The following is a 144,179-nucleotide window of genomic DNA, read 5'->3' as shown; positions in this document are numbered from 1 at the left end:
CCTCCTCGTTGTTTGCACTCGCTGTCTGCTCTCTGTGTTCATTCACTATGTGCTCTCTGTGTCTGATTGTCTTCTCTTTAGAAGGCACCAGGAAACAAACTTGGGACCTCCCATGTGGGAGAGAGGTGCTCAGTCACTTGAGCCACCACTATTCCCTGCTTTGTTGTCTTTCTCATTGTGTTTCCTCCTTGTTGCATCATTTTGTTGCATCAGCTTACTGTGCCGGACCGTCACGCCAGCTCACTGTCTTGCTTGTCTTCTCCAGGAGGCACTAGGAACCAAACCCAGGACCTCCTATGTGGTAGGTGGGAACTCAATCACTTGAGCCACATCCACTTCCCTGGCTGTATCTTTAACATCCATATTTCCACCAACAATCCCGTTCAAGGCAATTTAGGATTTTTCCATCATTCTCCTCAAAAGTCTTCCTGCCTTCTTCCTATTATCCAAACCCAAATCACTTTTGCATATTAGATATATGTTACAGCAGCATCCTACTCCTGGTACCAAAATTTGTAGTCAGTGTTCCACCAGTGAAACAATCACTAGGAGATGCACAAGAGATTTATTGCAAGGAATTGGTTTAAGTGATTGTGGGGCCAGCTAGATGAGTCCAAAATCTGTAAAGCAGGCCATCAGGAAGGGCAGGCTGGAACTCTTGGGCATGAGCTGAAACTGCTTTTCACAGATGGAAATTTTCTTCTTCAGGGAAGCCTCAGTTCTGCTTTTAAGGCTTTCAACTCATTGAATTAGGCCCTCCAAGATTATTTAGCATAATCTCCCTTATTTAAAGTTAACTGATTTTGGATTTCAAGGTATGCAAATACCCTCACAGCAACACCTAGATTAGTGTTTGATTGAATAATTGGGGACTGTGGCCTAGATAAGTAGATACATAAAACTGACCATCACAGAATGTAAAATGCACGATCACTGTTTAAAACTGTTTGGCAGTATATATTGAAGCTAAACATACTGTATGACCCAGCAGGGGTCCTTCCAGGTGTATAACCAATGTAAGTGCACATATCCATAAAAAGACACTTATAAGAGTGTTCATAACAGAATTATTTGCATTACCCTGAAATTGGAAACAACCCAAATAGCCATCAATAGGAAGATGGATCAATAAATTGTGGTACTAATTTGATAGATGTTATGTTAATCTTATTCATTTGTTGCATTTAATTTTAGTATTTGCTTATTATCTGTAACAGTTTGATATTATTGATGAATTCCAAAAAGAAATATTGGATTATATTTGTAAACTGGTCTTTTCCTCTGTGTGTCTTAGAGTGTATTGGATTCAGAGTTTTTACTTTACTTGATTAAATAATGATTAAGGCTTTGATAGGGCCACTTCAGTAGGATGTTGCATCTCCACCCCCTTGGTGGGCGAGGAGTCACAGAAATTGAACTGCAGAGTTTTGATGATGGAGTCTTGAGCTGGAGCCCTGGGAAGTAAGCACACAGAGAAGCTTGGTTGTGAGGAAAGAGAGAAGGCCCTGGGAAGAGAAACAAGCTATTTGCCTACTAGTCTACAGCTGGCCTTGTGGAGAGAGGCAAAGCCTAGAGAGCTTCATAGTCTATAGTTGACCTTGTGGAGAAAACAGAGGAGCTGAACCCAGAGAGAAATGAACCCCAAGAAGAGAGGAACCCAGGAAGACTGAACCCTAGCAGATATCAGCAGCCATTTCGCTCCAGTACATGGCAAAATACTTTGATGAGGGAAGTAATTTATGCTTTATGGCCTGGTAATTACAAGCTTCTACCCCAAATAAATACCCTTTATAAAAACCAAAAAAAAAAAAATTGTGGTACTTCCGTTCAGTGGAATACTGCAAAGCAATGAAAAGGAACCAACCACTGCTAAATGCAACAGTAAGGATGAATCCCACAGACATACTGATGAGCAAAAAAGCCAGTCATGAACGAGTACATCCTATGTGATTCCACTTATATGAAGTTCAAAAATAAGCAATACTAATCTGCAGTGTTAGAAATAAGGATAACGGTTACCTTGGAGTTATTGACTGGAAATGGGTACGAGGGAGTCTTCAAAGGTGCTGATATTATTCTGTTTCTTGATTTGGATGGTGGTTACAGAGGTATACATATACACCACACACACACACACATCTAGTTGTACATTTAAGACCTGTGATTTTATGTGTTATATCTTAATTTTTAAAAATTTAAATATAATGAAAAGATCCAGAACAAGTCTGGAAGGATGAATTGAAGCCAACAAAATGATCTTTAATGCCTAACCATTTTAAAGTAGAGCATAAGGAAAACCTGATTTGACAGCATGGAGAAAGACTTGGGGTCTTTAGTTGACTACAAGCTCTGTATGAATCAGCCATGTGACATGGCAATTTTAACAGTACATGTAATTTAAGCTGCTTTAGCAGATGCAAGTTCTGTTATGCTTCACCTTGATGTTTCCAGCCCATCATTTTCAAATCTCTTTGAATCTTAATTCTGTCATGTAGGACAGAATGGGGTTGAAGAAAGCACTGAAATAGGAAAAGAAGATAAAGCCTTGGAAATACCTTTCTAACTAAGAAAAAAATAATTAATGTTGAGAAAAAAATCCAATGGTCTTGTTTTCTTTTTTACTGGGCTTAGGTTTAAATTTCAGGTGCAACATTCTTCAAAAGTTGTTGACAAATTTATGAGCATCCACAGGCTGAGGGATAGAATGATAAAGAGAAAAGTAACCTTGCCACACATGCAGGAGCTTGAGAGAAAAAAAAACGAAGGAAGGCCGTGGAAGTTGTTTTTAATTTTTTACTATTGGAAGGGCCAGCAAATGGAAGAGGAAGCAAAGTTACCTGTTCACTCCAGGGGGCAGAGCTAACACCTACAGTAGATGTGATGGTAAAGCAGATTTGGATTCCATATTAAGAAGGAACCTTCTAATGACCCAGACCGTGCAAAAGGAAGAGAGCTGGCCCTTGTGGCAAGAGTTTAAGCAGTTGCTGAATGACCATAGGCTAGATAGTGCTAAAAGGCCTCATACTGGATTCTGTTCCAGATGTGAAGAAACAAAGAATGGCGCCAAGGAGAGAAGGTGGAATCTTAAAGGTAATGAGAAAGGAAACATGCTAATACCTATGTTTAATCATTATTATCCATTTGCAATCTGTTAAAAGTAGTCATAGTCTGATGATGTTATCTCGTAATCTGTAACAAATGTTCCGCAACAATGTAAGGTGTCCGTGGAGGGGCAACATATAGGAATTCTGCACATTATGCATGATTGTTTTTTTTTTGTTTTTTGTTTTTGTTTTTTTTTATTTTATTGACTTTGTAATAATATTACATTAAAAATATATGTATATGAGGGCCCGTTGAACCCTACCTCCCCCACCCCACCTCTCCCCCCCTCAGCAACACTCCCTCCCATCATCATGACACAGCCATTGCATTTGGCAAGTACATCTTTGGGCACCCCCGCACCCCATGGTCAACGGTTCACACCATGGCCCACACTCTCCCCCATTCCATCCAGTGGGCCCTGTGAGGATTTACAATGTCCGGTGATTGCCCCTGAAGCACCATCCAGGGCAGCTCCATGTCCCAAAGATGCCTCCACCTCTCATCTCTTCCTGCCTTTCCCCATACCCATCAGCCATGCATGATTGTTTTGTAAGTTCACAACTTCTCTAATAAAAACTATACACACACACACATATATATATATGTAGTCAGTGGGGATGCCTATAAAGGTAAAGCATCAAGTGTTTTAAACTAGAAATGGACCAAAAATAGAAGATAAAGTTTTCGCAGCTTCCCTGTAGGGACTTTGTAAAATTCAGAATTCCATTGGTTATGTTTCCAAGAGAGACTTCCCAGTCTATTTGTTGTGTCATCCATTTCAAAATCCTTCCTCTGTCAAGCACCGTAAAAAACACCTTCTGGCCCATTTTAAAACATCCTCCTCAGCCACACAACCTCTGCCCCGACAAAACCAAAGCCCATCAGATGTTTATGCTTCCAATAAAAGTGCTTTGTATTTTTTTTTTGCTCATTGTCTGTTTTTGTTTTTTTCTTCAGGAGACACTGGGAAATGAACCTGGGACCTCCCATGTGGGAGCGGGCCTCTTAACAGCTCGAGTCACATCCGCTTGCCCAATAAAATTGTTTTTGCTTTAACTGTATTTAATTTTGTAGAGCTGACATAAAATATTAGTGATTATGTCATCACATACTGGTCAATCTGACCCTGCCCAGAATGCAACGCTTACCTTATTATATGGCTGCAAAAATACTGTCACAAACATCTATGACTATCTATAAAATACATCAAGTTATTAAAACACATTGTCTTACTAAAGTGGCACCAAAGATTACATAAACAAAGCTAAAAGCAAGCATATTTCATTTGCTTAAATAACACTAAGGAAGCCACTGAAGCACAGATTTGATGGGTGGGCAGACAACAGGGAGATAATTTCAGTCATTATATGACATGATAAATTGCTTCTGCTTTGCACAGTTTTCACTCCAGAAAAGAATTCATCTCCTACTCACATCACATCACATTGTTCTTTCTCACTGAGGCATATGTCAGTTCCATTATTGCTGGAGCTTGAGCAAGACCAAATTTGTCCTTTGTGGCTGTTATTCCAAAGATGCAAAAACACCGAAGAAAAATAACCCCACGAAGCACAGCCTACTTTTGGATAACTTTTAAAATACAAATGTCATTGTTTCAGTCCCATTTACCTTTTTGCATTGAGAGTCTGGACATACACATAAAATAAAACTCTTTTGAGCCGAAGAACCTTGAGGCAAGGCAGCAGAGCAGAACTGTGACCTTATGGAAGCCTGATTTGGAGTTCTAGCATTTACGAGCTATGTGAGCTTGGGAAATTCACTTAATTCTTCAGGTTCCTCATCTGGAAAATAGGAATAATAATAAGACTTCCTAAGATTGCTATGAAAGCTAATACCATCAACGCTAAGTGTCTAGCCACAGAGTTTGCATCTGTTAATTGGTACCTGGTAATATTATTCAGTCATTTAACAAATATTTATTGAATACCTATTTGCAAAGCACTGTTCTAGGTGCTGGGATAAAGCAATGAATAAAGTAAATGCCTTCACTAATCTTATATTCTACGGAGTGGAAACAAACAATAAACAAAATAAAGGAAGAACACACAACAGTGGGGGGCAGGGGGGGAAGAAGAGAGAAATAAATAAAATAAAAAAAGAAAAACAAAATAAAGAAGTGTTAATAAAATATGTAGTTTGTTAGAAGGTAACAATTGCTATGGAGAAGAATAAATCAGGGGAAAAGAATTTTTTTTAAGATTTATTTTTTATTTATTTCTCTTCCCTTCCCCACCCATTGTCTGCTCTCTGTGTCCATTTATGGTGTGTTTTTCTGTGTCTGCTTGCATTATTAGGCAGCACCGGGAAACTGCATCTCTTTTTGTTGCGTCATCTTGCTGCGTCAGCTCTCTGTGTGTGTGACGCCTCTCTTAGGCAGGCTGGGCTCTTCTCACGTGGGGCAGCTCTCCTTGTGGGGCACACTCCTTGTACATGGTGCACTCGTACATGGGGGTGCCCCTGCGTGGCACAGCACTCCTTTTGTGCGGTAGCACTGCACGTGGGCCAGCTTACCAAATGGATTAGGAAGTCCTGGGGATTGGACCCTGGCCCCTCCATATGGTAGGTGGATATTCCATCAGTTGAGCCACATTCACTAGAGAAAAAGAATTGGGAGTTCTGGGATTGAGGGTGGGGTTGCAATTTTAGATGGGATGGTCACCTGAGATGGTGACATGTGTGCAAAGACCTGAAAGAAGTGAATGAGTGAGACATGAGCCAGGAGGCTATCTGGGAAGAGTGTTTCAAGCAAAGGAAATAGCAATTCAAAAGCCTTGAAGGTATGCTTAAGGTTCCAGAAACAGAAGGGAGACCAGTGTAGAGTGGTAACAGAGAAGTAATGGGGGCCAGATCACATAAGCCTTGTAGTGCCTGGAATTTAGCAAGTGCTATGTATATAATAGCGATTTCAACTAGCATCACTATTCCCTGACTTACCTTTAAAAAAATCACTGTCTTCTAGGTTGAAAATAATCTAAAGAAGGAACAAGGGTGATAGCAGGGAGATTGTAGATCATTGAAATAACCAGATGAGATGACAGTGGGTTGGACAAGTGTAGTGGGAAACAGATGTGGCTCAAGCAATTGAATGCCTTCCTCCCACATGGGAGGTTCCAGGTTTAGTTCCCAGTTCCTCTTAAAGAAGACAAACAATGAGCAGACATCAAGCAAAAACAACAATCAGACAACGAGCAGACAACAAGCAAAAACAACGAGCAGACAGCATGCCAAAAAAAAAACCCCAAACAAGCAGGGACCAGATGTGGCTCAAACAGTTGAGTGTCCACCTCTCACATGGGAGGTCCTGGGTTCCGTTTCAGTGTCTCCTAAAGAAAAAACAACAGACAATGAGCAAAGAATGAGCAGACAACAAGCAAACAGATGGGGGAGCCATCTCAGGTAGGAGAAAAAAAGAATAGTGGCAGCGGAGGTTGTGTGGGAGACAGAGAGACTATAAGGTTTGGTGTTAGAGCAACTGGAGGGATGGGGTTGTCATCAACTGAGATGAAGGCTATAAAGGTGAAGCAGGTTTTAAGAGATCAGCAGCTCAGTTTTGAACACACTAATTTTGAGATGTCTTTTAGACACTCACATGGACAGATTGAGTAGGCAGGTGGATATCCAAGTCTAGAGTTCAGGGCAGAGGTTCAGGCTGGTGTTGTCAGGATATGGATTGTGTATAAAGCTGCAGAACTGAATGAGATCACCACGGAGTGAGTGTAGACAAAGAGGAAAAGGAACTGAGACCTGGAGCACTCCAATGTTAAGAAGTCAGGGCAGGGAGAGGATGTAGCTCCAGTGGCTGAGCACCTGTTTCCCATGTACGAGGTCCTGCGTTCAATCCCTGATACCTCCCAAAAATTAACAAACGAAAAGACCAACTCTCATTGGGGAGCAGATATAGCTCTGTGGCTGAATGCCTGCTTCCCATGTACGAGGTCCTGGGTCCATTCCCCAGTACCTCCTGAAGAAGAAGAAGGAGAAGAAGGAGAAGAAGAAGGAGAAGAAGGGAAAGGGGAAGGGGAAGAGGGGGAGGGGGTCGGGGAGGGGAAGGGGACGTCAGGGAGAAGAACAGGTAAGTTCATAGAGACAGAAAATGGATTTGTGGTTTCCAGGGTTGGGGGAAGGGGTTGGTGGGGAGCAACTGCTAATAGTTATGGGGTTACTTTGGGGAGGTGGTGATGAAGATATTCTGAAATTAGATTCTGGTGATGGTTGTGCAACTCCGTGAATATACTAAACTTCCCTGAAGTTTATAATTTAAATCTTATAGTACACGAATTATATGTATTAAAAAACACCATGGAAAAGAGGAGAAATCAACAAAGGAACTTGGGAAAGAGTAGTCAATGAGGGGAGAAGACTACTAAGAGAGTGGATTGCTCTGGAAGGAAAGTTAAAAAAATGTTTCAAAAGGAAGGGGTGATCAACTGTGTAAAGTGCTGCAGAGACTTCAAGTAAGCTGAGGATGGAGGATATATCACTGTTTTTAGCATCACGAAGATCATTGATGACCTTAATAAAGGTCATTTAGGTGGAATGGTGTGGGTGAAAGCCTGGTTTGAGTGAAAATAGGAAATAACTTATTGGTCATTGTTGGAGGATGCTAGGGTACCAACTCATTTTAAAAATTGGTAAATAAAGGGAAAGAATCAAGCCTCTCTCCTGCCTTTCTATGGGAACTGTACAACTAGAAAACCATATAGCAGATGAGGGGATGTATAGTAGGTTGAATTATGTACCTCAGAAAATAACATGTACTTAATCTTAATCCATTCCTGTATTTGTGAACCCATTGTAAATAGGGCCATTTGAAGCTGTTCTTTTAAGTTAAGGTATGGCCCAACTGAATGAGGTAAACCTTCATACTATTCCTGGGGCTTTATGTAGAGAAAGCCATGTGAAAAAGCAGTAGCTGGAAGTCAGAAGAACCTGGAAGACGAAGAAGATACTGCTATGTGTATTGCCATGTGACAGAAAAGCCAAGGACCCAAGAATCATAGCCAGCCAGCCCCAGATGCCACTCTTTGGGGAGAAAGCATTGTCTTACTGATGCCTCATTTTTGGACTTCTGCTAGCCTCAAAACCATGAGCCCATAATTTCCCATTGTTTAAGCCAACCCATTATATGGTATTAGTTTTAGCAGCTGGGAAACTAAGTGATGCCTTTTTCTTTTTATAGAAACATTTGAGCTAATGAAGATGGAACAATAGAATTCTAATATCACCACTTTGCAACCCGTAATAGAGCTATGCATTGAGCATCAACAATTGCTATCATCACACAAAGAAACAAAATCACAATTATGTGCCAGCTAATGGAAGTACACAACACTCTATGAAGTGGTCTTGCCAAAAAAAAAAAAAAAAACAGACCAAAATCTGAATCAAGTGTTTAGAGCCAACTACCAATTCAAGGAACAGGTAATACAACTGCCAATTCCCGGGGCACAAAGGAACATGTTAGATAATACTATAGGGATGCACTCAACAAACTCCAGGTGATGAAGAAAATTCTATAGGACAAACAACCTGGTTTTTTCCAACAAATATATTTTAGGGGGAAAAAGATAAGGAAGGAGAACCTATAGATTAAGAAAGACATATCAATTACTATGTGTGGACCTCGTTTGGATCTTTTTGTGTGTGTGTGTGTGTGATTTGTTTTATTTTATGTTACTAAATCCACAAAGACATTTCTACAACCAAAATAGTAACCTTACCAAACATCCCCCGGTTTTTCCTTCAGACCCTTTTTTTAAAAAAATTTTTTATTCATTTAAAAAAAAATATTACATTAAAAAAATATGAAGTCCCGTTCAACCCCACCGCCCCCACCCCCCACTCCCCGCACAGCAACAGTCTTTCCCATCATCATGACACATCCATTGCACCTGGTAAGTACATCTCTGGGCATCGCTGCACCCCATAGTCAATGGTCCACATCACAGCCCACACTCTCCCACGTTCCATCCAGTGGGCCCTGGGGGGATCTACAATGTCCCGTAGTTGTCCGTGAAGCCCCACCCAGGACAACTCCAAGTCCCGAAAACGCCTCCCCATCTCATCTCTTCCTCCCATTCCCCGCACCCAGCAGCCACCATGGCCACCCTTCCCACACCAATGCCACATTTTCTCTGTGGACATTGGATTGGTTGTGTCCATTGCACATCTATGTCAAGTGGGGGCTTAGATTCCACATGGATATTGGATGCAATCCTCCTGCTTTCAGTTGTAGGCACTCTAGGCTCCATGGTGTGGTGGTTGACCTTCTTCAACTCCATGTTAGCTGAGTGGGGTAAGTCCAATAAATCAGAGTGTAGGAGCTGAAGTCTATTGAGGCTCAAGGCCTGGCTATCATATTGTCAGTCCAGAGATTCAAATCCCCTAAATATATCTTAAACCCCAACACCAACTACAATTCCAGTAAAGTAGCATGAAAGTCTTGTGAAAAGAGATCCCATCTGAGTCCAGTTCCATCACGCAGAAACACCAGCTCCAAAGAAGGGCCAACTGACATGGCAGTGAACCCCATCTTAATGCAGTCAAATATTGAAGAGTTATGACATTATGAGACAGTTGGGAATTTGAACACTAACTGGACATTAAGGACTTATTAATTTTTAGGTGTGATAATGGAATTATGACTATGCTTTTTAAAATGAGTCATTATATTTTAGAGATAATGAATCATGGTATGATTAAAATTATATGATTGTGGGATTTCCTTCAAAATAATTTGGGAGAGGAATAGGTGAGGGTACAGATTAAAAAATCATTGGTCATGATTTGATAATTGTTGAGGTTGGCTGGTAGGTACATGGGAGTCGATTACACTGTTATTTCTACTTTTATATATATGTTTGAAATTCTCCATAATAAAAATAAATTTTAAAGTATGTGATGCAAGTATGCCAAAATGTCAACATTTGTTAAGTCTGAATAATGGGAACTTTGGTGTTTGTGATATTCTCTGTAGTTTTCTATATTTTAAAAACTTCTTACTAAACCCCAAGAAGCGTAAACAAAAAAATGTAATGGTAGAATGTTTTTTAACATTTTTAATTTTGAAATAATTTCAAATTTATAGGACGGTTGCAAAAATAAGACAAAGCCATATGGAGAACTCCACCCAGAACACCCCACCCAGACACCCAGATCCACCAATTTTTAACATTTTGCCACATTTCCTGTATCATTTTATCAATCTCTCAATTTTTCTATCATCTATCCATCTATTTATCTATCTATCTATCTATCTATATTTATCCATTTAATAGAAGGATCTTAATGTATTACCTTATACTTTTCTGTATCTATAGTGTCTAAAAAATTTTTCTGGTACAGCTACAATTCTTATTATACATCTTAGGAAGGCTTATATAGATTTTGTGGAATTGTATTTCTAAGGACTTCTCAAGATAAAATTTTTATTCTGCTATTTTTCTACTCCTCTTGGACACTGGAACTGATTCACTGTTCAAGGGAGCATTCTTGGTCTTAACTTCACAAAGTTTCCATTTCCACTGCCCTCCAGAACTCTGTGCTTTTCTTGCTGACAATTTTTCTGCATCTTTCTCATATATGATACATTAATATGAGAGAGAGGGAGGCAATGAGTATAAACAACTATTTTAAGGAGTTTTACCATAAAAGGAAAGAGCAAATTAGAGCAGTGTATTAGTCAGCCAAAGGGGTGCTGATGCAATGTACCAGAAATCTGCTGGCTTTTATAAAGGGTATGTATTTGGGGTAAAATCTTACAGTTACAAGGCCTTAAAGAGTTCAAATCAAGGTACCATAAGGGGTACTTCCTGTGAGGGTTCAGTCTTCCTCTTCCCTCTTAAGTCTCCGTGGGTCCAGCTTCTTCTGATCTCAGCTGTAGGCTGGCCTAGGGCTCATCTCTCTTCCCAGGGCTCATTTCTTTCTGGGCTCAGCTGCTCTGGTCTCTTCACAAAGTCAGCTGTAAACTATCAGAAGAATGGCTCCTCTCTCTTCCTAGGGTTTCTGCCGTGTCTACGGAGCTGTCTCTCTTCCTCTGTGTATCTTCTCTGTGTATCTACTACTGTGTTCTTGATTAAGCATCTGTTTATATAGCCCACCAAGGGGACAAGGACTCAATCCTGCATGTCTAATGATATGGTTGAATCAAAGCCCTAATCTTGATTTAATAAAGTAAAAGTGAAACTTCTTAATTTAATACAATCAAAGGGGTATATGCCCAGAGGAACAGACCAGTTTACAAATATAATCAATATCTCTTTTTTTGGAATTCATAAATAATATCAAACTGCCACAAGCAGTTTTTGGCAGGGAAGTGTGGTCAAGAAACATGTTTGTTCACTGATTGGAGTGATTTAGTAGGGCAGGAAAAATGAATGATTCAGAAGGGGAGGGATTGTTATAGCCACGTCCTTGAGTAAGTAAGAGGGGGTGGGAATCTAGTGAACAAGTGGAAGAGTTTCCCTTAGATAGGAGCCAGATGCTTCTTCCATTGTAATAGATTTGGTTGTGGAAGCTTTGGGACGTTCTCTTTAACTTCTGATTGCTTTAATTTTCTCAAGGAAATAGGAAAAAAGATCCCCTGCTCGGAAGGAAGATGGGGGAGAAGGCGTTGGAAGTTTGAGGGAGAGAAGATGTGACATAGTCTTTAAGGACAGCCGCACAGTGAAAGCCTAAGGAAATAGTTTGATTGCCAGGCAACTCTAAGGAGCCACTTGTGGTTAGTGGTCATGAATTTAAAGTACAAAGAGTCATCATGGTTTTCTTCCAGCCACAGTTTAGCTGCAGGTGCAGAACCAAGAGAGTTGAACTAACTAGGTTTGGGGTTTTGTCAAGGGAGTGTGAAGATGTGAGAAGGGCAAGGAGGTGGAGGGTATACAAGGTAATCATAAGACTTGAACATTGAATGAGGGGAGAGAGGACATCAAAGGGGTAGGGGACAGTAAAAAAGTAGTAGAATCAATGGATTCCAAGTCTCATAGAGTCAAAAGATAGTTCGAGCCACTAGTGGGTGTGAGGTGAATAGATGGGAGGTGCTAGTCAAGGATTAGAATGCTTAAAACCAAGATTAATGAACGATGGAAATTTTGGGTAGAAATATGGATCATAGCCAGGTGTAGGGTATGATCATGGAAGTGAATGCCTGAGGTGAGGGAGGACAAGATCACTGAAGGGAAGGTCAAAGAACCGAGAAGCCAGGGTGGAAGGATCTTGAGCATTTATAGTGAAGTGAGGTGTCAGCAGTAGCAGAAGAGGTTGTGGTCGTGATGGCAGCAGAATCAGGTGTCATTGCTAGTTTTGCTATTGGGAGAGATAACTGCTGCTCTGTAGAAAGTCCAAATGTCTCCCCTTCAAAGAGGTCTTCTCTGACAATCCCGGTTAAAGAAGCCTTGCCCCTTCCCTTGTCATTCATCCTATTGCCCTATTTTATTTTCTGTAATGCACTCATCACTATCTGAAGACATCAGGCTTGTTTTCTTCCTTTCAGGTGTTTTCTTCCTTATTGCCCACCTCTTCCGCTAGAACTAGAATGTGAAGTCCATGGGTTTGTCTTCTTCAATACTCCATTTTTGGGCCCATAAAAGTGCACGTAATAATGGACAGTGAAAAAAAGATGAAAAAAGAATGAATGAGCTTTATCACGTGTGTGCTGTGTCCTTAGCCTACAGGAGGACCCTTTTTGAGAGCTTTGAAAAGTCGGTTGAATGAAATGCACTCAGGAAAGGGTGGCCTGTGGATGAGAGGCTCTGTGAGAGTGTGACCCAGTTCCGTTCCTGTAAAGTGTTGCCATTTTTTTTTCTTTCAGGAAACTGTTAGGGGTTGCATGTTGAATGAAGAGAGACCTCACCTGTGGTAGACTGAATTACGTACCCCCACCAAAACATGTTCTTAATCTTAATCCACATTCCTGTGGGTGCGAACTCATTTGTATATAGGCCCCTTTGAAGATGTATTATCTGTTAAAGTGTGGACTCGTTTGTGAATAGCGTCTTCTAAGATCCTATTTAGGTATAGCCCACCTGAAGCAGGGTGGGCCTTTGTCAGTATTACTGGCTTGGGGGCCTTATAGAAAGAGAGCCCCAGGGAGAGGTGCCGGAAGCTGGAAGTTAGCAGAAACTGGAAGAGAAGACATACGGAGAAGATTGCCCTGTGACAGGAGGCCACCATGCAAGTCAAGGAGCCCTAAGGAGTGCAGCAAGCCAGCCCCAGAATTCTGCAGACTTCAGAGAGAAAAACATCATCTTGCCAATGCCTGATTTGGACATCCAGCCTCTCCAAAACGTTCAGACAATAAATTCCTATTGCTAAGCCAACCAGTGTGTAGTATTTGTCATAGCAACCAGGCAAACTAAGGCAACCCCTGAGTGGCTTCCCCTGCACAGCCCACTGAGGATTTATTTCATCTCAGTTCCCAGCAAAAAAAAAAAAAAAAAAGAGAGAGTGAGAAACAAACTGTAGCAATGGAAGAATGGTGCAATCTTGGGCTGCAAAATGTTGGAGTTCCTTAGGGCTCTATCTTCATTTTGTCACTCCCGTTCTGTACTCCTCTGGCTCTAGTGAGTCTTCCATGCCACCTTGGCTGTATCAGCTCTTGTGATACAGAGGTGACAGAGGTGATCTCTCCGAGGCACATTCAACAGTCATTCCACTATCTCTGCCACAGTGCTCAGCAGCAGCATTAGACACACCAGCCTCTCCCACCGCCCTGAAATACTTTCTTCTCTAGGCTGCTGCCAAGATACACCCTTGGGTTTTCTTCTATCTCCTACTCTTCCTGTGCTCAAACTCTAACTGTGTTGATAAGGGGCTCAGGCCTCAGTCCTTGGTCCTCTCCTTTTCTCCCCTTGACTCTGTTTCTGCCTGTTTCCCTGGGTGTTACCTCTCCATTCCCATGGCCTCACCTCTCACAACTCCTACCTAGCTACTGACAGCTCCCTTGAGGCCAGAACTCTCTCCAGGCCTCCGACATCCATATTTCCACCTGCCTGCTGGACGTCTCCTCAGACTCAAAATATCCAGGATGGAGCTCTTCATCTTGCCTCTCCTCCCTCACCAAAGCTCTTGCCCCTTGAGATTGCACCAATGTATATCCAGTTGCTCAGGTCACAAACCTAGAATGCACTGTTGGCTCCTGCCTCTCTTTCACTCACTCCCATATACCACTCCCTCACCAAGTCCTGTCAGTTTTACCTTCTAAATAGCTCATGAGTCTATCTACTTACCTTCATGTCCACTACCGTGGTCCAAGCCAACACCATCTCTCACCCAGTTGAATGTTCTCATCTCCTAACTGATCTTCCTGGCTTCCCTCTTGCACCCCTACAATTCACTCTCCCCATAGCAGCCAGAATAATGATCTTTTCAAAACATAAATCGGATTATATCTCTCCCCTGCTCACCACTGTCTAATAAGTCCTCCATTGCTGTCCAAATCAGAATCTCCAACCCATAACATGCCTGGGTCTTGCCTGTCCCTCCAAGTCTGTGAACTTTTCTTTGGTCCTTCTGATATGTTCATGCACTGGCCCTTCATAGAGGTTGTCCTCTCTGCTTGGAAGGGAGCACTCTTCTCCCCACTTCACCCTCACCTTGTTGACCTGGATAACTTCTACCCATCCTTCATGCCTCAGCTTAAGTGCTACCTCATCCAGGAAGCCTTCTCTGACCCTCACATTCAACCTCCGAGGACCTGGCTCAATGTTTCCAGAACTCTCCATATAGTCCTCCAGTCATGGGGTATATCTCATTGTACTGCAACTGCCTATCTGTTTGTCTGTCTCCCTATGTAGATGACAACCTCTGTAGGCGAGGCACCTCTTCTCTTTTGTTCCTTTCTCTAACTCAAGTGTCTAGCTCATCGCAGGCCCTTTGTCCCTGCCTTCCATCACAACCCTTCCTCTAGCTGCCTTCCTTCTCCCCTGATTCCCCAAACCCCCACCCACCCCACACCCCCACCAGCAAGAACAGAGATCATCAGTCCACCTCCAGAAGCTCTGCCCACTGGAACGTGTCCAACCTACTAAATAGAGCTCTTTGCTCCTGTGAATACTAAGAAGAGAACCTAAATGCCACCCTTGCCAACACACCTCCTCCCTTGCGCGGCATCAAAGTTGAGGTTCTGAGCTTTCAAACATACACTTCGGAAGCCATCCCCTCTCTTTTTTAAAAAAACTGCACACTAAAGAGCTCTCTAGCGAGAAGCCCCTCCCCCATCCTTCCCTTTGGTGGAGAGCCGTGCCAGTTTGGACATCTCCCAAGGACCAGTGATGCCAGACTTTTTATGAACAAAGCACAAGTCCCTTCAAATGCCGCCTGACTGATGGAGGTCCTGTGGGACTCGCCCCTTGGAGGAGTCACACCACTTGGTTATTCAGTAGTAACAGAAGAGACACTAAGCTCAAAATATAAAATCAAATACCCCAAGTCCTACTTGCTTTCTACTTCACCTATTGTCAGAGATGATTAAACGTGTTACGGGGCGCCGATGTGGCTCAGTGGTTGAGCGTCGGCTCCCCACTTTGAGGTCCCAGCTTCAATCCCCAGTCCTGGTACCTCAAAAAAAACCAAAAACCAAACCAAATAAACATGTTACGTGTCTTCTGGTCAAAGAGACTAGTTACTGTGTATTGCTGCACATACAATGGAAGGCCTAATTCCTACCCTTGGAAGGGTCCAGTGGAACCAGATCATGGTATGAACAAAAGACATCCGTGGTAATGAAGAATCTTTTAGTAAAGACAAATATGGTGTGAGCAGCAGTCTTCCTCTGCAGCACTTCTGGTGCTTTCCTTTGGGTACTGTTTTAGAATCCCAGCTGCTAAAACAAATGTCACACAATGGGCTGGCTTAACAACAAGAATTTATTGACTCATGGTTTCAGAGGCTAGAAGGCTTACTTCCTATTGGGGCCAGTACCTTCTGACTGTCCAGAAATCTTTGGGGTTCCTTGACTTTGCCATCACAGGCCAAATGCACATGGCAGCGCCTTCTCCTTGCTCTTTTGGGTTCCGTTGACTTCCAGCTTTTATCTGCTTCCTGTGGCTTTCTCTCTGTGGCCTTCTCTATAATGCTATCAGTAATAAGATTACAACCCATTCTAATTCAGACCCACACCTTAACTGAAGTAACTCATCATAAGGTCCCATTTACAGTAGGTTCACAGGCATGAGGATGGATTGAGGACAAATGAGTTTATATAGCTATGAGTCTCCAAAAAGAGCCAGGAGGTTATCAGAGGGGTCGCCCTTATGCACAACTCAGCAGAGTCCCAGAGACAGATAAAGTAGATACAACCCCGGGTATTGGTTCTTCTGAGGGCTACAGAGACCCACAGGTTCTATGGCCATGGCAGATGGAGTTCAGTGCCATGTCAGTTGGCCCTACTTTGGAGTTTGTGTTTCTGTGTGATGGAGCTGGATTCAGATGTGATCTTTGTTCACAAGTCTCTCCTGTTACTTTTACCCGAACTGTAGTTGGTACTGGGGTTTAATATATACCCAGGGGACCTGAATCTCTGGAATGACCATGTGATAGCCAGTCCCTGAGCCTCAACAGACTTCAGCTCCTACATTCTGGTTTATTGGACTTACCCCACTCAGCTAACATGGAGATGAAGAAGGTCAACCACCACACCAGGGAGCCAAGAGCGCCTACAACTGAAAGCAGGAGGATTGTATCCAGCATCCATGTGGAATCTAAGCCCCCTCTTGATATAGATGTGGAGTGGACACAAACATTCCAGGGTCCACAGGATGGAAGAATAGAGTATGGATTAGAGTGGACTTACTGATATTCTATTCATGAACTATTGTGGTTAGTAATCGAAGAAAATGTGGCATTGGTGTGGAGAAAGTAGCCATGGTGGCTGCTGGGGGTAGGAAATGGGAGGAAGAGATGAGATGTGGAGGCATTTTCGGGACTTGGAGTTGTCCTGGGTGGGGCTTCGCGGACAACTACGGGACATTGTAGATCCCCCCAGGGCCCACTGGATGGAACGTGGGAGAGTGTGGGCTATGATGTGGACCATTGACCATGAGGTACAGCGGTGCTCAGAGACGTATTCACCAAATGCAATGAATGTCTCATGATGATGGAGGAGATTGTTGTTATGGGGGGAGGAGTGGGGTGAGGGGGGTGGGGGGTATATGGGGACCTCATATTTTTTTAATGTAATATTAAAAAAATAAATAAAGACAAAAAATTTTTTTAAAAAGCACATGTTTCTTTGGGTACACAGCTCTAAGCCACCACCGGCACCAAGACACAAAGCCCTGGCTCCCTAACACAGGACCAGGGCCTGCTCCCCCTTACCCAGGGCTGTAGATAGCAGGTCAAAGTTTTCATTCTGCTCCCTGGAGCAAGAAAATCTCAGAGGATACCCCCCCAAAAAAAAAAACAAATGACCCCTGATCAATTCTTTGTTAATAATGTAACCTGTAAATCAGCAAACCCATCAGAGTTGTGGACTGGGATGCAAATCCAAGAGTCCTGGGGAGGCATTTACACTTGTGGCCCCGGTCCCTAATCCTCCTTGCTTCTTAGTAATCCACATACTCATACTCAATCACGCAAGCCCATTTAGTTTTGTGGGAAGTATAAATACAAACGTGGATTCGAGCAACAAGCTCTGAGACCCTGGCAGAGCAGAATCAGCGAGGCAACTGTGAGCCCATGAAGTTTAGACATTTTGCATGGGAGGCAGAGGCCACTGGGGGGAAAAATAAAAGAAAGACAAAGGGAAAAAAAACCAACTTCCTAAACTGGTTATCCTTTTGCTTCAGGGCTGGCCACACAACACCCTCTTGGCGGAATGAGTTGAAGGGAAATGAGAAAGCAGAAATGTGGAGCAATAACTGGGCATTTCATGGTTTGCGGGAACCACCAAACCCATGCCCCTTCCACCACAGCAGTCCAGAGCACACGGTGGGCTGGGAGACGAGATGGACCACCACATGGCGACATGCCCACTGGCTCCCCTCTCTCCTAGCAATCCCAGGCTCAACCACGGAATACCAGATTCCAGCTCCTAGGGGACACTTACCCATCTGGGACTTGGCTGTGAGGAATGCAACTACGGAGCAAAGGGTTCTCTCCTCCCTTAACCCATACTGTTTTTTAGCCAAATGGGTACAGTGCACCAAGCCACAGCAAAATCCACTGCTAGCAGCTATCAAGAGATGGGGAAAACAGGGCAGATGGTGAAGTTATTTGAAGTCTGGAAGCAGACCTAAATAGGGAGGGGAAAGTCATGCACTGAGCATTTCATTTTGTGAGACACAAAGTGGCCTAAATGCTGAAAACATGTACTGACACCCAAAAAGGTGTTTCCAAAGTAGCACCTTAACTCCCAATTCCTTGGGTGAGGCCACCTTGCCTTTGGAGGAATCCTGCGCTGCACGCCTTTTTGGCAACTGCCTTCAAAACCTGCAGCCAATTCCTTGGAATGTCCTTAGGTCTAGACTGTATTTTTTTTAATGGCCCACCTGGATCCATAGCAAGTCTGCAGATGTCCTGACACGGCTACACTGCTTTGGGTCCAAAAAGAAGGTAAAGTGGAAAGTTCTGATGTCATTTAATAAATTTGAAAGTTCAGATATGCTTGTTTAAAATCAGTGTGTACTTTTTCATTGTGTTTGGGAAGGAAGGGAAGGGAAGAATGGGTGGTAGTACTCAGTAAAGGGATGCCACTAAATTCACATGGCCTCTTCAGTGGGGCTGGGGTTGTGCAGAACAAAGTAGTGCCAGGACCTGTTAAAGGGCTAGTCAATGTTTTCATCTTTGCAGGCTCTCTGGTTTCTGTCACACTGACTCAACTCTGCAGCTATCGTAGAAGAGCAGCCATTGACAATATGCAAATGACTGAGCATGACCATGGTCCAATAAAACTTTATTTGCAAAAACAGCCGGGGACTGGATTTGGCCCACAGGCTGTAGTTTGCTGATCATTGCTGTAGTGCCAAGTGATCGCTCCTTTGCAGATTTGTTATAGTCCACCCTCTCCCACCAACTTGCTGAAAGGTAATGGGACAAGCAGAGGTCCCTGATCTCCTGTAATCACTTCTCTTGCCTCTCTTAAACTGTTCTCAGTTTAATCCCATGATGTCATTCTGAAATGCAGCGGGTCATTTGCAGGGTCACATTACTCAGAGAAAAACAGGATGTTTGACACCTAAAATATTCAGCACAAGAGCAGAGCTCATCTCTGCAAAAATGTTCTTATATAATGGGAAGTAAGGGAAAAGGGAAGGCAGCAATGGGTGGTGGCCGTGTGGAGTCAAGCCCTCCTGGAGAAGACGCAGTGGGCTGGGATCAGATGGCAGCCCGATGCCCGGAGAGCACATCCGGGCTTGCAGCTGTCACTCCAGTGGACAGATAACTTCATTCCAGCTGCACCCCCTCCAAATAAAGGGACAGTCATCTTTCACTTGGGATAAATCCCATATGGTAGATGCTTTGAAAAGTTGTAAGAAAAGTATAAAGTACTTAGGGGAAAAAAAGCCACTTCCCAAAGCATGAAATTCGTCTAGAAAAGGATCAGGCAGTTTCTTTGAAATACCATAGCTTCCTAGAAGACTGAGTCTAAACCAGTGGGATTAGGTAACAAGAGGGGCATTATCAAGGCAAATTAACAGAGGGATCTCCTTTCTCGTGTTTACATACTGTTAGGGCAGCTCAAAGCCAGAGTACTTATTTGCAAAGCCCTCCAGTGGCCTGCCCCTGCTGACATCTCAAACCTCAGTGCCGACCGCTCTCTACCTTGTATCCTGGGTTCAAAAATACACACCGACATCTTTTCTTTTTTTCTTTTTTTTTTTTTGAGGTTTCAAGGCCAGAGATTGAACCCAGGCCCTCATATGCGGGAGGCCTGAGCTACATTGACTCCCCTGACTTGGTTTTTGTCATGTGTGTGCTTGTTATTTGTTTTTTTGTTTTATTTTTAAGAGGCGCTGGGGACTGAACCCAGGACCTCCAGTGTGGGAAGCAGGCGCTCAACCGCCGGAGCCACATCCGCTCCCCCACACTGACTTCTAATTCCCCAAACATCCCACGTGGCTTCAGACCTCTGGGCCTTTGCTCATGCTGTTTCCTTGTTCTGGAAGGCCCTTCTAGAGCTTCAAAATTGAGCCCAGATGGCGCCTACCTTCACCGTTCCCTGACCAATCCAGACGGGCTCACCAACCTCTCTTCTGCGCTCCCTTGTGATCTTGTACATATTTCTTCTGTGGACCTACCACCTGGTCAAGTCATTTACTTGGTTTTATGACTTATTTCCTCCAGGAGACCAGGAGCGTCTTGCTGTCTGGTTCATCTCCGGAGCCCCAGAGCCTAGACTGCTGGGTACATGAGAAGAGCGCCATCCACATTTGCGGAACTGGATGTTCAATAGCAGTGGCACCTCGCTCGTCCAGCTGTTCTCCTTTGGACCAGAGCTATTTTTTTTGTCAGGGTTAGTCCAGGTTAGGGGCTCCAGTTTGAGGTCTCCAGAGCAAAACCATCTGTAGGCTTGGATTCCGCAGTGCGATTCTGTGGATTCTGCATTGGTGAATTGTCGGGGCATCTCTTTCAGAGACTTTCTTAATTCTTATACACCAAGATATCCAGTCTGATTACTGAGTCTCTCAGCCAGCTAGTTCCTTCTTAGTTCCATCTTAAATGTCCTCTCCTCTGAAAGACCTTCCCTGGCTCCCCACTCTCGAGTTGGTCTTGCCATTACTCTGTCTTTGAACACTGTTCTTTTGTTCTAAAGCACTTACCAGAACTGGTAATGATGTACTTGTATTTCTATACATGTTTTTTGTCTGCCTTTCCCACTAGGAGGACAGGTCCATGAGGTCAGGGACCACATTTGGCTCATTCACTGTTGTAGCCCTGGCCTAGTGCAGGACTTGACATTTAGGAGGCATTTAATAGATATCTGTTGAACGAATGAATGAATGCTGTGAGGTCTGAGTAATGTAACACCTGTGGAATGCCTCTCACAACGCCCACTGCCTATAGGCAAACAGTTAATATTTCCTTTATCAACATCCCTTCACACACACTAATTCCAGCAAGCAACTAGGAGTGTGAATCCACATCTCCCTCCCACCCCAGTGCCTGCAAAAATGCTTTTTCCACCTACAGGATAATGTAAAGGGAGCTGGAATGCAAACGCAAGGCAATTGTCATCCTTCATGTACAAATAAGATATGTGTACAAGTTGACAGCCTTCATGTCTCCTAGGCGGAGCAGAAGCTAAATTCCCCACAGCTTGAGCAAACAGGAAGACAAGAAACGTTCGCACATACCCTTAAAAGTGGATCTGACCATACTGCAGAGCAAGACAAGCCCGGGTTAGGAGATTATGCCCATATAAGGCCCCACAGGCAGCTCCCAGTGGAGCCTGAGATAATTTGGCACCTTTCAGCAAAGACCAACAGGATTGCTTTCAGGACTTTGTTCACAAATAACCCCAGATCTGCTGTCTACGTTTTCATCTAAACATCTGATGAAATACCACCCTAAACATCTCAGGCCTCAAAGGCTCCAGGGTTCAAAAGAAGTGCTGAAAACAACTTGAAGGCAGCCATCATGCAAAATGCTCCCTTGGGGCTCCTTGGAGATCTCCCTGAGTTGCTGCGGAAGCTCTGAGATCTGAGGACAGGACTCTGGAAGCCACCTGAAAGCGGAGCTGGGCTGAGACCAGCTTCTTTCTCTGCCACTGACCTTCTAGGCCAGTGAGATTCCAAGAGATTGGAAAATTCTTGCTGTAAAGGGCTAGGTAGTAAGTAGTTTAGGCTTTGCTCTGTTGCAACTATGCAACTCTGCCACTGTAGTGGAAAGGCAGCCATAGGTGATATGTAAATGAATGGGCGTGGCCGTGTGCTGATAAACCTTTACGGATGGACACTGAAATTTGAATTGCAAATAATTTCCACAGGTCATGAAATAGTCTGCTTCGTTGGATCTTTTTTTCCAGCCATTTAAAATTGTAAAGCCCATTCTTAGGTCTTGGGCTGTATAAAAATTGGTGACTTGCGGGAATTTGGCCTGCGAGCCATAGTTTGCTATGCATAATCATATGCAAAGAACACGGCCTCTGGCATCTGTACTCACTTGGATTCCAAGCCTGCTTCTGCCATGTTCAGGCTTCCGGCCTATGTGACCTTAAACAAGGCAGGAAGCTCTCTGAGTCTCAGTTTCCCTGTCTGTGTGGACCTCCCTGCCAGCACTGGAATGAGAATTCAAAGAAAAAAGGAATGGAAAGCATTCAGCTCAGTGCCTGGCACACACAGGGAAGCGCTCAGTCAACGGTAGCTGCTGCTACCTGAAATCCCCTTTGATTAAAGCAGGGACTCTGCCTTCTGATAGTCCAGCGCCTAGGGCCATGTCTGGCACACACAACTCGTATATCGTTCGCTGAATGGATGAAACCTCATTCAAACGTAGCAACTGACAACTTGTACTCACTAGCTGCCCCGGCTGTGGAGTTTCAGCCTGTTCCACATCCAAACTTGTAGTTCCAGCCCAGTGTCCTGGTTGGGTCATCACTGGGGATACGTGGTAGGTAGCGGCTGGACTTAGTGCGGTTTCAGACGTGCATGGAGTAGGTGCTCGATAATTGCTCAATGAACCAATGAATGAATGGCTCTTGCCCAAGCCAAACTGCACAGCGTTCGAAGTCCAAGAAGAGAGCTGCCTCCGCTGGGGCTCATGACCTTGGGAAGGGTCGGGAGGATAAGGGCGTGCCTCTCTGCAAGTCCTTGGGGAGGCAGAATGTAATCCTACACCGCTACCTGTCTGTCTTCTCCTGAGCCTTGCTCAGCGGGTCCCCCAGGGGAAGGCGGGCCTGCCCACCACCTGCAGGCCTAGGAGACAGCAGTTCTCACACAAACAAACAGTTTGGGGCTTTTCAGAGCCAAATGGCGATCTGCATACGCATCCTCATCCAGAGGGCCGTTGCTCCAGCTGCTAAGGTAAAAGAGGGGTGAGCCAGTGATTCCGGGCCCTGTGCTTCACGGGGGCAAGCCTTTTCTTGGGATATAAACAGCATATGGTGCTCATCTACCCCTCACGGGGAGGCTGCAGGGATTCCTGGCATGTGGGCGATTTTAAGTTTCAAAGTTTTTCCAGGGTCCTGGCAAAAAGAAATAACTGCAGAAAACACAGGAAGGGAAATGATCTTGAGCAGCGCGCCGCGGTGCCTAAACCAGGAACAGCGTCACGGGAGATGGGTAGCTCTGGCAAAGCCCTCCCTGGAGAAAGGAAGGCCCTGGCAAGCCCAAGCCTGGCTGATACAGCCTTGGTTTCCCCACCCAAAGAAACAGCGCAGGCATCAGTGAGGGCACTGTGCTCAGCAGCTGATGGCCAGGAGAGCTCGGCCTTGCGCTGCACGGAGGAGGCGGCTGTGGGCCACGTGAGCACTGACAAGACCCTTGAAGGCTTCCAACTTCCCTTCAGAGGAAGGCTTGACTTGGCTCCGACTACAAACACTGTCAACCACATCATAGCTCTTTCACAAAAGCGCTCAGAAAATGGAAAATGTTAAGGACATTTGCGGGAACCGAGAAGGAGCCCAAAACAAGCACGACATCATTTTCCCCACCACCCAAGGAGCCACCTTTCCAAGTCTTCAAGAAGCAGGCGGGGAAATCATCACTGGTTGAGCAGGCCTTGGTAAGCTCCAGAAGGAGCTGCATCTCAGACCCCGCTTGGGCCTTTGGGCTTGGCTGCTCAGACCATGGCATCAGCCATTTCTTATGATTAATAGTGGTGGTAATAATCAAAACACCTGCCATTGATAGAGTGTTCACTGTAGGCCAGGCACTGGCCTAAGGAGCTGTGTGACCTTTGACATTCACTGAACCTCTCTGAGCCTCAGTTTCTTCCTGATCTGTAAAATAGGGATACTAATCGTGCTTACCACAGAGGGCTGTGAGGATTCAAGGAGGCAAAGCCTATGAAAGGCTTAGGCCTGGGCCTGGCCCAGAGTAGGTGCTCAGTAAGTGGAAACTTCTACAACTGTTAATAGTACTACAGGTGAGAAATAGCCAGTGATTTGGATCAAAGAGGAAGATGAGGAGAGCTCTTAAGGACACTGTTCAATTTTTAAAAATTTGTATTGTGGTAACATATATATAACACACAATTTCCCTTCTTAACCGCTTTCATGTGCACAATTCAGTAATGTTACATTCATGATATCAGGCTACCCTCACCACTGTCCATCACCAAAAATTTTCCTTACCAAAAACAAAAACCCTGCACCCATGAAGCAATAACTCCTCCACCTAGTTCCTGGCAACCTGTAGTCTCCTCTATCTCTACGAATTTGCTTATTCTGGATATTTCATATAAGTGGCATCATACAATATCTGTCCTTTTGTGCCTGGCTTATTTCATTCACCCAATGTCCTCCAGGTTCATCCGTGTTTTCACATTCATCAGAACTTCATTCCTTTTCACGGCTGAGTAATAGTCACTCGTATGTATAGACTGCCTTTCCTTTATCCATTCATCTGTTGATTTTGTTTCCACCTTCTGGCAATTGTGATTAATGCTTCTATGGACAGACAAGGATCTGTTTCAGTCTGTTTTCTCTTCTTATCCCCACACTGCTGGGCTTTTCATTCCCCCACTTTCTCACCTTACCCTGGTTCTTCAACTCAGGCCCTTTTGGTTCTCTCCAAACTAATCACCCACTGGTCTGTGTGCCCATCAACAGCAACTCTGAGCTGTCTTGCTCTTCCTCCCTGCCAGGTCCATTTTTTTCCTGCATTTCACATCTCCCTGACAATACAACTTTGGCCAGACTCCACAGGGCTATGCATGAGGCATGCCATAGCAATGTGAAAAGCAGTGAAGGTGTGAGTCAGAAATGGCAAGGCTTTTAAAAGCAAACTCACCCCTTCTGTGATAATCACCAAAAACAATGTCCAAAAAGGTATTTTTCTTCTCCTTCTGAGGGTAAAGCAGAAGAGAACAAAATAGGGCACCAACCAGTCCAATGAAGGAAATGTTTGGTGTGGTGGTGTGAAACTATGTACCCCAGAAAATTATTTTCTTAACGTTAATCCATTCCTGTGGGTGTGGATCCATTACAAGTAGGATCTTTTGGTTGGTAGAATCTTCAGTTAGGATGTGACACACCTCATTCAGGGTGGGTCTTATTCCTCTTAGTGAAGATCTTTATAAGAGAATCAAATTCAGACAAAGAGAGAGAAAGCCATGGAAGCAAGAAACTAAAAGCAACGAAACCCAGAAGAGAAGGGAGAGACAAGCAGACGCTGCCACGTGCCCTGCCATGTGACAGAGGAGTCCAGGATCACTGGCAGCTGGTCTTTGGGGAGAAAACATCGCCTTGTGATGCCTCGATTTAGACATTTTCCTCAGACTTGAAACCGTAAGCTTGTAAGCTAATAAATTCCCACCGTTAAAAGTCAACCCATTTTATGGTATCTGCATGTCGGCAGCCTAGCAAACTAGAACAGCTGGTTCGTTGGTTTGTTCATTCATTCATTACATTTTCACTATCACTCTTTGCCGGGTAATACTTGAGGCAGTGGATTTTTGTCACGGCATTGGGAAAAAGAGGTGAATAAGACAGGGTGCCTGTGCCCGAGGGGCTCATCATCTGTCAATTAGGGGAGGTGAACAAAATAAATGAACCTTTCTAATGTGGTGTGAAAAGTTCTCTGCTAGAGAGGCACACAGGGTGCTACAGGGTCCCACAGGAACGGGCACCGAAGTCAACCTGAGAGCAAGTGTTTGTTTTAGTCTGAGAAAATGCCAGTAACAAAAAGGAAGTAAAAATAGCCTTTGATTGAAACAAGTGGACTCAGCAGCCCAGGAAACCAAATGCAGAGGGCACAGAGCCGCCAAAGGCTGCCTAAGAGGTTTTCTCTGTGGGTCTCTGAGGTTCTGTTCCTGTTTCTTGCTCATCCCTGGGCCTGCTGACGAGGTTCTTGCCTCCAACCCTCAAGGAAGAGTTAATCCATAAGAAAATGGTCACTCTATTAAGTTACAAAAGACAAAATTCTGCATATAGCATTCTTTCGATTTTATACCTTTTTTTTTCTGTGTGCGTGCATGCGCATGCCCATCTAGTAAAAAGCCTGAAAGGAAACACCCCAAAACGTGAACCATAGTTGTCTTTGGAAAACATTTGCTATCTTCTTTGTTTCCTAAGTTAAATATTTTAAGTTTTCCACAATGAACATGTATTCTCTTCACAACGTGAAGAGTAATGCGATTAATTTCAAAAGCTAAAGAGTCTGCAAAAGGCTACATGCTGTATGAGCCCGTTTATGACATTCTGGAACAGGCAAAACTATCCGGCCAGAAAACAGGTCAGTGGTTGCCAGGAGCTGGAGGCGGGGGGAGGGGTTAACTACAAAATGGTCCGTAAGGGATTTGGGGAGTGATGGAGATGATCCATAGCTTGTGATGATGGTTACACGACTATATGTGTTTGTCAAAACTCACAGAACTGTACGCTATGAAGGGAAAGTTTTACTCCATGTCAATCGTCCCTCAGTAAACCTGACTTTAAAAAAGTTAAGAGTCCAGATCATTTCTTCAGTTCTATTACTTCTGAAGAATTTGAGGGACCTAGGGAGATGAGGAAACATTTGAAGTCTCTGCTCTAGAAATTGGAGGTTATAGACACAGATAGGGGAAATTTTCATATTCCTACCAGTCTCTCAAAATTCAGCGTCAGGTGCCTGGGGCTTGAGTTTTGTTTCTTGTTCTTTGCTCCTTTTTTAAAGAAGTCACTCGAGACTGAGATTTATGTGAAAGAAATTGCGTTTCTTGGTATTTAATGAGGTGACTTCAATATTAATTCAAATGTATGATTTACAACCTGACTGATATCTTTATGAAACATTTACATCTGTGACAAGGCCTAATAAAAAGTTTTTATTGGAAACATTGCTTGCATGGTTAGAACAGACTCTCAAAACCATCCCCCTTGGACCCGACACATTACACATTGATCATTTACCCTGCTGCTCTTGCCACTATCATATCCTAAAGTCAATCTGATGGGGAATAGGGAAAAGGGCAAGCCAATGGTGTCATTTTCTTTAGGAAGATTGGGGTTTTCATTTACTGGAAGAGACACAGTGTAAAAACTATCTTCAAGTAAAATGAACAGAAGCTGGCAAGAAATGAAGATTATCAGCTAAAGAAAGAGATGTCTAGACATAGATCTTCCTTCCTATATTTGAAGACTTGAGGCTCTACCTTGTTTGTGGCATAGGGACAGGTGCTACAATTCCCACCCTGAACGACCAGAGTGGACATTGTATTTCAAATTCAGCCATATCATTGAACTATTTGAGCTCTGTTTTGTGATATATTTAAAATAGAAGTGGATCACCATCCACAAGTACTGACCTTAGATGTATAATTGAACCAGAATCCGAAACAAACCTTTTCCTTTCTTCCTTAGGTTAACAACAACAGAAAGTTCTCTAATACAACAGCTGCCTTATGGACAGGAGGTGGGCAAATGGCTCGATACAGAGAGAAGAGCTCTTCCAGGTACTTTCATAGACTTCTGTTTCTCTTTAGAAGTGTCTCCAAATGTGCACTACAGAAACTGCCGGCATGGAGGCTCCTGGTTCAAATAAAATCCATTGAGAAATCGCAAAGAAATACCACAAACTAGAAAATACCTAAGCAACTGATCCGAGTAAAAGGCATAATGAAAAGATGGCATGGAGGTCTCTACAGAAAAAAGAAAATAAACCATTTTGCTCTACTATATTTGAAAACAAGGAATTTTGAGTTCGAGATTCACATATCCAGTGGCCTACTGGATATCTCCACTTGGCTATCCCACAAGCACCTCATGCTCAATGTGGCCAAAACTGAACTCATTCCCTTACCCTTTCCTTTGCCCTCTGATCTGCTCTTCCTCTTGAGTTCTACATCTAAGCGCATGGAACCACAACTCAGTTAGTCCATCTAAGAACCTGGTAGTAATCCTAACATCTCTTTCTCCCTCACCTCCCATATGCAAGCAGTCAATAGGTCTCCCCAAAACCTGATCTTGCCATCCCCTTACTGATGATCAGTGATTTCTCCATATTTCTGGATCCAACAGATGCTCTTCTGTCTTCATATTACTTGATCTCTTCACTAATATTTATGTTATTGACTATTCCATCCTTATGGAAATGTTTTCTCCTTTGATATCTGTAACAGTACTCCTCATTTTCCACCAACGTTTTGAGTTATTCCTCCTCAATCTCTTCTTATTCTATTTTCCCTTTAAATGTCACTGGTTTTGTTTGTTTTTGTATTTTTTCCTAGGGTTCTTTCTATGATATGCTTTCTCCTGGTGGTCTCATTCACTCCTACAGCCCAGATCTTTCTCCAGTGTTTCAGACTTATATATCTAACTTATCTTTCAAGGCTCAGTTGAACACTACCTTCTTCAGGAATCATAGTCATATTTCATCTAATTACAAGTCTGTCTTCACTGCTGTACTGTGAGATCCTCGAGGACAAGGAGCCATTTCTTTTCTACCTCTGAATTCCCAGTACCTAGGGTGGTTGGCATCCAGACGAAGTTTGTTTAATGAATGAATGAATGGATGGATGGATGGATGAGTGAGCGAATGGTGAGTAGAATCAAGTAATTGGTCTCCTGTGAAAAGTAGATGTTTGAGCCCCACTACTGGCATCCTTAACTGTGGGTCAGAAAGAGTAGAGATCGGGTGGATAAGGACCGTGTAATGAATATAATGCTGGCTATATAATTATACAGTCCAGTCAGCTTTGCCCTGAGCTGTAACCATAGGCCAGCTGAGAACCCTAACTAACCATCTTGAAAATGATGACTTGGTGAGAACACAGAATCATTAACCCAAATGGTGGTAGGGTCTAGTCCCAGGAAAGAATCTTTCTTTTCTTTCTAATGCCCCACCTGAGTTCCCGTGCTAGGGATTGGTGTTGGTTAAACAGAACCTTGCAAAGAGTGGGGAGGGGAGACTTTTATCCTTCTTTAGTGTTCCTAGGGACTACTCCTCTAACCTCACCATGACCAAGACGAACCGGTAAAGTTCTCTTTATGGGTGAGGGGTATGCTTTGTGAGATTCTCTGTTTAATATACATTTTTAGGTCAGCACAGCAGTCTTAAAATTTCTGGGTGGAGAAATGAAATCCCGCCAAGGAAAGTATGTAACTGTGGGCTAACATAGAAGCAGTTTTAGAAACTACCTATCAGGACCAATATTGCCTTTTTAAAAACACAGCACTTCTCTGGGGAACATCAGCCTCTCTCAAGGTACTACTGAAGTGATTTTTCCCAACTACTCGGGAGGCCATGAAGACTTGATTTTGGAAACATTGGCTAGCTGGGCTGGTGACTCACACCTCAGATGAATTAATAAAAGTTGAGAAAACAAAAACCAGATGTTTCCTTCATATTAATATAGGCCTCAATGCTTTCTTTTCTCAGTTGGACTGTCAGTGGCTGATTCCCTTCCACTGAGGTGAAAATCCATTTTTTAAAAAAGTTTGTATCCCTGCGTTTTGATGACTTCTGTCCCAAAAGTCACTCTTTGGTTCAAACTGACTGTTTCAGAAGGCGAAATGGCACACAGCGTTTGGGAACAGCATACCAGAAGGCTTTGGACGCTAGGGTGGATTTTCTAGAGAACTCTCGCAGCAGCCTTTAGGGAAAAGCACAAAGTGAAACTGCCTCCTTGCTTGCATGTAAACCTCCAAGCTCCAGAAAGGGTCTGCCAGCGAGCCGTGGCTTCCTTTCCATATCCTGTATTCATTCCTTGGCCCCTGACCTCCTGGAAAATGCTACGAGATGTACTTTAGAGCCCACAACATATATTTTCATTCTTCCAGCCAGACAAGTGGTGGGATACACTGAAATCCAGAGCGACGCCCTTTTAAAGCTTTCCTAATAACACCACCCATCATTCCCTGAGAACTTCTGGAACCTTCTGCTTTCTCTAAGGAGGGAAAATAGTTTCTTTTTTCCCTCCATCTATTGTACTCTGCTTAAAGCAATTATTTTCCCCCAGACACCACCCAAAGCAGATGTTCTTAGGTTATGATAGGAAAATGAATTGCAAGTCCTTGTGTTTTTCAAGCTTGTATCCCTTTCCCAACTTTCTCATTTAGGGCCCTTAGTCCCCTTCTCCCAGACTTTTTTCCCACATTGGGTTCCATCCTCCCTTACATAAGTTATCCAAAGACAAGTTTAGATTTCTACTTTTACTGCTTCTCTCCATCTCCACTGGCATCTCTCGAGACCAGGCCGCCACTTTCTCTCACCTGGACAAGTCTTATAGCCTTCATCCCGGTGCCCCTTCTTGCTCCTAGCCATTCCATCCTTCCCACTGCATCCACAATGAGAGTGATCTTTCTAAAACCCAGCATGACCACATCTCCTGTACACTGCCACTCCCTGGAAATACAGTGAGTATGGCGGCCTGGGAAAAATCTCTCACACCAGTGAGGAATGTGGAAATGTTAGTGAAAGTCAGGGAAGTGGCAGGGCCTTCTCCAGCCTCCTGATCCTTCTCCAGGCTGTGCATTGATCACCTGAGCTTTTCTTCACCATGGCGCCTATTGTTCTGTATCACCGTTGTCTGTATACTTGCTGATCTCCCCTGCTAGACTGTAAACTCTGGGTTTTGGTTCATTTCTGTATCCACAGCAGCATGCACAGCGCCTGGCACAAAGCAGACATTCAGAACTAAATAGTAACAGAGACAATACCCTCTCCCTCAACGGTATATGTATTTGCTTTCTATTGCTGCCATAAGAAACTACCACAAACATGGTGGCTGGAAACAACCCCCATTTGTTATCTCACAGTTCTTTAGGTCCGAAGTCTTCACTGAGCTAAAATCAAAGTGTCAGCAAGGCTGCGTTGTGTTCCATCTGGAGGCTCTAGGCAAGAATCAGTTTCCTTGCCTTGTCCAGCTTCTTGAGGCCCCGCTTCCACCAAATTTCAAAGTCAGCACCATAGCACCCCTCTGATCCTACTTCCGCTGTCACACTCTCTCTCCAAAAACAGCCAGGAAAAGTGCCAACTTTAAGGGCCCGTGTGGTTAGTTGGGCCCACCTGCATAATCCACCCTACTCTCCCCATCTCAAGGGCCTTAACCCTACTTACATCTGCAAAGTACTTTTTTTTTTTTTTTTTTGCCATGGAATCTAACATACTTGCGGGTTCTGAGATTTAGGGAGTGGGCTTCTTTGGGGGTCCGTAGTCTATCCACCATAGTCAGGAATAAGTGAGGGACCTGAATTCCACACAGCAGTCCATTGCGATGCTTTCCACTCAGTTACCACGCTCTTACCTAGTTGTGGCAGACTCCTTTAAATTGAAACCGTGACTTAGCCACCTCCGGGTCCCTAGTGCCTGACCAGGGCTCAGCCCATGTGAGGTGCTGTCTGTTGACTTAAACGTTAGTAAGTGAAATGTTGTTTGGCTGGAATGTTTAAATATCAGCCTCTTGGTTGCCCTTATAAGACAGAGCTTTGATTGTTGATGTTTCAAGAAAGTGTTAAAAAAAAACCCATAATTTTGTAGCATAATCACGGGGTCCAATTGCCATTACCTTGCTTTCTTACTTTAAACCAGCTCTAAGACTAAACACACACACATACCAGAAAAAACAAGCAACTTCTATTATCTGACAGAAGCCTTCCAGATTTTGCAGATGAAAAAAACAGCTCACATGCTTTTCGCCGAGTCCACATGGGAACACAGCTGTATAGGAAATTCAAATGAAGACAAAAATTCATGCAATAAAGCCTCGTGACTCCCAAGGCAACTAAGAACTGAATGCTTCTCAAGAAATTTTTGTAGGATTAGTATTTAAACACACAGCGAACCACTTCAGTTCCAACAAATCTGGGGAAATTAAACCTTGCTTCCAAGAAGCACTCACAGAGCTTTCAATACATTTTTCCATCTCTGCAAAAGAAATAACTTGCACAAGTAAGCTGCATCTCTTTAGTGAGACCCAGCGCCCACCAGGCAGCAACACCAAGTGGAAAACAAGCAGACCTGGTGTCCAACTGGGATACCAAGGGCAGGACTCCCCACGCTGCAACTGCAAATAAGGGTAAAAAGGAGAGGGGTTCTTTTACTAGGCAGAATTGGCCAGAAAAAGCAGGTCTCATGGAGTTCAGGCTCCAGACATGACAGGCCCAGCTAAGCCAGTTCTCAAAGTTCAGTCTTCACTGTGGCAACTCCTTGGGACACCTCCAACTTACTAAACTGGAGATTTCGAAGGAAAGCCGCCCATGGTCTGTTAAGAGTTTTCCAAATTTTGTTCGTACGGTAACACGTCAGCCAAACCTTACATAATACTCAACCTCAGCTTCAAGAACCTTCCGAATCCCTGTCAGAATGTCTCATTGTACATCACTTCATCTGATCCCCCTAACAGGGCTGGGAGCTAGCTGGGGCTCAAATCATCATCCAGTACCTACCCCAGTGCCTGGCACATGGCGGTTCAATAAATGTTTACTGAATCAGTGAACTGTTGTCATTTCATAAAGGAAGAAACAGGCTCACTTAAAGGGTACCAATAGCAGGTAGAGCAAAGACTCTGGCCTCCTACCTATTAGCCAATTGCTTCTCCCATTCTACCATGCTGGTGTTTGGTAATTGAACTAAAGGTCAAGAGTACATTTTGCTCCTTTTCAACAAACATTTGTTGACCGTCTATTCTAAACCAGACCTTTTCACCATTCTTCCTGGCTTATGTCTGACTGGCTCCTTCAAGTCATGGTTTCAAGCTTACCTCCTCGGTAAGGCCTTCCAACTACCCTATCTAAATTAGTCCCCATCCCACTCTTACCTTGGTCTTCCTACTTCTTATTACACTTACCACAATCTTTGATTATTTTATATTTGTATGTATGTATGCATATACTTATTCCCCAACTAGAATGTAAGCGCCACAAGGGCAGGGTACTCACTGGCCCAGACATTCTGTTGCAATGCAAGATGAGGGTATAATGCGACCACTGAAACAAAGAGCCAATGTGGTCTCAGGTGTGTGCATAGAAGCATCTAGAACAAGGGACTTCTGGTGGATGTCCAGAAGAGAGAAAGTGAACGGGATTGTTCAGCCTCGGGGAAACCAAACTAGCACTGCATTTCAAATGTCTGGAGGCTGTAACAGAAGAGGGGAGTGGATTTGCTCTAAGAGGTCCAGTGGAAGGGGGGTGGAGAAAAGTTGCAGGGGGCAGATTTTGGTTCAAGGTACTCCTCGTTATGCTTGTACTTATATAATTATTGGATACATATTGTCTTCCCCACTAACATGTAAGTGCCATGAGAGCAACCACACATCTATTTACTTCAGCACTAAATATAGGACAGTAGGTGGTATGGTTGCCCCACAATAAATATCAGATTAAATGAATGCTGTGTGGAATATCAATTATAGAGCTGCTACTCTTCACTCTGCCAAGAATGCTCCTCCCCTCCACTCCCTTTACTTATCCTTGAGGTTCAAGCTTAAATATCACTTCTTCAGGAACATCTTTCCTACATCTCCCACCACCAGATTACAGTATCCTCATAGCTTCTGGTACCTTTCTGCCATAGTGGAAATAATAATAGTAATTATGATTATTATATTCGATGTTGTTATTTGTGAGGTATATTCTCCTACTAGAAGGCAATCAGTATGTCTTTCATGAATGATACCCAACAACCCCATGAGAGAGCTGCATCTACTGTACACTACAGTCCACGAGACCAGGCACTGCTGTCTGTGGCACTTGAATATTTGCTGAATGAATTAATTTTACAGCTAAGAAAATGGCTCAGTGAAGTCAAGAAACTGGCCAACACTACACAATAAGCAAGAAGCAGAGGCTGGATTTGGACCCTGGTCTGAGTAACTCCAAAGCCTGGTTTTTTTCTACTACACAAAACTATACGGACACAGCGCGTTGTTCAGGACCACGCCCTATGCCGTGAAAAGGCCCCTGTGTTGAAAATGCTGGAATGCAGAGTGTGAAGGAATGCTTCTAGCCAGACTGCTTTGCCCAAGTGCTGGAGGAGACCCAGGAGGGCACTTTCCTAAGAGTGGGAGAACCCTCCCAGCCAGGGGAACTCATATCCAGCAGCCAGCAGGGCAATTGAATGGAGGCACAGAGCTGAGACTTCACGGCCGACACTGGCCTGATGACAAGCAGTGGTGGGCAGCGAGAAACCTGCAACTCCTTTAATCATCCTTCTAGTTATAGCCAAGATGAATGAGCATATCACCTGCCTTTGGAACCAGTAGTGTTTAGGAATCTGGACTTTGGAAGTCAGGCTGGATTTGAGTCCTGGCTGTCACTTATTAGCAGTGTGACACCTTCTCTGTACCTGTTTACCTATCTGTGAAGTGAAAATACAAGAATGTATCTCCAGAGCATTAAGATGGATTTTTTAAAAAAGATGGAATTAAAATGTAGATGAAAAATACCTAGTATACACATTGCCTGTACCAAATTGGGACTCAAAAAATGTAACCACTATTGTTACCCTTTCCAATCCTTAAGCCTCACACTGCATCGTCTGTGTGGTGTACTTCCTTCCAAGGACTTTCTGGTTAAGTCAAAACATCTATACTTCCATCTCCTTACGCTCATGCCCAGAGTCAGGTTCATGACTGTCCTTGCTCAAACCTAATGTAGATTTATGGTGAACTAGAAAACATGGGTTCGTTCAAGGAAACGGCCTGTCGTCCATAGACCTATACTGTATGTGTCCCTCAGCAGGCCATGAAAAAGGAAGCTGGAGTGGATGGAAACAAAGCTGGTACTGCCCTCCACTGCACAGCGTGGTTGGTGCCGTTACTAGAGGACGTGAAGTTGCCATCAGAGAACTCTAACCTACAAAACTTCACACATACAAAAAGAGGGGCACAACTTTAACTTGGAGGAAAGAATATTTGTGTGATTGTGCCTGCAACCAAATTTGGAACTGTGTCTCTACCTACTGGAGTTTAGAGTTTACTGTTTCTGTGGTGGAAGATGGAATGTGGTTAACAGAATATGAGAACGTTCTCTTGTGAACTCTAACAAATTTATAATACTAATACAGGGTGTTAATAATTGGGTGGGTTGGGGGGGAAAACACCAAATATAAGATATGGGCTATATTAATGATGCTCTTTCATAACTTGTTACAAAGTTCCACAACAATGCAAGGTGTTGGTGGACGGTTGATGTATGGGACCCCTGTATTTTATGCATGTTTGCTTTGTAAGTTCACAACTTTTACTATACATTTATTGTTTATGTATGTTCATGTATGAATACTTCAATAAATTTTTAAAGTGAAAAAATAATATGGGCTATAGTTAGTAGTAATATGTTGACCATGCTCTTTCATAGTTTGTAACAAATGTTCCCCACCAATGCAAGGTTTTGGTGTTGGGGTGATGGATGGAGCCCTGTATGATGATGCGTGTTTGTTTTGTAAGTCCACTCTTACTATACAATTAGTGTTTATGTATGTTCATGTACAAATGATATACTTCAATAAATTTTTTAAATGAAAAAAAAAATAACTTACTGTCCCTGAATAACAGAAATAAAATTTTCATGACATTGTCCATTACTGAGCTAACAGGCTACAAATTAATGTAACAGATTTTGACAGCACTGAGTTGTCTTTCTTAAATGGCCCAATTGTGACCATAAACAAATATACCCACTCTTACACATAAGCACTCAAAATGTGCCACCCCATAAGTTACTTTCTGTTAGGTTTCTGTCAGTTTCTTTTTTAAACATGTCTTTCCCCTTTTCCCGTCAGTATAGGTAGAAAAATAAATGAAGTCAGTAGTCTTTACTTCTCACTAGAATAAACTGTGACTCAAATATGGAGAGCAGTTATTTGCAAGGCTATAATTCTTTTAATGACATATTTTCCCAAAAGAAACCACTATAACATCTGTCCAAGTACTCCAAGGAAAAACAAACAAAAAAAATACATAAAGATTAAAAGTCTATCACTTTAACAACACATTGCCAAACACAGACAACTAGGATATAATGCCAAGGAACCTTAAAAAGTAATTTTAAAAGATGCCACGTTCAAGTCATTCAAACATGTAGGTTCCACAAACAACAGAAAAACAAGTTCGAGAACAGAACTACTTGTGCACAATGGTAACAGACAGCACTTCATCAAATTCATTCAGGTGTCTAAAGCCAGTAGGTATATGAGTAGAGTTTGGTTTTTCTTCCTTGTTTGCAGATGTGTACACAGATTAGAGGAGAGGAAAATCTTCCAGATGCTGATGCAAACACAGCAGGCTTGGTTCCCCTTTGATAAAGTATGAAGGCAGATTTAGTTGACTCAAGCTTTATCAGTTTCCCTAATAAAAAGTCTTATGCATGCTGAAACAGACAAGTTACTGAATTTGTCATGCTACATATTTACAGCAAATCTCATAAAGTGAGCTCAGTAACCTGACAGAATAAAAAAGGTAGTTGTTAATTTATTGTATAACCTTTTACACCTTGAATAACTCTGTGGGTAAATGACGCTGAAGTTCAAAGCCCCTCAAAGGTACATTAACAAGAAACTATTTACTGCATGAAGAGGCACACATCATATAAAATGCACACTTCACGGGATTCCTGCATAGCAGGAAAGTCACTATCACTAACTACATAACAAATGGCTATGCCAACAGTTAAAGCTGCCACCAAAGGGGTCAACATTTGCATTCCCTTAAAATCTCAAGGAGTGTTTTCACTAGCACAGATAACTTTTGAAGAATAAGTCCCCATTTTGTTTGGAAAGATAGTTTTCATTGGAAAATGTGAACCTCATTTGAATCAGCTGGGTAAAATTTAAGGCACTGGAGGGGCAGGAACACAAAAGTTTCTATTTTTCTTCAGAAACATTAACAGATTGAAATGTATATCAAAAAGCTTTCCCCTTCCAAGTGTTCAGTGCGCCTTTAGGAGTATTTTCATTGTCACAAAACAAAATCCACTTTCATGCTCCGAATATGAAATGGGGGATTGCTCTGTGCTCTTCCTTGAAAAAGGTAAAAACCGACCTGGCAGCTTAGACATTCATTACTAAAAAGTTAACACAAAAGAGCCACTGCTCTTCCCGTAAACACCGAGGGGAAGGTGCCCCCAGAGCATTTATATTTCTTGTACAACTGACTTTGGGGTAGTGTGGAACTATCATGGATTCATAAATTAACTCTTAATATTAACTACAGACTAACAAACGACAATTAGACACAGTAAGTTCAAAAAATTTTACATTTTGCTCCTGTTCGGCTGCTAAAGAGCAGTGATTTAAATTGATATAAAAACTTCTGACCACAAAGCTTGCTATACAGATTAAGTACATAATCAAAACTTAAGCAGCAATTAAATTTCTTATTTAAACTTATCTGGCATAGAATATTTACATATTTGGGAAGAGAGAGCTCCCAAACCACCCTTCTCTTTATTCCCCCTCCTGCCCTCTGCCCCTCTCCGCCCCAGTCCCTCCAAATCGACATCACATGCTCTGGACTATATACAACTGTACTTTGGCTAAGCAGGCTGGATGCAACTCTTTTGATGGTCCTGGTCTGGGAAAAAAAAAGAAATAAAGTCTTGGAAGTCATTTGCAGCCTTCTTTTCTGAACAGCAGTGTACTGTAGTCAAAGAATCTGTTCTTTCACAACAAGGGAGAAAACGGGCCCCCACACTTCGCTCCCCAACCTGAATAGGGCAAGAGCAGAACGCCATCAGCACTGGACTTCAACAGCTCCTTGCACCACAATAGGCCATCAGAGATAAAGGAAAGAAAAAGGTCAGAACCAAGGCAGCAGCAATCAACTAAAAAGTTCCCCAACAAAGGAGCCTCTCCTCCCATAGCTCCCTAGGAAATAACACTCCCCCCCCTTAAAAAAATTAGTTCACATCACAAGAACTTGGTACTCTGGTTAAGTGTCAGGTAAATATAAGAAAGAGTAAATCCGTCACGTTTTAAACGTAACTGAGACGCAAAGCTTGTAGAACACACAACATCACTGTGAAAATAACTTTCTAAAACAGATCCATTCTACATAGTGCAGCCAGTAAATCTTGAAAAAAGGGAATAGTTTGTTCACAATCTGCCTTGTACAGGATATTTATATTCTTTGTACGCCATATAAATAGTATTTATATAGCTTAAACATTCAGAGACATGCACTGGGACTTTTTAGGTAGTACAAATTTCTTCACGATCACATGTGCAAATTTTACAGATCACTAAGTGAGCATCAGTAAGCTTAGGCTGGACCGTGTCTCGTATTATCTAAGAGATTTAAGGGGGGCTCAGAATCATCCATAGGAAGAACCAGGCGTGTTCCCCGAATGACCAGTTCATGGTCTCCAAATGCAAGCTCCCGATCCAAGGCATCTTCAGAACTGTTTCCCACAAATCGCCTGGGAGCACTGGATGTTGCTGATTCAGTGTTCACGGTAGAATCCCCATACGTCAAACTAATATCGCCATCATTGAGAATAAGATCTGAGTCATCATCTTTCAACTGTTCCTGGTTCTAAATGCAAATAAAATAAGTTTTAAGAATTGTTAAGAGAGTCAAGAAACATTTCAAATGGGAGAACTTGAAAGGATTCCCTATGTAAAACCCTTAGGTGGTACCCCACTGCTCTCAGGATTGAGTCTAAAACCCTTACCTTAGTGTAAAAGATACTGTGCAGGGGAGTGGACTTGGCCCAGTGGTTAGGGCATCCGTCTACCCCATGGGAGGTCCATGGTTCAAACCCCGGGCCTCCTTGACCCGTGTGGAGCTGGCCCACGTGCAGTGCAGATGCGCGCAAGGAGTGCTGTGCCACGCAGGGGTGTCCCCGCTAGGGGAGCCCCACGCGCAAGGAGAGCCGCCCAGTGCGGAAGAAAGTGCAGACTGCCCAGGAATGGCAACGCACACACGGAGAGCTGACACACAAGATGACGCAACAAAAAAAGAAACACAGATTCCCATGTCACTGACAACAACAGAAGCAGACAAAGAAGAGCAAGCAGCAAATGGACACAGAGAACAGACAACGGGGAAGGGAGGGGTTGGGGGGGGAGGGGAGAGAAGTAAATCTAAAAAAATAAAAAAACAAAAATTTAAAAATTTAAAAAAGCTACCCTGCAGTGACTTAGGCCCTTCAGCCTCAGGGTCTGCCACAATCTGCCTCCCCCACCTACGCATCCCCAGTGCGTGCCAGCCAGACTGAACTACTGGCAGTTGCCCAAATCACTCATGGTCTCTCTCGCCTCTAGGCCATTCTACAGGCTGTCCCTCCCTGCCCTTTCTTTTTTTTTTCCATTTTTTTGTCTTTATTTATTTTTTCAATATTACATTGAAAAAATACGAGGTCTCCATATACCCCCACGCCCTCACCCCCCCTCCCCCCATAACAACAATCTCCTCCATCATCATGAGACATTCATTGCATTTGGTGAATACATCTCTGAGCACCGCTGCACCTCATGGTCAATGGCCCACATCATAGCCCACACTCTCCCACAGTCCACCCAGTGGGCCACGGGAGGACATACAATGTCTGGTAACTGTCCCTGCAGCATCACCGCCCACTTTCATCTGACTGATGCCTACATATCACTGAGGCCTCGACCTGAAACCCACTCTCTCAGTTGTTTTCCTTGATCTTCTAAGACTAGATTAGGGGCATACCACTCTGTGCCTAGTCTATCTCTGTAGTAGCACTTACCCCTGTATTCCAACTGCATGTGCACTGTTCAGCTCCCTCTTCCCCCCACTAGACTCTAAGACCTTTGAGGGCAGGGGCTGAGTTGTCTTCTGTGCTGTATGTAATCCAACCACCAAACAGTTTGTGGTACACAGAAAGTACTCACTCAATGCAAGTGGAAATGATTATTTAAGGGCTTTAAATAAAGCTTTTACTTTTGTTTTAACAATGTCCGGAAAGATAACATCCCCTAAATATACTAAACCCTCACTGAATACTTGTCTCCCAGATCAATATATTTTGGTTCTAATAGAAACGTAGTGGCCAAAAGAGTATAATTAAAGAAAGCCAACAAAAGGGGAAAAAAGGTCAAGGATATATAGCCCCGGTGGAAGCGGATATGGCTCAAGCGATTGAGCTCTTGCCTACCACACTGGAGCTCCCGGGTTTGGTTCCCAGTGCCCCCTGAGGAGGATGAGCAGGACAGCAAGCTGGTACAACGGGCAGGCACTGAGAGCTGACGTAACAAGATGACACAACAAGAGACACAAAGAAAGCATAATGAGAGACCCAACAAAGCAGGGAGTGAAGGTAGCTCAAGCAACTGGATGCCTCCCTCCCATATTGGAGGTCCCGGGTTCAGTTCCCAGTGCCTCCTAAAAAGACCAGCACACAACAAACAGACACAGCAAACGCAAACAACAAGGGGAAGGAAATAAATTAATTAATTAAATGGGTTTTAAAAAATCATAAAAAAAGAATATATAGCTCCATTTTGGTAAATGAAAAAAATCTATGTATGCATAGAAAAGTCTGGGGGGTTATTCAACAAAGTGATGGATGACAGCACTGCACGATAGGATTGCCAATGGTATTTATTTTCTTCTTTATATGTTTCTGTACTATTCGAATTTTTATTATAATGAGTACATATTACTTTTAAAAATCAGAAAAAGGTCATTTCTTTTTCTAATGTAAAGAGTATCATTCTAATACTCATATCTGCCTAGCAAGAAAAAAAGTGCAATTAATATTCCTTGAGGGAAACAGCTCATAAAGACATCATACAAGCTGATGAATTTAAAATATCCAGGTCTTCCAATCTTGTGTGTGTTGGAAAATGTTTAATTTGTCTAAGAGAATAAATTAGAATGAGAAGACTGTTGGGTAAAATCTTTTAAAGAAATTAATAGAAATTTGCCTGGATACTCAAAACCAAAGAAATTTGAATTGAAAAACAAACTGGGAAGCAGGTGGAGCTCAGGGGTTGAGCACCTGCTTTGCATGTACGAGGTCCCGGGTTAAATCCCTAGTATGAAAGGAAAAGGAAAAGGGCAAAAGCAAAACAAAAACAAACTAAGCGGGAAGTGGATGAGGCACATAACCGATTGGGTTCCCATCTACCATATGGAAGGCCCTGGGTTCACATTCCAGGACCTCCTTGAGAAGGTAGGCTGACCCACACCCACGCAGAGCTGGCATGGCAAGATGATGCAACAAAGGGAAACAACAGATGCAGAAGAATGCACAGTGAATAGACACAGAGAGCAGAGAGCAAGCAAGCGGCAAGGGGGGGGCGGTAAATAAATAAATCTTAAAAAAAACGCACACAACAACAGAGCCATAACCAGCAACCAACCAAAATCCCTTCATGTATGTCCAATATAATTACAATGAAAAGTCTAGTCTCTATCACTTAAGTCAGCAATACTCACAACAGAGCTCTGTAGCTCCTTCACGGTTCAGCAGGGGCTCTTAAGCACCTCCTCATTTTTTTTTATTAAGTTTGAAGTTTGGGGTAATATGTATCAAATTTTAAAATGCATATGCCTTTTAAAAAAAAAAGATTTATTTATTTATTTATTTCTCTCCCCTTCCCCCCACCCCACCCCGGTGGTCTGTTCTCTGTGTCTATTTGCTGCGTGTTCTTCTTTGTCCACTTCTGTTGTTGTCAGCAGCACGGGAATCCGTGTTTCTTTTTGTTGCGACATCTTGTTGTATCAGCTCTCCATGTGTAGGGCACCATTCTTGGGCAGGCTGCACTTTCTTTCGCGCTGGGTGGCTCTCCTTACAGGGCGCACTCCTTGCGTGCATCAGCACTGCACATGGGCCAGCTCCACATGGGTCAAGGAGGCCCGGGGTTTGAACTGCGGACCTCCCATGTGGTAGACGGACGCCCTAACCACTGGGCCAAGTCCACCGCCTGCATATGCCTTTTGACCCAGCAATTTTACTTCTACAAATCTATTCTATCTTCCTTCATATACTTGGGTAAATTTATATGCACAAGGATATTCACTGTAAGTATTATCTGCAATAGCGAAAGAAAAAAAAAGGAAACAGGTGAAATGTCTATCTAGAGAAGACTGATTAAATATATTTTGGCATAGCTGCACAATGGAATACTATATGGCCATGAAAAAAAGGAACAGGTCTAATGTATTCACATGGAAGTGTATTCATGATGTATCATTAAGTGAAAAAAGCAAGTAGCAGGACAATACACTTATTCTGATCCCATTTGTGTAAAACAATGCCAAAGTTAGATACACATGTGTGTTTGTATAGATAAAACATATCAGTAAGTATATATAATAAACCTTTAATATAGACTGCCTCTGGAGAATGCAGGCAGGAGAAAGAGGACTTTTATTTGCCACTTTGTATATTACATACTGTTTGAATATTTGGCCATAAGCATGTTTGTTTGAGAACTAATAAGTATAGTAGTGGACCAAAAAAAACCATAATATCAAAAACTAAGTTTCGCAGTGTGTTGTATTTTATTATATGCCACAGGACACACAGTCATTGTGGAACTCTTTTGGCTTTCGGAGATGGTGAATGGGTCTCTAGAATTCAAGAGCCAAGCCTTACTGACTTAACCAAAGATGCTGGCTGAGCCCTCCACACAGGGTCACACAGGCTGACAGCGCCCAGATGAAATAGAAAGTACGCTTGAGAGAGGAGCCTGGACAATGTAGGAGGGAGAGACGAGGCAACATGGGGTGTTCTCCCACCCCAATAGCAAACTGTCAGACTCAACGTAACAGGTACTGCTCCCTGACCTGGGGTGCCACCCTCACCAGGCCCCCTCTTCCCCATCCACACCCTGTGGGATTTGACTCCTATAACTTGCCAAATCTTGCTCTAACATATCATAAAAGTGCTTGGAAGGAACTGGGGAGGTGTATGTCTACACTGCTTCCCTACAACTTCTCTTCTCTACTCAAGATTCTGAGTGTTACATCAGGGGAGTCAAAATCTGTGGGTTTTGTTAACATGGGTACCTATTTGCTGCCGTGGGTTATTTTTGAAGGGTTGTTTTAATTACAAAGCTAGCTTTCAAGGGTTTACAAAAAAAAAAAAAAGAACTTGAAAGATAAAAAATGTTCATATTTAAAAACAAAGGCTAGTTAGCATATCTGTCATTTCTTCCTTAGTAGCAATACTTACCAAGCCACCAATTGTATGCTGGGAGTTAAGGAAAAACTATGGAATCTAGTTCATATCTAGATGGGCTCGGGTCTCCCAGCATGTGGAACAGAGGTAGATAAAACTGTCCTTAAGATCCAAAAGTTGGCAGTTGTGCAGTAATAGACCATCTGTTCCACTCTTAGGTGTGTCAGTTTTTTTTATTAATCCTCTCAACGTAAATGCGACAACCCTAGTTTATACATTTAGTACTAAGCTCAGGCCATACACTGCAACTAAAACCAAGTCAGCATGGAAATAGAATTTACAGCTAAAATCACTTATAGTAAGATGAGGTATTATTCTATAGCTGTTTTCAAAACATGTTTCAAAGGCTGTAAATTATACTTATAGATTGCTGTGGCTTTTCCAGGTGTTAATCTACTGAGTAAAATATGCTTATATTCTCCCTCATGGCTTTTCTACCTCAAAGCAAAAACAAAACAAAGAAAAGACAACCAGCAACCTAGCCAGAGAACAGATAAATTTACTTAACGAACAACTTAGTTTTTAAATAAAATCAACTTACTTCATAGGCTTGAGGGCTGGTTAGGCATCTCGCAATGGGTCCACAGCAGGCAGGAAGTGTTGTGGTGAGGGGAGGCCCACTGTGTGTCAGCAGAGGCTTCAGATAGCTGTGCTTGCTAAGGAAGATCTTCCTTTCTTCACAAATTTAAAAGAACAACGCATTTAATAATATCACTATCACAGTGTACCTACCACTTCAGAGGAAGGTAAAGGGCTACATAATCTCATTTCATCTTCAAATTGTGTTAGTAAATAAGCAAAGAGAAAATTTATTATTATCTCTATTTCACAAAGAAACCAAGGCTCAGAGAGGTCTATGGTCTGCCTAATGTCACACAATTATGTAACTATGGAAATGATACTCTAACCTAGATCAGTCTGATTCCAAATGCTGTATCCTTTTCCCTACATCCATATTGCCTTTTTAATTTTACTACAACCAAAAGACAAAATCACTTTACATTTAGCATTGAAGGAGATAATGGAAAAAGTAAACAATGATAACAGAGAGGAGATGAAATATTCCAGTAGAAGCATATGGTAATTAAAAATGGGATTAATCATTTATTGATGATTAAGCTGGCCTCTTAAAGGCTGTTAGTTGAAACTTCAGTATCAGGTTAATTCTTTTCCTATAAACCTATATAAGTAGGAAAGTAAAGTAAATACTAGAGACATTTAAAAAGATTATGTATCATGAACTCCTTATCATGGGGGTTCATTTCAATATTCATTTGATCTGCTCAAAACAATATAAAAATAGTTGTGATAGCATATGACAGAAAGAAAGAAAGAAACACAAGGAAAAACAGGAAGACAAACACATATACCATACTCTCCACTTTTCTAAAATTAGAACCTAAGGTTGTTCTCAATTAAAAATGAGAACATTAGAGAAAATTTCATGAATTCCTATATTTATACATTCTAAGGCTAAAACACTATATAAACATACTTATGTACTTTATGAAACATCTGACCAAACAAAGTAATTAAAACACTGGTGGAAGAAATGTGGCTTAGTGGTTGAGCATCTGCTTTGCATGTACAAAGGCCCAGGTTCAATCCCCAGTAACTCCTAAAAAGAAATAAAGAAAAACTGGAATAATGAATTCTACTAATGTATTGAGTTCAGAAACTACCAGGTCTTAGTAGAACAGTACTTAATAGTGTAATATTGAGGCTAATAAGACTTGATGTCTAACTCTACCAAAAAAAAAATCATTAAAAACCAAAACTTACCAAAAAATTGACAAAAGGTAACAAAAACCTGAATATTCGTATGTCTAACAGAGAAATTTAAAATCTTCCTGTATGAGAGCTCCAGGCCCAGATGGTTTTATTGGAAAACTCTTCCCAGCACTTATGGAAGAAACAACACCAATCTTATACAAACACCTCTAGAGAAAAGAGAAGAAAGGGAATATTTGCCAACTCATTTTATCAGGCCAATATAATCTGGTTTTAGAAATCTGACAAGAAAAATTTCACAAACTAATCTCTCTCATGAAAATAGTCAACAAAAATCAGACACCAAGCCCCAGCAAATTATACAAATTATATCCTTTCGATATATACAAAGGATAACATCGTAACCAACTGGGATTTGTTCCAGGAAAGCAATATTGACTTAACATTCAATCAATCAGTGAAAATCAGCACACTAACAGATTAAAGGAGAAAAAAGTACATACATGATCATCTTAATGCAGGAAAAGCATCTGATAATATGCAATACCTGTTCAGGATAAAAAGTCTCATCAGAATAGAAGGGAATATCCTTAATGTGATAAAGGACATGTCCAAAAACATTATACTTAATGGTGAAATAATGACCGATTTCCCCCTGGGGTTAGGAGTAATTTAAGAATGTCTACTATTATCACTTATATTCAACACTGCATTGGAGGGGACTTCTGGGAAGATGGCAGAGTACAAAGACATGGAAATCTCTCCTAGAAAAATAGCTAGAGGACAGGCAGAAATACCCTGGAAAAAAAATCTTCTAGGGTATAGGATATCAGGGAAAGGCTAGACACTGCCCAGAAGAGAGAGGGAAAAGGAAAAGATCATGACCGCAAAACTGAGTTAAAAGCTGCAGCGGCTACTGCTGGGACCCTGCCCCACAATAAAGGCACTTTAGAATTCTCAGGCCTGGTGGCCAGCAGTTACAGACAAAGGAGGTCACAGAGATCCACCTTCCCAGAATAGGGTAGAGAGAAGGACACAGCCTAAGTCTGACTCAGCTTTTGACCCACAAATTTGGTCTGCTGTCTCCCACGAGCCCTTCGAGGCCAGATGGGGTCAGGCCATTGTTTACCTTTGGAGCTAGCTAAAGAGATCGGGACTAAAGACATCCGAGGTTCTCAATCTCCCTTTCTACTGAACAGGACGGGTTATTGAGGACATATAGGGGAGTGGAATTATTTCCTCCCTGGGAAAATGAAGGGGTCTGCCAGCAAAGGTTGGAGAAGTGCCTCTGACAAAGTTTGAAATACAAGGCTTTTGGGCTGCAGGCAGGAACCTCTAACCCTGTGTTGCAGCAAACACAGTCTGACCAGGCTTTGAACTGAAAGGCCTGTTCAAGACTGCCATCTGATGGCCAAAAAAGGAAATGCATGTGAGGGAATTAAAAGTAAGAAAGACAACCAGCAAGATGGTGGCAGAGTAAGGAGCTCCTAGAGTAAGCCCATGCTACAGGGCAGTTAGTAAACACCCAGAGCTATCTAAAGCACCTATTTGGGGGATCCAGGAGACCAGAAGAGCATCCTGCAACATAACGGAAAGAACAGAAGGAGGAGACTGCTGGTCTGCAGAGAAAATTCATAAGTAGAGCACTCTACATCGCAGAGGCTGGTGCCCATACTCATTGGTGGCACAAGCTGCCTTGGGAGTTATTTCGTGGCTGGAACTGGAAGTTCTACTTCCCAAAAATGGGGATGGAGAAGACAGTTGGGCACCAACTTTGCCTACTGATTCGTAAATTTGATAGGCTAAAGTATAATCCTAAGAAGAGCTAAAGTTTGAATGGAGGAAGCGGACTTGGCCCAACAGATAGGGCGTTGGGAGGTCCGCGGTTCAAACCCTGGGCCTCCTTGACCCGTGTGGAGCTGGCCCATGCGCAGTGTTGATACGTGCAAGGAGTGCCGTGCTACGCAGGGGTGTCCCCCGCGTAGGGGAGCCCCACGCGCAAGGAGTGCGCCCTGTAAGGAGAGCCGCCCAGTGCAAAAGAAAGTGCAGCCTGCCTAAGAATGGCGCCACCCACACAGAGAGCTGACACAACAAGATGACGCAACAAAAAGAAACACAGATTCCCATGCCGCTAAGAACAACAGAAGCTGTAAAAGAAGATGGTGCAGCAAATAGACACAGAGAACAGACAACAGGGGTGGGGGGGGAATAAATAAATAAATCTTAAAAAAAAAAAGAAACACAGATTCCTGGTGCCGCTGATAAGGATAGAAGTGGTCACAGAAGAACACATAGCGAATGGACACAGAGAGCAGACAACGGGGGAGGGGGGGGGCGGAGAGAAATAAATTTTTTTTAAAAGTTTGAATGGGTCCAAGTCAGAAAGAGGCCATAAGCCACAATTTTAACTCTGCCCCTGGCATGAGGGGAAGCTGGGCTGAAGGTAGAGACTGGCTTCTTTCCATCCAGATCAGACTGTGGCTCTAGCATAAGCTCCAGTACCACCTCTGGCAGGAAGGAAGCTGGGGAGACCTGTGCCGGCCTCTCTGGGAAAATACAGGCTACACCGAAGAGGCTGGTGACCATCCTACTCTGGCAGTGCAAGCTGGCTCAGGAGCTATTCTGCGGCTGGATTTCCCAAAACTCATTTCCGAAAAACAAGGGAGGAAGAGATTGTTGGCCACCAACTTGAGCTACTGATTAGTAAATTTGGCTGGCTAAAGTATAAGCCTAAGAACAGCTAAAGTTTGAATGTGTCCAAGTTGGAAAGAGGCTGGTAGCCACCATTTTGACTGCCTCTGGCATGAGGGGAAGCCGGGCTGACTGAAAACCACAGTGATAGTAGGGGCAGGATTCTTTCCAGCCAGACTGAACTGCAACGCTAGTCTAGGCTTCAGGCCGATGTCTGGCTGGGAGGAAGCTGGTGGGCCCTGCACCACTCCTCTGGGAAACTGTAGGTACATTTGACTGGCACAGACTGACTAGTCTGAAGTCTACCAGGGCAACTGTGGGCATTTTGGACCCGCACTGCATAGACTACTGCCCACATTTGCAGCTCCATCTCCACCCCAGGAAAGGGAGAAATGGGCGTGAAACTTCATCAGTCTCTCTGGGCAACTACAGTCTAGGCCATCTCAACTTGAATTATTACACATAGCTGTGGCTCCGTCTCCATCCCTGGCAAGGGAGATAGTTGGGAGAAGCTTCATCAGTCCCTGGGGCAATGTGGGCAGCTTGAGCCTCCATAGCTTTTAGCACCAACTACATCCTTGGCTCCTACTGCACAACCGGCAAGGAAGAAAGGGCAAGAAAACCCTAAACTAAAGAGAGAAACTGCACCCAGAATAAATACATCTAGCAAGCCAGATGTCAAGACACCAACAAAAAATTATAATCCACACCAAGAAACAGGAAGATATGGCCCAGTTAAAGGAACAAGATAAGCCTCCAGATGACATAAAGGAGTTGAAACACCTAATCATAGATATTCAAACAAATCTCCTTATAAATTCAATGAGAAGGCTACAGAGATTAAAGATATTAAGAAGGGAAGTGGACGTGGCTCAAGTGATAGAGTGTCAGCCTACCATATGGAGGGTCCAGGGTTCAAACCCAGGACCTCCTGATCCATGTGGTGAGCTGGCCCATGTGCAGTGCCGCTGCATGCAAGGGGTGCCATGCCCCGTAGGGGTGCACCCACATAGGGGAGCCCAACACACAAGGAGTGCGCCCCGCAAGGAGAGCCGCCTCATGTGAAAAGAGTGCAGCCTGCCCAGGAATGGCGCTGCATACACAGAGAGCTGACACAGAAAGATGACGCTGTCTGATAATACAAGTGGATGCAGAAGAACACACAGGGAAGGACACGGACAGCAGACAACAGGGTGGGGGGAATGGGAGAGAAATAAATAAAATAAATCTTAAAAAAAATATTAAGACACTGGATGAGCACAAAGAATTTGAAAGCATACATAGGAAAATAGCGCACCCTACAGGAATGAAAGGCACAATAAATGAAGTTAAAAATACACTGGAGTGAGAGTGGGGGTGGACCCACATCCTGGGGAGGACTAATGCCATCAAATAGAGGGAACTGTATCTCTCTGGAGAAAGGGTGGCTCCCAGGGCATTGGGGCAGCTGAGCAATTTAGGACCTGAACACTGTTGCAAGTATCTCTGGACGTGGCACCTCGGGAAACGGAGGTTGGCTGTCACTGTGGGCACCAAGGAGATGGGAAAATGTATGTTAAATGTGTGAAACCAACGTAAATGAGGGGTAAGAGAGGAGTTTCGTGAGAATACACAAGGAAGGATATAAAATATGTAATATTACATCATAAACATATAGGGGACGACAGAATGACAATGTAAACCATAATGTAAAACATAGGATAACTAAAAATGTTAGAAAACTGCGTGTCCTAAAGTATGCACCACAATGTAAGCACAGATGTCACCTGGTTTGAAAGCTATTGTCTCAGACTATATACATCACTTTAAGTAAATATGTTGTGAATAGGTTGTAAGAGTATCACTGTGGAAGGGAAAGGGTTTTGTAATGGATGTGTGGGAGTGCTGTATATTGCATACATGAATTGCTGTCGTCTAGGGCTCTTGTGAAGAGAAGGTCAATAATTAGGGGAAAAAAAAAGGAAAAGAAAAAGATAGGATGTAGAATTTTTCCAAGTCAACACGTATTCTATATCTAACCTTTAAATCCATCGCTATATTCCATTTTGCTAGTAAGAGATCCTGACATGATATTGGGGCTTCAATATTCAGGAAGTTCTGGATCCCAGAGTGGTCCAACAATGGCAGCGGAGAAATACTGGTATGGGATACTATTGACAGGGGATAAATGGCTGACAGGGAGCTATACAGGGCATATGTCCAGGGTGCATGGTAATGTTTGGATATACTCATAGTGGCAACAATTAAAAACTAAAGCTGGGGGGGTACTGGGTCCCTGGCCGGGGGTGCTGTGCCATGGTCCCTAGGGGAGCAGCGGCAGCCCCCCAAGTGCAGCGGCAAGGACCGAGAAGGAATGAAGGTCCAACAGTAAGCCCCTGATACTAATGACTATGCTTGTGAGCCTATAGGCCTGAAATAAGAACAAGGCCTAGAGCAGCACTGTGCCTGGGAATTTCCTCCTGACAGCCTTCATGTTACTCAAATGTGGCCAGTCTCGAAGCCTAACTCAGCATCTAAATGCAATGCCTTCCCCCCAGCGTGGGACATGACACCCAGGGATGAGCCTCCCTGGCACCGAGGGATCACTATCAACTAACAACTGATAATGCAACTGGAAAATGACCTTGAATTGAAGGTTCGATGCGGATCAGTAGAATATCCCTGTCTACATAGAATAATATGACTTTAAAATGCTGTTTGACCTAATGTAAGGGGGAAATAGAAAGGAGAAATGAGTTTATATGGCTATGAGTCTCTAAAAAAAAAAAAGAGTCTGGAGGCTGTCAGAAGGATTTCCCTTATGCACAACTGAGCAGAGTCTAAGAGACAGATAAAGTAGATACAATCCCCAGGTATTGGTTCCTTTGAGGGCTAAAGGGACCCACGGGTTCTACGGTCATGGCAGATAGGGTTCACTGCCATGTCAGATGGCCCTTCTATGGAGCTGGTGTTTCTGAGTGATGAAACTGGACCCAGAGGGGATCTCTTTTCATAAGACTATCATGCTACTTTACTGGAATTGTAGTTGGTATTGGGGTTTAAGATATATTTAGGGGATTGAATCTTTTTACTGACAATATGATAGCCAGGCCCTGAGCCTCAACAGACTCCAGCTCCTACAATCTGAATTATTGGACTCCCCTCACTCAGCTAAGATGGAGTTGAAGAAGGGCAACCACCACACCATGGAGCCTAGAGGGCCTACAACTGAAAGCAGGAGGATTGCGTCCAGTAACCATGTGGAATCTGAGCCTCCTCTTGACATAGAGGTGCAACGGACACAACCAATCCAAGGACCTCAGAGAAAAGGTGGCAATGGAGTGGGAAAAGTGGACATGGTGGCTGTTGGGTATGGGGAATGGCAGGAAGAGATGAGATGTGGAGGCGCCTTTGGGACTTGGAGTTGCCCTGGATGGTGCTTCAGGGGCAATCACCGGACATTGTAAATCCTCCCAGGGCTCACTGGATGGAATGGGGGAGAGTGTGGGCCATGATGTGGACCAATGACCATGAGGTGCAGAGATACCCAGAGATGTACTTACCAAATGCAATGGATGTGTCATGATGATGGGAGTGAGTGTTGCTGGGGGGGGGAGGGGTGCGGTGGGGGTGGTGGGGTCGAATGGGACCTCATATTTTTTTAATGTAATATTTTTACAAAATCAATCAAAAAAATTAAAAAAAAATACACTGGAATCCTATAATAGCAGATTTGAAGAGGCAGAAGAAAGGATTGGTGAGCTTGAAGAAATGGCCTCTGAAAGCAACATATAAAAGAAGAGATGAAGAAAAGAATGGAAAAAATTGAGCAAGGTTTCAGGCAAATGAATAACAGCAAGAGACGTGCAAATATAAGTGTTGTGGATGTCCCAGAAGGAGAAAAGAAGGGAAAAGAGGCAGAAGGAATATCTGAAAAAAATAATGGTAGAAAATTTTCCAACCCTATTGAAGGACATACATATCTGTGTCCAAGAAGCACAGTGTACTCCTATCCAAATAAATCTGAATAGACCAACTCTGAGACACACACTAATCAGAATGTTAAATGCCAAAGACAAAGAGAATTCTGAGAGCAGCAAGAGAAAAGCAATGCATAACATATAAGGGAATACCCAAAAGATTAAGTGCTAATTTCTCATCAGAAACCATGGAGGCAAAATATATTTAAGATCCTGTAAGAGATAAACTTCTAGGCAAGAATCTTTTATCTGGCAAGATTGTCTTTCAAAAATGAGGGCAAGTTTAGAATATTCACAGATCAACAGAAACTGAGAGAGTTTGTAACCAAGAGACCAGCTTCCCAGGAAATACTAAAGGGTGTGTTAGAGTCTGAAAAGAAAAGACAGATGAGAGAGGCTTGGAAGAGGATTTAGAAATTAAGGTTACTTCAGTAAAAGAAAAAACTGGTGAAAAGAAAATATTTACAGATAAAACCCAAAGGTCAAAATGGGTGAAATAAGAACTGCCTTTACAGTAATGACACTGAATGTTTGTGGATTAAACTCCCCAATCAAAAGACACAGACTGGAGGAATGGATAAGATAATATGAGCCATCTATATGCTGTCTGTAAGAGACTCACCTTAGACCCAAGGATACCAATAGATTGAAAGTGAAAGGCTGGAAAAAGATATTCATGCATGTAGTAACAAAAAAAGAAAAAAAACAAAAAATGAAACGAAACAAAAACCCACAAAAAAACCAATGCCAGTCTTATATCAGTTGAAATAGACTGTAAAAGACACCAGCAATGCGCAATATGAGAAGGAAGTCAGGAAAAAAAAATTCCATTTACAATAGCAACTAAATGAATCAAATATTTAGGAATGAACATAACAAAGGATGTAAAGCACTTGTTTTCAGAAAACTACAATGCATTGTTAAAAGAAATTTTAAAAGACCTAAATAATTGGAAGAACATCCCATGCTACTTATTCAAAGACTAAGTATCATGAAGATGTCAATTCTACTCAAATTGATATTCAGATTCAAGGCAATCCCAATAAAAATTCCAACAGGTATTTTTTAAATAAATGGAAAATACAATTATCAAATTTATTTGGAAGGGTAAGGGGTCCCAAATAGCCAGAAACCTTTTTAAAAAGGAAAAGTCAAGTTGGAGGACTCCCCCTTCTGGACTTTAAATCATATTATCTAGCTATAGTGGTAAAAACCACACGGTTCTGGCATAAAGATAGACATATAGACAATGGAACTGAATGATGGTTCAGAAACAGACGCTCACATCTACAGTCAAGTGATTTTTGACAAGCTTGTCAAATCCCCTCCTCCTCCCCCTGCCCCAGCTTGGGTAGAACAGTCCATTCAACAAATGGTGCTGGGAGAGGTGGATATCCGTAGCCAAAAGAAGGAAAAGGGACCCCTATCTCACACCTTATGCAAGAATTAACTAAAAAAATGGATGAAAGACCTAAATATAAAAGCAAGAACTATAAAGCTTCTAGAAGAAAATGTAGGAAAACATTGTCAAGACGTGGTAGTAGGTGGTGGATTCTTAAAGGAGGTAAGAGGACTGAGATGGACTACTGAAGCTTAATGTATGTAGAAATTTTAATTAACTTGACCGTAAAAGTATGGAAATGTACAGTTGATGGTAATATAGTGAGTAACAGCTGTTTTATAAATGGGAATGTGGCTGGAAGGGTAGTCTAGGGATGTAAATGTCAATTGAAAGAAAGCTAGAGAATAATCTAGGGACTGAATAACTCAGTGAACCCAGAGGTGGATAAGAATTGTTGTTGATGGTACAGATACAAGAGGGTCCATTGTGAGCTAGAGCAGATGTATGTCACTGTTGCAGAGTGGTGGGATTGTGGAGAAACATGGGAAAAATACAACTAGAGTGACCTGTGGACTGTGATTAACAGCAATTTTGTAATATTCACGCATTTATGCCAAAGTGTTGATAATGGGAGAGTATGGAAAAAGTGTGAAAAGTGTATGCTATGGACCATGGTTAGTACTAACAGTCTGATGATATTATCTAATAATCTGTAACAAATGTTTTACCACGTTATGGTGTGTTGATAGAGGGGTGTTGTATGGGAATTCTATACATGTTCATAATTGTTTTTTAAGTTCAAAACTTCTGTAATAAAAATATATTTTAAAAAATAATTGGGTGGGTTGGGGGAAAATACAACAAATATAAGATATGGACAATAGTAATACAATTTTGACAGTGTTCTTTTGTTGGTGGGAGGTGGATATATGGGACCCCTGTGTGATATTATGCATCTTTGCTTTGTAAGTTCACAACTTTTACTATATACTCTTGTCACTTATTGTTTATGTATTTTCATATATGAGTGATATTTAAAAAATAATAATAGGGTGGGTTGGGGAGAAAATACACCAAATGTAAGGTATTTTGGTTAGTATTAATATTTTGAGGATACCCTTTCATCATTTGTTAAAAATGTTTCACAACAATGCAAGATATTGGTGATAGGGTGAGGTATAAGAGCCCTGTATGATGCTATGCATGTTTGTTTTGTAAGTTCACAACTTTTACCATACACTTATTGTTAATGTATGTTTATGTATGAGTGATATACTTCAATAAATTTTTTTTTGGTTTCAAAAACAAAAAGTAAATGAGTGAGAGAGGCTTTTCCCAGCCTTTACAGCCTCCCTCCCTGAGGCCCTTGGAAGCAAGTCTGCAAACCATTACTGGGTCCAGGGCCCACATTTAAGTAACTAAGAGAAACAACCCTAAAGATCTAGATCAGGTCAAACCATGAAGAAAAGAATGGCAATAATAAATTTGTCTATCACTAAATCTCTACAAAAGAGAGAGATACAGAGCAAAGGAGTAAATGCATCATCATAATCAGATGCCTAGACATCAGTAAGAAATTATAAGCCATATTAAGAAAATGGAAAAAATGACCCAAGCAAAGGAATATATCAAAGACCCAGATGAAACACAGGATTTGACGCAATTAATCAATGTGATTCAAACAAATTTTCAAAATCAAATTAATGAATTAAAAGACAATATGCTAAAGAAATAAAGGACATCCAAAATACATTAAGCAAGCATAAAGAAGAATTTGACAACCTGAATAGAAAAGAAACTGAGCTCTTGGGAATGAAAGACAGAATAGGTGAGATAAAAAACACATTAGAAGCATAAAATAACAGACTCAGAATGACAGAAGAATTAGTGACACTGAGGACAAAAGAGCTGGAATTGAAGAAAGGAAAGAATGGAAAAAATTGAGTAGGGGCTTGGAAAGTTGAATGACAACACAAAACATAACAACTTACGTGTCATTGGAGTTCCAGAAGGAGAAGAGAAGGGAAAAGAGGCAGAAAGAGCATTTGAGGAAATAAGAGCTGAAAATTTCCCAACTCTCATGAAAGAAATGAACTTACAGTGTCCGAGAAGTGCAGCATACTCCACTAAGAATAAATCTAAACAGACCTGTTCCAAGACACATACCACTCAGAATGTCAAACATAAAAGAAAAGAGAAAATTCTGATAGCAACAAGGGAGAATCAAACCATCACATACAAGGGACGCCCAGTAAGACTCAGTGTGGATTTCTCATCAGAAACCATGGAGGCAAGAAGACAGTGGTATAATACAATCAGGATACTGAAAGCGAAAAATTGCCAGCTGAGAATTCTTTATCCAGCAAAATTGTCCTCAAATAAGAAGGTATGAAATATTCACAAATAAACAGAAACTAAGAGAGTTTGTAAAAAAGAATCCACCTTTGCAGGAAATAGTTAAGGAAGCCTTAGAACCTGAAAGAAAGAGACAAGAAGGAGAGGCTTGGAGGAGAGTATAGAAGAAAGAATAGTGGAAAGGATAACCAAAAGGGTAAAAAGACAGACATAAAAAAAGATACGGCTCAAGCAACTGGGTGCTTCCTTCTCACACGGGAGGTCCTAGGTTCGGTTCCCAGTGCCTCCTAAAAAAGAAAAAGAAAAAAAGAAACGAACACACAATGAACAGACACAAAGAGAAGATAGCGAGTGTAAATAATGAAGAGCAGAATAAACAAATCTTTAAAAAAAAGATTGGTAACAAGACAAGGATGCCCAGAGTCACCATTGCTATTTAACATTATACTAGATGTTCTAGCTAAAGCAATTAGACATACAAAAAAATAAAAAACATTCAAATAGGAAAAGAGGAAGTAAAACTCTCACTATTCACAGATGACATTATCCTATATTTAGAAAATTCTGAAATGTCTATGACAAAGCTACTTGAGTTAATGAGTTCAACAAAGTGCCAGGATACAAGATCAAAACACAAAAATCAGTATTGTTTCTGTAAGATAGTATTGAACAATCTGAGGGGGAAATCAGGAAAAAATTCCATTTATAGTAGTAACAAAAAGACTCAAATACCTAGGACTTAATTTAACAAAAGAAGTACAGGACCTATATGCAGAAAACTACAAAACAATGCTAAAAGAAATCAATGAATATTGGTAAAATTACTTACATAAGACTGTTTTTCTTTGAAATTGAACAAATGTATGTTAACACTACAAGATGTCAATAGCAGACCAAAAACCCTATTATTCTAAGTGAAAAAAGCAGGCCCAAAGTACTACATATTGTTTGATTCCATCAAATTTAAATATAAATCAATTTATAAAGATGAAGTTATGTTAGTGGTTATGTAGGGCTGGAGAAGGACTGCTAAAGGGTGTGGAGTTTTGTTTTTTTTTTTGAGTAATGAAATTGTTCTAAAAGTTTTAGTGGTGATGAATGCACAACATTGTGATTATACTAAAAGCCATTGATTATATACTTTGGATAAAACATATGGCATATATCTCAATAAAATGCTTAATAAATAAATAGGTAATTGTGCAAGAATAGCCAGAAATAGCAGCTATGTACAGAAGGGGAACCATAGAGAGATCGAGGGGTGAAGAATGTTCTTACTAGTTTGTTTTTATTATTATCTTGAGATAATGAAAATGCTCTAATGATGATTTAGGTGATGAATGCACAACTATGTGATTACAACAAATACCACTGATTGTATATGTTGGATGCACTGTATGCTTTATTAATATGTATCAATAAAATTGATTTGTTAAAAAAAAGAAATCAATGAAGACCTGAACAAATGGAAAGACATTCCATGTTCATGGATTGGATGACTAAATATTGTGAAGATGTCAGTCTTACCTAAACTGATTTATAGATTCAATGCAATACCAATCAAAATCCAAAGAGCCTACTTTACATAAATAGAAAAGGCAATTACCAAATTAATTTGGAAGAGAAAATGCATCCAAATAGCAAAAAAACATTCTAAAAAAGAGGAGTGACATGAGAGGAATTTCACTGCCTGACCTTGAAGCACATTACAAAGATTCAGTGGTCAAAACAGCATGATAATGGAATAAAGATAGACATATCGATCAATGGAATAGAAATGAGAGTCCAGAAATAAACCCACTACCACCAACTTGTTCTTTACAAAGCTACCAAGTCCATTTTTACAGAAAAAAAAAGTCTCTTCAACCAATGGTGTTGGGAGAATTGGATATCCAAAACCAAAAGAATGAAAGAGGACCCCTATTTCATTCTCTGTACAAGAATCAACTTGAAATGGATCAGAGACCTAAATATAAAATCCAGGACCATAAAATTACTAGAAGAAAATGTAGGAAAATATCTTCAAGACCTTGTGGTAGGTGGTAGTTTCTTGGACCTTACACCCAAAGCACACACAACAAAGAAAAAACAGATAAATGGGACCTCCTCAAAATTAAACACTTTTGCACCTCACAGAACTATGTCAAAAGGGTGAAAAGGCAGCTGACTCAATGGGAGAAAATATTTGGAAATAACATATCTGATGAGGGTTTTATATCCATGATATATTAAGAGATGCTTCAAGTCAATGATAAAGACAAACAACCCAACTAAAAAATGACCAAAAGACTTGAAAGGTATTTGTCCAAAGAAGACATACAAATGGCAAAAGAAAAAATGTTCAGCATCACTAGTGATTAGGGAAATGTAAATCAAAACTACAACAAGGTATTCATTTCACACTTATCAGAATGGCTACTATTAAAAAGACAGAGAACTACAAGTGTTGGAGAGGATGTGGAGAGAGAAGAATACTTTATTCCCTGTTGGTGGGAATGTAGAATGGCACAGCCACTGTGGAGGACTGTTTGGCAGTTCCTAAGGAAGTTGAATATAGATAGACCACATGACCTTGCAATACCCCTTCTGGATATATACCCAGAAAAACTGAGAACAATGACACGAATAGACATCTGCACACCTATGTTCATAGTGGCGTTATTCACAATTGCCAAAAGTTGGAAACAACCCAGGTGTCCATAAATTGATGAATGGATAAACGGTAGTGTAGTCACACGATGGAATAATATGCAGCTGTAAGAAGAAATGAAGTCATAAAGCATTATGACAACATGGATGAACCTGGAGGACATTGTGTTGAATGAGGCAAGCTATACACAAAGGGATAAATAATGTGTGACTGTGTTACTATCACTGAATATATTGTGTAACATTTTGTATGATTTCATTTATGTAAAATGTAAATATAAATCAATTTATAAAGATGAAATTTGATTAGTAGTAATGTAGGGTTAGGGAAGGCATGCTAAGGTGTGTGAAGTTTTTTTCTTTTTGGAGTAATGAAATAATTCTAAAATTTTTTGTGATGATGAATGCACAAATTGTGATTATACAATAAGCCATTGGTTAGATATTTTAGATAGACTGTATGGTATATGAATATATCTCAATAAAACTGCTTAATAAATAATTACACAAGAATTGCCAGAAATAGCAGTATATACAATTGGGGAAACAGAGAGAGACTGAGAAGTGAAGAATTTTGTTTATCTGTTTTGTGTTTAATATTATTATTGTTGAAATAATGAAAATGCTCCAATAATGAATAAAGTGATAAATGCACAACTATGTGATTATACCATATACTACTGAGAGTACACTTTGGATGAATTGTATGCTTTATTAAAATGTATCAACCACCACACCATGGAGCCTAGAGTGCCTACAACTGAAAGCGGGAGGATTGCATCCAGTATCCATGTGGAATCTGAGCCTCCTCTTGACATAGAGGTGCAATGGACACAACCAATCCAATGTCCACAGAGAAGAGGTGGCATTGGAGTGGGAAAAGTGGACATGGTGGCTGATGGGTATGGGGAATGGCAGGAAGAGACGAGATGTGGAGGTGTCTTAGGGACTTGGAGCTGCCCTGGATGGTGCTTCAGGGGCAATCACCAGACATTGTAAATCCTCACAGGGCCCACTGGATGGAATGTGGGAGAGTATGGGCCATGATGTGGACCACTGACCATGAGGTGCAGAGGTGCCCAGAGATGTACTTACCAAATGCAATGGATGTGTCATGATGATGGGAATGAGTGTTGCTGGGGGGGAGTGGTGGGGTGGGGGTGGTGGGGTTGAAGGGGTCCTCATATATTTTTCTTAATGTAATATTTTTACAAAATCAATTAAAAAAATAAAATAAAATAGATCTTTGATCAAAAAAAATAAAAACAATAAAATAAAATAAAATGTATCAATTAAATTGATTTGTTAAAAAAATTACAACAGCAATTTTTTCTAAACTGGAAAAGTCAATTATGAAATTTACTTGGAAGTACAAGAGGCCTTGAATAGCCAAAAACATTGAAAAAGAAAAACAAAATTGGAGGAATCAAGCTACCTAACTTTAAAGAATACTACAAAACTACAGTGGTCAAAACTGCATGGTATTGGCATGAGTACAGACATACTGACCAATGGAACCAAATTGAGAGTTCTGATACAAACCCACACATACACAGCCAAATGATATTCAAGAGCCAACCAAGCCCACTCAACTGGGACAAAACAGCCTCTTCAACAAATGGTGTTGGGGCGGCGGACATGGCCCAGTGGTTAGGGCATCTGTCTACCACATGGGAGGCCCATGGTTCAAACCCCGGGCCTCCTTGACCCGTGTGGAGCTGGCCCATGCGCAGTGCTGATGTGCACAAGGAGTGCCCTTCCACACAGGGGTGTCCCCCGCGTAGGGGAGCCCCACATGCAAGGAGTGCGCCCTGTAAGGAGAGCCGCCCAGCACGAAAGAAAATGCAGCCTGCCTAGGAATAGTGCCGCACACATGGAGAGCTGACACAACAAGATGACGCAACAAAAAAAGAAACACAGATTCCCATGCCGCTGACAACAGCAGCAGACAAAAGAAGACGACACAGCAAATAGACACAGAGAACAGACAACCAAGGTGGGGGGGAAGGGGAGAGAAATAAATAAATAAATACATCTTTTAAAAAAAATACAAATGGTGTTGGGAGAACTACATATTCATATCCTAAAGAATGAAAGAGGATCGATCACCATCTCACGCCTTATACGAAAATTAACGCAAGAGGGCCATGATGTGGACCAATGACCATGAGGTGCAGAGATACCCAGAGATGTACTTACCAAATACAATAGATGTGTCATGATGATGGGAGTGAGTGTTGCTGGGGGGGGGGGGAGGGGTGCGGTGGGGGTGGTGGGGTCGAATGGGACCTCATATTTTTTAATGTAATATTTTTACAAAATCAATAAAAAAATCAAAAAAAAATTAACGCAAGATGGATCAAAGATCTAAATATAAAAGCCAAGACCATAAAGGTCCTAGATCATGTAGGGGAGGATCTATGAGATCTTGTAGTAGAAAATGACTTCAAAAACTTTACACCCAAAGTACGAGCAATTAAAGAAAAAAAAATAGATAAATGGGTCCTCCTAAAAATTAAAAACTTTTGTGTTTCAAAGGAGTTTGTCAAGAAAGTAAAAAGACAGCCTACACAATGGGAGAAAATATTTGAGAACCACTTTACTGATAAGGGTCTAATATCCATGATTCTGATAATCTATGATATATAAAGATATATAAAGAAATCTCACATCTCAAAACTAAAGAGTCAAACAACCCTTTTAAAAAATGGGCAAGATATTTGAATAGACACTTTTCCAAAGAGGAAATACAAACAGCTGAAAAGCTCACTAAAAGATGCTCAACATCATCAGCTATTAGGGAAATGTGAATCAAAACTATGAGATATCATCTTACTCCTATTAGACTCACTGCTATTAAAAAACAAGAGGACTACAAGTGTTGGAGAGGATGTGGAGGAAGAGGAGGACTCACCCACTGCTGGTGGGAATATAGAACTGTGTAGTCATTGTGGAGGATGGTTTGGTGATTCCTCAGGAAGCTAGCTATAAAACTGCCATATGATCCAGTAATTCCACTGCTGGGTATATAGCCAGAAGAAGTGAAAGCAAGGACATAAACAGATATATGCACACCAATGTTCATAGCAGCATTATTCACTATTGCCAAAAGCTGGAAACAACTGAAGAATCAACAGAGGAATGGATAAGCAAAGTGTGGTATATACATACAGTGGAATATTATTCAGCTGTAAGAAAGAATGAAATTTTGATGCACACAATATGGATGAATCTTGAAGAGATTGAGTAAAGCAAGTCAGTCACTAAAGGACAAATATTGCCAGATGTCACTGATATGACCTAAGAATATTGAGCAGACCCATAGAGCTAGAGTCTGAAAATAGGTTATTATAAGAGAGAAAGTAAGTAGAGAGTGGTAAGCCATTGCTCAGTCTAGACAGAAGGTATGAAAAGGTGGAAGGGGGTGGTGTAGCAGTAGATAGGGGTGATGATGGTGTATGTATGTGAGTGGCACCCATGGTGCTAAAGTGTGAGGGTGAGCAGGGCTGGGGGAGTGGGCTGGACTATCCATGGAACCAGGGGAAGAGCTGGAGGAAGCAACAGGTGAACACTGGGGAGGTGGTTGAAAATACAAATGTTGGAATGTTCTTTTGGCAAATATGACAGGGGAGAGTAATTGGTGCAGGGTGTCAGTGGTGGGGGGATGTGTGGGAATGGTGTACCTGGGGGCATGCTTCTACTGAATATGAATGTGTCCATGTTGCCATAGGGTGTTATCTCAGTGGGTGGAGACCCACACAATAACAATAAACAACAAAATATTAAACTTCCATTCTGCAGAGTATTGCTGTTTTCTCAAATAGAGGGGCAAGAATCTCCCGAGAACATAGGCAGTGCCTAATAAAAGGAAACAGACCAATTGATCAAGCCCACAATATTAATGCATGTAACTATGAACCTTATTCTTGTAAAAATGAAACTTAACTCAATAATAACTATTGCCTAAGAGTTACCTCCTGAAAACCTCTTTGTTACTCAAATATGGCCTCTCTCTAAACCAAACTCAGCATATAAACTCATTACCTTCCCCCAAGCATGGGGCACGACTCCCAAGATGAGCCTCCCTGGCACAGAGGAATTAATACCAAGCACCAACCAGCAATGCATTTGGAAAAAGACCTTGACCAAAAGGGGGAAACATCAAATACGAAAAAGTTTTTATAGCTAAGAGATTTCAAAATGAGTCAGGGGTCATTCCAGAGGTTACACTTAGGCATGTCTCAGGCAAATCTCTCTAACTGCCACTTTGAACAAAGCCTCAAATAGGGGTGTTCCTGAGGACTCTAGAGCTATCTGGATACTATAAACAAGACCCACAACCCCTTGAAATCAGCACGCTTTCAGTGCGCCTTACCTTAAAATATATCTCAATCTATTCCCCCAATTTAACAGAGTTATATTCATTTATAATTTCCCTACATGATTCTTCTACCCCTTTTGTTTGAGCCCGTATTTATCACTATAGCCATTAAATATATGTCTCAGAGACTTAAATCTTCAGTCTGTTTACAGCCCTAAATCTCAGAAGAGTTGCAGCTAACACCTACTCTCCAGATCATCAGACTCAGCCAGGACAACTAACAAGATGATGATGATGGACAAGCCCCATCCCCAAAAGCAAAGAGTATCTACAACTTCAACCAAAACAGTTCCTTTCATCTGCCCCATGAGATCTAAGCCTCCTCTCAATCTGAGGCAGAGCGTGTATCACCATCCCCAAATCCTATGGGTTGAGGGAGGAATGCAACCATGGACAAAGCAAGCTTATTAATATTGTATTAATAGTATTGGAAGAACATGTAACATTGTGATAAAGATACTTGTTACCAGAGGTTCTGAGGGGAGGGGGAGGATATATTAGGTACAACATAGGGCATTTTTAGGGCACTGGAATTAAGTGTAAACCACAATGGAAACTACAGACATTAGTTAGTAGCAATGCTGCAATATTTATTCACCAACTGTAAAAAATATACCACACAATTTTAAGATGTTAGTAATTGGGGAAGATGTAGGAGAGTGGGGTATATGGGTATCCCTTATACTTTCAATGTAACTTTCCTGTAATCTATAAACTCTCTAAAAACAAAGTTGGGAAGCGGATGTGGCTCAAGCAGTTGGGCACCTGCCTAACACACAGGAGGTTCCAGGTTTAGTTCCTGGTGTCTCCCAAAGAAGACAAGCAAGACAGCAAGCGGGCATGATGGGCTGGCATGGCAAGCTGATGCAACAAGACACAAGGTGGAAACACAATGAGACACACAAAAGCAGGGAGTGGAGGTAGCTCAAGTGATTGGGTGCCTCCCTCCCACATGGGAGGTCCCTGGTTCGGTTCCTGGTGCCTCCGAAAAAGAAGACTAGCAGCCATAGAGAGTACACAACGAACAGACACAGAGAGTATACAGCTAGCACAAACAACAAGGAGTGGGGGAGAAATAAATAAATAATCTTCTTAAAAAAAGATTTATAAGATGCAACATTTATGAAAGTGGTAGTGGTGAAAAAATTTAAAAATAGAAGAGCAGAGAGTTTAGAAACAGATCCCCACATATAATGCCACGTGACCTACTACCAAGATTCCACTACAGTTCAATGAGGGTAATGATGATGTTTTCAATAAATGTTGCTGGGGCAATTGGATATCCATGTGGAAAAAAGTCGATCTTGATTCATACCTCATATCACATGCAAAAATTAATTTGTGAGAGTGACATTATCAACAGGGTAACATAAGACATCCCCTGAAAAAGCCTTCCCAGAGATTTAGCAAATAAAGTCCCACTTGCTTAGAACTCCAGAGGACAGTAGAGAGTGGAAAAGGAATCCACAAAGGCTAAACCAAAGAAACAGGAAAATATTAGCTAGGAAAATTCCATTCCAGACCAGCAATTCCCACTCCCCTCCCCATCACACAGTCAACAGACATTTGTACATCAATGTTCCTAGAAACATTATTCAAATTGTCAAAAAATGGAAGCAACCCAAGTGTCCATCAACCAGTGAATGTATAAACAAAATGTGGTATATACATATGATGAAATATTATTCAGCTGTAAAAAGGAATAAAGTCCTGATGCATGCTACAACATGGATGAAACTTGAGGACATTATGTTGAGAGAATAAGCCAGACAAAAAGGAACAAATATTGTATGATTTCATGATATGAATTAATTATATTAAGCAAACTCGTAAAGTTATAATCTAGACAGGAAATAGAATAGGGGTAGAGAATGGGGAGTTGATGCTTAATTTGTACAGAACTTCCATTTAGGTTGATTGTAAATGTTTGGAAATGAATGATAGTGATGGTAGCACATTACTGTGAGTGCAATTAACAGCACTGAATTATGTATGTGAATGTTTTGGGTTGTGTATGCTACTAAAATGAAAGTTAGAAGATAAAACATGGGACTGTATATCACAGCGCTGTGGATGATGGATTAGGGTTAATAGCACAAATAATAAAAATGTTCCTTCATGAATTCTAACAAATGAATAACACTAATACAAGATGTTAATGATAACAGGGTGGTATAAGAGAAAAATACACCTAATGTAAACTACAGACTGCAGTTAAAAGTACACTTTTAATATTCTTTTATCAATAAACAAAGGTGTCACTAATGCAAAGTGTCAACAATATGGGGGTATATGGGAATGTTGTATTTGTTTATATGACTTCTCTGTAAACCCACATCTTCTCTAATTAAAAAAAATAATTTTAAAAAATGATTGTGCTAAGTAAAAGAAACCAGATAGACAGTACTACATAATATATGATTCCATTTATATAAAATATAAATAAACTTATAAGGACAGAATTAGATTAGTGGTTATATAGGGCTGGGGAAGGATAGAGGGATTGAGAGGTGACTGCTAAGGGTTTTTCTTTTTGAAGTAATGAAAATGTTCTAAATTTGTGGTGATAAATGCACAGCTCTGTGAATATAGAAAAAAGCCATTGATTGTACACTGTGGATGGATTGTATGGTATGTGAATATATCTCAATAAAACTGCTTTAAAAAACAATTTGCAATGGATCAAAGCCCTAAATGTGGCAGAAGAAAACATAGGAGAACACTATTATGACCTTGGGATATAAAATATTTCTTGGGATATAAAAAACTCTAAGTAATAGAAGATTAATAAAAAGGAATTCATTAAGATGAACAACCTCTGCTCCTCAAAAGACAGGATTAAGAAAAGGAAAGGCAAGCTACAAACTGGGAAAAGATATTCAAAATACATACAATAAAGAATTCAATTCCAGAATATAAAAAGAACTTCCATAAATTGACAAGAAAAAGATAAGACAATCCAATGAATTAACAGACAAGAGACTTAAATAGACACTCTTCATCAGAAAGGATGTCTAAATGGCCAAGCAAACATATATGAAAGGTACAGGACCTAAGTGGTCTTCAGAGAAATGCAAATTAAACCAACATGAGATATCAATCATTACATACCACCAAAATGGCTGGAATTTCAAAGGCTGAGAAATAACAAGTTTTGACAAAGATATGGAACAACTGGAAGTTCCTTAACTTGCTGGTGGGAGTATATATCAGTTATATATACTCTGGAAAACTGGATGGCAGTATCTACTAATGCTAAATATACACTTACTCTAAATTGCACTCAAGAGAAATGAGTGCTTATGTTCACCAAAAGATATATACAAGAATTTTTTTCAATAAAATGATAAATATACACAAACAAAAGTATACATGGAATACTACACAGCAATGAAAAGGAACGAATTACTGATACATGTAACAATATGAAGGTAAAAATCAGGCAAAACTAATCCACGTTGGCAGAAGTTAGAATAGTGGTTACTGTTTTGACATTGTGGGGGTAGAGTAGGGGCAGAGGTGGGGAAGAGGTTACTGACTCAAGGGAACACAGGTCACCTTTTGGGGTACAGATCTTTATACAGTTAGTTATACAGGTCAAACAAAGTTCATTAACTTCACACTTAAGATATATATACTTTACTGTATTTAATTTATACCCCAATTAAAACAAACAATCTGGACATACAAAGAATTGTTAATTCTACTAGGGCACTAGGTATTAAAACTACCAGGCCTTGGTCTAGTAGTGCTTAATAGGCTAAGTGAGGCTGAGGTTAACTAGTCTTATTGCTTATTTCTAAAAGGATATACAGAAAAACAAGTGATTATTTGACTTATTTTTCTACATTAGGATCATTTAATTGTTCTGCATATCATGCAGACAACATACAAGACATTCAATGCAGCAAACACTCAAAATAACTGGTTAAATCAGAAGGATAAAAAAGGCCCAAGATGTATGGGAGTGGCTTATACCCCAAAGGCCCATAATCGAGCCAAAAGCAATGACACAACCATTAAACAATTTTGAATAGCCAGGATCTCTCTCTCTAATTGGATTCTTAATATCATACATATTCCATATAGTAATTTAATTGTTTCCATATAGTCATTCCATTTTTGAAGTAGTTGTAAAAAGTGAATGTACAAATCTAGTAAGTAGACTCTAGTAAGTAGTAGCCTCTATGATAAGTTTCAAGTGCATTTTTCTTAAATACACAAGACTTTGATCAGAAAGTTGAAAACAAGGAAAAAACTTTTATATGGCTATCCCAAATTTTGATTCATCTGCTGGTAAATCTCAGCCCGAAAGAACTCCATGGTTCCTCTCTCTCAGTAGATTTTCAAATAAGAAATTAATTATAATTAGCAATGAACAAATGTTTTTTTAAATGCATAATTTAACCAGGTTATAGAATATCGACGCTATCCAAAGTACAGCTCTGAAGAAGACTGTTAGAACAGGATAAGAAAGAGATTTGGTAAAGGATGAAAACATTAGCTATTTGTGGCATTCTGAATGGAGAGGAGAATCTCACAGCCTTTGGAAAGGTCACTGAATACTGCGGTACCTAACTCTACTGCACTTCTCTTTCATTCTCATGTTTTCTCCTGAGGCAGTCTTTCCTCTTTCACTCTTGCAGGTACACTGGCAAGAACCAACAGAAACATTTTGTAGGAGTCACTAAATTAGCTACAGGACAATAAATATTAAAGTTTGCTAAATAAATAAATCTATACAGAAAGTATGGCATTAGGGTTCTTGATTCCCTTCACAGAGACAGCTTCTGCAACAACCACTTTCAAGGGTTTGGAGAGGAATTCATTTATGTGTGTTTCCTTGAATAAACTTCTCCACTACACTGAAGGGGAAAAGGAAGACTAAAGGTATGTTTTATATTCCACTTCAGGAAAGGAAGGGTCAAATCAGTTGTTCCATTAAACTGTAAGAATCCATGTCCATACTACCATTTTTTCTCAATTAAGGATACTTATGATCAAAGTTGTACCATATCCGGAAAAGCCAAGCACTCTCTGCTTTAGTAGTTCTCCTTTCACTTTCAGGAATACCCTGTGAACAGATAATAAACAACTCAATACATATACGAAGATAAAACACATTCATTTAGAGTCATTCTTGTGCAGACTCAGAATTATAGCCTATTATGTATGAGATATTCTCTAGCATGGGTAATATTAGAAATCTAATAGCTTGGATATTTTTCTGTTTCTGAATACCTCTATTACTCAGGCTGCTTTCTGATTTAGGAGTCTACTGTCACTTAAAAATCAGTGTGGGATAATTCCCTCCTAAATCTGAAAGACCTACACTCCCAATGTGAACAGCATCCCTACCTTTGGGAATTGTCACGGATTCCAAAAGTAACTGGCATTTTCCAAGTTGCTACTATGTTCTTAGCACACCAACAAAATGAAAGCAAGTAGGGAAATTCCATGGTAACCTGACAAGCTAGGAGGAAAAACTAACACAGCAAGCAGTCACCTTCAAAAATAGCTTCCAAAAACATAGTGTGCCCTTATTTGTAATATGGTGTGGTCAGTCAGGAGCCGGGCATTTAGGCGACTAGGTTCCAGTCCCGGCTCTGACATAAGCTAGTTTGGGCAAGTCCCTTGCTCTCTCTGGGCCCAAATTTCTTCATGTATATATGTTACTATAACAAAAAGTTGTTGTTGTTTTTTTAAATGTGAGGGCTAGAGAATCCCTAAGATCCTTTCCAGTTCTAATGATCTATGGTTCCAGGATTTCCTAAGAGCAGGGTTGAGATTCTGGCTTTTGGTTGCTTTCTTCCTGTCCTTCCTGACCCTCAAAATAAATGAATCTTCCCCTCAACACAGATGTTTCAGAGAACATTGTACAAGCTCAGAAGGACTTAAAAACCTTGGTGTAGGTTTGGGTGTTCCTGCTTGCTGAAGAGCAAAAAATCTCCCTTGCATCAGCTCTGAATCTCACCATCCCCTCACCAAACACATTGCGCACCCAACTCCCCCACACTCCAGACTTCCTATAATCTTCTTCTGTGCTTCCTATTGAACACTTAAAATACAGAGTAAACAACATATCCTGGGGTTTTGAGGGCAAGGGGAAAAGAATCATTTTTTCTGGCTCTCTCCCTGTCACTCCATTTCAATTTCTCCCCTGTGGTGACAGAGGTGACACCGCAGATACAGACTCATGCAGACAGTGATCAAGCATTTGCCTTGCAAGCTGTGTGACAACTTTATGCTTGTTTTGATGCAGGGGTGGAAGCACTGAGGAGCTAGTACCATACCCCTGGAGACTACTCCAGCAGCTTGGCATCATGGGAATTTATCTAGCCTGGTTTGTCCAAGTATTTTAAGCTCATGGAATTATATTGTAAGGTTCTGGCCACAAAGGAAGGCAAGTACTTACTATATCATATACAAACTCATCACTCACCAGCTAACAAAATTAACATTTAGGAAATGACTCTGATAAATGGTTTTTTTTAACCACACCCTGAAGACAAATAAACCAGGGCTGGTTTCAGATAAGAACAATAATTGTGTTTTGAAACAAAATGCTACCCTGAGACGCTTTCTATCTTTGAAAACCCACTTTCTATGATTTCTCACAAAACCGTTACAAATAACATCCAATACAGAGTCAAGTGTTCAGTGGTGCTCAGAAAACGTTAAAAAGCTGATGGAAAATACCAGAAAGGCATGGGCAGTCTATAGAAGGAACCAAGTTACATTGTACTCAGTCCAACAGGCTGAGGCTCATAGAATGGTGGAGAAAATGACACATGGAAATAAGCAAGGAAATCTGGACAAGGCTGAGGCACAGGGTAAGAAAGTGTATTCTCCTTAGCAGGCAGGGAATTCTGGTTGGAGATTCAAAAGTTTCTAGGCAGTTAGTTCTCAAGGGCAGCTGCTGGTCATCCAATTTAAAAGTTACACAGGAAGAGCAGCTGGAGTGGGGCTTACATCAGAGACAAGCCTTCATGCGCAAACCCAAGTGGAAAAAGGCTCCCCGTGCCAGAACAGTCACTTGAAAACCCAAGCGCACTTAAGAGACTGTTCTCCTCTGTGGCAAAAGCCCAGTAGGGCCCACAGATAGGGAAGCTGTCACCCTTGATAACCACACACTGCTTAAAATTTGTTTTTTTCTCTATCGAGCAGTGAGAAAAGCCAGACATTATGTCAGTTCAAAGCTGAGGCAAATAGGACAGGATCTAAATCACAGCGGAATAAAGTCAACAGTAGGTTGTTTTTGTTCCAAACAACCGCACATTCGACAGAAATGCCAGAGAGAACACAAACGCATATTTACCAAATGTTCTTGGTCTGAATCAACACCAACCCTAAGGAGAAACACAAAAGGCAAATAAGCTTTCAAAGCCACAAAAAAAAGGGTCTATTCACATATGTACACTGTCAGGCGATTACTTCTCTCAACACAGAAGCTATGGAATGGTTAATTTTCTTGCCTCTCTCTGGTTGGTGATGTTTGATTTTTGGCTCCTGATACTTTTTAAAATGACAGCTTGGATACTAAGGCAAGCAGGGTATACTAATGATTTTCTTTCTGCAATCCCACTTACCGGTGTCAGAAAAACAACATTTCCTTCCCCGAATACAAGTCCACTATAAACCAGAAGCAAGGAAAGCAATGCTGTCTCAGTTGCTGAATAAGTAGTACTAGGTGGCTATTCTAAACACAGGCTGGCACAATGCAATCCCAGGAGGGAGTTGCCTGTGTTTGGATCTCTTGTCTCATGGCAACATTCTGTTACAATGGCCGAAGAGAACTGTCCAATTACAGTTTTCTTCCCACAAGCTAATGAATAGACATTAGCCTTCGTTCTTCACAACTCTTCTATAGCTGCTTAAATTCTCCGCTTTCCATATCCTGGGGAACAGCTTCATTATGAAAATGCTCTCATTGATTCCTCTTTACCCCCCAAACAAGAGTGCTTGCAAATGCTGTTGATTTTCCCCGCCCCGCCCCCCGACCTGTCTCTCAGCTCTCAGGTCTTTCCTCCTTTCCATCCCAAGTGCTCAAGCTTGGGCCCTCATGCTGACTCATGGGGTCTGTGGCCACTGGCTGTAAGATTTTCCAGTTGTCAGGCTCTCCCTAGAGTTAGCCTGTCTAAAGCACAGAATTTACCTTGACAAAAGACTCTGAGAGCAGCCTGCAACCCATAATGCCAAGTTTAAAGTCCTTCATGTGGCATTCGAGCTCGCGACAAACTAGCTCCCCGCCCCTGGCCCAACCTACCCTTTCTACCCTCATCTCCCATCACTGTCTGCTACACTCCCCACACTCACCATCCTCAACTATTCCTCTCCCCAAATCCATGTGCTCTCCCAAGCCTCTGTGCCTTTTCTCTTGCTGTTCCATCTGCCTGAAATGTACTTTCCCTCACTTTGTTCTACTACTTTTCAAGTTCCAAATTAACCTTTCTATGTCCCCCTCAAGCAGAAGTCTTTCTAGATTCCTTGACTATAATACTTAGCAGAGATTATAGTTTTTACCTGTCAATCTCCCCAAATAGACTGTGAGCTCCTTGAGGGTAAAGGCCATGTCTCAATTCATCTCTGTATCCCCAGAGTCTAGCACAGTACCTGACACACAATAGGTGCTCAAATGTTTATCAATTAAGTTACCTACTACAAACAACACAGAAAAAAATAGCAGTGTGAGGCGCTATAGCTGTGGCATCTCAGAATATGAATAACACTGAAGGGAAGAAAATAATGCAAAAGCTCATCTGGAAGTACTTGAAAACAGATGTCCATGACCAGATTGATAATCGAAAGAAAGGCTCATTTCTTCTTTGTTGAACCTGCCAGGAGCTGTTCAGTATCTTCTTAGTCCTAGTAAACTCGAACTACATTTATACATCTAAAGTGACATCTAGTGGTCTTAGATTGTACATTATCTGAAGCCAATTCAACATAATAAACATTTACAGAGCACTTATTATTTGCCAGGCACTGTACTAGGCACAGGACATAGACCATAAATTAGACATGGCCCCTGTGCCCAAGGAGCTCACACCCTAGTGGGGGAGACCGACACAACTATTGTGTAATCCCTAGAGGCTTTGCAATCAGGGAGAGCTCCGTTCACGTTTGGACTTGGCTGCTTTCTAGCTGTGTGAACTTAGTTAAGTTATGCAGCCCTATGAACTTTATCACCTGAAACTTGGGACTAATATCCATCACACAGAGTTGCTGTGAGGATTAAATGAGAAAATGTACCTCAAGATTTTAGCAGAGTGTTTGCTACATACATCATAAACATGCACTAAAGTGGTAGCTACTATATTATTATTATTATTATTATTATTATTACAAGGCTGAATAAAATAAATGCTGTAATAGAGATACGCAATTGGTTAAGCAAAAAAAAGACTGTTTCCACTAGAAAAGAATGGGTAAAAAGGAGGAGATGCTTGAGTTAAGTCATTTACTGGGAGGGAAACAGAATTCCAGGCAGAGGGAACAGTATGAACAAAGGCTCAGAGGTGGAGAAGTGCCAGCCAAGTATGTTCGGTAAATGATAGGGAGCCAGATGTGACTGTCACAAAGCATGTGAAAGGATGCAGGAATGGCTGGCTGGCTCTAACTCTTTGAGGATGCATTGTCCACACAGCAGCTAGAGTGACCCTTTTACACTGTAAATTAGATCATGTCACTCTCCCTTGATTAAAAATCCCCCAAGATTTTCAATTTTATTTGAAAATCAAAACTCCTTACCATGTCCTACACGACCCTATAGCAGAGGTTTGTAAATTATGGCCAACAGGCCAAATCTGGTGCACCACCTGTTTTTGTAAATAAAGTTTTACTGGAACACAGACACATGAATTGATTTACGTATTTTCTATGGCTGCTTTTGTGCTAGAGTTGAGTAGATGGGAAACAGACCATAAGACCCATAAAGCCTGAAATATTTACTATTTGGCCCATTGATAGTTGGTTGATGCCTGCACTGTAGGATTAAGCACCTACTAACCTTGCCCATTTCATTTCCTGCCTGTTTCCATCCCCTGCCCCATCATTATACTCCAGCTACATGGGCTTTTTTCTTACTCATTAAACAGGCCAAGTTTATTCCTGCCTCGGGGCCTTTGCATTTCCTTTTGCCTGGACGGTTTAACTGGCGTGATCCTGTCATTCAGGTAGACTGAGGTCAAATGTAGCCTCTCCGAGACCTTCCCTGACCTCCATGTCCTATCACTATCACAGTACCTTGTTTGATTGTCATCACAGGATTTAATACCATCTGAAATAGTCTTGTTCATTAGTTTATTAATTTATTGTCTGTCTTCTCCCACTGAAGTTTAAGTTTTGAGACCAAGAATCTTTTTAATCTAATCACTACTAGTGTACCTCTCTAGAGCAGGGTTTAGTACTCCTAACATTTTGGCCTGGATAATTCTTGTTGGAAGGCTAGGAGTGGGGGTGAGAGGAGCCTGTCCTGTGCACTGTAAGATGTTTCACAACATCCCTGGCCTCTGCTAACTAGATGTCAGTAGCAGGCCCCTCTCCCAGTTGTGACAATCAAAAATGTCTCCAGATATTACCAAATATACCCTGGGAGGCAAAATCATCCCCAGTTGAGAAAGACTGAGTTCAAGCACATGGCTGGTGCTGAAGAAATATTTATCAAATGAAGGAGTATCAGGCATGTTGGAAATGCTGTGCTTTACATACATTAGCACAACAATCCCAGGATGCAGGTACTATTACATATATTTTACAGGGGATAAAAGTGAGACTTAAAAAGGTTACTGCCATGGCCCACTGGGCGGACTGGGGGAGAGTGTAGACTACAATGTGGACCACAGTCCATGTGGTGCGGCGGTGCTCCAAAGTGTATTCACCAGGTACGGTGGATGTACCACGATGATGGTAGGGCGGGTGGGGGGTATATGGGGACCTCATATTTTTTTAATGTAACATTTAAAAGAAAATAAAGAAGAAGAAAAAAGAAAGAAGTAAAGATGAGCTATAGGGGCATTTTGGGACTTGGAGTTGTCCTAAAAGATATTGCAGGGACAGATGCTGGACATTATATATCCTGCCATAACCCACTGAATGGACTGGGGGAGAGTGTAAACTACAATGTAAACTATAATCCATGCAGTGCAGCAGTGCTCCAAAATGTACTCACCAAATGCAATGAATGGGCCATAATGATGAAAGAGGTTGTTGATGTGGGAGGAGTGGTGGGGTGGGAAGTGGGGTATGTGGGAACCTCTTATATTTTTTAATGTAACATTTTTTTGTGATTTATATATCTTTAAAAAAAAGACTGTTTATTATTAAAAATAAGTAAATAAATTAAATAAAAATAAAACAAAAAATTTTTAAAAAGGTTAAATAATTTGCCCAAGACCACAAAATTAGTAAGTGAAGGAGAAAGTGATCGAAGTCAAGTTTGCATGAATCTTAAACTTTTAAGTACTTATCAGCATCCTCAAAATTATACTAGATGGGGAAAAACAAAAAGAAAAGAAGGATGCACCAAAACTTAAGTGATTATGGATGGGAAAATGATTGGAGATTGTTACTTTTTAATTTCTTCTCTGTATTTGTAAAAATGTTCAATAATGTACATGTATCAGATGTGTAATAAGGAAAAAAGATGACTTTTAAATAAATTATACCAGCCAAATTTTGAGGGAGGAAAAGAAGCTTAAAATATAGCCTCTGGGAGAATGGATGTAGTTTGGTGGTTGAGTACCTGCTTCACATGTGTGAGGTGCTGGGTTCAACCCCTGGTACTGCCTAAGAAATATATATATATATATATATATATATATATATATATATATAGCCTTTGCTCTCAAAAAGGGAAAAGAATATTTTAAAAGGGAGAATTAATCTAAGACTATAAAGCAACATATACATATAATCTAAGACTATACAGAACATATAGTGCCACACTAAATGCTACTGAACAGGCAAGATGGAGCCAAACAAAGAGCTTTCGCAGGTAGTAAAACAGATTAAACTGTATGTGAGTAGGTGGGTTTTGGGATTTACTTTTATCTGGGTGTTTTGTTTTGTTTGTGCGGGGACAGTCAGGAAAGAGAACTGATTCTGCTTAAACATAGAGAGTTGCTGAAGAGTATTATTTTTCATAAATTACCTTACATTTCATTTTGTTCTCCTTAGTAGAGCTTCTGTTACAAGCTTTTAAGAAAAGACAGGAGCTTCGTCCTTCCAACCATCACCACCCTCTCTTCTTGTAAATGTCTAGAAGAAATTACGTGGGACCAGAGGCTCCTCTGTCCACCATTTAATTATCTGTATGACCCTGATCAACTTAGAATTTTTCTGAACCTCAATTTCCTCATTTGTAAAATAGTTACTGTGATTAAATAAATACGTAAGATGCAGCCAGCACAATGTCCCACACACAGTAGGTGCTCAACAAATGCCAGGTCATCCTTGAGGTAATAATTAAGTTATAAGAACATTAATAATTACATGCATGTTCTATTACATACATCAAACAATAATAAAGGTATTTGAATAGTAAAGAAAAATTAAGATAATCATAACAACATTCAAAGTGTGATTTAGAGCTGGCTGGTTTTTAGAAAGTTAAAAGGCAAGGGAAGAACAGAATGAAAAAATATGAACAGATTCTATAAAATGTGAAATACTGTTTTCGCTAATGAATTCCTACAGATTCTGGGAGCTCAGTACCCTTCAGGTCTATGAAGCTTTCAGCCAAACACAGAACTGAAATCTACAAAGACTTTAGCAACATAGGCTGCTGTATCCATGGAAACAAATGCAGACAAATTGAATACATTAACTAGCAAGCATTCAAGACTAAACCCTCACAATCTAGGCCTTGGATTGTTAGGTTAGAAACAATGTTGATCATAATGATGAGAAAGAATGATCCTATCTAGTATTGATTAAATGGGTTGGGATAAACTGGACTGTCTCATATATTGCAGATGGAAGAAAATTTTTTGATCCAATCTGGTAATACAGATCAAAAGCTTTCAATACATATGCATATCCTTTGACCAAGCAATTCCACTTTCAGGAATGCATCCTAAGAAAATAATCAAACAAGTGTAACGTTTACATGTAAGAATGTTCTCAGTGTCAACAGTAAGAGCAAAATTCTAGACACAACACAGAAGAAGTCCAACAAGGATTTGGTTAATAAATTATATGGCAGTCATTAAAAATAATGATGTAAATTTATTTACTAACATAAATGTAAATGCTATATTACATTAAAAAATCAGTTTACAAAAGAGTACTTTCCATGTGGGTGCTTTTCATTAAATATATATATATATATAATGCATAGTAAAAGGTTTGGAAAGATATGACTCAGGTTGTTACTGATGACTTTCTTTTTCCTTTTGCATATTTTCAATTTTTTGACAATAAAGCTTGTATATTTTTTTTAAAGAAAGGAAATGAAACATTATAGATTCAACAAAGCCTAAAATCTTGCCATGATTAAAAGAAAAACAGACCAAATTATAATTTAATATTAAAATGAGGTCTCCAGTAACTACTTACCTTATATGCAAGCATGACAACATTGCAGTAGTGCCACCACCAAATACCCATACAGTAAAAAACACAATTAGAAGCGTGGTGCTGAACATCATTTGCCGTGCATAAGTGGCAGTATCTCGAATGGCCAAGGCAAATGCCATTGCACCACGAAGCCCTATAAGGGAATGAGAAAGAAATTTCTTCTATTAATTCATTACCAATGAATAAATTCAGAGAAAGAAAGCACATTCTAAAAACATAGATGCACATGAACAATCTTGTAACATATGCTAATCTCCATAAATATATACAAATAGAAAGAGAAACAGAACTAGTATATGACTCTGATATGTATTAATCTTTTAATAACTGTCAGCAATTTTATTTTTTACTTTACATGCAGTAAAATAAGCTCTTCTGGTTGCACAGTTCCGTGAGTTTTGACAAATGGATAGCAGTGTGTAACTACTACCACAATGTAGACACAAAGTTTGATTGTCCCCCCAAATTTCCTTTGCCTATCCCCTTATAGTGTACCCCACCACCACCCTGCCAAATCCCTGGCAACCACTGATCTGTTCTCCATTGCTATGGTTTAATCTTTCTGAGACTGTCCTATCAACGGAATCATAAAGTACATAACCTTTTGAGCCTAGCTTCTTTCACTCAGCATAATGCTACTGAGATTCATCCATATTGTGGCATGTATCGATTGTTCATTCCTCTTTAGTGCTAAGTGGTATCCCATGGTATGGATGTACCATAGTTTTTTATCCACTAACCGTATGAAGGGCAGATAGTTGGCACTGTTTCCAGTTTTGGGTAATTATGAATAGAGCTGCTAAAAACATTCATATAAAGGCTTTTGTGTGAACCTCCATTAATCTTGATCTTTCACAATTCCCAATGTACATAACATCTTTCTGAATCAGAGATTTGGAAACATGAAAAATTCCCATAGAAGGGAATGGAACAGTATAAAAATAATTTCCTACCTGAGGTTGCAATTTCAATGTTTAAAGGGGTCTTACATTAACTGCAGTTCATTTTCTATTTGAAATCAAATAGGCATATACATTGTTAAGTGGTTTCTTGGGGTGGGAAGGAGAGGAAAAGTTATAACTTACCAGCAAACATCATCATATGCTGAAAATTTGATCCAATCTTACTTCTCCTACCCAAATTAAGTAAGAGGGACAAGGGGTAAATATTGGCAGCTCTTCCCAAGAAAATAGCAACCTAAAAGTAATAGGTTAAGGATAATTTTCTTTTACTATTAGTATTATTTAGACTATATTTTCAAGATGGGGAGAGACTATCTTAAGAAATGCAGTTTCTAACACAAGGTTTTTGGATTCCACTGTCTGATTCAGCCCTGTACAATAGAACTTTCTGCAATGATGGAAACATTCTATATCTGTGCTGTCCAATATGGTAATATTTGAAATATGGTTACTATGACTGAGGCACTGAAATCTTAATTTAATTTAAATTTAAATAATCATACGTGGCTAGTTGCTACCAAGCTGGAGAGCACAAGTGTAACATAGAGGAAATTCATTAGATGAATAGAAATATGTTAAAAGGAGAACTTCTTTGATTAAATCTTAAACTCATTAATGTAATAGGTTAATTCATTTAAATTGGCAGTGTTGGTAGGAAGAAGAGCAACACTGGCTAAACTTCCTCTTTCTTTTGCAGAATAAAGAAAAGGGCAGCACAAATACCTCAAACCACTGAAATTCCTACTAGCCCTGGTATGTTTCCCTGAGTCTACAACCTGCTGCAAAAGAAAGGCTTAATGTGAATTCAGATTGGCTATAACTAGAAACAAATTTTAGTATCTTTTATCCAGTCAAAACAGATGTCAAACTGTCTCTAGAGGCCCTTGCTGTACAATTACAGTTCTTAACTTAGGGGTCACGATACAGTCCTCACCCACTCTTCTGCAAGGAATATAAAGGAAAAATCTAAGATTAAAAACAAAACATGGTGGAAGAAATGGTATTGACCTAAGTAACTTTAGAAATGAATGGACTCTGTAAGACTAAAGACAAAGGGAACTGTACATAAGCCCTATATTCTTACTGATTTCCATGGGGTACAGGTTAACAATTCTGTTACTGCCATGCATGTACACTGGAACTGAACAATAAGTAAATAGATGGTGGATGGTGGGAGCCATGTTTCTCATTTTCAGAATGGGAATTTACAGATGAGCAAGGAGAGGAGGCTAGAATGATCCATATGATAATGGATTAGTTGGAGACATTGGTATGAACACATGCTTAGTTTGATATTAACTCTGATGATTGCCACAGAAATATTTACACATATGTGTACATACACATGGATTAGTACATACACACATATTCCATTACCATCAGCTGAAAGGGCCTAGAAACACCACCACCACATAATAACAAACAAACCTACAACTCTCCAAAAGAAAGACAGCTCCTTGGAAAAACTGCTGATTCTAGAGCTGAGGCAGAAAAACAAACAAAATGAGCCTGAAGCACCTTGTAGTACCAGACAGTAAGCACTCAAAAAAAAAATCCATGCCAGGAGGTAGGGGGCTGGGGAAGTATGTAAGAACTTGCTATTCTCTGTAATGATTTTTCTGTAAACCTACAACTTCTCTAATTAAAAGAAAATTCACAATGGCAGGGGTATGTGAAAGGGACAAAGAAGTCTATTGAAAGAGCTACTAGTATTCAAAAATGGAACAATTTCAACAAAATAATGTGGTATTAGATTATAACCCAAAGCATAAAATAAATACCCAGGAGTTTGTAGTGACATAAATTTAATGACTGAATAAAAAAAATAAATGGGGAAAACAGACAAATCTCCTATGGAGAAGAATTATGAACAACTGATGTAGATACTCAGCCGTTGGGCAGAGAAACATAATTCTCCATTCCCTAATTTTGGGCTGCACATAGTGACTTCTTTTCAAAGAGTACTGTATGGAAAGTGGGGAAACGGTAATTTCACAGTGGAGAGACCTGACCACCACCACCTCAGCCAAGTGATCGAGGTTAACATCAACACTGATAAGGTATACTAATTAACAAGTGTGTCCCCTCGATAATGGGAATGCTCTTCACCTCTGGGGTCTCCTTCCCCTAACCACATAAGCTCAGTATAAGCATGGGGAAAATATCAGACAAATTCCAATTGAAGGACATTCTCAAAAATACATGACCAATACTCCTCAAAACTGTCGAGGCCATCAAGAAAAAGGGAAGTCTGAGAAACTGTCACAGTCAAGAAAGACACGATGACTGAATGTAATGTGGTATCCTAGGTGGGCTCCTGGGATCCAAAAAAAGGACATTGGGTAAAACCTAAGGAAATCTGAATAAAGTACAGACTTTATTCATACTATTATGTATTACTGATACATAATAATGTATCAATATTGGTTCATTAATTTTAACAAATGTACCACACTAATATGTTATTTATCGGGGAAATATGTTAATTATCGGGGAAAATGGATATGGGTTATGTGGGAATTCTCTGTATTATCTTCACAACTTTTCTTCCATAGTAGCTGACATCCCCCTAACACCTGATTATTATCTGAGTATATGGTTACTCAGATAAAGAACAATTCCCAGCCTCCTTTGGAGGTATGTATAATCAACAGGATGTTCAGTGTAAGGGATGTATGCATCTTCTGGGTCATGCCCTTAAAAAGAGATTGTCAGGCATGGAGGTGAGCAACTATGGTGGGCTGAGTTGTATACCCCAGTTTGGACATGTTCTTGGTTTTGGTCTGCACTTTGGTGGGTATGGACATTGTAAATAAAATCTCTTCAAGACGTTATTTCAGTTAAGGCATGGCCCAACTGAATCAGATTGGGCTTTAATTCAGATTACTGGAGTCCTTTACAAGCAGATTGAAAGTCACACAGAGAGAAGCCATGGGGAGCAGCCAGAAGCTGGAAGTCAAGGGAACCCAGAAAAGAAAGGAGAAACAGCTGCCATCTGCATTGCCATATGACAGAAAGCACGGACCAAGAATGCCATGGTCTTCGGGGAGAAAGAATTGTCTTGCTGATGCCTCAATTTTGGACTTCTAGCCTCAAAACCATGAGCCAATAAATTCACAGTTTAAGCCAACTCATTGTACAGTATTTGTTTTAGCAGCTAAGAAAACTAAAACAGCCACTTGGACTGAAAGAACAAGGGCAACTTCCTAAGAACGGTAACAAGGTAGAAGCTCAGGTCCCCGGTGACTTTGCGGAGCACAGCTGCCATATTGATGTAGGCTATGCGGGGGGGGGGGGGGGGGGGGTTCATCTTTTCATAACCTGAGCTGTGTGTGTCCTTGGCTGCACGTTTGGGACAGTGAGAACTGCAGCCCTGCCCTTGGTAACCATGACAACAAATCCAGTTCCAGAAAAACAGTTTAGCAATGCAAATTCTATAAACTTTAAGTATTCAGGGAAAATGCAAACCAAATGTGCTAAAAGCTTATCTAGAATCCATGAAGTCCATGCTAAAAGCTTACCTAGGATGTGGAAGATATATGTTAATTCAAGCTTATTGAGCACTGAAACAAAGAACCATTTTGCCCTTCCTCTGTATAAAAAGAACTCAAAACTCTTGTTTGGGCTCGGATTTTGAAAGAGAAGCCCTGGGTAGCTGGTGGTAAATAAATCCTTTTTCCTTCCCAAAATTATTTCTGAGTCCTGGCCTTTCGTATATGCAAATAATTGAACCTCTCTTGACTTGTACAACAATACCAATTCACACTTTTACATGAGAAAGAAAGGAACTTCTATCTTGTTTAAACCTCAGTTCATTTGGGTCTTTGTCAAAGGAAATCAAACCTATATCCTAAAACGAATATAGCCAGAAAGAGAACTCTCTCCTATTAAGAGTCAACTTGCATGATAGGATTTTTTTTCTTTTTTAAGATTTATTTTTTATTTATTTCTCCCCCCTCCCGGAGTAGTCTGCTCTCTGTGTCCATTCGCTGCGTGTTCCTCTGTGACTGCTTCTATCCTTATCAGCGGCACCGGGAATCTGTGTTTCTTTTTGTTGTGTCATCTTGTTGTGCCAGCTCTCCATGTGTGTGGCACCATTCCTGGGCAGGCTGCACTTTCTTTCGCGCTGGGTGGCTCTCCTTATGGGGTGCACTCCTTGCGCGTGGGGCTCCCCTATGTGGAGGACACCCCTGCGTGGCACGGCACTCCTTGTGCACACTGGCACTGCACATGGGCCAGCTCATCACATGGGTCAACATCAGTTCCAAACAGACTCAGAAACCTACAGAGAATATTTAGCTTTGTTCTCGGATTAAATACAGTGATACTAGTATGGTCAAGTCACTCATTTGCTCAAAAATTTCTCAAAGACTAGCAGGATATGAAGTAACTGACTTCCTGGCAGTCTCCCAGCTAAATTTCTTCTTAGTAAGAGAGCTTTATCTTTTTTGACTAAAACTCATTTGCAGACTAAGACACTGCAGAATGGCATTTTAGGAATACCTCACTTTTCTGACAGAAATCCTACTTACAGTTTTAATTTTTTAAAAAATTTGGCTACTTACTCTCTGGCAGACTCTTCATTTTGAGGTGGATTTTTAAATATATATACTTCTTTTGAAAATCACTAATTCAAACATGCCTCTCTCTGACCACAAGTTCTCCTTCCATGTTTCTTGTTCAACTATCCCTCTCTGATCATTCTTCTTTGTCACTGGGACCTCCAGTCCAATGATCCCTGTACTTTTCCCTCCATCAATCTGTCCTCTCCTTTCTTTACTTGCCTTCTTTTCCATCATTTTAATAACACTCTTCCCAATAGCCTAAATTTGTTTGCCTCTCTGTGTTTTCACTGCACCCACTTGACAAAACCCAACCCTGGATGGACCCAGCTATCTCTTTTCTCCATGCTTACAGATAAGCACTCCTGGACAAAGTCATACAACAGGGCAGATCAATTCTACTGTTAATACCTAGTCTCCAAACTCAAATGGGTCCCTGATACTGCTTGGCAAGCCTATTACATTTCTCTGGTCCACTCACTCTTCTCCTCTCCTCAAAGACAATCTCACAAATTTTCTCCACCCTCCTTAAAAGTTATCACCTGCAGAAGCCAGCCTCCAAGATGGTCCCCAACCACTCTGCCTCCTGGTATTCACACTCCTATGTAGTTCACTCCCACACTGTGCAAGGGTTGGTCTGTGTGATCCACAGAACATGGCAGGAGTGATGATGCTGTGTCACTCCTAAATTTAGGTTAAAAAAAGACACCATGACTCCCATCTTGGTGCTCTCTCAGCTCGCTCACTCTGTGGGAAGGCAGCCATGCAGCGAGCTGCCCTGCAGAGAGCACCAAGAAGTGAGGAACTGAATCCTCCTGCCAACAGCCAACATGAGCTTGGAGTGGATTCTCTGGGGCAAGGAATTGAATCCTTCTGCCTACAGCCACACTGGTGAGCTTGGGAGTGGATCCTCCAGCCCCAGTCAAATTTTGACAGACTGCAGCCCGAGCTGACAGCCTCCTGAGAGATCTTGGAGCCAGAATCACTTAGCTAAGCTGCTCCTGAATTCCTGACCTTCAGAAACTGTGTTAGATAATAAATGTCTGGTGTTTTAAACTGCCATGCTTGAGTCTTTTGTTACACGATAGGTAACTGATACACACTCTAAGCAGATCATCTCACCTCCTCCTGTACAGATAAAATTAGAAGCCATTGGACTGGAACTCCACCTCTTCTGGGTGCACTTTCATCTCTACATGCCCTAACTTCACCGGGGACAATGGAGGAACTGTCCTTCCTCCTAACAAAGGCCAATCCCTCTTCCTATTCTTTGCAATCCACCTCTTCCTGTCTTCTAAGGAGGCATGCACTACTGATTGATCTTTTTCATATACTCAGCTTCTCCCTTTCAAATGCTTTTTAAAGATTCAATTTTCTCAGGAGAGGTGGTGGGGAGGAGAGAGGAGGACAAAAAACAGCCTCCTTCAAGCTCTTATCACCTTTCAACTACTGCCCTGTGACACAGACTGCTAACTGTTCCTCAGTATCCATTCACACCTTCCTTGCTTAAGTAACAGAGGAGAAACAATTTTATCTTTTGGGGTTTGCAGGATGGTAGGAGACTTTTTACTATCATTTCCAATTTGTCAACATTATTTGTGCATTAAACAAAAATGCCATCCTTGGACTTTGAAAATGGGGGGGGGGGGAAGGTTGAAATCCTTGTTTGTTTTAATCAGAGGAAATTTGTATGTATTTAAATGTATTTTTATCAACCATGACATACCTTAAGAACCCATGAAATCTCAATTTTTAAAGTTTTCAAAATAGAACACACGATAAAGGATACAAATGCTCCTACTACAAATGTTGGGTTAAAGACATGGTTCTGGAAGGTGAACAGTGTCAGTCCCATGTAGGAGAAGATGAAATTCTCTGCCAAGAAATTGAGAAGCTCAAACAACTGAAATAAAAGTTTAAAAGGTTAGTCCAGTAAAAAAGAATAAGTTACGTAATTTGAAAACACGAGTAGTACTAAAATAATGAAACAAACATTTTAAATATGTGAAGTTCATGTATACACCCTAAAATATGTGATTCAGAGGGGAGAGAATGTAGAGGTGACATTTTTGGTCCCATGGAAAAAGCCAGAAATGTTACTACCTCACTCCCCCAATCGGCTTTCTTCTCCAAATCCCCATTTTTGGTCACTCTTATCCTCCTTCGCCAAAGTCTGTCCATTTTCTTTTGGGAATGTTTCTTGTGTCCCTGCCACTGCCCTAGTCTAGCTTTCACTGTTTCCTACCCATAATGCTGCAAAGGGATCCTAGCTGGTATCCCTGCCTCCAGTTTTTCTCCCTACCATCTTCCACATCCCCATCAAATGAATCTCAAAACGGCACTTTCAAAACACTTCCCTCTTAGAAATCTTAGTTTGAATTATTTTATCCTGGCACAGAGGGCTCCATGATATCTCTTGTATCACTGCCTTGCTGTGTGATTTCACTTTTCATGTGGGTCTCACCTCTCATTTAGGGAGTAAGTTTCCAGTAAGAGGGGCTACGTATTATAGTCCTGTGCCCACCCCTCTTTCACATCATTGCCTAGTCAAGTGTTGCTAACAAAGCAGGTCTCTAAGACTGAATGAATGAATGAATTTAAGGCCCTCCATAATCTGGCAGCCGTCTATTAACATAGTTATTGACCACTGCTTCTTAGCATGCGTCTCTGCCCCACAATAACAGGGTTGTGGTAAAGAACATGGAATCAGGAGTCAAAATGCCTTGGCTCGAATCCTGTGTTTCCCACTTGTAGGATGTGTGGCTTTCGGTAAGTTATTTAATCGTTCTAAAGCATGGTGGCCTTATCAATGAAAGATGGGAATAAAAATGGAAATAAATAAGTATATTTAATTTACTTTAAATTATTTATAATATACTTATCATTACTATTTATTTATCTAACGATATTAGCTAAATTTTATCAAGTTTTTATGATGTGCCCAATACTATGCTAAGGACTTTACATGCATTATCTCATTTTAATCTCACAATACCTCCATAAGGTAGGTATTATCATCATCCCCATTTTAATGAGGACAAAACTGAAGCACAGAGAAGTTATATAAAGTGCCTCAGAGTTAGAGAGCTAGCCTAGCAAGTAGTAAAACTAGGATTTTAAAAAATACTCCAGAATCTAAGTTTTAATCTACTACCCTAAGGGTAGGCACTTTTTCTGTAAAAGGTCAGATGATAAATATTTTAGGTTTTGCGGGCCATACAGTCTTTGTCACGACTAGTCAACTCTGCCACGGTAGCACAAAAGCAGCCACAGCCCATACATAAACGAATGGGCATGATGTGTTCCAGTAAGACTTTATTGACAGACACTGATTTTTGAATTTCTTATCACTTTTATGTGCCACAAAACAGCATTCTTCTTTTTATTTTTTTTCAACCATTTGAAAATGTAAAGTCCATTATTAGCTCGCAAACTTTACAAAAGCAGGCAAAATCCGGATTTGGCGCCAGAACAATAGTTTGCCAGCCCCTGCACTAAACTATACTGCCTTCCATTGACAAATATGATCATTATTCCTGCCTGTACCTGCACTCTTTCCCTCCCTTAGGCCTTTCTTTATCTTTCCCATCCTTCTAGGCTCACCATCTCCTCTATGATGGCTTTCCAGTGCCTCAAGCCTAAAATCATCTCCCCCGTTTCTGACCTCTTACATGACATGTAATCTGAAGCACCCAATCTTGGACTTTTATTATAAGTCTTTCTTTTTTTTTTTAAGTAAACACATCTCATGTCATCAACAATGTGGTTGGAAGCTCTTCTCCTGTTTGTTTTTTAATTCTCCACCCCACTGCCTAGAAAAATGCTGAACCCCCAACCAATTCTCTTCTCTAGTATTAATGTACTGAATTAATTTTTAAAATAAATAAGGATCTGTAACCCCAATGTATTTGTTTGGGGGGGATAAAAAGGGAAAAAGCACAAGTAATAATCCATCCCAGACGTTACACATTGCTTATATAGTCATCCATTTCCCTCATAAGACTGGAAAATTCTATGTCTATTTCCTTTCTAACTCCCTTCAGGTACCCTGCACAATAGGCCACTCAGTCCATGTGAAACGTGACCCACTGACGTAATCCCCTGACATTCCTGGAAACATAGTGGCTTCGTAGTTCCTGAAGGAACACTAAAGAAAGTTCATCGTATCTGTATCACATGGAAGTAGCTCTGGTCAGATTAGGTTGAGCCTCTAAAACATTCCACTTAAAAACCATTTATTTGGAAAAACACTAAAAGGGAAAGGAAGCTCATTAACTGGTTATTGGAGTCACAATAATAATAGCCTCTGGCTAGTCTGCTGACCCACCTCTACCCTAAAAGTTGTCACCCTTCAACTTGCCAAACCTGTTTATTTCTTGAGTCAAAGGAAGAGGCACTGAAATGAATAGCCATCATTTTAAACAGATCAAAGATTGTTTTTAAGTAAAGAGGACTTCTGTTATGGTGAAAGGAGGAAAAGCTTATTCACAAACTAAAGTTTCTCTTACCTGTTTAGTTCTATGCTGAGACTCCGTGGACAAATTATTGTATGTATAATGTGCCTGTGTGATGCCACAAAACAATACTGCAACCACACCTATAAAAACAATGAGTTCCAAGTTCATGTAAAAGGATGGTTCCTGACTTTCATAGTGAAGGTTCATTTTAGAGAAGTAGGTTTCATATGGAAATTTTCATTTGTGACTTACTTTGTTGAGAGGAACCACTTATATTGAAAATTATAAGTGGCAGCATAGATCCCAACCATAGTAAGTGTGCTCAAATACTAGAGGAGTATGTCCACTGGTAGAAAAAGTGACGGACAAATTCCCTCCTTGTAAAGGTTTAAAATCAAAAGGATAAACTAACTTACCTGTGAAACCCCATGCTTCAGCCAAGAGGAAGGTACTCCAGGACATCAAGAAGAACAAACCAGTCTCCAATAACTGGAACTCCCGTAATTTGGTAAACTTCGTTACGTAAGACTGTTAGGGTTGGTAACAGGCAAACAATAGTCTCAACAAGGTAACCACAATAGCAAAAGAAGGGTTCTCTGGCCTCTCTACAAAATAATCACAGAATGAACAGGTACCAAAGTGAAGAACTCTTAAAATCAACTTCTTGCTGAGGAACTCAGCATTCTTCCCTTCAGTAAGGAAGTCTTACTGCTGAGACAATCCAATTGTTTTATGGATATCAAATACTTTACCACAAACCATGTAGTTAAGGTCAAGTAGAAACTGGAGCAACAGATCAGATACACAGTATTTAAACTCTGACCCTTCATTTGCAACCCAAAGCAAGGCAGCTTCCGTAATTATAGAGACTGACATTTGTAAAAACACATGATTTCCATGTGATTTCATACTTATTTTGTCTTCCGGTATCTCTGTGGTATAGGGCATTTGATGATGAAGAAACTGAGGCACTTCTTTCGTGTATACTAATCTAAAAAGTATTTGTAAGTTGATATTTGCACACCGATGTTCATAGCGGCATTATTCACAATTGCCAAAAGATGGAAACAACCCAAGTGTCCCTCAATCAATAGATAAACAAAATGTGGTATATACAAATGATTAAATACTATTCAGCAATAAGAAGAAATGAAGTCAGCAGGCACATGAAGTCAGCAGGCACATGACAACATGGATGAACCTTGAGGACCTTATGCTGAGCAAAACAAATCAAACACAAAAAGACAGATATTGTAAGGTCTCACTAATATTAACTAAATACGATGAGTAAACTCAAGAAGTTAAACACTAGAGCAGAGGTTCTTAACCTTTTTTGTGCCATGGACCCCTTTGACAGTCAGGTGAAAATCACGGACCCCTTACTAAGTCCACACTACACTGTACTATTTAATAAATATATCACACCTGCACCAACACATCCCCAGAAGAATAATGTTTTCTTGAATTTCAATTCAAGCTCATGGACCCCTTGTTAAGAACCCATGTTCTAGAGGATACACGACAAGGAGTTGAATGAGGGTTGAGAAGGGGAAGCTGATGCCGAATGTATGTAAAATATTTTACTTAAAAAAAAAAGATTTATTTATTTCTCCTCTCTCCCCCCACCGCCGCTGTCTGTTCTCTGTGTTCATTTGCTATGTGTTCTTCTGTGCCTGCTTGTATTCTCATTGGGAGACTCCAGGAACTAATCCTGGGACCTTCCGGAGTGGGAAAGAGGCGATCATACTCTTGCACCACCTCAGCTCCCTGATCTGCTGCATCTTTTATTATCTCTCCTCTGTGTCTCTTTTTGTCATATCATCTTGCTGTGTCAGCACTCTGCATGGGCCACCTCACTACATGGGCCAGCTTGCGTTCACCAGAGGCCCTGGGTATCGAACCCTGGACTTCCTATATGATAGGCAGGATCCCAATTGCTTGAGCCACATCCACTGCCCTAATTTTATTTTTTCAGTAGGTACTGGGGATGGAACCCAGGACCTTGTTATATGCAAAGCAGGCACTCAGTCACTGAGCTAAATACCCGCTCCACATGTATGCAGAATATTTAATAAGGTTGATTATAAATGTGTGGAAATGGATAGAGTTGATGGTAACATATTATAGTGAGTAAAACTAACACTGCTGATTTATAACTGTGACTGTGCCTGAAAGGGGTAGTCTAGGGACATAAATGTCAACTGAAAGAAAGCTAGAGAATAATCTGTATATAACATAGTGAACCAATGATGGATGAGGAATGTTGTCAATAGTACAAATACAAGACTTCTTCTATGAACTAGAATGAACATACATCACTATTAAAAGTTGTTAATATGGTTATACAGGGAAAAATACAACTAATGTAACTTATGGACCATAGTTAACTGTATTATTGTAATATTTTTGCATCAACGGCTAAGAAGGTACTATATCAATGCTAAGGGTCAACAATAGGGGGATTTAAAGAGATACTAGATTTTTCCTTTTGGAGTAATGAAAACCTTCTAAAATTGACTGAGGTGATGATATCACAATGCTGTGATAAAACTGAGAGTCAGAGTGAATACTTTGGATGGATTGTATAAGGCATGGGACCATTTAACACGGTGAGCCCTGTGGTGGATGATGGACTGTGGTTAACAATACAAATATGAGAGTGTTCTATCATGAACTGTAACAAATTTACAATACTAATACATGGTATCAACAATAGGGTGGCTTATGAGGAAAACACACCAAATTAAGCTATGGAATACAGTTAGCAGTAATATTTTGATGATGTTCTTTTATCATTTGTAACAAATGTTCCACAACAATGCAAGCCAATGGTAGTGGGGTGATGTATGGGAATCCTGTACGTTATGCATAATTGTTTTGTAAACTTACAACATCTCTAATAAAAAAAAGTATTAGGAAGCGGATGTGGCTCAAGCGACTGAGCTCCCACCTACTACATGAGAGGTCCCAGGTTTGGTTCCCGGTGCCTCCTAAAGAAGATGAGCAAGACAGCAAGCTGATGCAGCGACATGACGTGGCAACCTGACACAACACGAGACACAAGGAGGAAAACATAATGAGAGAACAACAGAGCAGGGAACAGAGGTGGCTTAAGTGATTAGGTGCCTCCCTCCCACCTGGGTTTGGTTCCCAGTGCTCCTAAAAGGAAGACAAATAGACACAGCAAGTGAAACAACAAGGGGATGGGGAGAAATGTTCACCGTGGTAGGGCCCATGCCAAGTTGTGACCTATCTTAGGCTAGAATCTAGAATCCCTTCAACAAATGTGTACTGAAGATTAGCAAGATATATTTCTTACTTTCGAGGAACTTGTAATGTAATGGGGGAAAGACATTATCCTATTTCAGAACTTTTCCTGCTGCTCCTTTATGATTTTATGAAGCAAAAATCAAGTTCATAACACAAGACTCTTCTAACACAAAGCTAAAGTATAGTCAACTTAAGAGACCCTTGAAAAAAATGGATATATTTGTTTTATATAAAAGTATCTCAGAAATTTTCGAGCTGGAAACCCTTTCAAGATCCTCCAGGACCACTCATCTTCCCCACCGTCCCCACTCCCCACTTTCCTCCACTACGGTCTACAAGAGATGAAGTGTAAATACTTCCAACATATTTGTGTCTGCCACCATATTGTAAGCTCCATGAGGGTCAGGGCCATGTTTGTCCTGTTTATCTTTGATACCCAGAGCTTATAGCATCTGTCCAGCAGAAAGGAGGTAATCAATAAACGAGTGCCTGAATGAATATAAGAATGATTTGCTAAATATTTCTAATAGCTAATCAGAGGCAGGGCCTGCACTACAACCCAGGGCTATAGGGCAGGTAAAAATCAGTGAGAGCTGAAATGTGCTCCCATATATCCTAACTTAGAACCACATTTTGTTTGATATCATGGTCTTACATTTCCCATCTGTCCTATTAAACAAAGAGCAAAAGACTGCCAAGCCAACCAGCAGCATAGAACACACAGACCACACAGAAGCTCTTTGAAATAGACCTATCTTTCTATCAATTTATTCTACGACCTTAAAATTTACCCCCAAAGGACCATGGTATCTAATCAGACTTCTGTAGCTAAAGCTTTAGGGCACCAAGCCCTATGCAATTCACTGTAATTCTTTTATATTTATTTACTGGTAAATATTATTGCCTAATATTTTCAAACCAAGCACCTGATTATAAGGTGAATAATTACAAACTAATTCTAATTAGAGAGCTAGGAGAAACCACTGAACACAGCATTCACTTACTTCATTTTCAGTTAACCAGAAAAAAAATAAATGCAATGAAAGGATATTAAAGCTGTCACCACTCCAGTAGCAGCACCCATTGCAAAAGATCCACTGAAGATCCCAAGGAAAATCCCGATAGACTTGAACATAGCTGTGACATCAAAAGTGTGACTGTTGTCCCCAGCAGGCTGGTATGCCACTATTGAGCTGCAAAAGAGAGACTGAGCTTACCTCTACAAACAAGTTTTACTTTAAAAATATTATCTAGCATAGAGATTGAAAGATAAAATCAGAGGGGAAAAAAGCAACTTTGGATTCAAATGGTTAAAATAAGGACAAGCTCCTGCCATGTATCCAGCTAGCAAGAAAATACAGCTTTTACTTGAATGATTATACCAAGAAGTAGAATATTTTCGAGTCCTCTTTATGAATGTTGTATCAAGCCTCTTCTTCATCCTCAAAATACTGTGCAGTACTATTTCTCTTATGACTCTGTTTAAGACTCACTAGTACTAAGCACCTGAAAGCCCTAACATCCTAATATGAACAAACTAATGAAAAATGCCACTACTTCCAGCAGAGGCATAAGAATATAAAGAATACTGTTCAGTACTCAATGTAGTCACATTTTGTTTTTCCTATGGGAGGAAAAAAGATGGCTGAAGTACCCTTTCAACCATTACAATACCAGAATGGGCCAAATGCCTAATATCTATTCACCAAAATGGACTTTCATAGGAAAAATGGCTTGAAAGGCTTTCCAAAGCATTACAATCCACTCAACAGTACTTTTAGCATACCCAGCTGGATCCTTCATCCCAAAGTCACTCTGTAACAGGCCAAGGCAGGCAATTACAGGAGACACTTTCCATCTTGAACTCACAGTCCAAACCTGGTCTGAAAAAGCTTCTTTTATATGATCACACCAGGAAGTAGAAATGGCTGAGAAAATTGCTGGAGCCAGCAGTTTCTGGCAACAGTGCTTGCCATTACTAAATCAGTTCTCATCTCAGTTAATTGAGGTACCAACGTTATAAGAAGTCCAGACTCAAAGACATCATACAAGTCATGTCAAAGAAAAGAAGGAAAAACACATTCCTAAGAATATAATCAATTCTCCCTGTGATTACTGCAATGTTTTTAAAAATTGTCCTTGCTATACCATGTATACCAGGTTCTTTTCATACTTCTCAATTTAAGTTAAAATATACATACATATAACCAAATAAAAAAGTTTAAATCAGTATCTACTTTAGAGAAGTGTAGCACTAACATTAATTTCTGCTTGCAGCACCTGGAAATTTCTGTAACTAGTCAGAGTTGAAATGCTTTGAACATTTGGGTTTAAATGTTCAAAGTAACCAGATAATCTGCGGACCAGCAGCTTTGATTTTTTAAAATATTGTTTTAATAAATATGAAACGGCCTTAACATCATGCTATCTTACTTATACATGAGGGGCCCGACCACTATAAATGAGATCTGACCACATTATAACGTTAAAATATAGCAGCTGACTGAAGAAAAGAAAGGAGATTACTACAACCACTTTTTTTTTTAAGATTTATTTATTTATTTCCCCATCCCCACCCACCTAGTTGTCCATTCTCTGTGTCTATTTTGCTGCGTGTTTTCCTTTGTCCGCTTCTCGTTGTCAGCGGCACGGGAATCTGTGTTTCTTTTTGTTGCGTCATCTTGTTGTGTCAGCTCTCTGTGTGTGCAGCGCCATTCCTGGGCAGGCTGAACTTTCTCTCGCGCTGGGCGGCTCTCCTTATGGGGCGCACTCCTTGCACATGGGGCCCCCCTACGTGGGGACACCCCTGCGTGGCACAGCACTCCTTGCACACATCAGCACTGCGCATGGGCCAGTTCCACACATATGACCACTTTCTTTCTCCCCTGAGATGGTTTTCAAAATGCTGGCTAGAACAAATTATCTATACCATACCTCCCAAAGTTGCTTTCCATACACTGGTTCATGTAAATTCAAGCTTCGCATTAATTGTTATCATTTATTCTTCAATCAGTAAAGAGTACAAGGACAGATGAAAAGCACAACTGAGAACAGATGAGAGGGTTTCTTCCTTCTTTTTCAGTCAAATGCTGGCCTCTGGATTGGAATCTTAACTGATCTTTTCTACTTCAATCAACATTTTATCTTGAGGCAGCAAAAATTTTATGAATACTTTTAAAAAAAATTCTGAAAGGATTAGAATGTACAATTTAGGGGGAAAAATCACCCCATCATTCCACTACCCTGACACATCTGTCTTATTTTCCTTTTGTATTTCTTTCCTCTCTTTTTTTTTACATTTGTGCTATTTCTTGTTTAGTTGTAACCATAGTAAACAGACAGTTTTGAATTCTGCTTCTTCAGCCGGCAATCACAATCATTACAGTCTCTCTATAACCATGGATTATTTAAGATTTCAAGAGAGTCGAAATGGATATAGCATAACTTATTTAACCACTTCCCCATTAGACATTCAAAAGCTGCTTTGGATTTTCTTGCTATTATAAATAACAGTGTGAGGGTTTAAGATATATGTAGGGGATTTGAATCTCTGGACTGATAATATGACACCCAGGCCCAGAGCCTCAACAGACTTCAGCTCCTACACTTTGACTTATTGGACTTACTCCACTCAGCTAACATGGAGTTGAAGGTCAACCACCACAACATGGAGCCTAGAGTGTCTACAACTAGAAGCGGGAAGAGTGCATCCAGTACCCATGTGGAATCTAAGCCCTCACTTGACATAGGTGTGCAATGGACACAACCAATCCAATGTCCACAGAGAAAATGTGGAATGGGTGTGGGAACGGTAGCCATGGGGGCTGCTGGGTGTGGGGAACGGGAGGAAGAGATGAGATGTGGAGGCATTTTCGGGACGTGGAGTTTCCTGGATAGTGCTTCACGGACAATTACGGGACACTGTAGATCCCCCCAGGGCCCACTGGATGGAACGTGAGAGAGTCTGGGCTATGATGTGGACCACTGACTATGGGGTGCAGTGATGCTCAGAGATGAACTTACCAGGTGCAATGGATGTATCACGATGATGGGAGAGAGTGTTGCTGTGGGGGGAGTGGGGGGCAGGGGCGGTGGGGTTGAATGGGACCTCATATATTTTTTTTAATGTAATTAAAAATAATAATAATAAATAAATATTTAAAAAAATAAATAAATAAATAACAGTGTGAAAGAGCACCTTTGTGCTTTTTACTTATTATATTTTGGACTATTTCCCTAGGCAACAGTCCTAAAAATAGGCATTCTGTTTGTCTTTTTTAAAAGATTTATTTTATTTATTTATTCCTCCCCCCTTCGATGTCTGCATTCACTGTCTGCTCTATGTGGCCATTCACTATGTGTACTCTGTATCTGCTCATCTTCTCTTTTCAGGAGGCACCAGGAACCAAATCTGGGACTTCCCATGCGGGAAACAGGTATTCAATCGCTTGAGTAACCTCCACTCCCTGCTTTGTGTCTCTCTCATTGTGTTTCCTTTTTGTGTTTCTCTGTTGTGTCATTTGGTTGCATCAGCTCACCATGCCAGCCCATTGTGCCAGCTCACTGTCTTGTTCATCTTCTCCAGTAGGCATTGGGAACTGAACCCAGGACCTCCCATGGGGGAGGTAGGAGCTCAGTCACTTGAGCCGATCCATTTCCCAGGTCATCACATTTTTTTAAGGTGGCTAACATCTTTATTCCCTTGAGGGGCATAGATTTATTCAATCTATACTCTTTTTACATGTTGCCCAATTCCTTTTAAAAGGGTCTCTTTAGGAGGAAAACATGGCAATATTTCTCAATTGATTTAATGATCATAACTTTTGACCTAGAAATTCTACTTCTCAAAAAATAGCCCACAGAAATATTCTCAAGGATTCAGATTTACACTTCAGTATGTTCACTGCAGCACTGCTCATAATAATGAAAAATTAGAAAAAGCCACATATTAAGCAACAAGGGATTGGAGAAGTGAATTTGTAGAGCACCCACCCAATGGAATAACAGAAATATTAATATAGTACAGTGTCTAATGCAAAAAGTAAGCTATAGAAAAGTATGCATGGCATTATGCTTTTTTTGTTTAGAAATTATTAATATATTTATATGCCACTAGATGCCATTAGCAGCTCCCCCCTTTCGTGCCAACCAAAATGCCCCCAGATGTTGCCAAATGTTCTTGGGCAGGAAGTCAAAACTTCCCCCAGTTAAAAAGGACTGCACTGCATCATTACTGGCAAATAACTGTCATCATTAATGATTTTATTTTTGGTGAATTAAATAGGTAAATCAGCCACTTGTTTTAACACGTATATCTGTGGTAACTCATGAGGTTGAACAGTTTGTTAGGTTTGTTTATTCAGAATACTTCCTCCTTTATAAAATGTAAATGGCTCCAAAAACATATTTTAAACTAGGGTGAATTTAGGTCTCCAGGCTAGTTATGGCAGAGACATTCAGTGGAATACTATGCAACTTATATTCCCTAACTAGATAACTGTATGATAATCTGTACATATAGATCTTTGTTTGAGGGAACCAGTTTCACTTCACCCTCCCCAGCATTAAAAGTCTCAACACTTTTAAAAAAGCACTGCTAATCTACCAGAAATCAAAACAACTTCCAACGTAAATTTCAGGAAGGGTTTCCCTTAATGTGTTAATTGCCAAACATAACTCCTTCAGAAAGGAATCCCCCCCCTCTTTGAGGCACAGATGCTTGTACAAAATAGAACTCAAAAGAAAATAGACTAGTCCTATCTAATGTACTTTAAAACAGGTAAAAGGCAAATGAGAGAAGATGATAAACATATTGCTGAACGCTCCGGCTAGTAACCTCCCATAGTCAGCAACACAACCAGCTTCCCTTCGGCTTCTGAGCAGGAGCTCATTTGGTCAACTCCATTGAGACACTTACACAGCTAACAGATGCCTTCATATGATCTACTCAAGACACAGACCTTCTCCATCAGAAATTCACCAGATTATATACTTAATTCATTTCTCTCCTATGACTCTAGACTAGCACTAGTGCTATACCATCCTTCAGGGAACTGAGAAAAATCACTCAGATCGTTTTCTGTAAGGCTTAACTCTTTCACAGAACCCACTTGAGAATGGCTACAACAGGAGGATGGGCATGTCCCTTTGTGAGAAGTGTTATAGAACACTTATTACACTTATTACATTAATACATTTATTCTTCAGCAAACACTGATATGTATATCCCTAAGTTTAAAACCTTTCACTGAGGTGGTTTGTTTTTTGTGTTTTGTTTTTTTAACCTTTAACACCATTCAACTGGTCTTAAAGTTGCAGGAAGTAGGTTGCTTTATTAATGGAAAAACTAAGGCACAGGGCACATCAGTTTAAGACAGGACCAGAAGAGAGGGTTTTCTAACTCTTAACCCACTAGGGCAACGAGAAAGGAACACTTATTAAAGATGACTGAGTGTGAAATAGTTTTCCAGGATAGGAATTGATGCTAAAAACAACTGCCTGTACTTTATCCTCTTTACTCAACAGCACTGTGATCTCCCAAGTACTGAAAGCTGCAACAGTCTTTGCAGTCTCATTAGTTTTATAACACACAAAGTTACAACTACATTATTCATTTCTTTTTCTCTTCAAATAACATAAAACTTTTATTCTCCATCTATCACCATTGAAGGTGCTTATGTTCAATATCCATATTCGTTAAAGCCTTTGGGCTTTACTTCATAAATTAAGTTTACATTAGTTTATACAGCTGCAAAAATTCTGACAATAAATGAGAGGGTTAAAAATTTACACTCTGCCTTCACAAAAACAGATTTGACCTTTTGAATATCTTCATACACAAATTTTAAGGGATCAGTGTTACAGAGTCATCTCAGAAAGGATAATTTTTCACTTTACAGTAAGGCAATGAGGACCATCAGGCTATACAAACCAGAGTGAGTAACCTATTATTACTTTGTGATAGGCAACAAAGTGGAAATTAAGGAGAGAAATAAAAATAAATGGAAAATATGAAGGGCCTTTATTTCTCTCTCCTGGAAAGTTCTGGTATGGAGTAGAGGCAACTGTCTATAGGGTTTGATATTTGCTTAGTAGGACTGGATAAGCAGGATGGAGTTCCTCAGAGGTCCAGACCCATTTTTCCACCTGCAAAAACCTTTTAATGACACGTATAGTAATTTCTATAATTGCAGCAAAAATATTTCTCATTTTAATAATTATCTTCAACAAAAATGTATGAACACTTACTTCTAAAGACTGAAAATGTTTCTGAAATGATTATGTTAAATAAGAGAAATGCAAACTAAATTACAAGGAAATATTTCATAATTAGCAAATTAGCAAATATATAAATGTTTGACAAGTGCTCTGTTGGCAAAGCTGTGAAGAAACAGGCACTCCCCTACTTTACTGGTTAAAGTGCAGAATTTTACAACCTATATGACAGGCAATTTAGCAATGCCTAACAAATTTTAAAAAAATTAACCCAGCATTCTCACTTCTGGTTATTTATCCTACCAACATACCTATGCATATACAAAACTAGGAAAGTTCAAGGTTCATTATTGCAGCATTGTTTGGGATAGCAAAGGAATGAAAACACTCTACTAAGTGTCTACCAATAGGACCTCAGTAAATATAGTACAGTTCACATACAGAATACTATGCGGCTGCAAACAAAGAATGAGGTGATTGTGTTTTGATATGGGAAGATCTTCAGAATCTACTGTTAAGTGAGAAAAAAGGTAGGTATAGAACAGATATAGTAAGATACTTTTAAAATAAGAAATGAGAGGTAAATAAGAGTACTTTTCATATTTGCTTGTATTTGAATAAAGAAATACTAGAAGGATAAAATATGAAATGAATAAAAATGGTTACCTATAAGGGGGACTGGGGGACAGGGTAGACTAGCACAGGAGTAAGAATGTGACTCTTCAGTGGTTACCTTTTAATATAGATTTGATTTCTGACCACGTGAAAATATTAGCTGTTTGAAAAACTTAAATTGAATTAAAAAAAAAATGTTAACCCAGAATACACAATTATATATATACTGCTGAGGACAGCTAACAATATGATGATGATGGACAACCCCCATCCCAAAAGACAGAGAATATCTACAACTGGAAGCAAGACCGTTCCTGCCATCTGCTTCATAAGATCTAAGTGCCCTCTCAATTGGAAGCAGAGTGGCATCGCCATCCCCAAATCCTCAAGATTGAGGAATGAACAAAGATAAGGGGAGAAGGCAACCATGGACCAAAGCAGACCTTATTATTGTAGTAATAGGAGAACTTTTAACATTGATATAAAGATAGTGGACACCAGGGGTTCTGAGGGGAGGGGGGAAGAATAGGTGGAACATAGGGCATTTTTAGGGCATTGAAATTGTTCTGCCTGACATTACAATGACAGATACAGGCCATTACACATTTTGTCAAAACCTATAAAATTGTACGGTGCAAAGTGTAAACCATAATGTAAACTATAGACCAGGGTGAGTAGCAGTGCTTCAATATTTGTTCATCAATTGTAACAAATGTACCATACTAATATAAGACATTATTAATAAGGGAAAATGTGAGAGGGGGAGGAGCTGGGGTATCTGGGAATCCCCTATGTTTTCGATATAATTTTTCTTTAATAACACTTCTTTAAAAATAAAGTAAATATATATATATATATACACACACACTACAATCACATGAAAATACCAGATATAGGGAGAAAAACAAGCAAAATGAGATGTACTAGAATGTTTATAGTCATTGTCTTTAGGTGGTGGGGCTAGATATCATTTTTTTCCTTCCTTTTTCTTCCCTGCATTTTCTAAGTTATCTATAAGTGTGTATTTCTTCAACAGGAAAAAAATGAGTCGCTCTTTCGAATGTTTCCACTCATGATGTACTTTGTTCAATGAGTGACTTTTGGTTCCTAGTATCCTAACATTTAATATACAGGATATAGTAAGAAAGCAAACACTTACGAAGACAGCACTATGGCAACAGCATCATTGAGGACACTTTCACCAAAAAGAAGTGCATAGAGTTCAACATCAACTTGAAGCTCGTGGAATATGGCAAGAACAGTCACTAGCAAGTAGAAAGAGCCAGAGGAATATTTAGAGATTACAAATAATAATATATCTCCCTCAACAGATGATTTTAATATTTATTTATAAATTCATTACTTCCTCTTAGAATTTAATCTTAATATTCTCTTACCATATTAAAGATTCAGTAAGTTTATATCAATATTTTTCTTTTCCCTAATCATACACATGCAATATCTTTCTCTCTCTTAAAAACAGCTGAAAATAACCTTGTTATGTTCATGTTAACATGCAAATGTTAACTATCTTGTCTTTTACATTTCTTTTCCGTAAACAACATTCATAATTTCTTACAGATCAGGTAGCCATTAATCTTTGATGATGAAGAATATTATGAAAAGTATCTCCTGCTGCAAACTTCATTTTCTACTTGGAGCTTTACAACTTACTTCTATCTGATTTGCAAATTTCAAGCATACCAGTTTGGCAAAGACAGCTGGAAAGGAAAACACTAGTTTTTGGTTGGGGTAAAATATATGGCCAGAATCACAGCTGCTATATTTAACATAGTGAGGAGCTAACTATTAGGATAGTACAGCTTGAGAAGAAAAAAAAAACAACAACCACCTTCTTTTAAAAAAATAATTAGATGAGAATCTTTAAAAAGTCAGATGAGATTGAAGTTCTGCTGTAACTTTAATTGCTGAGTCACACAGAGATCACTAGCTAAATAAACCCAAGCAGACAGGAAAGATTAATATAACCAGAGATGCAAGAACCTCTTCAAATGCCAACCAAAACACAGGAAACTTGCATTTTCAAAGATACAGTTTTTTACTGTAAATATCTCATCTGGAATCTACTCATAACAAAGCTTACAAAGAGAGAGAGAAAAGGAGGGTGTGAGCAGTGCTACAAAATTTTAAAAACAGAACTTATGGCTCACTCTTCTATCAAGTGAGCAACTGCTAAATCATTGAACTGAAGAAAATGCCTATATAATTCAGAAAAACTATAACGGTAAAACTTATATAAGCAAAAGATTTTTGCTTGAGCCATTCAGGCAACATCCCTGTCAAAATAAAACTGGAAGGTTGAAGGACTGTAGCCAGCCCTATTGACTTAGATTTCTCATAGGCTTAGAAAAGTCGAGAAGCTTGCTTCCAGTGAGAGGACAAAGAAAACAGAGACCACTGACTTCTTGCAAAAACCTTCCTACCTTCATATTGATAATGCAAGCAGCTACAAACAATCAAGTGGGAGCCTTGATGGTCCTTAAGGAAGCAATCTGATCGCCAGTTTAAAACACACTCAACCACACACAGGCTTTTCTAAAATGGTCCCCTGATTAATCCTTTAAAATCATCTATTACAGAGTACAGAATGTGTTTTTTCTCTTTCTCATAATGCCCTGTGTTATTATAAGAGTTAGCACAGGAATTCAGAGATAACTGTAAGATCCTGCATTACTTGTGTTGAAAGGTAAGTAAAGAAGATGATTAACTTACAACGAGGTCAAAAGGTAAAACAGAATAAACTTCTATCAAGATCATGAAGTACAATAGAAGAAACCTTCCATCCTTAGTTCAAAACCTTCAGTCTATGTTCCTGCCCCTACCTCTCCATGTGCATTTTCTCTAAATTCTTAAACTGAATGCAGCTGTTTAAGTTCACCAATACTATATCAGATAAACAAATACCTAACTCGGAATAATTAAATTTGTTCTACAACATGACTTTTTAGAAGACCTGACTGACACTAAAAGAATAAGAGAAAGAAGTGCTACTATCAAAACAATCTTAAAACCACAGTTCAGTTTTATAAAAATGAGTGTTTAAGGCATATTAAGACTCACCAATGAGCCAAAATCATATTTGTGTGTTAGCACAACTGCCTTGTAACAATCATTTAAAAACTCCTTTTTCTTACTGCTAACTGTAGGTAGCTGAATGTAAATGGAAGACTTTTAGGGAACTGGTTTCTGGGTTTTGGAAGCTTGAAAGGAACCAATTTCAATTAATCTTGCTAATCTTCTACAGTCAATCACTAGAGATGGAGACCAACCTGAATTTCTAAAGAAAGTACCTCATAAAGCTTGCACAGTAACTGGCAAATGTAATAAAGAAAAGAAAAAAAATTGCGTGCTTATGCCAAGAGGAACCATGAATTCTGGATTTTCCTCCACAATTGGATATTACTATGGGAAGTACCTAATCATAAATTCTACACCTCGAATACCTACATGTGCTTTGACTGCAAAACACGGTACCTTAAATATTCATGCTCCACGCTCAGGTAACACATACCTGGATCAGTTGCCGATACAATGGCACCAAACAACAGGCAATCTGTAAAGTAAAAATCTCCAGCAAGTTGTCCAGTTACTTTCATCAGTGTTACACAGCCATACATTATTGACCTGTCATATAAAATGTTTCTACTTTAGAAAAAACATCAATTGCTAAAGAAGCCAGAATTAAAGAAAACAAAAAAAAGATGGGTCTACTGTAGTAGTACTTTTTGATTAATTCTGAATTTAATTCATGTCAGTTACATATGGTAATACCATAGCCTTAAGGAAAATTCACATTATTATCTATGTGAATACATTTTACTGCAAAAGTCCTTGGCCATATTCAAGAATACAATATTGCATAAATCAAATATGTATTATTTTAAAATTATAATATGAAGACTAAAAAGTGTCGTTTTCATAAGTGTCAAGTACTTACCCAATAACAAAACAAGAAATTGCTGTTCCAAGAAAAGCATATGCTAGGATAGAACCAAGGTTTCGAAAGAAATGTCTCTGATAAAAAAAAAAAAAGTTATGTTAGAATTTCTTGAAAAAGAAAAGCTTTTTATTCTAGTGTGCTATGCTAATATTAAATGCATTATTCATTAGATGGAATAAGTAAAAGAAAGCATTCTCGTATGGGCATAAATCTCAGCATCTGAAAGGATAAGTAATTAAAACAAATGGGAAGGAGAGAGGAGGAGAACCTGGAAAGAACTGAATGGTTTGGAAATGTCAAATATAAATTCTATGGAGTTTAAGTTTGCTCAAAGTGTATGAAATATAAAAGCACTTACCCTTTTTAAACTATAGCCTGCATAAAATATGATAGGAGGAAGTAATATGTTGAAAAATACTTCTGGATCAAAAGTAACCTGTTAAAATAAAGAGTTCTTTTAGAGGGATTTCTTTCGATGACCTCATAATATATTACCAAATTGTCCAAAGGAAAACAATTAAATGTTAAACTGGTCAAAGATAAGAAAATTACCATAGTTACCTAAGAATATTTCATATAGGATAGCTGTTGTTCTATTTCTCAACCAAATGGCAAGGAGATGATGCTGCAACAATCAATTTAGTCACACCTTTGGAAAGTGTGTTAAGATATCGTGATATTAAAAATCCTATAAGTAAGAAAAAGCATGAACATCTTTGCTTTAAATAAAAATGACTCCAAAACTGGTCATATAAAATTTGGTGGTATAACATCATAGTTGGCAAGAGAAAACATACTTCTTGCATAGGTAACATCTCTAAAGGTATGCAACACAATATCATGGTAAAAAGTTTCTGTAAGACCCAGACTTCTAGTCACTTATTTTAAGACCTGCTCTATACACTAACGCAGACGCCCCCTTCTGTTCAAAAGGCAGTAGTAGAATTTGATGTGAATACAAAGAAGTTACACATATACTCAATGTTAAAACAGTTTACTAGAACTTTTAAGGAATTGGAATTTTCCACAGGTAGCAAGAACTCTTGCTGCAAAGTAAACTTTAATTTCATGTGAAATTCTGAAAGCATTAAAGATGGTCAGGAACACAACCAAGGAGCTATAAAAGCCAGTGTGGAAATCAGTGTGGAGGCAAACAGCCATGGATGGGTGAGAACAAAGGGACATGAACAAAGCAGCACTGAGAACCTTCATGATAGAAACTATGAGGGTGAAAGGAGAAAGTGATTCCAGGGATGTTGGCAAGCCAGAAAGATGCAACCCAACCTTCTACATAAATCTCTACGACAGCATGGTACGATAAATGGCTGATACTCATACAAAGGCCCCTAAAGTCATACCGGATTATGAATCTAAAAGATTAAATCGTGTTTGGTATAGAACACAATCAAGGCAGGAGAAAATTCAAATAAACATTAATAGAATATTTTCAGTATTATCAAATAAACTCAATGTGCTAAAGTACTATAAAATTGTAAGGGCCACCTGAAAATGGAAACAGATGCTTCTATATTCCCCTTACCTTGACACGATTCACCACTTATTAGAACAAGTGCCCAAACGTGTGGTGAAACAAAATGGTCACAGTATTTAGCCTCAATCAGAAATGAAATTTACAGATATTTCCATTTCCTTAGTATTATATTACATTAAGTAAAGTTTTATTCCATTTTAAAAGACTATTTTAAATATTATAAAAAATCCATTATTCATTATTTTTTCTTCTGAATCACTTTGCTGCTAGTCATATACTTTAAAAATATTCCAAAGATTCCCTTTAACTTGAACTTACCTTTCTAAGCATTTCATTGTCTTGAACGTTATTGAGTTCATGTGAACTAATCTCTCCCTTCAGCGTATACTCATAAAATTTTCCACTAACATTTACCAATAAGGTAGTTGGACTTGATTGCACTTCACAGCTCAGGGTCACGTTATTTACATCGCTTGGAACATGAATGCCATATCGAAGCACAAGGCCCACCAAAAGTCCTGGGAATAAAAGGAAAATGTTAAGCCCTTCTTGCAGACAGAGACCACTTACTTCTTTTGTATCCTGCACATATCTTTGGATTGGTAATGGAAAATTTTTTATGATAGTCCCCTATGGCTCAGAACCAATTTTTAGGCCAAATGCAGTTACATTTTTAAGTATTACTAAATCGATAAATCTAAGAGCCCAATATTCATATAATCTAGTGGGAGAGGAGAGAAAAACATTCCCTTGGATAACAGCACAGATCACAGATTGCATTTTATTTTTTAATTTTTTAATTTTTAAAAAAGATTTATTTATTTCTCTTCCCTTCCACCCCACCCCCCCGCCCCAGTTGTCTGTTTTCTGTGTCCATTTGCTGCATGTTCTTCTTTTTGTTCGCTTCTGTTGTTGTCAGTGGCACGGGAATCTGTGTTTCTTTTTGTTGCATCATCTTGCTGTGTCAGCTCTCCGTGTGTGCGGCGCCATTCCTGGGCAGGCTGCACTTTCACGCTGGGTGGCTCTCCTTACGGGGCGCACTCCTTGCGCGTGGGGCTCCCCTACGCGGGGGACACCCCTGCGTGGCAGGGCACTCCTTGCGCGCATCAGCAGTGCACATGGGCCAGCTCCACACGGGTCAAGGACGCCCGGGGACCTCCCATGTGGTAGACGGACGCCCTATCCACTGGGCCAAGTCCACTTCCCCAGATTGCATTTTAAGATCAAAACATAAATAAGTGAAGAAGATAACAAAATGAGAAAATATCTTCAAATTATCTGTACGCAGAATATGCTACAAGGTTTCCCAATCTGACAGTGCAATCAAGTCAAAAATTCTATTTCCAGCTCCATCTATCAAGTCACAAAACTCTTTAACACATACACTTCTATACTTTATTCCTACAGCACATGGCTGGTCAAGTAACACATACTGAACCAGTTGAAAAGTTGGTAATTGTAGATAGACTGACTTTTCCTACTACTTAAAAAGTGAGATTTTAATTTTAAAAATATCTGCTTAAAAATCAAAACATGTTGGGATGATGGAAAAGTTTTGCTAATGGTGATGATGGTAGTACAACATGGTGAATGTAATTAACCCCACTGAATTGTATACTTGAAAGTGATTAAAATGAAAAATGTTATGTTGTACATATATTACCACAATACAATCTTTTAAATAATAAAAGCATGGAATAGAAGCCCTGAATCTAGTGCTTATGAGATAAACATATTGCTTGGATTTTGATATTCAAATATGCACAATGTTCTAAGTACTATAAAACCATACTGATAACATTACCACCTTTACTGAGATGTAATTCACATACCATAAAGTTTACCCTCATAAAGTGTACAATACAGTGGTTTTAAGTATATTCAAAAAGCTGTGCATCATGGAACTACATTGCACAGAGGACCCTAAATTAAACCATGGACTATAGTTAATAATACAATTATAATATTGTGCTATTATCAATTGGTTTTTTTTGTTTGTTTTTTTAAAGATTTATTTTATGTCTTTCTCTCCCCTTCCCCACCCCCACCCCAGTTGTCTGTTCTCTGTGTCCATTTGCTGCATGTTCTTCTTTTTGTCCGCTTCTGTTGTCAGTGGCACGATAATCTGTGTTTCTTTCTGTTGCATCATCTTGCTGTGTCAGCTCTCCGTGTGTGCAGCGCCATTCCCAGGCAGGCTGCACTTTCTTTCGCACTGGACGACTCTCCTTACGGGGTGCACTCCTGGCACGTGGAGCTCCCCTACGCAGGGGACACCCCTGTGTGACATGGCACTCCTTGCACGCATCAGCACTGCACGTGGGCCAGCTCCACACAGGTCAGGGAGGCCCCGGGTTTGAACCATGTGGTAGGCGGGCGCCCTATCCATTGGGCCAAGTCCACTTCCCTATTATCAATTGTAACAAATGTTCCATGACAATGCAAGGTGTTGATGGTGGGGTGTTGTATGGGAATCCTGTATTTTATGCAGGATTATTCTATAAACCCACAACTTCTCTAATAAAGAAAAAAAAAAGCTGTGTATTGATTACCACAATCTAATTCTAGAACATTTTCATCACCACAACAGAACCCCATACCTATCAGCAGTAACTCCATCCCTTCTCCCTAGTCCCCCAGTCCCTAGCAACCACTAATCTAGGTTCTTTCTCTGCTGGACATTTCATGAACTATATAATATGTGGCCTTTTGTGCCTGGCCCCTTTCACCCAGCATAATGTTTTCTCGGTCCGTGCATGTTGAAGCACATATCTGAACTATATTCCTTTTTACGACCAAATAATATTCCACAGTAGGGATATACCTCAGTCGCAAATTGAACCCAAATTTCTGTAACTTTCCTTAACTCCCAGATGTATGGTGTACCACTGCTAGTTATATTTTGCCTGCCTATCTCCTTTTCAGTCCAATCAGCCAGCCATTCTTTCAATATACATGAATAGAGAACTATGCTAGGTAGTCCTCCAGGGTTTGAAGATCGAAACAAGGCCCTTCCTTCAAAAAGATCTCAGTACAGTTAGGAAAAACAAACCAAATAAACAAACATAATATAATACATAGGTATACAATGGGTTATAAAAAAACAGAAATTGGGTACCTAACCAAGCCTGAGGGAGTGGGACATTAGGGAAGTCTTTGCAGAGGTATCAACTGAGCAGGTTACAAAGCAGAGAAAAGGGTATTCCAGGAAGGGGGAAGAATAGTACAGATGGAGTCAAGGAACAGTGAGAGAACACAGCCTTTTGGGGAAATCGCAAGTGGGTCAGCACAGCTGGCTCATAAGGTACAGGTGAAAGTGACATAAGGTGAGGTTTGAAAGAGAGGCAGGGGCTGAATCACAAAAGACCTTGAATGTTGGGGAAGGGAGTTTGGACTTTATCCTTGTGGCAAAAGGAAGCCAAAGAAAGGTTATAAGCAGGGGTTTGAGACCAGATTTCTAATTTAGAAAGACAGACAGAAAACCACTGCAGTCGTTCAGGCATTCAGAGGTTAAGGGAGTAAACAAGGGACAGTGAGAGGGCTGAATTCAAGAGTTTTAGTAAGTATAATGTACAGGATTTGATGACTGGGTAGACTGAGGGAGAGGAGATAAAAGAATAAGAGGACTCTAAATTGACTTTGCAACTAGGTGGCTAGCAGTGCCATTCAGTGAGATAGGGAACACAGGCAGGTGAATGCATTTACAGAGTATTATGAACACATAATAACAAAGCCTTGCTCAATCCTAATCCCTGGTCCTGTAGATGTGAACCCATTTGTAAACAGGATATTTGAAGAAGTTATTAGTCAAGGTGAGGTCAGACTGAGTCAGGGTGGGCATGGTTCAAGCAGAGGAAATTTGGACACAGGAGAAGACTCACAGGGAGAGAGATGATTATGTCTAAGGGAGGCAGAGATGGAATTACAGATTGCCTACAAGCCACCACCAGAATGCTACAGACTTCAGAGAAAGCATGATCTTGTCGACATCTTGATTTTGCACTACTAGACTCCAAAACTGTGAGAAAATAAATTCCTGTTGGTTAAACCAACTAGTCTGTGGTATTTGTTACAGCAGGCCTGGCAAATTACAACACAGGGAAAACTTCTCAGCTCAGTTTGGGACATGCTGAGTTTGATGTACCTCTGACACATGCACAGATGAGTATGTGGGATCTGGAGCACAAGAAGGGGGGAGGGGTTCCTCGCCTGGAGATATACCCTTGGCAGTTACAAGGTGGTTGAAGTCAGATGTAGATGAGATTACCTGGGGAACAAATAAAATGAGAAGAGGACATGGATGTAACCGCGGGGTTATATCCATTAATAGCCAACATTAAGGGGCTGGTAGAGGAGAAACAGGAAGTGATAAAGGGGTTTGAGAAGTAAGAATCGCAGGAGTAGGAAGAAAACAGGTACCAGTGGTGGCAAAGAATTCAAGGAAGCCAAGGGAAACTACTTTTTTTCCAGGAGGAAGAAGTGAGTAAAAATATCAAATGCTGCAGCAAGGTCAAACAAGACAGGCAATAAGAAACATCCCTTGGGTTTGGCAACAAGAAAGGTCACTGGTGACCTGGATAAGAGCAGTTTCAGTGGAGTAGTGGGGGACAGAAGCCAGACTTGAGTGGGAAGTGATGAAGCAGGAAAACATGGAGGTATACCAGCAGGAGTTGACCGAGGAGGGAGGAGGAACTCTTCCAGTCAACCTATATTCACACTTTTTGAAAACTTGAGCAGTAATGATTAATTGGTAACAGTACAATGACATGAACTTTAAAAAAGTGTTAACAGATGTCCAGATTTAAAATGAATTAAAGATACACTTTGAGGCGGCGAACTTGGCCCAGTGGTTAGGGCGTCCGTCTACCACATGGGAGGTCCGCGGTTCAAACCCCGGGCCTCCTTGAGCCGTGTGCAGCTGGCCCATGCGCAGTGCTGATGCGTGCAAGGAGTGCCCTGCCACGTAGGGGAGCCCCACGCGCAAGGAGTGCGCCCCGTAAGGAGAGCCGCCCAGCATGAAAGAAAGTGCAGCTGCCCAGGAATGGCGTCGCACACACGGAGAGCTGACACAACAAGATGACACAACAAAAAGAAACACAGATTCCCGTGCCGCTGACAACAACAGAAACGGACAAAGAAGACGCAGCAAATAGACACAGAGAACAGACAACTGGGGGGGGGGGGAGGGAAGAGAAATAAAAAAATAAAGATACACTTTGAAAATATCTCATATCAAAAAAGAACAAAAGAAAAAACTGCAGATTATCAACTGAGCTTGATGAACATAACCTAGAAAAGACTATAAAATCCAGAGTCAATCTGCTTCAAGAAGGGGCAGGGGGTTTCTCCACTGGAGATGTACACTTGGCAGTTACAGGGTGGTTGAAGTCAGGCATTACGGCATAGAAACAGCTCTTTTCTCTACTACTCCATGACTCCTCAGTACAAGTTGTGGCCTTAAATTTATATGAAAAAAAAGAAATCAGAGAGGCTACTAAAAGTACTAATAACAGCAGCATAAATTCTTTTCACGTCCCCAAGTCCAACTATGTAAAAAACAGTACCCACTGAATTCACTGCATCCCTGACACTCTGCTAAAACATCAGTGGGTGCCCTGAGTAGAGCTCAGCAGTCAGACAAATTCGCAACGCGTACCTTGGGAGTTGAACAATAGCAAGGTGAATAATTAGTCAGGTTGGAAAAAGAAACCAAGAACCTTTTATGGGGAGTGGGTGTGGCTCAGGCCCTTCAGCATATGCCTGCCGTGTGCGAGGTCCCCGGTTTGGTTCCCAGTGCCCAGTGCCTCCTGAGAAGGGCAAGCAAACAAGGAGCAGACAGACAAGAGACCCATCTGGGGGAAGGGTGGAATAAATTAAAAGAAATAATGTAAAAAAAAGAAATCTTTAAGAAAGATCCTTTTCTTACAGTATTTGGCATCTGAAAACTTGGAATTTCTTTGAAAAAAGTTGAGAAATCAAGTTAATTTGGGTTCTGTGAAAAGCCAAACCCTAATCATGGAGTTTAAAACAATGAAAAGTACACAGTAAAGAGAAAGCACTCTTTATTAAGAGAATAAGGCAGAAAATTCTAGCTTCCCACGGAGTCAAAGGCACAGAAAATATTGATATTTTTGAAATTTAAAATGGACCACTAACAGGAAACAAAGAAACACAACCACAAAGAGATATCTTTCACAAAACAGATAGGGTCACACACCTCCTACACATTCCTGACCCACTTGTGTTGGAAATTCTCCCAGTGATAAGGAATTCACATGCCCCAAGGTCCCTTCATTGTCTGATCCTCACTGTTAGGGCAAACTGGTTTTCCCTCTGATTTCAGTCTATCCATTCTTCCAGGGTACCACTCTTAAAGCCTCTGAGCCCCCCAAATATGGAAGGAACATCACTGGGGCATTAGGTGTGGTCAAAAACTGATAAAATTTCTAAAGATTAAAAAGTATATATATATTCAGGGAAGTGGATGTGATTCAAGTGATTGGGCTCCCGTCTACACGTGGGAGGTTCCGGGTTCAGTTTCTGGGGGCCTCCCAGTGAAGGCAAGCTGGCCCACACAGAGAGCTGGCCCATGCAGTGAGCTGACACAACGAAAAAGAGACATGGGAAAAAGATAGTGAAAGCACAGCAAAGCAGGGAGCTGAGGTTAACTCAAGCAATTGAGTGCCTCTCTCCCATGTCAGCAAGATCCCAGGATTACTTCCCCGTGCATCCTAAAGAGATGAGAAGACAAGGACAAGCAGACACAGAAAAAATGCACAATGAATGGACACAGAGAGCAGACAGCAAGCACAAGTGGTGGGAGGGGGAGATAAATAAAATAAATCTTTTAAAAATATATATATACAAATAGAAATATAGATATATATAGGCATATATGTGAGTGTATACACACACACACAAGTATATATAGATAAGTGAAAGCTTTTGCTACCACTAGTTAGTTTCAAATGTGTTTATTCATCTCTGTCTTATAGCACATTTTCCACAATAGCTCCTTCAACCTTCACCCTCCTTTCTCATGTCCTCAGGCCCCGCTGCCTACTTTTCTGAGAAGATAGGGGGCCTCAATTCCAAGCCTCTCCATCTCATTATGAGCTCCCTCTCAGGAGGGATAAACCTCTTTCCAAGGAAACCCTTTCACGGAGGTCCTTGGAACCAGTCCCCTGTCCCTTAGAAACCAGTCCCTGTCCTTACGGTTTTCTGCCTCTGTGATCTGATCCTCATGACCTTGAGACATAGCAATTATAAATTTCTCAGTCATTGTTTTCCTCGTTTATAAGATGGAAGTAAATGGACCCACCCAAAGTTACTCAGTATTAAGTGATAAAGCCAGAATTGAAACCCAGCTTTTCTAATTCCAGAGTCGCCACGGTTTTCTGATCATCACTTCACTCTCACTTCACCAGCTTCTCCAGCAGTTCTCCAGAGGGCCAGAATGGCTTAGGTTTCCATGATCTCATAGCGTCTCTCACAATCCACCTCCTAATATCCCTAAAACTTTAAGTACTATTTCCCTAAACTTCATATTAAAAAATTTACAGTATAGAGCAGGAGAAAAAGCACAGGTTTAGAAGTCAGACAAATAAATGACTTCTGATTCCATCACATCTTAGTGTGTGGCCTTAGGGTCGATAACCTCTCCTTGAGCCTCAGTTACCTCATTTGTGGTGATGACAGTACTGAACTTTTGGGGTTGCTGAGAGTATTGAGTGAGATAATTCTCCTCAAAAGCTTAGAACAGTATCTTGGACTCAACAATGGTAGCTCCCTTCTCTTCCTTCAAAGTTTCTGAAAGTGCTGTTGGCACAGGCACTTGAGCCAGATTGCCCACATTCAAATTTCAGCCCTTCCTTCCCAACCATGTGACCTTGGGCAAGTGACTTAACCTCCCAGCCCTCAGTTTCTTCATATGGAAATGGCGATACTAATAGTCACTACTGCATCATAGGGTTGCTGCTGAGGGTTAAAGGAGTTAATATATGTAATCGTAAATTGCTTTTCATAAATGTCAACTTTAATTATTAGCTATATATTTCTTACCACCCACTTGCTCCTCAAATCCTTATAATCTAATTTCTGCACTCTCTAAAGAAAAATTTGTCAAGTCGGGGGGCAGGGACACATGCCCCTTTGAGAAGGTAATATGCATTCTTTACCCCTTCCCCAGAGGTAGACTTATTTCTCTTGACTCTCCAACTTTGTCTTTATAGTTTTCTCTCTTCAACATGAGGCAATATGATTTACCAGTTAGGAGAATAGGACTTTCAAAAGCCTGGCTGGGTTTGAATCCTGACTTAACATTTACTAGTTATATGACTTTGGGCAGGTCATTTAACCTCTCTGTGCCCCAATTTCCTCGTTTCCATAATGGGGAAAATAATAGTACCCATTTCACAGGATTGTTATGAGGTTTAAAATGAAATAATACTTGTAAGGTGTCTACCACAGAGTCTAGCACATTGTAATGCTCTATAAATGATACCTATTAAAACTCTAGATTCTAAGTGCTTTGTGAGCAGGGATTACGACTCATGCCTGTATTTCCCATCACATCTCATACATCATAGACACCTAAATGTTTATTGAAGAATCACATTAGTTAAGCCTAGGAGTCCGGATACTTTAAGGAAAAAAATTTTTTTTTAATTTCTTCCCTGTCCTTTGCTCATTATACCATCTGTAAGCACACTGCAGTGTGTGGTCGCTTTTCAAATTTCACTTCCTTGACAATTTTTACTAATAGTGACTCACTTTTAAGCTTAGGAACGCTAGCCAAATGAACAAAACACTTGGGTGCTTTGAGATAGTATGTTTCTAATTGAAGCAGTCTATATTACAATCTAGAAACTGACCACACTGGCGATTTTAACTTTTATTTTTAACCCTTACTTCCTAAAAAGATAAGAGAGGCTTATTTCAAACAGCATTTTTCTAGGATTTAAGTAGCTAACCCCGACATCACAGGAATGAAATAATCAGTTTCCTGAAACTTGGAAGTCAAGATATTGCCACAGTAGCATTTTCACCTGAAAGTCAAGTTGAAAAATAAAGCTCTTAAATAATATAGTAGCACAATAGCTATGTTGGAGCAAGAGTCATAAGAAAAGGTAAGTGACCAGCAGTAATTAGGATTAGAAAACTTCAATTCCCATGGTATTGGAAATACTTCAACCCAATCCCATCTATTCTCAAACTGGCCCTGGGAGCTAGTCAGGAAGGTATGTCCACAGTCCCTACTTCCCATACTGAGAAAATGGGATAGGCTAAATAACACCAAGCCAAGGCAGGGTCAACCCCAGGTTCAACTCCCAGATTAACACTTCCACTTTATAATCCACAAGAGAAACTCTATTTTCCTTTACAAAATACTAGCACCATAGTACTCCCCTTCATTTTTCGCTAACTTGGAAAATTCGGGAAATGCAATTGTTAATCCCGTTTTTCTACTTCAACCCAAGAGTTAGATGTGATTAATCATATCAGCTACCCAGGAACAAATGGCTTCAGGGAAATTCTAAGGCCCTATTTGATTTTTTAAAAATACTATGTTTTTTTATGTAACATTTATATAATCTAAAGTTTCTTTAAAATAAGTAAATAAAAAGATTACAAAAAAATACTATGTTTGCCTCTTAACTTACAAGACTGAGCAATTTAAAATAATTGTTCCACATTTAACCCAAGAAAATGCAGTTATAACAGCAACGATAATCGTACAGCTATGAGTTTATTGAGCATTTACTTTAGGGTCAGGTACTTAACTAAAAACATCTCTTCCTCACAATCCTACCATCTTTGTCCCCGATTTATAGATGAGGGTATAAAGAGAGAGCTAGCCTAAGACCTAAGACCTGGGATAGGAACCCAGGCCTGACTTTAAAGCAGTGGTTGCCAAACTACAGCCCACAGTCTGTTTTCACATGGCCCACGAGCTAAGAATGGTTTTTATGTTGTTAAAGAGTTGTAAAAAAATAATAAAGAAAATACAAAAGAGACACAGATTTATGTGACCTGTAAAGTCAACAATATTTACTATCTGGCCCTTCACAGAAAAAAATTGTCGACTTCTGGTCTAAAGTCTTGTACCTTAAACCATTGCATCATACTATCTCTCTCTATAAAAAGATGCACCTATGATAGGTTATTTAACACAATAATTCTCATTCGGCATTTAACCAAATTTAAGACGCTGTTACTTTTTTTTTATATATACAACCTGCCTACCCAAGAAGGATGAAAAGTTCCTTGAAGGCAAGGATCTTATACCTCTTTGCATTTTCTGTGCTTCTCAGTAAATGTTTGTTGAGGACAATAAATAAACCACACACTGTTATGTAGATAAATTACATAGAAATGTATAGTTTCTCTGACCAATTTATCATTAAGGGATGCTGTGAATTAAATGCAAAAAATACAAAATATGAAAATCATCTAATGTGTCTGAAAACAAGAAATTCTAGAGAGCAGAGAGATTATGCAGTCTTAGAAATTTATTACCATATAAATAAAAAATAAGCCTCAGTTCATGTGTTTTCCTGACACACACAGCAACCTTTCCTTACTACCCCTGAGATGCACATTCCAGAAGTCTGTATTTACTGGAAAGGGCTGGAGGTGGAGGGGGCGTGGAGAAATGTCTTTTTGTGCCAAGGCTTCATCTACCTATCTGCAAGTCTGAGAAACAAACCTCAACAAGCTCTTCAGCTTAGGTCTGTTCCAAATGAAGAGAAACCGCCTTCACTCATGTGCTGCACAGAAAGGATTGTTTATTCGCCCTCATCTCTTCAGCCAAACCCTCACAGTCATCTTAGTTAAGACAATCAGCGATATGTTATCTTCTTTTCCTCTCATGAGAAGCACCAGCACAGCTCAAAAGACCTCTGAGCCCATGATCTGATTTGCCCTTCTCTTCCCACTACCAAACACATTAAAAATAAATGAAAAGCCTCAAAAAGAAAGCACCCTACGATACTAGAACCAAAGCCATTTACTCTAACCAGCCCTCAATAACCCTAAGCTAACATCAAGTCGCCCATACAGATGATGCGTGGGGTTTGTCATTCCGGTTTGGCTGAACTGTCCAGAGCATCTATAGTACAACACACGCCTGGAAGAATCTTTAACTCTCCCTCGTCCTCACTTCTGGGCGCCTGAACTGGAAGGGTCAACCATATGTATCCCTATCAGATAGAGACATAGTTCAGTAAATCAGCACGTCATTTTAAATATCCTAAACCTTCTTTCGGCATATTTTGCAGTCTGGTTTCTGCTTGGGTTACCCAGGAGTAAGGTTCTCTTTCCTTCTCGACCTCGAAAGGACAGGGCTTAGCAAGAGCGAGGTTATGGGTAAAGGTCGCCTCCGTCTCCAAAAGAACGCCAGATTCTGAGCAGTAAGGATACTAGTGCAGCCTCAGTGAACCTTCTACAAACTGACACCCCCAGAGAAATCGATGGAAATGGTGTCTTCCCCTCCCCCAGTCCACAGCCCAATCCGAGACACCGCACCCACTCCCCTTGCATCCTCAGTCCTGGGCCTCTGAGCTAGATCGGTAGAGAATCGGGTGGGGGTGGAGGGTGCGGATGGGAAGGGGGTGGGGTCGGAGGAGAAATTGGGTGTGGAGAGGCAGAGAAAAGACAGCGCGAGGCAGAGAAAATGGGGGGCGAGGCAGAGGAGGAAAGGAGGCAAGGCGGAGAACGGTGGGGCGAAGCTGCAAAAAAAAAAGGGGGGTGCTTGGCAGAGGGCCGGGAGGAGGGGGGCGAGGCGATAGATGGAAGGAGTAGAAAGGGAGCCGATCGTACGCCGAGAAGGGCCGGGAAAGGAGGCGAAAGAGAATTCGGCGGGCAGAGCAAAGCTGAGCACCCGGGGGGCAGACAGGGGTCGAGGCACTTGCCATAAATCATAGCCAGGCCGGTTTCGTGTAGGAAGCGGGCCCGGCGGTGCTTGAAGAGCCAGATCGTGAGTATGGTGAGGGTGAGCAGCAGGATGAAGATGAGCAGGTTGGCGCTGTCCTGCCGGTGGCTCTCCTCGGCTTGCTTCTCGGACACGATCTCCTCATCCATGGCTCTCGCCGCTCCGCCGGCGCCGTCCGAAGCCCCGGCCCAGTCAAAGACGCCCGCTGCGAGGAGCAACCAGAGGGGCCGCCTGAGCGCCCGGGCCCGGGAACCGCCGCCGCCACGGCGGAGGGGCGCCCGCCGCCAGCCGCGCGGAGCCATGTCTCCCCCCACCCCCCGCCCCTCTCCTCACCGGCAGCCGCTCGCAATCCCACCACTCCCCGAGGGCTCACGGGAAAGGGGCGGGGCCCGAGGGAAGCCGTCCCGGCGCGCGCCGCCGCTTGCGCGGTCGCCACTCTTAAAGGGGACGCGGCATGTCCAGGCTGCTCTTCCCCAGCCCTTTGCCTTTCGCCCACCCCCCCTAACCCCCAACCCCCAACCCCCCCACACCCCCCGCCCCTCAGCCATCTCTCTCGCCGACCCCGCCCCAACGCGCACAGCCGAGCGCCGCCTGGGCAGGCAGGGCAGTCGACGCGAGCCCCCTGCCTTCGGGAAAAAGAAGCATTCTCTTAGCGTACTGCAGGAGAGGCGGTTCGCGAGATGACTGCTTTGATCCTATTCTTAGAGCTCTCAGGGGAAATGCTCTTTCATAACCCATCTCTATATTGTTCCCCAGTGTGTCTTAAAAGGATAAGAAGTTGACCCCTTGGGAATGACGTGAATCTGCATCTCTGTAAATCAGATTCTCCTTGTTCATCCTCGCTGGAAAAACACCACCACCACCACCACCACCACCACCGTGGTAGTTCATTAAAGAATTAACTCTAAGGCATGGATTATGCGTGCCTGTATAGTCGTAGTTTTTGTTTTGTTTTGTTTCTTGTTTTTTTTTTTAACTTGTGAACACCTAATTGAGGCATCTCTCGGCAGAAATCTACAGAAAAACTCACCGATCTTGCAAAGAAGACTCAATCAGTTCGTACTAAAACAACTCTTCTCCCCTCCCCAAGAAGAAACCTTTTGTGGGATGGTGGGTTTCTCCTCGTCTTACTCCTTGCTGACTTAAAGCGATTTCCCCAGCTCGGAAGTCACCTTTGACCCCATCTCTCATCTCTCTTCTTCAAAAATACTCAAAAGAATAGTTTCTCTGTTCTCAGCCTCCTACACCTCTCAACCTGGCCAAGCAGAATTTTCACAGTTCTCAGCTCCATATTGGAAAACACTGTATTTCTATTTTCCCCATATTTTTCAGATCACTCACTTTGTGTAGGCTCTGTTTCCTGGAGACTTTCATTCTTACCTCCGCATGAATGAGCTACAAATCTCAAGCCCTGACCTGCTACCCAGTCTTCAGGCCTCTACCTGTTGGATTCTGAGCACATCCCGTTGAGGCTCCTGCCAACCTCAATAACTGAAAATGTATTTAAATGAGCTGTTTGTTTCCCCCCACAAACACACAATCTTTCCCGAATCCTTCACACCGTCATTGGTACTACTACCAGTCCAACACCTATCATTCTGCCTACAAGTCACGTTTCTCAGTTGCACTCAGCTCATGGCCATATAATCTCCCTGCTAAAACAAGCAACATTCAGGCAACTCCGAGCTGCCCCAGTGCAGATGGATTCCTTCTCCACATCCCCATCCCCACTCACCAGCCTTTAAGCTCTGTGCAGATGAGATTTGTTTGTTTGTTTGTTTTAAAAAACACTAGTGTTCAACTCAAGTCCTTCCTGTCCTTGTCAGGTCAGGAACTGTCCCATACCAGGGACAATGACTGTGAGTTCATTCTCTCCCACTAGTACCTGGGTCTGTCTGTGCCTTCAAAGGAAACTCAAGGCTTCCTGTCCCTTGTCCCCTGGCTGCAGCCCAACCACACTTGCACCAGTTCACATAGTGCTGGACTTTGCAGAAGCAAAGAAACGCAGGTAAGGGTCCTACCCAGTCTCTCCCACTGGCCCTGCCCCAGTCCTAGCTTGGTCACCACAGAAGACCTAGCAAATGAGCTTACCCGTTTTCTTCAGGCATAACTCCCAATTCCAGGCTGTTTTGCCTCAGCACAAAACCATTTTTTATTCTCTGAGTGTTTGGAACTTGAAAAAACAAGGTCACAGGTTGCTTGCCTGACCACAGTTAGAAAATGTTGTCCAGCCCCAGACTCATCCTGGCACCTCTGTTTCCATGGCTCCAGCAACTTAGTCTGGCTCTCCAGCAACCTCTTCATATCAAGATTCCAAGAGGAATCTTTTTTTTTTTTTATTCTTTTTTTAAAAAATATTTATTTATTATTATTTTTAATTACATTAAAAAAAAATATGAGGTCCCATTCAACCCCACCGCCCCCACCCCCCACTCCCCCCACAGCAACACTCTCTCCCATCATCGTGATACATCCATTGCACCTGGTAAGTTCATCTCTGAGCATCACTGCACCCCATAGTCAATGGTCCACATCATAGCCCAGACTCTCTCACGTTCCATCCAGTGGGCCCTGGGGGGATCTACAGTGTCCCGTAATTGTCCGTGAAGCACTATCCAGGACAACTCCACGTCCCGAAAACGCCTCCACATCTCATCTCTTCCTCCCGTTCCCCACACCCAGCAGCCCCCATGGCTACCGTTCCCACACCCATTCCACATTTTCTCTGTGGACATTGGATTGGTTGTGTCCATTGCACACCTATGTCAAGTGAGGGCTTAGATTCCACATGGGTACTGGATGCACTCTTCCCGCTTCTAGTTGTAGACACTCTAGGCTCCATGTTGTGGTGGTTGACCTTCTTCAACTCCATGTTAGCTGAGTGGAGTAAGTCCAATAAGTCAAAGTGTAGGAGCTGAAGTCTGTTGAGGCTCTGGGCCTGGGTGTCATATTATCAGTCCAGAGATTCAAATCCCCTACATATATCTTAAACCCAGCACCAACTACAATTCCAATAAAGTAGCATGCAAGTCTTATGAAAAGAGATCCCCTCTGAGTCCATTTCCATCACGCAGAAACACCAGCTCCAAAGAAGGGCCATCTGTCATGGCAGTGAACCCCTTCTGCCATGACCATAGAACCCGTGGGTTCCAAGAGGAATCTTGAGATGGCAATAACTGCAAGTGTCCAATCCCCTTGAGACTTCACCTGTCCTCACAAGGTGCTCTCTCCACCCAACCCTGCGCTTTGCGGCTGACCCCATTTGCACGTTCTCCCCTCAAGTACTGCCCTCCCTGCCAGGCCTTTTCAGTGTGCTCTCTGGAATGCCCTCCATTGTGAACAAAGTACCCAATCCTCCCCACCGCTGCCTTGATGCCCCCTCCATCTCCTCCCTTCACCAGTCCCTGAATCTCACCCAGGACTCCCAGTGCTGCTTTGAAACTGTTTCAAGAGGAGGTTGTTCACTTCCTCCCAAACCTATTGTCTTACACACCCCAGCCTGCAACTCCCACCCTGTAGCAAGTAACTCCAAGAAGGCCTCTTTGCTTCCCATTGGTTTTTTGTTTCTCATTTTTTATTATCTTTTTTAAAAAGATACATAAATCACACAAAATGTTACATTAAAAAACATAAGAGGTTCCCTTATACTCCACTCCCCACACCCCCCACTCCTCCCACATCGACTACTTCTTTCATTAGTGTGGTACATTCATTGCATTTGATGACATTTCAGAGCACTGCTACACAGCATGGATTATAGTTTATGTTGTAGTTTAGACTCTCTCCCAGTCCATTCAGTGGATTATGGCAAGATGTATAATGTCCTGCATCTGTCCCTGCAATATCATTGAGGACATTGTTTTTCCCAGCCCATTTTCCCTCCACCCTCACCCAAGCTCTACACCTTCTGCCTTCCTTGCTGTCATCATCTAATGCCTTCCTGGTCACTCCCGCACATTCGTTGGCTAGTTGGGCATCTGGTTCACAGGCTCCCTCTCTCCCCAGAGCTCTGCCCTCATCCTGGGTGCCCTCTGTGCTCATGCAGACAACTCACCTAGAATTCGAACCTTGCCTCCTTTTTCACTAGGACAATCGAGGTCCTCAGGAAAATAATCCTCACTTGCCTACCCTGCAATTTTCTTAAATATCCCCATCAGTGCCTATCTTTTCTTCCTCTCCTCCAGTCTCAATGAAAGAGGTGCATCCTCCTCTTTTTCAAAGTGTATCCCTCAACCAGGACTCTGCATTCCATCACCTCCTTCTCGCCTCTTCCAGGATCTACTTCACCACTGCCCATGGCTCTTCAGAGAAACAACCCTTTGTCTACACCACCCCTCTAGCTACTGCATGATTTCGCTCCTCCCCTTAAGAGACAAGCTTCTTAAAAAAATATAGTCTGCAATATCTGAACTCCTGACCCCTAAGCCAGGGATTATTAGCAAATTACAGCCCACGGGCCAATTCTGCTCTGCCACCTGTGTTTATTTTAATATACAAATCAATTTTATTGATACATGCCAATAAAGTATAAATCCATCCAAAGTATACAATCAGTGGTATTCAGTGTAATCCCAGTTATGCATTCATCACTTCAGTCTTTTTAGAGCATTCTCATTATTCTAGTAATAATAATAATGCTAAAAAACAAAGCCAACCAAACAAAACTCATCACCTCTCAATCTCTCTATGCTTCCCCAGCTGTACCTAGCTGCTATTCTGTTTCCTTCTCTCTAGTTGATTTGTATTTCTATTTTTTAAAAAGTCTTATATGCAATATCTCCCATATTTGTATTTTACATGAGGTTTCACTATGTTATACAGTCCCATTTATGTTTTTTAGTTTTCTTTCAAGTAACATACATGACCTTAGACCTTCCCTTTCTACCACTGTCATACCCATATAATAGCTCTGCTAGTCACAAACATCACAATGCGCTCTCACCATTTCCATTCATTTCCGAAGATTTACAAGCAACCTTAACCAATTCTGCACAGATTAACCTTCAGCTTTCCATTCTCTACCCTCATTCTACTTTCTGGTGACTTATATTCTAATTATTAATTCCATGAGTTTACATAATATATTTAGTTTATAATGGCACAATCATACAGTATTTGTCCTTTTGTGTCTGGCTTGTGGTGTATACACAAGATGGAATATGATGCAGCAGTAAGAAGAAATGAAGTCGTGAAGCATATGACAACATGGATGAACCTGGAGGACATTATGTTGAGTGAAGCATGCCACCTGCTATTGTATGGCCTGCAAGCTAAGAATGGTTTTTATATTTTTTAACAGTTGGACAAAAACCCAGAAGAACAATATTTTGTGCCATGTGAAGATTATCAAATTTCAGTATCCATCAGTACAGTTTTATCTGCACACAGCCCCACCCATTCATTTACTTATTCGCCGCTTTTTGCACTACCATGACAGAATTGAGTAGTTGTGATAGAGTCCACAAGGTTTACAAAGCCTAAAGTATTTACTATCCGGCCCTTTACAGGAAAAGTTTGCTGACTTCTGCCTTAGCACCTTCGAATTATTCCTGCAAAGGAGTGTTTCTGAAGCATAAATCTGATTATATCCCATCCCCCTCCCTGGCCACCAAATGTTTTCAGTTCTGGCTCCTTGGCCTGGCACAGGATGCTCCCCATGCCCTGACTCCAAACTGCTTCTTCGCCTTTGTACCCTGTCCTGTCCCAAATATATTTTGCCTCAGCCATTCTGAACTCCTTGAAGTTTGATGCATGCTGCATGTGGGTTTACGTCATCTATATGCCTTCCCAAGTTCCCATGTGTTCCCTCTGCTCAGATAGTCTTCCTTACCTCACTAACTTGCGTTTGTCTGACAAAACACAGGTTAAAAGTCACCACGCCTTTCAGGATGAGGGAGGGGTCCCTTGTGTGGTCTCCCACAGCCCCCTGGGAAAATCTCTATTGCCGTTCTCTTAAAGTATTATCATGTTTGGTTTATGTGTTTGTTATCCCACAGGTATGAGGATTTTGAGGGTGGGGACCAGGGGACCAGGTGTCACTGACATCTACAGGCACCTTACTGAAAACATCTAGCCTAACCAACGTAGGCATTCATTCAGTAAAACTTATCTGTGCATCAATAAATGTCTCTCACACAGAGTACAGGAGATCTCCCTGTTTGCAAGTTCCTCTGCGGACATAGGTTCAATTCAGTAAGGATAAGCTGAAAGAGGACATTGTGGCACTGCATACATAATAAGTCCACAGTAAATATTTGATTGTTGGAAAGGGTAGGTAAGTTTAGTCCACTGCTTAGCACAATCTTCTGTTCATTGGAGGTTCTTGATAAACACTGATTTAATTGATTCATGTATTGGGGGAGAGGGTGAAAAGCTAGGTTGAGGTCATATTGTAGAAGGCCTTTGTATAAGCCAAAAGGGGTGCTAATGCAAAGTACCAGAAATCTGTTGGCTTTCATAATGGATATTTATTTGGGGGAGAAGCTTACAGTCACAAGACCCTAATGAGTCCAACTCAAGGTACCATAAGAAGTACTTTCTGGGAAACAGATGTGGCTCAAGCAGTTGGGCTCCCATCTACCATATAGGAGGTCCAGGTTTTGGTGCCCAGGGCCTCCTGGTGAGGGCAAGCTGGCTTATGTGGCTAGTTGGCCCACGAGAAGTGCCGCACTGCGCAGGAATGCCAGCTGACGCAGAGAGCTGGCACAGCAAGATAATGCAACAAGAGACACAGAGGAGACATAATAAGAAGACAGAGAAGAACAGGGAGCTGAGGTGGCGCAAGAGAGTGAGCCCCTCCCTTTCACTCCGGAAGGTCCCAGGATCAGTTCCCAGAGCCACCTAATAAGAATACAAGCAGACACAGAAGAACATACAGTGAATGGACACAGAGTAGACAACGGGGGCAGGGGGGAATAGAATAAATAAATCTTAAAAAAAAAAAGAAGTACTTTCTTACCCAAGTCATTTGCCACGTGTTGAAGCAAGATGACACATGATGTCTGCAGGGGTTCAGCCTTCCTTCTCCCTTTTAAGGCTCCATGGTCCCAGCTTCTTCTGATCTCCGCTGTAGGCTGGCATAAGTCTTGTCTCTCTCCCCAGGGCTCATTTCTTTCCAGGCTCAGTGGCTCTGGTTCCTTCACAAGGTCAACTGTAAACTGTCAGGCTCATCTCTTCCCCGGGCCTCTGCTACATCTATGGAGTGATCTCTGTTCCTCTGTGTTCTCTGTGTATCCACTTCCATGTAAGAGTCTGTTTTATCAGCACACCAAGGGGGTTAGGACTCAAGCTGAGTCATACTCTAATGATATGAATCATTAGGTTGAATCAAAGACCTAATTTAACATAATTTAATCAGACATCTCAGCTGAATCTAATACAAACAAAGGGTTATCATGCCCAGAGGAACAGGCCAGTTTATAAACATAATCAATATCCCTTTTTGGAATTCATAAATAATATCAAACTGCCACAGCCTCTATGCCTCAGAAATTTTAACTCCATTTCCCCTATCAAAAACCTCTCAATGTTAAGGGGTAGAGCTTTTTTTTGTCTGTTTTTTATTATTATTATTACTATTGGAATACTGAAAATGCTCTAATAATGATTGAACTATGCAATTATACCAAATACCATTGATTGTACTATTTGGATGGATTGTATGCTTTATTAATATGTATCAATACAATTGATTTTTTAAAAAACCTCTCGATGTTAATTTGGCTGCAGAAAGGGGGATCAATGAAATGTGGCGATGAGCAGTAGAAAAATGGCCCTGCTGCACACTAATGAGGCCTTAACTAAATGAATGCAGTAGGAATAGAAATAAGAAGCAGAGATAAGGTTAACCTGTCTTGGCAATTGATTAGGGGTGGGGAGGGCATGAGGAAGAAGGATCGAAAGTTGACTCCAAGGTTTGTTTGTTTTTTAAATATATTTTTAATTTATTTTTAAAAAGATACATAGATCACACAAAAGGTTTCATTAAAAAATATAGGAGATTTCCATATGCCCCACTCCCCACAAAACCAGTTTATATTTTGTATTTATTTTTTGAGGTACCAGGGCTGGGGATTGAACCTGGGACCTTGTGTGTTCAAAGCCAGTGCTTAACCACTGAGCCACCTTAGCACCCGACTCCAAGGTTTTGAGCCTGGATAACTGAAAACATAGGGTTGCTCCCAGCATAAATTCGAGAGTCAGAAGGAAGAGCTCCACTGTGAACAGGTTGGATTTAAGGGACTGGTGGGATAATCCAAGTGGAGGTATCAAAATAGGCAGTTGGAAACTTGGGTCTGGAGTTCAGGAGCAAAGTCAGGACTAGTGACAGATGTGGGGGCTATCTGCAAAATATCAAAGCTTTGGGAGTTCATACATTCTCCAAAGATGAGAAGGTAGAAAGAGACTCAGTCCTAGGGCACTAATATAGGGTATGCCTGTATTTACAGAGTAGAACAAAGACCTAGTTCATAACTGTCAGTTAGAATCCAGTATAAGGATGCCAGGGCTTTCACAATGTATTTCCTGAACATACCAACTGAAGGTGCTGAAAAATCAAATTAGATTTTTGGTATAATTGGAAATAATCTAGCGTACTTTGTGCAGATGTGGTAAACTCCAAGAGAGATATTAGTAGATTTGGAAACGGTTCAAAGAGTAATTCAAACAATCAAAAGAGAGAAGCAACTGATGTTTTAGGAAAGACTTCAGGGATAAAGAACCTCTTTGGTGTGGAAAAATAAAGTTGGAAGGATCAATAACAAATATAATAGCTAACATTTATCGAGTGCTCACTATGTGTAAGACTATTCAGAACACTTTGTGTGTATCATCTCATTCATCCCTAACAACCCTATCAGGCCAGTACTATTATGACCCCCATTTTACAGATGAGGAAACTGAGGCATAGTAAGGTTAAGTAACCTCTCCAATCTCAAGGAGCTAGAAAAGAAGCCAGGATCCAAACCCAATCCCATCCCAGAGCATACGCTTTTGTTTGTTTGTTTGTTTCGTTTGGTTTTGTTTCCAGAGCATATGCTTTTAACTACCTTAGTATAAACCATTCAACAGTCAAATCTTAAAAATATGAATCATGTGATCACAAACTTGTTTACTGAGCTTCAAAACTCTAAATACCAAGGTACCACTTAAGGATTTAAGAGGAACATTTGTTGTTTTACAATGAGCAAGTGCCACATTCGTAAAAAAAATAAATAAAGATGCAATTTCAATATAAATACTGAAAATTCTAGTTTTCCCAGCAGGTAGTAATCTTCTGGAATTTGTTACACAAAGAGGTTGTAATAAATATAAATGGCTTGAAGAAAGATTTAGTACCAATAGATACAGACTTTAAATAGATACCTATAATAGGTTTTTAGGAAAGTATTCCTAGGGAAAGCGGATTTTTGAACTAGGTAGGAAAGGACATGGTGTACTAAATAAAGAGAAAATCAGCATAGGAAATGGAGATATGGATGAGTGGCATATAAAGCAAGGTTAATTAACTTGAAAACAATTCTGGGAGAGCACTTCTTTCTCTAATTGATGGGCTATGCTGGGGAAATGCAATGAATCTTCACAAATATCTCGGGAGGAAACGTCTTAGAGATCTTTTGATAACATCCTCGTCATTTATTCACTGTGCATTGGAAAATGCCTGTTTCTTTGGGTAAAGTAAAGGCACTCCTGGGGGCACTTAGGACTTTAGAGGCTCCTTCTCAGGAGGTTTGACCTTTGTTCTAAAAGCTCATGAAAACAGTGCTACAGCCAGCTGTACCTTGCACCTTTAGGATTAACTCCAATCTAGAAAGTTAAGTATGAATCGACCCAAGGTACTTTATTTGACTCATACAGTACAAATAAATGTACTATATCAGTACATATGACTATGTGACTATGAATACCTTGGCTTCCCTTCAGGCTGGAATCTACAGAAAAAACAACGAAAAGCCTACTCCATGAACACGAATTGACCATTTATTTCTAGAAAATGTGAAACTAAGTTGGTTTTCTTGCACTCAGTACATGGGTAAAAAGTTAAAAAGAAGAGGGTGAGGAGTAGATTATAAGAGGGCAGTGGAGAAAACAAAACTCATTTTGGACACACGTCATTTCCATGAAGACTAGGATAATGTATTGGCAGTTTATACAAGTGGCAGCTTATACAAATATGAGATTCCTCACTGGCTCTGCCTTCTTTCCATACATTTATCTTTTCTAAAGAAAGGAGGGGAGCAGATGCAGCTCAGTGGTTGAATGCCTGCTTCCCATGTACGAGGTTCTGGGTTCAATCTCTAGTACTCCTAAAAAAAAAAGAGAAAAGAAAAAAAATTTTCTAAAAAAATTTTTAGAAAGGGAGCCAGCTCTCAGATCCTTTAAGAAATCTTCTAAGATCAGATGATATTGGGTGCAGTTTATAAAGATGGAATTAGATTAGTGGTTTTGTAGGGCTGGGAAAGGATAGATGGATTGAGAGGTGACTGCCAAGGGGTGTGGAGTTTTTCTTTTTGGAGTAATGAAATTGTTCTAATTTTTTTTGTGGTGATGAATGCACAGCACTGTGATTATACTAAAAGCCACTGATAGTACACTTTGGATAGACTGTACGGTATGTGAGTGTATCTCAATAAAACTACTTTTAAAAAAGAAATAGTCTAATGATTTTCTGCTTCAGGTAAATTGATATTAGGAGAGGTAATTTAACAGGGCACCTGAAAAGGCTAATTGCAATTTGACCATTCTCAAAGCTACAACAAAATTTCAAAATATTTTTTTTGTTTACTACCTTCTTTACCTTGCTATCTCCCAAGGGTGGAAAAGGAAGAATTTTCCTGCCAAATACTGGGAGATTACCTCCTGGCTCTTCCTGACTGTGAAGTTTAGAAACAGGATTACATTTGTAAGGCATACGTTATACTCTATTTGACATTGATCAAGTACTGTTAAAATTTTTAACTTAGCGGTAAAGAAATTGGAGATAGTCCAGAGAAAAATAATGACCATAATTAAAGGTTTGGAAAATGGGATCTGGGACAAAATTTATATAGATAAAGTTAAGGACATCTGATGAATCTTGGATGCCTTTTTTCCCTTCTTTATTTTCTTTTCAATGTTACATTAAAAAAATATGAGGTCCCCATATACCACCCACCCCCCCTACCCCACTCCTCCCACATCAACAATCTCTTCCATCATCATGGCACATTCACTGCACCCGGTGAATACATTTTGGAGCACTGCTGCACCACATGGACAGTGGTCTACATTGCAGTCTACACTCTCCCCCATTCCACCCAGTGGGCCATGGCTGGACACACAATGTCCAGCATCCGTCCATGCAGCACCACCCAGGACAACTCCAAATCCTGAAAATGCCCCCACTTCATATTTCTTCCCTCTCCCTATCAGCAGCTGCTACCGTGGCCACTTTCTCCACATCAGTGCTTCAATTTCTTCCATTACTGATCACAATAGTTCCCCAGCAGAACACCAGTAAGTTCACTCTAATCCATCTATTCCTCCATCCTGTGGACCCTGGGATGGTTATGTCCTGTACCCCTCTAATCAAGAGGAGTTTAGATTCCACATGGATAATGGATGCAATTCTGTTTGCAGTTGTAGGCATTCTAGTTTTTTCAGCCTTTGGAAAGCTCAAGTATATCAGAAAAAAAATAATAATCAAAGGGTTACCAAAATTTAAAAGAACGTGCAAGTATGCAGGACTTTTTAAATATGGTTCAAAATTATGGGAGTTCTCTTTAAAGATCCTTTCAAAGGAAAACACACCCCTCCTCCTTCTATTCCATAATTCATTTATTCATTCAACACACATTTATTGAATGAGTACCATGTGACAGTTGTTGGGGAATTAGAATTTAAAAACGAAATCTGCTTCCAACCCAGAAAGCCAATACACAAAGGTAAAATAGGAAACAACTTTCTTATTGAAGAAGCCAGAATGTGATACATCACAGGCAATCTGCTAAAGAGACTGCAGACATAACGTTCACCCTTTTATATAACCAAGCAGATGCAACGCATTTCATATGTGTTCTCAAGATAAACAATAACTACTAAACAAGTAAGGGAACTTGACAGCACCATTGTCATGTATAATTGATCTTAAATTCATGTGGTAATTGGGGTCACCTTAGTGTTTGCTAATCGTCTCTATGACCAAGGAATAATAACACTTCTTATATCTCTATGAGAGACAGTTAGTTACAATTTGGAGTCTGATGCCTAAGTTAAACTCCCATGGGGACTGGGAGGTAAGGATAGTAACCTTCTTTAAGGTTACATTTCAAAGAGGTGACTTCCAGCTGCGGGTGAAAGACATTCCTGGATTGCAAAGCTGGCTAAAGGTTTATTTTGCATTTCAAAACACTTACATACATCTCAAAGGGGCAGAGAAAGAATTTACAGTTACAAGTTTTCTAAAGAAAACGCTCTAAGAAAAGGGAAAGGGGAGAGGGAAGAGTCTCTTTCCCTTTGTAAACAAGGGAAAAAACAACTTTTTTTTTCTTTTTCGATTTTTTATTTACCCTTACACAGTCAACCTTCTAGGTATTAATAGAAATCCCTGCCCTCTTGGGAGCTTACATTTCAGGGGAGGAAGAGAGACAATAAACAATAGCAGCACAACAAACATAAATAAATGATGTTAGGTGAGATTTAAAAAAGAGAGAGCAGGCTAAGGGAAATTGGGAATGAGAATATTACACATTTACAAGTGGTGGTCAGGACAAGGATCATCAAGCAAGTGAGAATGTGAGAACTGATGCAGCTAAAGCATAGAATTCTGATAGCGTCAAGAGGAAAGAATGATGTGATGATCCTTAACGTTTACATTGTGAGTTACAGTTCACATAGCCGTGCCAATCTGTTAGGGGGCACTGGGTGCAAACTGTTAGGAGTTGGGTGCAAACTTGGGAGGGAAAGGATGAGTTCCAATTGGGTCATATTACCTTTGTAGTGCCAGAGGACCACTCACATGGAAATAAATGTCCAGCAGGTAAGTCGGAAATGCAGATTTGGAGCTAAGGAGAGAGGGAAGAGAGATTTGCGATAGGGATGTCGATTTGGAATCACGGTAATATCTATGATGACTGAAGTGGTGGGGATCAGCTCGTCAAATAGCACACAATGAAAAGAGTTCAAGGGGGAGAACCTCACCATTGAATGTCCACATTTTAGGGGATGAATACAAGGAAAAACGGAGAAAGAAGAGTACATTTTATTCTGATGGGGGGGGGTGTATGATGGGACCGCATCGTTTTATTGCTTTTCTTTCATTTCTTCCTTAATATTAAGTGGTTCCCTTCATGACAAACACTCCCGCCGCGCTTCACCCCTTCTGGTGTGAAACTTTCTCAAAAGATCGTTTGAAGGTAAGATGGGAACTACCATTTACTGAGCATCCGCCGCGTGCCAAGTGGTTCGAGCTCCAAATCCCGTGTAGTTTTCCTCTACATTCCACCTGCCTCCTTGTTTTAACACACTCGCCTCCTTCCGCAGTACCGGGTCCTAGAGGGCTGAAGCACAGGAAAAGCCTCCAAAACACAATGGACATAGCTGGAAAAAAACAAAGAACCAAACCAAAATGCTGTCTGGCATCGGAACCCGCAGCCCATGGCCTTTAACGACTGCCTCCAGCCACCTGCCCCTTTTCCCACCCTTTCGCAGGTGCTCGTTGCCCAGCGTCTGTCCTCTTCGCTTCCCCACTGATTCTCCGCTTCTGCTTTCTTTGAAGCCCTCTCCTCAGCTCCGCCCCTTCTGCACACTGCGCAGGCTCTTTGGTGCACTTCGACTTCTGTCCAGTCGCTTTTTCCTTCTTCCCGTCATTCCTGTTTCCGCCTTCTGAGGGCTTTTAGGTTTTTCCACCACTGAGGTGCTTCGCGCCCAGCGGTTCAGTGACGTCATCTTTGTGCGCTTTGCGCACTACTGCCGGTGGAAGAAGGAACGGGTCCGTCACCCTTCCCTCCTTTTGTTGAATTGCTGTTCTTCGAGGATCATGGCGCCGTCGCTGTGGAAGGGGCTGGTGGGCATCGGCCTCTTTGCCCTAGCCCACGCAGCCTTTTCCGCTGCGCAGCGTAAGTGCCTGGGGAACGGAGACCGCTTGCGTGCTGGACCCGGGAAGCGGAGTAAGGGCGCACCCTTGAGGAAGTGTTGGACCGAGTGTCCGAGAAACGGTCTTGGGAGGCCTTAGCGTTTGGGGGTGACTAAGAGAAGCAGTGCGGGGCTCCCTGGTGAAAAGTTGGGAGTTTGAAGGGAGTGGGGCACTTGAGATTGCACGAGTGTTTGGAGCGGGGGTGGGGCTGTCTGGGAAAGGGTGCGGAGCCGCTGGCTGTGGGGTGGGAAGCCGGGAATCCCGGACAAGTGACATCAGATCCAGCGGGGGAGGGGGGGAAGCGGGGGGGGGGGGGAGGATGATCAGGCCACGTGTGGGACTGGTGACTGCCGGTGCTCAGGGTCCCTTGACAACTAGTTGGATAGTATCTTGGGCACTCCTGGGCTGTCCAGGCAGAGACTGAGAAGTGCAGTGAGACCGATTGTCTCAGGCATTGTGGTTCAGAGGAAAGAGCATTGGGCTGGGCGTTTGGAGGGGTGGTTCTTAAAAACTTGCTGAACAGCTAAATCTGTGTGACCTTGGGCAAGTCAAGCCCATTCTCTGAGTCTTCAGTGAGGTGGATTTTAATTCCTGTCCTTTTTAACCGATTGCCTCTGGCACTGTGGTAAGAGGAAAGAGCACTGGGCTGGGCGTTTGGAGGGGTGGTTCTTAAAAACTTGCTTAATAGCTAAATCTGTGTGACCTTGGGCAAGTCAAGCCCATTCTCTGAGTCTTCAGTGGATTTTAATTCCTGTCCTTTTTAACCTCACAAAGTGATTGGGAAGTTTACATTTTTAACATAGTGAAAGTACTTCATAAATTGTGAAATATACAAAAGCAGTTGTATTGTCAAGAGAAAATTTGGGGGAAGTGGATGTGGCTCTAGCAATTGGGCTTCCACCTACCACATAGGAGGTTCTGGGTCTGGTTCCCCGTGCCTCCTGGAGAAGGAGGGCAGGCGCTGGAGCTAACACAAGATGACTCAACAAAAGAGACACAAAGAGGAAAGAAAATGAGAGACACAACAAACCAGGGAGCTGAGGTGGCTCTGGTGTTTGAGTGCCTTTCTTCCACATGAGAGGTCTGTTTCAGGTCTGGTTCAGGTCTGGTGTCTCCTAAAGAGAAGAGGAGCAGACCCAGAGAACACACAGCAAATAGACACTGAGAGCAAACGGCTAGTGTAAACAACGAGGGGGTGGGAGATAAATAAATCTTTAAAAAAAGAGGAAACTTGGAGTCCAGCAGAGGATTTTTAAATGGTTGGGGAAAAATTAAAGGAAGAATAATAACATTTTATGATCTGTTGAGATTATATAAAGTTCAAATTTCAGTGCCCAACAAGGAAGTTTTATTGGAAGTTCATTCAGGTGTTGTCTGTGACTGCTTTCCAATGGTACAGTTGAGTAGTTGCAATAGACACCACATGGCCTGCAAAACCTAAAATATTTACTATCTGGTCCTTTATAGAAATAGTTTGCTGACATCTGCCCTAGCCTGTAAAGTCCATGAGAGCAGGGATGGTGTGTATTTTGTTCATTGCTGTACCCTCGGTCCCTAGCACAGTGCTCTCCACAGTACTCGATAAATGTGTTGAAAGAAGGACATTAATTCCTTTATTTGCTTCTCTAGATTGCCTTTCATCTCCAGGAATAAAGTAGAAAATGAAATGTGTATCTGAATTCCTTCAAAGCTCCAATTTTTGTTCAAAATCAAATCCTTTGTTCTACTTAAAATTTTACGTATAATTAAAATTATCCAGGTATTTTAGCTACTTCTAACATAACATGCGTTATAACATTTTGTCTGACAGAAATTCAGCCTTATTTTTTAATGTTTTTTAATTTTGAAATTCTAGATTTATGGAAAAGTTGCAAAGATAGCACAGTTACTCTATACCCCTTACCCAGTTTCCCCCACTGTTAATGTCTTGTATTACCATGGTATATTTTCACAACTAAGAAACTGACATTGGTACATTACTGTTAACTAAATTATAAACTTTATCTGGATTTTACCATTTTTTCCATTAATGCCTCCTTTCTGTTCCAGGATCCAATCCAGGGTGTCACATTACATTTATTAGCATGTTTCCCCAGTCTGCTCTGGTCTGGGACAGTTTTTCCCAAGCTCCAACTTTCTATGATAACTAATGATACTACTACCACTAATAATAACTAGCATTTCTTAAGTGTATTATATAATATATTCCTTCCCAAAGCCCTATGAGGTATGACTATTATTATTTTTAAAAGGAAACAGATACGCACATCTAGGAATACTTGCACAAAATGACAGATAATAAGTAGTGGGGCCAGCATTCAAGTATAAGCACTTTGCCTCTAGACCTCTGTGCTCTACTGCTTTTTAAAATTGAATCTCGCTTAATTGGATGAAATTGCACTGTGCCTACGTGCTAGAGGTACGGCGATGCCCTGAGGGAGTTCAGAGTCTAGTGGAGAAGCAAATAGATCAGGAAGTAATCCCAGTACTTGATAACAGATACTATGCTGAAAGTACGTGAGGATGCATGGGGACAGGAGCAGCCACTTCTTTGGGAAGGAAAAGGGGTTTAGAAAAATATCATAGAGACTTGGTGCTCAAAATGTGGCAAGAGACCAGGTGAAGAGCATCACCTGGGAGCTTATTAGAACTGCAGAAACTCAGGCACCACCCCAGATCTATTGATTCGGAATTTTCTTTTTCTTTTCTTTTTTTTTTTTTTAAGAGGTATTGGGGATCAAACCTGAGACCTCATATATGGGAAGCAGGTGTTCAACCACTGAGCTATACCCGCTCCCCAGAATCTATGTTTTAATAAAATCCCCAGGTGATTTGTATGGGCATTAATGTTTGAGGAACATTGTCTTTCAGGAAGTTAGGATTCGCCGGAGTACTGTGTCATTTTCTACAATAAGCTTTCGTTGTAAAATTATCCAACGCTAGTGCAAGAAGGGCACTTGGAAATCACCAGAGTCCAACCCCTTCATTTTACAGATGAGGAAGTGCCTGGTTAAAGGTAGTATTCAAGTCATATTGGGTTTCATGCAAAGGAAGCTAGCTGGTGATTGGACAGTAGGAGGTTGGCCAAAAACCTGTCTTGGGTATTGGTTTGATTTTTCTTTTACATGTATCCTTAGGATAAATGCTATAACTTTGATACATTCTCTTTTAAGAGAGACTCAATGCATGTTCATTTAAAACAAATTGGAGTCTTTAGTCCAAAGCACATTATTAAATAGGGATTATGCAAGGGTTCATCTAGAATCAGGATTTTATATTTTTATTTTTCCAGTGATGAGAATGACTTTTGGATTTATCACTCCAATAGGACCTCTTTATAATCTCATGTTGGGAACAGACCAATAGTTCCCTTAAAGATTGCTTGGGTCGTGGTAGCAGATAGCATGCTGGGGTGGTATGGTGTTGCTCATCTTTGCCAGAAGGAACCTTGTTATCCTATCATGTACTGTAACTCATTTCATCCTCATGTTATTCCCATTTTATTCTTGAAAAGATAAATACTGGATTTCTTTGATTCTAAGACACTCCCCCCTCCTACCCGCACATTACAGCATTCTGAAATTGATATACATCTTACAATCATTGGCATGTCATCATTTAATTGTTGGCATTTTTTTAAGGAGGTACCTGGAATTGAATCCTGGATCTTGTATATGGGAAGCAGGCACCTCAAACCACTGAGCCACCGACGCTCCTGGCATTTTTTCTTTATAGCACATTGAGGTTTTCTTAAATTGAATGAGATAAAGTAAATTACAGAAAGTTGAAGGGCTGGTATTAAGATTCAGATTTATCAGCCACCAAATTCGGATCCTTTTCATTTACACCTTGCTGTCTCCTGAGGTTAAGGCAGCAGCTGAAGTATAATTTAAAGATGTCATAGAATTCCTATTCCACCACTGCCCCAGCATCTTCTCTTAGGGAAATTATTTGTACACTGATATTACTTTGTCTTTGATAGTATGAGACAGTGGTTCTATTTCAGAGTTGAGATATTTTTTTCTGTATACCAGCTAATTTTAAATAATTGCTTAGTTTCAGAGGTTTCTATTTTTCCTATAGTAAAAGAAAAATGATAATTTAGATATTTCTGCCTTAGATATTTCTGCCTCATATTTGCTTGCCTTTCTTTTCATTCTTACCCCATTTTATAAGTTGACAAGGCAGGTCATGATGAGAATAAAATATTTCATTAAGATAAGGCTGACTGACTTAGAGGACAGAGGTTTTTGAGGAATCTGGGATGAGCATTACTTTATGTGGCATATAAATCAGCTATCTTTTTGGTATATAGATTTGTTTGCATTTTAAGAAAAAAAAATTGGGCTGCAATTTCCTTAATGGTATGCTTCTGGTTTATAGATCGTTCTTATATGCGATTAACAGAAAAAGAAGATGAATCACTGCCAATAGATGTAAGTTGGTCATTTATATTCCATTAAAGTATATTTTTAAAATTAGCCACATAGCTTATAACAATATTTTATTCATTTTTAGTCTCTGAAAATTTTTCAGACATGAAATAACATCTGTTCTCCACTTTTACTTTTCATCACTCATTGTATAACCCAAAGAATTGGAAACCATAATAGATTTCTGTTTGGTTTCCAGAACCACAGTTTAGATAGTCTCTCCAGTCTGTCTAAGTATGAGGTAGACTTAGAAAGTTGATTATTTGTGTTTATTTTTAGAAAAATTCTTTTTATATAAAGTTTAATAACAACCAATAGTAACAATATATTGTTTAGGCACACTTGCATAGGTGATAAAACTAAATAAAATAAAGTAAGTGTTTTTTGTTGTTGTTGTTGCTTGTTAAGCTAAGCTAATAAATGGTTCAGCTTCCCTCATACATTTTTTATTACTGGAATTTAAATTTTAAAAGCAGTAAAGCAATAATTTTTTGGTAACAATCAAACAGAAAGCATAAAAATTGAAACCAACCCCATTCCTCAGCAATTCCACTTCTACTCTCAAACTGTTAAACAGTTTGGAGTTTACCAGTTCAATCTTCTTCCTATGCAAAAACAGCATTATCTTTATGTATATATGTATAGTTTTATCTAAGCATATACACACACAGGTAAGAGTTTTTCTCTTTAAAAAGGTTATTATGTATGTGTGTGTGTATATGAAGTTTTGGCTTTAACCTGACAATTTATCTTGAATCTATCTTCTGACAATTCTTATAGAGTGACCACATTCTTGTTAACATGCTTATGATCCCATTGTATGAAATAGCCTTTTGGGAATGTAAACTGGTATAACATATGACATCAGGTTTTCATTTAGAAAGTTAGAACAATAGCTTGTGGCTAATTTTAACTTTAGTTGTCTATAATTAAGGAAATGGCATATATGCCTATTAACTCATTATTCCATCACCTTTGCTTTGTGGTGATTCATTTATTTTTAATTTTTATTTTTTTAAAATTTTTCTTATTTTTATTTATTATTTATTTATTTATTTTAATTCATTTTTAAAAATATTATATTAAAAAATATGAGGTCCCCGTATACCCCCCACCCCCCTCACCCCACTACTCCCCCCATAGCAACATTCTCCTCCATCATCATGACACATTCATTGCATTTGGTGAATACATCTCTGAGCATCACTGCACCTCATGGTCAATGGTCCACATCATAGCCCACACTCGTGATTCATTTATATGTTTTTAAAATTACTTTCTTTTGATGACAATTTGGAAAACATGAAAAAGCAGAAAAATCACAATCCAGAAAATAAAATATGTCTGTAATCCCTTGTTGGTTAATAGCAAACATTAAAATTTTTTGCTTGCACAATATTTTTGGAAAGGAATTCGTTATTACTTAATAAAGCTGAACATGTCCATACCCTAGGCCCAGTGGGATTTCACTCCTGTACGACAAAATACATATACAAGAATATTCTTGTGGACATTGTATGTAAAAAGAATAGAAAACAACGGGGATATCCATTGAGTGTAGAGTGGATATATTATGGTATTTCCATATAATGAAATAGAAAACACAATGTAAATGAATTGGACTACAAGTACAGATTACAGTAGAGGTGAAACTAATGCTGAGGGAGAAAAGCTAGACGCAAAAGAATACATTTGAGTTAATTTATGTAAAATTCAGAACAGGCAAAAGCATTAGATATTTTAGAGATACATACATAGATGATAAAATAAAGAAAAGCAAGGAACTGATTAATACAAAATTCAGAAAGTAGTTAACTTGGTGGAGGGCAAATGATATACTGGAAGAGGGATACAAGGGACTTGAAAGATAATGGTTATGTTCTTTTAGGTTCGGGGGTAGGTAAGTGGTGTTCTTTTTATTGCTTTTCTTTACATTGATCATATGTGCTGTATATGCTCTTGTATGTATTATATTTAATAGTACATACATTAGAAACTTCTAAATTACCCATGGAAGTGGGCAGTATTTGCTAATCAAGTTCTGAATGGCTCAGTGCTTGTGCTTGCTATTTGAACATGTCACTGAGTTCATTTATTGAAGCATCAGAAGTATTTTTGCAGCTAAACCACGGAATTTATAGAGGATTTTATTGCGTCTGAGTCCATGTCATTTAAAGTGAGAATTGACTTCTTGATGAATAGCATTTGCATTGGGGAGGAATACCTGTTAGAGGCTGAAAGGAGATGGAGGGAAAATTGTAAATTTTTATAATAATTTTATGTTATTTAATAGTCTCAATATTTATACTCACAGATAGTTCTCCAAACACTTCTGGCCTTTGCAGTTACCTGTTACGGTATAGTTCATATTGCAGGGGAATTTAAAGACATGGATGCCACTTCAGAACTGAAAAATAAGTAAGTCTTTCCATTTCCAGAGGCGTTTAATTTCATAGGGGTTTGCTTCATGTACATAATTTTAAATGTATGGTTTCTGTACATAAAAGTTGATTTTGTTTTTACATTTTGATTATGCAATGTGTGTGAGTAATGAGGTAAAAATTTTGAGACAGAATGTGACATGGTAGGAAAAGTGGAAGTTGAATGCCAGATTATTGACTTCAGAATAAAATATTCTTATGATGCCTCCTAGTTGCTTAAAATGATTTGTTTGTTTGTTTGTTTGTTTGGATGGATGGAAATAGATACATAGAAAGATATTCCCTCAGATATTTTTTTAACTTTTTTTGTCTTTATTTTTTTAATATTACATTTTAAAAAAATGAGGTCCCCATATACCCCCCACCCCCCTCACCCCACTCCTCCCCCCATAACAACAATCTCCTTCATCATCATGAGACATTCATTGCATTTGGTGAATACATCTCTGAGCACCTCTGCACCTCATGGTCAGTGGTCTACATCATAGCCCACACTCTCCCACATTCCACTGAGTGGGCCATGGGAGGACATACAATGTCCGGTAACTGTCCCTGCAGCACCACCCAGGACAACTCCAAGTCCCGAAAACACCCCCACATCTCATCTTTTCCTCCCACTTCCTACCCCCAGCAGCCACCATGGCCACTTTCTCCACATCAATGCCACATTTTCTTCGATTACTAATCACAATAGTTCATGAATAGAATATCAGTAAGTTCACTCTAATCCATACTCTATTCCTCACCTCAGATATTTTAACGAAATTCTTTTTCCTCCCCTTTTTTAAAATTTTAATTTTTTTTCTCCCTTCCCTTTTCCTTTTCCTTTTCTGTCTTCTCTTTGCTTGCTTTCTCTTCTTTCTATTTATTTTTACCTCTTAATCCCAGCTAAGTCAGTAGAAGAATAAGGGGTTTTCTGTTTCCTCAATCACTTCAGCGTAGTCTGTGACAAAAGCTCTGTCTCAGGCCCTTTTCTGTCCCTGGAGTAAAGTATATTTGTTACTCCACTTTCCTTTTTTCTCCTGTACTTCTATTTTCATGAGCTTTGTTCACTTTTCATTTCCATACTATTTCTTTCTTATTTCCTAAAACCATCCTTTAGCTTTGTTGAGGCTCATCTCAACATTACCCACTTTTCTGATCCTAGAAATGAGAACCCTTTAAATATTTCTTAGAAGGATTCACAATAACCATTTATATGTTAGAGGAAACTCTTCCCCTCCTTCCCTCTTTTACTTCCTTGTTTATATTTGACATAGTCACATCTCAGGCCTTCTGTTTTCGGTGGGGGTATGCTTAGATTTTTAGGCAGTCTGACTTTGAGATCTGAGTTTTATCAAAGGAAGAGTTCTACTTTTTCCGGGAAAATACTTAAAAGCAAATACAGGCCATACACCTAAATGTTTGTGAATTTTTTTAGACTGTTTATGAAACTGGGAAAGAAGAAAGAATATTCCACTATCACCACCCACTACTGTTCTTACAGAAGTCTACTGAGAATCACAGGCAAGGGTCCAGGAAAGAAAGAATTAAAACAGAATGGTTTAAGCAGGTGGTAGCAAAATATATGAGTTTGGACAATAGCAGGTTATGGAAGAGCCAAAAGGAATTTTTCATTGTACTTGAAATATTTTTGGAAAGCAGATCTGTGAACTGTTTATATGACTTGAATAGTGAGGACCAAATGAGAATAATCAAAGGTACAGTCTATGTACTGTTTTTAAAAGCCTATTTGGAATGGGCTACTATTAGATTTACAGAGATGATTAAAGTTGAGCTGTGATTTGTGTTATTATTTGTAGGCATCCAAGAAGGAATGACTGAATAAAAAAGAAATTTGAGGGCTTTATGTTAGTTTTCCAGGTTTGTTATTTTCCTTGTACAGGAAAAAAATGAGAAACAGTATAGCTATCATTTATAGTCTGATTTCATGGATTTAAACTTAGTTTAAAATGTATTCTGTAGCAAATTCATTGGAAACCTTAAAATGTATTCTGTAGCAAATTCATTGGAAACCTTATTTTCATAGGTTTATTTTAAAATAGGCTTTTTGTAAAGCTTTACCTAAAATTGATGCTTTTTTTTCCTTTAAGGACATTTGACACATTAAGGAATCACCCATCATTTTATGTATTTAATCATCGTGGTCGAGTATTGTTCCGGCCTTCGGATTCAACAAATGCTTCAAACCAAGATGCATTGTCCTCTAATACATCATTGAAGTTACGAAAACTCGAATCACTGCGTCGTTAGATTTTTACTGATTATAGTAACAGGACAGGACACAGAGCTGGAATATTGGAGTTTGGGGTATAAAACGCTCCCCCTACCCCTATCAGTATTTATATTGATTTTTCAGACCTAATTAAAAAAACCTATGACCCTTATTTGTATACTGCTAACCAAATAATGCAGTATAAATTATCTGTGAGATGAATCCCTGATCTTTCATAGAAGGAATTTTTTTTTTCATTTTAAACGAATTCACATCTTTTGTAAAAGTCACTGTTTTGAATGTTCTTTTGAAAATTGTTGATGGTTTTTGTGATTATTTATTTCCTTAGATTTCTTTTCTTTTGCACTACAGTTTTTTGGATCCTTTTGGAAATACTATATGACTACTGCATTTTGCAGCGTGAATTATGGAAAAATGGTCTTCAGTTCTTAACAACAAATGGACTTCGCAAAAGAGATCAAAATGGTGACTCATCAGTTTCTCTCATGCCCCCTAAAAAGTGGCTCTGCTTTAGCAGATACTTGACCAGTTTTTAATTTATTCATGACTTTTCACCCCACCTTGCTCCCATATACCGTCAAACATCAGCTGTCTTGTTTCATGCCCTCTCTGAGGTTCTGTGTGTGCAGTGAGCAATTTTTGTGTGAGAAATTGTTATAACAATTTATTTAACAAGTGCAACTTGTTGTAAAGCTACTTGTACTCTGTTTTTTTATCTGTAAGATTTTGCCCTAATTGATTATATAGTGTAAAAATAGACGAAGATAGACCAAAATGACCACTCATGATTCAGTTATACTGCCTTTGTAGAAGAATAGTAATCAGCAAGGAAAACTGATTACTTGTATTAGCTAGTTTAACTTATTCAAAATCTCTATTAGTTTGTTGCACACTTAACTAATAAATTAGTAAAATAAAGGAGGGGTCTCATCTGAAGGCAGACTTTATAGAAATTGGGCCAAATATGTTCTAAATATTTGGAACTAATATCTTATTTTTTCCCCTAAAGTTAAGGTCATTTAAGAAATTGTTTCCTAGCTTCTAATTTATACAAGGCTGAGAGTTGCTGAAGGTGAGGATGAGGATACAGAATTGAACTTTTTCTTTTAAGAAATATTTAGTAATTTTACTTTTTGGGGAAATTTGGCTAGCACTTCAGTCTTCAGAAAGCTCAAAATTTCTTTCTGGAGCACATTGCTTTTGCTGAGTTGCAGGATTGAAAGGAAACCTGCTTTCAGAAAGAGTAATATGATACATACCCTTACACTTGACATTTTTTTTTCCTGCTGAAAATGAACCTCAGCTCTATTTTTCTTCCTGGTAATGCACAACTCCAAAGCATGAGATTGTTTCGTAATTGAGCTTTTGTTGTTGTTTTTTACCAACCCAGTCTGTCTATGGAACACTGACTCTGCCCTCTAATGAGAACAAAGTTAGAAATCTGCTGATAACCTAACATAATGTAGAAATGAGTTAAAAATGTGAGGTCAGGGGCTAAAGTGATTATTAAATCAAAACAAGCTCCTTATAGTAGGCTTATTTACCATTTTCCTCAAGTGTGATTTGATTTGGAAGAGCCTTTTGTTTTCTTTTGGGGCTATCTTCCTTTACTAATATGTTTTTTTCTTTTAAATAACAGCTTTATTGTGATATAATTCCCAAACCACCCACTGCAATTTACCCACTTAGAGTGTATAATTCAGTGGTTTACAATATATTCATAGAGTTGTACCACCATCACCACAACAATTTTAGAACATTTTCATCACCCCAAAAAGAAACCCCATACCTTTAGCAGTCACCTTCCATTTCCTTCCAATGTCCCCAAGCCTTAGGCAATCTCTAATTTACTTTCAGTTACTATAGATTTACCTATTCTTGGCATTTTGTATAAATGGAATTTTACAATTTATTGTCTTTTGAGTCTGGCTTCCCAAATACGATTTTATTCTATGTGGAGGGAGAGATTTTTCTCATCTTGAGAACTTATTGCTGTGAAAGGAAGTGGTTGGCAAAATCAATGGATTTGGGAAGGGAGGGTGAGACACCTAAAAGGTTTCTCAGTAAATCTTAATAGTTTTTCCTCACAGCCAATTACCCATGAGATACTACTACTTAGAATATTCTGGCTAGTCTCTGGAATGGATATTTAAGTCTTTGCCTGCCCATTCTGGAAGACCTGCTAAAAATAATGCAAAATAATTTGACAGATAATTGGTATTGCAGTTTTCACGGTACATCTAACTTTGTTAGCAGCTGGTATACCTTGGGCCAGGTGAGCTTCCAATTAATTTTTTTCCCTCTGTTGAATTACTGCTGTCTTTTTCAAGTATGTACCATAGGTTTGAAGGTGACATGGATGTATTGTAAAACTGCTAAATGGATGGAGTACAGAATTTTATTTACAGTCCTATGAGTTCAGTACTATGGAGTACCATTACTAGGGTAGTCCAAAAATGTAGTGATGTGAATTAGTTAAGCCTACAGTTAACTATAATTTCAGTGACATTTAGAAGTGTGTTCTATTTAAAGTTCTCTATAATAGAAGAAAATATCCAGGGAACCAGCAAAATACTATGGGCTAATGGCCCACCCGATGAAAATGCAGAGCAGTTCATTGGAGGCTATTATGCTTTGTAACTTCCTAATGATTGTTTCCTAAGCATTGTGGCTTTTTTTTTTTTTTTTGAGTGGGCATGACAGCATCTTCCTGGTTGTATGTGGCCTGTTTCCATGATGTATTGAGTAGTGTTGTTTGTTGTGAGCATCGACGCTTGTAACGCCAACCTAAACCCATTTTTTTGGATATGTTTCCTCTCTTTGAATGATTTTGCCCTGTCCAATAAATAAATGGTTGTCTCACCCTGTTTTGGGTAGTCCTTTGTTTCTTTTTTTTTTTTAAACTTTTAATCTCATTTTCTTCTTCTTCTCTGTCCCCAGAAAAATGTAAGAGCTAATTTTATGACTTTTTTTTCCCAGTGTGGTGCCGTTTTACCAAATTCAAAGGCTGGTTTACATTTTATTGTACATGTAAAGTCTTACTGCAATTTTTTTGTTTTTTTTTTTAAGGGTAAAAATAGAATTTTTAATCTCATTTTGTACTTCTAAGTTATCAAATGGCTTTGGGGTGAATTGGTCCCTTGAGCAGTAGTATCTAATCATTCCATCACAAAGTTGTTATATAACTAAACTGCCATTACAAAATTTTAGTTTATACTTAACAGGAAATAAGTGATTTAAGTATCAGGGGGCAAATCTAAAGTTTAATCAAAATCCAAGTGGGGGGAGCTCTAGTTGCAAAACTTGGCATTTATCTACAGTATTTTGAAAAAATAACAGTACCAGTATTCATGTCTACCTAGGGACATCGCAATATAATTAGCTAATTAAGTATTTAAAGGAGAAAAAAACATACGCATGGTCAAAACAAAACATTCCAACAGTACAGAAAGGCAAAGAATTCAAACTTGTCCCTTTCTCTCCCACTTCTAATATGGTAATGAGTTAAACCTGCCTTATAGATTCTTTCAAGAAAAAGATTACAAATTTTCCAGGAAATATATGTAAAATTTTACATTAATGGAATCAGATTATATGCAGTCTTTGATACATGATTTTTGTCACTACCTGAATCCAGAGATCTTTCTGTATCCATATATATAGAAATATCTCATTCTTTTTAATGACTGTGTGGTATTCCAATGTATGAATATATCACAAATATTCAGTCATTGACGGACTTTTAGGTTTCCAATATTTTACCATGACTAAAGCTTATTGCAGTGAACATACTTACATACAAGGAGATTATATCTACATGGGTTAATTTCTGGCAATAGAATTACTAGATCAAAGGATATTTTTTCATTTTTGTTTTAATAGTTACTGCCAAGTTGCCCTCTAAAAATTTTTGCCCAGTTTCTCCACATATTATGTATGAGAATCATTATTTACCAGGCCCATGGCAACACTGAGTACTAATCAACCTTTTTGAACTTTGATAATCAGAAAGGGAAAAATGGTGTCTTGCATTTTAATGAAGGAGATGGAGTACATTTTCACGTTTATTGGTTACTTATATTTCATTTTCTGTGAGTTGTGTGGTCATGTCCTGTTTTCTATTTGATGATTTTTTTAAGTTGATTTGTATGAGCTCTTTGTAAGCTGAGGAAACTCCTAAGAAAATCCTGTTTACTAATATTTTACTGAGATTTATTTATACAAGCTTATCAAACTTTATAACTTCTGGGATTTGTGCCTTGCTTAGAAAAGCCTTTATTATTTAAGAATAAATTTAGTGTATTTTTCTAGTACCTTTAAGTTTTTAAAAAATCTTTAAATCTTTGATTCATTTAGAATTTATTTAGGTATCAGGAATGAGGTAAGGAGTCAACATTTTGTCCCCCAAATAACTATCTAGTTATCTTAACCCCATTTATTGTCTTCTTTCCACTCTGATTAAAAGGCTATCCTCACTCATACATTGATTTCCTTATATATTTGCATCTGTTTCAGGGGAAAAAATACCAGTCTTTTAATCATTTAAAATCATTACACATATTCATATTTGGCATTGCTGGTCCATACCTTGTTATTCCTTTTCAGGATTCTTGCATGTTTATTTTTCCAGATGGAATTTTAGTATCATTTTGTCCAATTTTAAGTCCTGTTGGTATTTTTCCTAAAATTTTATTTTGAAAAATTTCAAACCTATAGAGAATTTGTTTTTAGAAGGTACTGGGGATTGAACCTGGGACTTTGTATATGGGAAGCAGGCGCTCAAACCACTGAGCTACACCTGCTCCCCCTACAGAGAATTTGAAAGAATAATATGATGAAAACCAGTATGCTACCTTCCGTTTAGATTCACTGATTAACATTTTGCCACTTTTACTTTTGCACTCTCCAAATGTACCTTTCTTCCCTCCTGAATCGTTTGAGATGAGTTGCAGATACCATGACACTTCATGACTTCCCAACAGCCTTAAATATGTCAGTGTGCCTCTCCTAAGAATAAGAACATTCCCTTATTTAACATAATACCATTCTCACACCCAAGAGAAGAGCAACCAGCCAATATTATTTCATATTTGAATTAACCCATGTGTCCCCAAAATGGCTTTTATAGCTGTTACCCTCCCACCAAGGTTCACACATTTCATTGGTTACTGTGTCTCTTTAGTCTTTTAAGTGGTCCCTCTATTTTTGTATTTTTTTCTAAATAAGCTATTTTTAAAAACTATGTTTAAAGAAAAATTGAGATGATAATAAAAAGTTCCCATGTGCCCCACTATCAAGTAGTACTCCCAGTTTCCCCTATTAACATCAGCCCAGTACATTTGTTATAATTAATGAACAAATATCAATATATTGTTAACTAAAGCCCACGCTTAAAATTTTTTAAAATTTATTTTATGTATTTTTTAAGGTGTTAATACTTAGATTACATAAATGTTACATAAAAAATATAGGGAGGGGGGCGAAGCAGATGTGGCTCAAGCAGTTGGGCTCCTGTCTACCATATAGGAGGTCTAGGGTTCAAACCCCAGGGCCTCCTGGTGAAGGCAAGCTGGCCTGTGTGGAGTGCTACCCCATGCAGGAGTGCTGCCTTTTGCAGAGAGCTGATGCAGTAAGGTGATGCAACAAAAAGAGACACAGAGGAGAGACAATAAGAGACACAGCAGACCAGGGAGCTGAGGTGGCGCAAGAGAATGATCGCCTCTTTCCCACTCAGGAAGGTCCCAGGATTGGTTCCTGGAGCCACCCAATGAGAATACAAGCAGACGCAGAAGAATACACAGCGAATGAACACAGAGCAGGTAATGGAGGAAGGGGGGAAAAATAAATAAATCTCTAAAAAAATATATAGGGGATGCCCTGCTCCTCACACCTCCCACATATTCCCACATTAACAACATCCTTCATTAGTGAGGTACATTCACTGCAATTGATGAACATGTTTTGGAGTACTGCCACTGATCATGGATTTTTTAAGAAAGATTTATTTATTTATTTCTCTCCCCTTCCCCCCCCCCCGCCCCCACCCCAGTTGTCTGTTCTCTGTGTCTATTTGCTGCATCTTCTTCTTTGTCTGCTTCTGTTGTTGTCAGCAGCAGGGGAATCTGTGTTTCTTTTTGTTGCATCATCTTGTTGTGTCAGCTCTCCATGTGTGTGGCACCATTCCTGGGAAGGCTGCACTTTCTTTTGCACTGGGCGGCTCTCCCTATGGGGCGCACTCCTTGCGCGTGGGGCTCCCCTACGTGGGGGATACCCCTGCGTGGCAGGGCACTCCTTGCACGCATCAGCACTGCGCGTGGGCCAGCTCCACACGGGTCAAGGAGGCCTGGGGTTTGAACCGCGGACCTCCCATGTGGTATACGGATGCCGTAACCACTGGGCCAAGTTCACTTCCCTGATCATGGATTAAAGTTTACATTGTAGTTTATATTCTCTCCTACACAATTCTGTGGGTTATAGCAAAGTATGTAATGGCCTGTATCTGTCGTTGCAATGTCATTC

General features: G+C 40.4%; 2 protein-coding genes and 1 long non-coding RNA gene across 7 annotated transcripts; 1 reads left to right on the top strand and 2 right to left on the bottom strand.

The window, feature by feature from the left end:
* Positions 1–35,998: 35,998 nt before the first annotated feature.
* SLC9A6 (solute carrier family 9 member A6) lies at positions 35,999–114,934 on the bottom strand. 4 transcript variants are annotated; one of them, XM_071212961.1, is made up of 17 exons: positions 114,774–114,934; positions 114,421–114,645; positions 102,830–103,029; positions 101,378–101,455; positions 101,017–101,093; positions 100,591–100,703; positions 98,218–98,323; positions 90,286–90,421; positions 86,375–86,486; positions 86,010–86,098; positions 83,291–83,404; positions 77,063–77,174; positions 75,957–76,110; positions 69,718–69,748; positions 67,394–67,473; positions 43,833–43,938; positions 35,999–38,667 (listed from the first exon to the last, which is right to left on the bottom strand). In XM_071212961.1, exons 2-17 carry the CDS (start codon positions 114,587–114,589, stop codon positions 38,395–38,397), a joined length of 1,950 nt encoding a protein of 649 aa, XP_071069062.1. In that variant the 5' UTR covers positions 114,590–114,645; positions 114,774–114,934; the 3' UTR covers positions 35,999–38,394. The 4 variants fall into 4 exon arrangements, with proteins under 4 accessions (XP_071069062.1, XP_071069061.1, XP_071069064.1 ...); XM_071212963.1 differs by lacking the exon at positions 35,999–38,667 and adding an exon at positions 41,661–42,140 and having other exon boundaries at positions 114,774–114,845; XM_071212960.1 differs by lacking the exon at positions 114,774–114,934 and having other exon boundaries at positions 86,375–86,475; positions 90,275–90,421; positions 114,421–114,758.
* Positions 114,935–124,404: 9,470 nt separating this feature from the next.
* Positions 124,405–128,282, bottom strand: LOC101440987 (uncharacterized). Its single transcript, XR_188117.5, has 4 exons — positions 128,117–128,282; positions 127,848–128,015; positions 127,409–127,480; positions 124,405–124,744 (listed from the first exon to the last, which is right to left on the bottom strand). It is a non-coding gene; the product is annotated as an uncharacterized lncRNA (long non-coding RNA).
* MMGT1 (membrane magnesium transporter 1) lies at positions 128,219–140,527 on the top strand. 2 transcript variants are annotated; one of them, XM_058292139.2, is made up of 4 exons: positions 128,219–128,533; positions 132,934–132,986; positions 135,298–135,401; positions 137,518–140,527. In XM_058292139.2, the coding sequence occupies exons 1-4, from the start codon at positions 128,455–128,457 to the stop codon at positions 137,675–137,677; spliced, it is 396 nt and encodes a 131-aa protein (XP_058148122.1). In that variant the 5' UTR covers positions 128,219–128,454; the 3' UTR covers positions 137,678–140,527. The 2 variants fall into 2 exon arrangements, with proteins under 2 accessions (XP_058148122.1, XP_023443995.1); XM_023588227.3 differs by having other exon boundaries at positions 128,289–128,584.
* Positions 140,528–144,179: the final 3,652 nt, after the last annotated feature.

The sequence above is a fragment of the Dasypus novemcinctus genome, chromosome X, assembly GCF_030445035.2.
Source record: "Dasypus novemcinctus isolate mDasNov1 chromosome X, mDasNov1.1.hap2, whole genome shotgun sequence".
Lineage (NCBI taxonomy): Eukaryota > Metazoa > Chordata > Mammalia > Cingulata > Dasypodidae > Dasypus > Dasypus novemcinctus.
The sequence above is the reverse complement of the archived record's forward strand: the minus strand, read 5'-3'. Positions and strand labels throughout refer to the sequence as shown.

What these genes read in the sequence shown, in the direction of transcription:
- SLC9A6 (XM_071212960.1), bottom strand. Translation starts at nt 114,742, where the DNA reads ATGGCTCCGCGCGGCTGGCGGCGGGCGCCCCTCCGCCGTGGCGGCGGC. An exon ending in TGTATCGGCAACTGATCCAG is followed by an intron (nt 98,324 to 100,590) that starts GTATGTGTTACC and finishes TCTACTTGCTAG; the next exon opens with TGACTGTTCTTGCCATATTC. An exon ending in ATTCAGACCAAGAACATTTG is followed by an intron (nt 67,474 to 69,717) that starts GTAAATATGCGT and finishes ATCTGTTCACAG; the next exon opens with GGTATTCCTGAAAGTGAAAG.
- MMGT1 (XM_023588227.3), top strand. Translation starts at nt 128,455, where the DNA reads ATGGCGCCGTCGCTGTGGAAGGGGCTGGTGGGCATCGGCCTCTTTGCC. An exon ending in TGCTGGACCCGGGAAGCGGA is followed by an intron (nt 128,585 to 132,933) that starts GTAAGGGCGCAC and finishes TCTGGTTTATAG; the next exon opens with ATCGTTCTTATATGCGATTA. An exon ending in ACTTCAGAACTGAAAAATAA is followed by an intron (nt 135,402 to 137,517) that starts GTAAGTCTTTCC and finishes TTTTCCTTTAAG; the next exon opens with GACATTTGACACATTAAGGA.